This window comes from Genypterus blacodes, unplaced genomic scaffold (assembly GCF_046128005.1).
Source record: "Genypterus blacodes isolate CSIRO-AG114 ecotype Tasmania unplaced genomic scaffold, CSIRO-AGI_Gbla_v1 ptg000070l_1, whole genome shotgun sequence".
NCBI lineage: Eukaryota > Metazoa > Chordata > Actinopteri > Ophidiiformes > Ophidiidae > Genypterus > Genypterus blacodes.
Genome location: NW_027466880.1, coordinates 3,294,974 through 3,439,152, shown reverse-complemented (window position 1 = coordinate 3,439,152; position 144,179 = coordinate 3,294,974). Strand labels below are relative to the sequence as shown.

Below are 144,179 nucleotides of genomic sequence, written 5' to 3'. Positions count from 1 at the left end.
TCTTTTCTTCCCTTTTGAGTGCAGCCAGCAACCTACAATGTGCACCCCCAAGCGCTACCAAAATACACATTTAAAAACCACGCAGCAGCCTCCCCTCCGCCTCTGAAAAAACAAACCCATGTCCAGTGTTCTTTCTCCGCATACACTCCTCCTCTCATCTCTCACTGGAGCAAAGCAAGCATTTCCTCATCTGATGGAGGTAGTCCCGGCGTTAGCACTCCGCCGACACTCCATAAAACATTGTGGCGGAGAGAGAGAAAGGTAGTTACACGGCGAGGCAGGGAGGGAAAACGGGGAGAGAAAGGCAAGGAAATGGCAAGAATGAATGAAGGTGAGGGGGTGGGGAGGAAAATCTGTTTGTGGAGATGTGCTCGGTGGTGGATAGAGAAGAGATGAAGATGATTCATGAAACGACGCAATCATTTATTTTACCTTTAGGCCTTCCCTCTTCTCTGCTCGTGTTCATTACTGAGGAACTCGGCTTGGAGGAGTTCTCAATTTGTAACAGTTGAAGTTTCTGTTCAAAATGTGTGTGTGTGTGTGGGTGTGTGTGTGTGTGCGTGTGCGTGTGCATGTGTGTGTGTGTGTGTGTGTGTGTGTGTGTGTGTGTGTGTGTGTGTCGGTACTCCAAATTACACAGATCTAAGAAAGGAAATTGCCGTTCATAACTACAAGCTTGGCTGATTCTTGGTCACACTTTTGCCTAATTGCATTTTCATCAAGAGGCAACGTCAAGTCAGTTAATCAGTCAGACACTCCATCCTCAATGTAGTGCCGCTGTTTTTGTAACTCCTGTGTAATTTATGGAAACAAGTATAAAGCTGTGCGATTTTATCATGATCCAGGGCTCATCTCTTTACATCTGAGGTGAGATTTCTCACACGTCTCCCACAGTCACTTGGCATGCTCTTTGCACACAGTATTTACTTGATTTATTTATTTATGTATTTATGTCTCGAATATCTAACACTTGGTGGAGGTAGTGCTTCTGTGGTTACAGCAGGTATGTTGGTTCATTACTTATAGCATCAGCTAACGGGAGAGAGAAGTCGCGGGGGTATATCAGAGTAGAAATGCAGTGAAATTAATTAAGATGAGATGTATCAAACGGCTAAAACATGATTTTGGATGAGTGGACCAAATTGTTAAACTGTGTGATGAACTCTTTTGGACAGACTGGACTAGCAGTGAATGCATCATGGGTTATTCTGCTTGTGCTGATGCAGATGCAGCATATTTGATATGGAAAGAAACTGGGAGAGCTGAAATGATGAGGTGCTCAAATTTTCCATTACGGTGGTAGATACATTTATCTTATGGATGTGCAGGAGAAAAGCCCGGGATCGTGTTTTAAGCTTTTTTAGCTAGATGGAGATAAAAGAGAAGCCTCTGTGGGGAAAAGTCTGTGGGGAAAAGCCCGATCATACCCTGATGTTACATCACAGCTCAGCCTTGCTCATTAGCAACTTGTTGTTATGATCTGTTATTACTCCAGGAATAAGCTCAGAGAATAATGTCTGGCAGCTGAATAAATGTGGTCATAGGTTGTTTTTAAAGATCCTTCCCGCTTTGAAATGTGTTTGAAATGTGGTCCCTCCCCCCTGGATGCCAGACTTTCACCACGCAGACCTACTGATCTGAACAGGTGCTTCCAGCCTGCCTCTGCTCTCCCTCTCTGAAGCATTGTTCAGTGATGAACACATCACAAAACGCTGCACACATCAATGCTGCGGTTCTGAATGTCCAGACATGAAAACATGGATGGAATCAGCGTGGCTGTGTTTGCTATCTATCATGTTTCAGTTGCAGTGGCAGGCATAGTTGAGTACTCTCTGTGAACAAACTTTTGAACTCTTTTTTAGGGTTTATAGAAAAATCACGATGAGGAAAAGTGCCTAGTATTTTTACATGAATTTATGTTTGAAGGGCATCTCAAACAAGCTCCTTGAGTCAATATTATTTTATTTTTTAATTTATTATTTTATTATTAAGTGTCTTCACTTAACAACAAGTACACAGAGAAATACAAAAAGGAACAATGTTGAGGTGTTGACAACAAAGACTGACAAATGAGCAGCGCGGCAGAATGGAATGTTATCTTAAATGTGTTGCAACGCAGTTACTTACACAAGAACGCACTAACAGTCAATTTCTGGGTCACTTGGCACCATCCTTTTAACATAGTGCCAACCTCACCTTTGCTAAGCATATTATGGGAGATGTTTAATATTAATATTAAAACTCACTGTCCTGATGTGCACTGCAAGCAGCGCTGGTCACCACAAACCTTTCTGTTTTCATTACTGTCTGAAGTGTTTTCACTGAAATTCACAGTTTAACCACATACACACAACAACAAAAAAACACTTTCCCAGGTTCAGCTTGAGCTTAGAGATGATGCCTCAGCCAGATCTAATTGGTATTTTCAAAGGTATTGTTTTTTGGTATGAAATGTCTTCCTGGAGTTCTGTTTAGTGCCACAGCAGTGTGTTATTGTTTGCAGTAAGTAGACAACACAGCTGTTACACACAAACAGAAACCAGGAGCAGTTACCCGGGAACAGACACGGCTATTACACACAGAATGAGTCAGAAACTTTGTCTATTTAATGTCAGATCGACCACGAGTGAGGGAACACTTCTGCACTGTGAGGAGGAAGCATCATAGAAAAGACTATTTCTTCGGACATATTGCACATATGGGTGCGTTATTCAGTGTTTTTATATTTTCCAGAATTGATTACAGCCTCGGTCGCAAAGCTGGAGCTCGTACAGAATGCGGCAGCCAGACTTATAACTGGAACAAAGGAGAGACGTCGTATAAAGCCCAGTCTGGCCTCTTTGCATTTGCTTCCAGCTGGATTTATTTTAAGGTTTCTTTTTATTAAAGCACTTGTTGTTATAGCCCAGAATAGATTCAATGCCCATACGTACCCACAGGCTATGTATCAAAGCTGCAAGTTTCCTAAAGGGGTTAAATACCTTCAGATATATATGGTGAAAATGAGACGAAGCATTACCTCGGTGATGTTCTTTAAATCCCTTCGAGAACCTTTTTGTAAACCTTTATGGCCATTATCTGTAGTATAAGTTCAATATGTTAAAATCTCTGGTCGTTATTTCCTGTGTCTTGTAAATGAAGCGGTTTTTATGGTCTTGCTGCTCGACAAAAGAGTTTGCATCATCGCCAAGCCTCCAAGTTTTCACCTGTTTATTAATATTTTTACTTGTGGCATCTTTGCACTCAGACTTATTAAAAGTGCTTCAAATGTGTTTTTATGCAGTGTTTGGAAAAGCTCAAAGGTCTGTTATTAAAGACTGTGCGCTCCTGCATCTCTACTCAAACTCCCAGGGAACATTATTGACCACATATTCAATCATATAGGCAGCAGTGAAAATAAGTTGCGGGGGGTTTTTGTGTTTGAAGTAGGTCAGAATTTCTGTGCTGGTAATGCGCTGGGACTCGCCTGGTCTCAGCAGGAGGCGTTTTCGCTCCCTTGCCAGTTCAGTATGGAGGAGTAATTGAGCACTAGATGACTCTACTCCTGGAGACGACGGCAACCATGGAAATGTCCCCTCGCAGACCAATAAATATGTCTTCACCCTGCTCGCTGTAATTGGACTGGGGACAGTGGGGTTGGGTCCCGGCCAGAGGAGACCACCTGTGGACACGCGTTCCTCAATATGACGCTATTAACAAACTGATGAGACAGGGGACTCGCTGAGAGAGAGGAAAAAATAAGCAAATTTTGCGTGTTTTTCCCCGAGACAACCTAATTCTAATTGCTTATTGACAAATTGCTAAGTGACAAATGTGCCATGTTTACACAATATAAACCCCTATACAGTATATTTGACACACAAAAATAAGTTCTATATAGTCAAAATTGTATTTGCATTTAAACTTGGATTCATTACATTTTTCTTATACATATTTGTATTTATAAATCATGTGCCCATTAGAAGAACTGGAAACTTGCGATCCCTCTCCATCCTTGCATTGCATTGTGGGACAAAAGTGTCCATCTTGACCGTACTCAATGGGAGTAAAGTATACAAATATAGTACACATAAGAGCACTGAATGGTGGAATAAAGTTTACATAGTTGACCACGCAATATGCTACTTGGTAATAAATGTAAAGAAGAAGAAGAAGAAGAGAAGAAAAAGAAGAAGAAAAAGGAGAAAAAGAAACTCAATAATAGAAAAATCCAGGAGTCAGATTATAAATAGCTGTGCGAACACTCAGTAGATCAGCTCTTCCTCCTATTTTGAGGAATATCGCCGCATAAACCAGCAGCTTGTTTGCATTTATTACTGCGAGCTGTCAGCAAGCCGCTCTCACATCTCACATGAAGATGTACAACAACTTTAGGGAGTTTTGGAGAAGAAAAAAGCACATATTACTAAATATTTATTAAGATTTTCTTGCATCACATTCTCCTAAAACATTCATGAACTCTTTGTGTGTCTTACTGAGTTAGATCACCAAGCGAGTCTTTACTAATAATTTGCTGCAGCGGGTTTTTGTATTATGTTAGAGATAAACTTTACACACTTTTTACGAAAAAATGACTTAAGTGAATTTCACTATATAATTAATTACAGAATTATGGTTATTGCAGTTGGCTACAATACTGCAGTATCTACACGACAACAAGGAACAAATCAACACTGAATCAACATACTTCTTGTTCATTAATGTATGTAGAGTTATGCTGTTGAATAGCATAAGCCTTCACCAAAGGACACCTAACTGGCAATTTCTCATTACATAATGTCTTCTTTTATAGGTAACATTTATTGCCTCATATATTTCCAAATAGTTCTCAATCGTGGTCCTTCACCTTCACAGCACTGCAGATCTCCCACATATTCCTGTCCTTCCTACACCCTGATGAGCTAAATCTGGCGTGTTCATATCGTTTCATAACATAGAGTAAATCATATAACCTTTGGATTATTCTGTGAGTACTTGTACACCTTGTTTACATTTCTAGATGGCTGTCACAGGACTCAGCAATCTACAGGTGTTATGGAATTGAAATAATCTATGTCGCTGTAATTCCTATATTCAGGATTTATCTCACTTGTTGTGATTCCCCTCTGTTTCCACGGCTGCTCATCATCTGATCCAGACACCTGATTCCAATTGACCTAAAGTGGCTCTGCTCCCGTGTTCCAGCCGTGGTTTCCTGTCTCTTTAATAGTCTTGTGTTCTTGACCTTTGCCCACCTTTTTGTCTCTGAGCTTGTGTAGCCTCCTCTTGGTAACGCCTCCTGTTTCTGCCAGCATATACTGTATGTAATTTAGTGGCTGTGACTTTGGGCCGCCAGATTCAGTCTTAAGCACCTGTTTTGTCCGCCACACTGACTGATATCCCATTTCCGGCTGTAGGCCAGAATTCTACCGAGTAAAGATTGTTTTGACTGCATCTGCTCGTTGTGCTGTTGGGTCTTACCTGTACAGCCTGTTACAAGACGAGCTTCATAGCCACTGGAAATGTGTTTGGATAAGGATTGCCGCTGTATTTGTCTGGACAGAGCGCTCTCGCATAAAAGGCTTTATACTACCAAGACCTGTACAAAAGGGCATGATCCCTTTCAGCAAGGCTCGCTCTCTATTTTGGTTCATCCTATGAACATACAGATTGCAAAAAGAGTTGGGGGGGCTATAGAAAGTGGGCGAGAGCACATTGCAATAAAAGCAAGAAGCAGAGAAACAAGAGATAGAGATGATGGAGCGTAGAGGGAGGAGGGCGATGGAGAGAGCAAGCGAGGCAAAGCATTCAAACTCGAGCCCCATTCGAACATTCATCTGGCTTCTCTCCTCCAATGCATTCATGCTGCACAGCCAATTCCAGGGCGATAAGCCAGAGCTGTGTACTCCTCAAGGTAAGGCAGTGAATAGAGCGGTACGAGGAGGGACACAGCCTACACAGGGTGGCCGGTCTGACCTTCCTCACGCCAGCTTCACTTCAGCAGGGGGAGGAAGGTTTCATGAAGGCATTATTCCACTCACTCACCTTTGACCTGTTTGGCTGCCTTCCGAAACGGCTCAAGCTGCCCGTCCGTCACTCAAAGCGAAGCTGAAAGAGAGGGAGATAAGAAAGGAGATGTGACGACCCGTGGGAGAAGGATTAAGCCCCTCTGATGCTTTGCCGTGCATGAAAGAGGATGGAGCAACAAATGTGGGACTGAGCGGCAAAATTGTTAGATGACGCCGCTCATACACATGAGTCAGCAGGTTATGAGTACGGAAGCACTGAAATGACCTTTTCCATCAGCTACGAGACAAGGGTGTTCATTTTTCGTCATGCTGACAATTATGATGTGTCAGAAATGGTAGAGGAGGAAGGCCAAGAGGAAGACCTCAGATGACGAGAATGTGGAGCAGCTCCGTTTGCCAGAGCCACTCAATTTGATTTGGAGACAGATTTCCAGATTTTCATTAAGACAGCGCTCAAATCTTATATTTAATGTGATTTTACAATTTCACACAATGGCAACATTTTAATTCATGTCTGAACAAGGTCAGGACATTTTTTGGAAGTTGTATATTTGGAGACATTTGGCCGTCACTTACCAGGTCCAATAGGTCGTTGAATGGACTCTTATGGATCCAAATTGCTATTTCTTTAGTTCTTCATTTCTACAGTGAAAAGACAGAAGTTATGCATGCTTCCTTAGATGGATTCCTAAATAGAACTGTGTTAACCCCTTTTAAAATGAATTTATTTATGTATATATCCAACACATTCTCACAGCTACTTCACATTGGAGCATCAAGGCACAAACTGCGAAGTGATGCTAGAAGGCACCTGCAAGTTACCAAAGTGAGAGAGATCCATGAAAAAAGATAGATGTAGAGGCTTTGTTTAACACAGGCGAATAGTTCAGCACCATGTATATTTAGTCTGGGTCTTTCCCCTCTTGTTGGTTCATCCTGCTTTCCTTCCCTGGTTCCTGTTCGTTTTCTTGGTACCCTCATTTTGTTCCTTTCCTGTCCTGATTATGTTCTCTGGTTCCCTTCTGTGTTTCTGTGTTCCTATTTGCCTCTCGTTGCCTTGTAAGTCTGCTTATGCCCTTGCTTTTTGTGTTCCTCCGTGTTGAGTAATTATTGTATACTTGTACTTATTTTTTGCTCTCAGTCTCAGTATTATGGAGTATTATGGAACACTGGGAGACTTATATAGTATTCATTGTGAGAATGGAAACGATCCACTTACAAAAGCTTTCTCCACCCTCATTGAGTCAGTGGGTTTCTCCCAATACGTCCAAATGTCAACCCACAGATGTGGTTACACACTTGCATGTGGTCTAGGTGTGATCAGTGCTGTGTATTCAACCAGCACTGAAAACACTCTGACCAAGGTTTCAAAAGATCTACTTATGAATGCTGATTCAGTTCTAATTCTTCTTGATTTAATGCAGCCTTTGACACTGTGGATCATACCTTTCTTCTTGATCGTCTTGAGAACCACGTTGGCATTCAAGGCCTGCCTGTTATCCCAAGGTCAAGACGAAGACCGTTGGAAATGGAGCATTTTTGTACCACTCTCCTTTTCTCTGGAACGCACTCCTTGCACTCGTTAAAGCAGGCAGGCTGTTTTCAGTACACTTTGATAACTACTAACTCACCAACAGACAGGACGCACAGTCTACTATTTGTAGGAATGTGATAAGCCAACCCAGGTTTAGTTCAGGGCTTGGGCTTGACTTCTCTCTCCATCCTTCCTTAATCTGATCATTTTACATCCTGTGACTGTACCGACCACTTCTCTGGCCTATGGGCTCTTGATTTTTTGGGTCTACGGGTCAGCTGTTTTTCAGCTCTGTGGCTCCTGAGCTGTCCATGTTAGACCCCTCCCTGCTACCTCCTTCCCACCCTGTCATTCTTCTCATCCGCAACTAACCGCCTAGCAACATCATAAGCTTACCTGCTTACCTGGACTGCTCCCCCAACTACCTGCATGACCTGCTGCCCCAGGAGAGAGAATCTCAATAATAGAACTGCAATGTATTATGAGTCAGAATCAGAATCAGTATTCTTTATCTCTTTCTCCCTCACTGCCTGTCTCTCTCTCTCCCTTGTATCTGTCTTGTATGTTATTTCCTAATGCATGACTGTTTGTGTGCATTGCCTTGAATGTCTTTTTTTGTACCTTTGTGTAATCTCACTGGAAGTTCCTATTGCATTCCCAACCATTTGTGGAGAGGGAATCTTTCTTGGAACTGCCTTCTGAGGTTTCTTCCTTTTTCCTTATACATTAAGTTTTTCCTCCTCTTCCTAGAGAGCTTTGGGCGGGGTTGGGTAGTTTCCTGATATTATGGGTCTGTAAAGCCCTTTGAGACATTATATGTGATATTGGGCTATATTGGGCTATTGACTCTGTCGCTTAGTTTGAGCTGGTTTCCCCTTATTCCCAAAGCCTTTTCCAGCTCCTGTATTTGTGTTACTGGTTTTTCTTTTAGCTATTTGCCTACTTCTTTCCCTTATTGGCTCATCCTTATTGACCTGTTGTTTGAGTTCTCTTCTTACCTGTTCCTCTATTGTGAACTTAGCTTGTGTTTTTTTCCATGTGTGTTACCATGTGTTCAACCATTTAATTCCTGCTTTTCTCTTACCCCTGTGTCACCCTGCTCTTGGCCAATTCACAACACAATTGTCAGCATATTGCTTCAAAAGCAAATAAAGAGAACTCAAATGTGTTATAACTCAGACTACCAATGGTATGGTAGATGCACACATTCTGTAGTTTAGTACAGAACATATTTTGACAAAAAAATAATCAGTGATATTACATCCTTTGTGGTCCAACAATGGTTTTTACTTAGATTTTTGGTTTACATTTGTCATCAAACAAGAAGGTAGAATGAGGATAGAAGGAAGGAAGGAAGGAAATTGCACATGGAATATAGTGCAGTAACAAAAGCCACTAAAATGGATTAATCCAGTAAATTACAACTATCTCAAATTTGTATTTGAGCAAACATCATTTGGTTTCCATTTCTGCACTGAGATGTACTGTGGCTACATTATAAAACACACACTGGCTATATATGACAATATGTCATCTCATCCCACAGCAAATGAAACTGTCACAGCTCTGTCATATGGGCTATCACAGAAATGAACAGGCGAACCCGTTTGTCAGCTTTGAACTCATAAGGTTCCTTTACTAGGTCGTGACCGACGTGTTGATGTTCTTTGGACGATAGTGAAGCGGCGAGCTGTAACATGTTCGCTCTGGCAAGAACAAAAGCTCTCCCACAGGTCTGCGGAGGGAGAGCTGTGCGAGGGACGACATCCGCTTCCACCTTCCTCTTCAGCAAATCATTCTGCTGCCTCGCAGGAATGAAGAGGAGGGGAGGATCGAGAGGGCAAGAACGCCAAAGAGATTGAGGCGTATCGTGCAGGGGAGGAGGCGAGGAGGCGAGGAGCAGAGAATGGTGAGAGGCAGTGAGGATGAAGGAAATGTGGTGAGTCTCCCCCTCTCCTCTCTCTCCCCTTCCTCCCTCTGGCGACGTCACGGTTATTTACTGCGGCCTCTGCGCTTCCCTGTGGAGTAGGAGGGAAATGGGCTCTTAACCGGGTTCCCATACATCACCTGCTGACACTGATGCTCGTAGTTTTGGAACTCCAACGTCTGATGTTTCTTTTTTAAAAATCAATTATTTACAATGTATCTGAAGAGGCTGGCAATTCATCACGGGTAATTGCAGCGTGTCGGCCCGTCAGTGATCACTCCAGTAACAACTACTGCTTCTCTTTCAACTCTGATTTAAACGGCTTAAAAGAGGTGAATGTATATAAAAAATGTGAGGGTAAAGCCAATCCCTTATACGAGCATCCAGATTGGTTCCATGATGATGCTGAGAGCGCTGAGATCCACCAGTTTGCATCGGAACACAAATTTGTTGACTCAGTGGGTTTTACTTAAGTCTAGTAGCGGATCAGCTAACGGACAACCACAATTTGTTTAAAACAATGAGAAATTGCTTTTATGATGTGCACAAGTGACTGCATGATGTGGAGCTTGAACAAGTAGTTTTGAGAATGTCAATTCTGATTTGAGAAATATACCGAAGCGACGGAAAGAAACTTTGATAATAAATGCAGGGTTTGGCAACACTTAGGGTTTTATACGGGTGTGAGAAACTTGAAGTGTTGCGTAATTTTTTTTGGCCACCAAACTACCAAACTTCCAAGCACTCAAACGTTTTCTTTATGGATGTATTTTTGTTAACATTCCAGAAGTGCATTGATAAAAAAAGATCTATTTGCAAACTTTGTACATTGATTTTTATTAGATTATTTGTAAACTACTAAATTTAGACATAGACTAAATGTATTATACATGAATTTACACACACATTATATGTCATGCCTTGTCTTATTTAAGCATTTAGACTCATCCCTCTTGATTATAATCCAGAACACGGCATCTGGTCTTCAAACAGCTGAAAAAGAGAATATGTCAGCCCACTTCTCATCTCATCTCTCAATGACTCCCGGTCGTTGTTGTTGCCTTCATGTAGCACACCTACATTGATGCTTGCGTACAAGGCAGAAACCAGTATGTGCGCCTCAGAGGCAAAGTGACGCCTGTACATGAGGTCTAATTAAACATGTTTGCATTATGAAGCAAAGCAATCAATACACTGACCTTTTGCATTGACACCTAAAGGTTAATAACGTGTCTCTCTGTCTCTGACTCGTACTCGTACTGTCATGGACCCTTTAGGGAAATTACTAACAAAATGGATTGCAGATAAAAATGCATGTTAAACTTTGACTACTTTATCTTCATCAAGCCCCATTATTGCCATTACCTGCTCTACTATGTTTCCAGTAATGCACTGTAATACCTTATGAGTACCAGAAGTAATATACACATAATGAGACTTAACACCTCTAATGCAAGAAGCTTCGATCCAGAGACTCCCACTTGAGAACCACTGAGTCACATCAATTTTCAGATCTCTGCATATACATACGGCAAATGTATTAAAAGCATATATTTTATATATGTGTGTAGGAACATAAATACATGCACAAAAAGTTCAAAGGCTATATCATAATAATGAGATAATAAAGATAATAATAATACATACTTTATCATAAAGCGAATATAACATGGTAAATCATTACATAACATTACATTACGGTCATTTAGCAGACGCTTTTATCCAAAGCGACTTATAATAAGTGCGTTCAACAAAGGTAGATAAGTGCGACTTACATTACATTACCACCCTTCGCAGAGGGGGGAGCAATTTAGGGTTTGGTGTCTTGCTCAGGGGCACCTCGGCAGGGACTCGGACCGGCAACCCTCCGGTTCCCAAGCGGAAGCTCTACCCACTGAGCTACTGCCTCCCCATCATGCATACAGACAAGTCATAATGTTATTACAGTAACTGATAAGAGCATCCTGATTAGTGGACACCTCAGTCCATTCACTTCAGTGGCTCTCTGAGAACCACAGGTTATGACTCACTTCATGAAAATAATGGAAAAGCTGATGCAAAATCAGAGTTTAATTGAAAAATGCACCCACGAAAACACATGTATGACTCATGCGACGCTTGTACTGCTTTGAACTGATTTTGGCCTGCACTTCAGCAATAGCTTGGGCACAGATCAAGTCCAGGAGGTAAGAAGGGAGCAGGAGGTGTGAGCTTAATATATAAAAAAGTCTGTAAGAAGAGAAAAGCAAGGCAAATGATGGCGAGAAAGGGGGGGGGGGGGGCGGGGGGGGCAGGTGAAGACAGGACCAAAATGGAAGGAAGAGGGGGGCTGTAGAGGTCTGATTGACAATTTGCATCCTCTTCAGAGGGTATCAGGGGACATGATTGAATCCAGTCAGGCTGAACCCATTAGGGGGAGAGCTGCTGCTGTTTGAGGCCGAGCAAAAGCCATTCACCAGCACCTAGTGTCTGCTCCTCACCAGCCCCCATTTATATTCATGCCAGGCTGAGTTATTGAGGGAGAAGACTGAGTGAGAGAGAGAGAGAGAGAGAGAGAGAGAGAGAGAGAGAGAGAGAGAGAGAGAGAGAGAGAGAGAGAGACGGACTGAGGCAGGCCTTGTCCATCTATCCGTTTACTATTGTGAGGGTGTAAAGTTCTTACTGGTGCCAAGATCGCTCACTTAACCTGGGTGTGCAAGTGATTCTATTTGCATGTGATTTTCATGGGTCAATATGTCTATAAATTGGATTCAAATTGTAGACATGTAAAAGTCTCCAACCACTTAAGAGCAGTGAGGAAAAGCCATTTAAATGCTCTGGCAAACGCGCTAAGGACATTTGCATTTTAAGCGGTCGAACGTGTCTCTTCTCATTAGCTCGAACTCGACATCTATGCCATGACCGAAACCACATTCTAGATGTGGCAGAATGAAGGCAGTCCTGCTGAAAAGGCTTTTTATCTTTGTACTTCTCAGTAGATCCCTGGGCGTGATGAAAACTCCAGGGATACATAGCACTTCAGGTGGAGATAATCCCAGTGCTGAGGGGTGCTCGCGAGAGTTCTTGACAGCTGTTCTGCCCCCTCTTGTCTCTGTTCACCACAGCCAGTGCCGCTGATCCAGTGCAGCACAAGAATTTGACTAGATGACAAAGGAGGTGGAGTGCTGTGGAGAGTCTTCCTCGCCTCGTCGTTTATCTCTCCAACACAGCACCGTGTGCCCACAGCGACGACACTGCAGCAGCCTCGCCTTGTAACAGCCAGTGTCAAAGTGAGGAAGACAGAGCGGCAGCGACAGAGCGACGACAAGGGTTATCTTACTTTTTGGTTAAATTCAGTGGTTGTGACACTAAAGTTTTAAATGTGTTATCTTTTCAAGTTATGGGTTTAAATATAAACATTACAACTAACGTGTTATTATTCAGACTTCTAAAAGAAAAATACATGCACACATTTGGTAGTTTAGTAAGCACATTTTGACCAAGGATTTGTCTGTTCAGAGCGCTGGAATTTCATTCTTTGTAGTCTAAAAAATATTTTTGCTTTGATTTTGGTTTGCATTTGTCACCTAACAAGCTGTACTGCTACAGATGATGGTATGTAAAAATATTCACTTTTCTGCCAGTTTACCAACACAAAGGCTGAATTTATTGTTTTAAAATCACCTTTTGTTGAAGAATTTTCTTGATTTTCCCCCAGATTCTCTATTTTTCTATTAACTTCTAGATAGATAGATAGATTTAGATAGATAGATTTGTTACGTTTCTACCTTCGCCGTGCACTCAGTGATCCTCTGAATGGCCTCTTAGGCTGGTTTCATACAAGCAGCCATGGCGCCACTAATCCACTTTTTTATACATTTGCTCCTTGCTTTGATGTAATTATCAAAACCCAAATTTGATAAGTCCACATAGAGCATTTTAAGAATTGACCTGTATAGCCGAAATAATGTGTAGTCGTAAAGACTGGGGACATTTGAAGGAGGGGTAATCAGGTGGCCTCCACGTCTCCCCTCACTCTTGGGAATAAGGCCGAGTGGATTTGGCCGTGGTCGAATATTTACTCCACCTTTTACCGTACATGTACAATGCATCTATTCCCTAATGTTTCTACCTTCACTTTTCTCTCTGTTCCTCAGGTTTTAAAATGGTCACACTGGGATCATGTTCAAGTTATGAATGTTCCAATTAGCGATATGTGGAGGTGGGGGCGGTGAAAGTGGTGCTCAAGTGAATGGTGCACAAACACTGCCATGCCATAGTTTTTATTTAGGCAGGCTTAATGCAGGCTATTGACTTCTCAATGAGGACCAGGATTAGGTCAAATATACTTCACTCACTAATGCATGTCTAATGGTTTTGCTATAGATTGGCCGTAAAAGTGGATGATCATAAATATTACTGGATTTTAAAACATTTATGAGTGAAATCCAATGCTCCACTTCAAAAAAAGAAAAAAGAAAAAAAAAGATGTGCATCACTAACTGCCTGTACTGCAGATAAGAACACAACAGAACAGAAAGTATGTGTAAGTATTGCAACATTACACTATGTCAATTCTTCAAATGTTCAAGGATCCAAAGTTGTTTGGGTTGTTTTGTCAGTCTGTTGTGTGGCGGCTTTCATCAGCTGGCACATCCATCGCAAAGTAATGATAGAGCCAGGAACTTGTTTTGTCTCAAGGTTGACGTGGGTGACATGATCGGGTCAGATTACCATGGTTACCAGTATTTCTGTGCCTGCATCATCTGCCATATGCTCTTCTGTTACCTTTGACTCCTTGAGAGAAGTTTAAAGGTAAAATTCCACTCAAAAATGTCTCATGGCTCAGAAAAAGGTGAGAACTCGTCACATTTGGAACTGATGATGCAAAGACGAGATCATCTACAACCTTTGTTATGTTTCATCATTTTCAGACCTCACCTTGCTTTGATATGTGCTGCACCATATTCACACCTCATACGTAATATACACACGATGTTCCTTCATTTATTCTGAATTTACACTTGCATCCTGTACACTTTCCTGCACGATTTGCTCACCATCATCAGAAGACAAGGTGGAAGAGAGATAATATTTACATTACTGGTGGAGATGTAGATGTGGATGTATTACTGTATGTTGGATGTATGTGATATTTGATATATTACCTCAATCTCCGTTATCTGAATGTATCTAAATACACTGTGGCCCATAAAGTTGGAATGATTGTTTAGTCCAACTTTATGGGCAACAGTTTATATATTCAGATGTCAATCTGGATTTATTTTAGAAGGAGTACGTGGGATGTTTGACTTGATCAGTTTAAAGTCATTATGGTCAGTGAAGGAGCTCTGCTGTGTTGCTCTTTGCATGGACCAAAACGTGTCCAGAAAAACAGTGGAGGAAGTTGTGCACAGGCTGCTCGTATGTGCCATGTAAGTGACGCACATGTACGTCACTGCTGGCGATGTGGAAAGGAAACGTCATCATTTTGGTGTCAGGTTGTGATGAAGGCCGCACTGTGGCAGTTTTATGGCTTTATCTTTCTTTCTATAGCATCTATTGGAACAGACGGTGTGCATGTAAGATAAGAGGTGGCAGATGTCTGGGTATATCACCACAGAATCAGAAATTTAAATGCATATCCTCATGTTTTATTAAGATGTGAGTCACTCAGGTACATCTGCCCTCAACATCACACTCACTTCTCTTCCAAACGCACACACCTCCCTCCCTCACTTCACGCCTTTCTCCTTTCCACAACTCTAGTGTTTTACACACACACACACAGACACACAGACAAGACAAAAAACAAACAGTTTGTTTAAACGAGCGCTGCTCTTTTGTTCCCTGCAGTGAATGGGGTCAGGAAGGGGCTGGCAGCAGATAGTGTGTGTCGAATGGATCACTGCTCAGGAGTCAATTAACTGGGGTCTGTGCAAATGAACAGAACAAGGACGTAATCAGCTCCAATCTCCCGCTAAGTCCTGCCTCCTGACTCATCTATTAAGATGCTGGGGTAAATTGACTGCTTTGGACTTTAAGGGGATGAATCTTAAGTGGTGGAGAATGGAGATATTTAAGAGACGTGGTCTAGCATTTGCAGAGGGGGCCGATTAAACTGCAAAGAGACTCTGACCGAGCCCATCTGCTCAGATAACGTCCTCCCTCCGCCGCAATAGGTGTTGGCTTCGCAAGGCAGGGCAGGATGCATTACAAAGGCGCTTCAATTAATTACCATTGCGTAGCCACAAACACAAGCTCGGTCACCACTTACCGCCCCCCACCGCTTAGCTGGGAAATCTACGCAGAAAGTAATCCTCTCCAGGCTGTCAACTTTCCTTAGCATTCATTTCCTCGCTCGGTTTAAATGCGTTCAAATTGCTTTGGTGACATATGGGGTCAAATATGATTTCCCAGGCGTAATTTCTACGTCAAAAGTTGACTGCAGTGCTTATAAAAGCAGAGGTGATGAAATGTATTTACTGCACACCACCTATATAATCTTCCAACCTTCAACTAACTCTTGTTGTACCTTTATGCAGCGTTAACCTATAAACCGTATAATGTTGGCAACCCGGCAGGGACTAAATGTGTGCCTGCTGGTGTAAGTATAAATTATTTATATCAATTCTTCAAGCATGCTAATTAATTGTGTTCCAAGAATATGTTTTACGTACATACATATTTTTAGGATTGCAGTTGTTAACTTAAACTTAACTTAATTGCCATTACGTCTCGAAGAATCCAGATCAGGCTGTACTCAACTTCCTGTGGAGACAAAGTATGATGGCATTGGATTTTCTTCATCCAATTAATGTGGAAGCAAGATGGTGAAAGGAAAAGAGAACACAGGGACATGATTAAAACACTTTGCTGATACCATACTTCTGCGAGAAGAAATGAGCCCTGCTGTTAATTCTGAAAGTGTTTTTTATTGATGCAAAACAACGTTTCTTGTAGTGTTCACCTCAGTGTTTTGAAACGTAAAAACAAAGTTTTACAAACTACTTATATAACTAATGTAAGATGAGATTTATTTTCATTTATTGAGTTGTACATCTTTTATAGGCGTATCTCAATTAATATTCTAATTTACAATATTTATTTGAGTTTGTAATACATTTACAAGGGACTAGTTATCTGTCCATAGGGAACGTTAACTGCAGAGTGCTAAGGATGCGGGAATGATTTAGGCAAAGGACGAGAGAGGAGGGTGGCGCAAAGGTGAGAGTGGATGTATGTGATGGAGCACTGTTAATAACGAGTTAATACAGACAAAAGAAGGAAAAATAGTCCCGTGCCTTGCTTGACACCCACCCAAAGAAGAAGAGCCTCGATAATACTAATAATATCGGTTGTTACACTAATTTATGATAAAATCGCATTCAGGTTATTATGTTCATATGGTGGATGGTTCCAATTCCACTTTGGAACAAAATTACCCAAAATTGACTTGATTTAAACTGCAGAATTGATTTGCAGTGTTCTACTCTTGCTTCAGCATTGTCCAGTATTATATCTCAACTACACCAACACAAGCTCTCCACAAAAAACTAACAGATTCCCTCTCCTTGAATGACCAGGGTGTGCAACAGAAAGGTTGAAGGTGGGGAAAGAAAGGAATAAGTGATGAGATATAAATGACCCAGAAGAGAAAAACACATTTCTGATCCAGATAGAGAGAGCTGGGGTTGTGGAAGAGTCCACATAGATTTGGCAAACATGAATCACAAGTTCCGAGAGATGTTTCAGAGGTGAGAAGAACTATGATCTGCTTTGTTTACTTCGAGTCAATTCAATTCAGCTTTATTTATTTCGCCCCAAATCACAAGGTTATCTCCAGGCACTTTACATACAGAGTATTTAAAGAGACTGCATATTCCTCCATGAGCAAGCACCTTAATTTATGGGAGAAACCTCAGGTAGATACAGGCTCCAGGTGGGCGGCCATCTGCCTTGACCGGTTGGGTTGAGAGAGGAGAGAGAGAGACGCACAGAGAGGCATAGCAACAACTATGATAATAGTAATGAAAATATGATTGATATAATAAAACAAACTGGCAACCTGTCCAGGGTGTACCCCGCCCTCACCCATTGACAACTGGGATTGGCTACAGCGACCCTGCAACCCACTAGTAGATAAGCGGCAATAGATAATGGATGGATGATGGATATTATTATAGATGGGTTTCTAGCAGGACAGGGTCTTCATCTTTACAGGCCAGGCTTCCACAAGAACCTACAAATGCAAGTTCGCCTGCATCATTGGTGAGAAAATGTGCCTGATTTTTTTGCAATGTGCAAAACTGTGCAATATTTGCAGATGTGAAAAAAGCAGTCCTTGAAATGTTTTTCTTTGGGAGTTGAAGGACATATTCTGATCAAAGATAACTCTCATTACATGGCACTGGAGGCCAGGGTAACGTCATTCACGGTGTTTTTATTATTAGATAATGCGGTGTTAATGGCCAATCACAATAGCTTTTGTCCAAGCTGGAATAGTCTGGCGTCATTGATCGAAGTTATCTTGCTAAAGGCACAAAGCTGGAGCTACAGCAAGTTCAAGGGAGGAGAGGACCCAAGTGCAGAGCAACACACGGGTAACAGAAAAGCAGACCAACAGGGAAACAGAAAACACAAGGGAACACAACAGATTACAAAACATGGGATAAAAAGGGGCATAACTAAAATACACGCCCCAAGCTACACGGAAAAGAAACAAATATTGGAGCACGAGAGGCTCAGGGAACATGGGGAAAACTAAAATTTCCTCAAAAGCCACAGAGCAGACAGACAGAACACAAAACTAGAGACAAGTACAAGGGGAACACTGGTGCAAACAGATAAGGTAACAAGAAACACAAGGGCAAAAGGCTGACTTACTAAACCACAAGTAGCACAGAGGAACATAACACATGGACGGAAGACAGGGAGCACATCCAGGGAAGAGTCAGGAGCAAAACCAGGAACAAAGCAGGAGCAAAAGCAGAACGCCAACAAGAAGTAAAAAGGGAAATGTGTACAATATATACAAACAGAGCAAATGACAACGTGGAACAGGTGCAGACAATCATACAGGAGAAAACAATCAGGTAACACAGGAATACAGGAAACACAAGAGCAGGAAGTAAAGCAAAATTCTCAACAGAATATACTACAAAATAAAACAGGAAATAACAACCAAAAACACATGACATAAAGTTGGAGTGTTTCCGAATAATATCATGTAAAGGAAGTAGAGATAAAGTGAATAATATTGAGCATTGTATATATGTGTGTATATATACATATATATATTAAGAAGTGGTTTAATTACAGCTTCTTTAAAGGAGTTGATTGAGGGAAAGACTTCCTTAAATATCCTCATTTGGATTGGTTCTAAGCGACAGGTTGATGATTTAGATCAGGGGTCGGGAACCTATGACTTGCGATAACGGCATATGGCTATGCCGTCTTTCGATGACGGCATATGGCTCGCAGACAGTTCTGAGCTGACATTGTTTAACACGCATGCAGCTCTTTGCCGGCTGACGTGCGGCGCCCTCTCGTCGGAACCGACTGATCACAGCGCATATGGCTCGCAATGAAATACATTTAGAAATATTTAGCTTTTCTGTCTCTCCCAGTCAAAAAGGTTCCCGACCCCTGATTTAGATGGAGAAATCATTCAAGATAATTCAGTAAGGTCAATTGGAGAAAAACTGTCAAAATATAAATCAGGCTTTACAGCTGATTCTAAGTTCCTGTCTTTGAAGATAAATCAGTGGCTACTGAGGGCAGGAGGTGATGAATTTTATTTCTAGCTAATTCCATTACTAAAGAAGCTCATAAAGTCGTTATTAGTGAGCGCTATAGGAATACGTGGGTCAATAGAGTTATGGCTCTTTGTCAGCCTGGCCAAAGTGCTGAAAATAGACCGTGGGCTGTTTTTGTTCTCAATGAACACCATGGAGACACCACAGGAACGCTGAACCAATAACTTCCTAACACAGAGCAGTGGAACTTTAGGAAAGAGTGTGAGTGCTGCTGAGAAATATAACCAATCTGTTGTTACACATCGCATGTCACCATGAGGCATAAGAGGTCAGCACGGATCCAGCTGTGACAGCCACAACCAACCAAAGGTGGCGAGTCCAGCTTTACTTCACACCTTGCCTGAAACTGTTGCCTTGGAAACTTCAACCACCACAAAAGCAACACAGGTTTTAACACCTTTAGTAAAATGGACGTAGGATAAAAACAAAGATAGTCTGACCCTGCACTGTGTAACAGCTGTGACATTAGAAGTGAGTAAAACCTTCAAATAAAATATGTCTCCCCAGCTCCTCCGATATTTCATTTCTCCGGCGTTCTGTTCAGTGAGCAGAGCAATAAAAGTTAGAACCATTTTTAAAGGCCTGTAAATCGAATCTGTGGATTGGACACAATGGGGGAAATAGGAAGAAAGGGCACAGCCATCAGTGAGCGGCAAGATATTAGACGCTCCTCTTACAGGAAGGCTCAGGGCTTCCGTCAATGTCAGCCGGCGCGGCAGAGCTGAATCCGTGCCGCGAGCTCGCTCGCCCGTTATTTCACCGTGATTTCATTCAGCCCTTGTTTTAATATAGCCAAAGAAATGGAGGATGCAGCTGTTGTTTTTTTAGGAAATGCGGGTTGGGTGGGGTATAGGGTTATCAGAACTATAACTTACAACTGCAAGTGTGCTCAGAGACATGTGAGAAGAGACGAAGAGTTTGTCACAGCATGTTCGGAAGTTATTTACTAAAATCTCTGTTGTTATTATAGAGTCACCATCAGGTCAATCGATAGAATTTGATTACTATAGTCAAATTATTTCATGAGATATGAGCAATGCCACCATCAGGCTGCACAGAAAAAAGACTGATATCAGAGGTTGTTATCCTAACGCCCATCAACCTGCCAAGTTTGAATCAGACAGACAAAAACATTTACACAAACTGCTCACACCACACGAGCAAAAAACACCGGTGTCTGACATGTTGTAAGCGAACCCCCTGCAGGATCCATCGCGTCTGTTACGGCCGCTCCCTGGTGTGCCGTGCATCTCCGGCCCAATAAACACAACGTCGGTGCGCTCAGCTGACAGCTCAGTGCTGCGCCGGGCTCTGATCAAAAAGAGCTACAGCCATTCTAATGGCCACATCTCATCGTATTATATTTCACACAGCAAATACAGCATCAACCTGTCAGGGTGCAGAGGAAATTTACGGCACCGAGCCGGCAGCCCGTTTTTTTTTAAACACAGACAGAGACGTTTCACGTTAAAAACAGGACAGACGCAGTGATTTACGCTCACCCTCACAGAATGTGGGAGTAGCAGGGTCACAAGTTCCTTTATTGACCTGCTTTATGTGTTTAAACACCCCATAAACACACGGTCAAGTTAGTATAATAGTCTGTTGCAAATTGAAGACACGGGTATAAACCTCCAGGGGCAGATTTGAAGCTTGCTTGAGGCTTCAGTTGGGACATTTGCCCTTGAAGGTTGAACGTGTTCGTACTGTTGTTTTGCTTTGTTTTGGTTTGTTTTGTATATGTCGCATTATATCAAGAAGCACAAACACCTAATGCTTTAGTTTCACCAGCGGCACAGAAGTGTCTCTCCTCCACTTTTCTGCTCTATCATCATTTCCTCCACTTTTTTTCCTAGTTTGCTTTCTTTTCTTTTCTTTCTTGATTTCTTGTGGCAGAAGCGTTGGCGGCAGCAGATATCAAAGGCATAACCCCATAATCCCAGACGCAAGCTTCGTTCTGATGTTCAATTGTCTTCAGTGCAGGGAAAAACTCCAGCTGCTCCTCTGACAGCGACGGCATTGTTAGGGTTCATTTATTGGTCAAGACGTTCCACATGAAGGCCTCTCTCAGGGATCTTAAGCAGGTCTATGCGGGATCTGTTTGTGAATCCACAAAACACATCAAGCTTTCCCTCGCTTGTAAACACCCAGCCAATGTGTTTTGTATGCACCGTGGAGCTGTACTTCTGATATTCTGGCAATACCAGCAGGGAAGATCGAATGATTTCTAAACTGAGCTGAAATCAGGTGATGTTATCCTTTAATGGAAACTGTGAGGAAATCATCTCTCTAATGAGGCAATGAGGCCAGGAAAAGGGGCAGATGGAGAGCTCGCCCTAGTGTGCATCACTTTGTATGAGGCTGTTGACATACAGGCTGACATACGGTCAAGCTTTGAAAAAGATTCTTTCAGTCAAAATTAAAAAGGTACAGTAAAATATGAAAAGAACATAGAGAGTGGAAGGTCTCTGGTGTTTGAGAAACACCTCAATAATGAATTGCATGCTCTGCGTTTGAAATAAAAGCTGTTTTAGTTCAAAAACGAATGGCGTAAATCAAAAACTTTTTAGCTCTCTCTTTGTTACTCGTAAAAGATGATTAAGTTGTGTATCCTCACTAAACTAGACAATATATCAGGCGCCGCTGAGCCGAGAGCGGAGAAGCCAAACTGATTTCATTACTCTCAGAGAGGATATGACAGGCCGTGGAAATGCCACTTTAGGGATCCCACAGGTGCCCCGCATTCACCACAAGCAACCCTGTATGCTTAATGGGATCTGAGCCCTTCTGGTTTCCATTTCAATGGAACTTAAATGTCAGGGGAGGAACGTGGACATCCCCTCCTCGCACTGCAGTCTTAATTAAAGACCCTGGACATTGCCAAGATACCATAATGATATTTAAAAAAACTACCAGAGCGGTTTGATGACGGCATTTAGCTGCAGTGCTGCTCTGTAACGAGGCATTTTTAAAGGTGGTGTTATAAAATGATGAGTGCATGTATCTGTGCCAGTAATGAGGGAAGCAAAAATCACAACTGTTCCTGTTCATGTAAGACACTGCAAATGCACAATATACACAAAAAATACATTCATACAATAAATGTATGTGTCAACCCCATGTCAGCCATCCAATTATGACAGATTAAAAGTTCAAAATGGCAAAATGGATGTTGTGCTTAAAAGAATTATAGACCAACATAAAAAAGAGTAAGGGTATTACAGCACCACCATCAGGTTGACCGGGACTGAAATCGCTTGGATTTTTGCCACTTTGTGCGTGCGTGCGTGCGTGCGTGCGTGCGTGCGTGTGTGTTAGTAAAAGCAGTAGTTGTTTTTGTTTATGAAAGAGTTTCTTTGATCTGCCCTGGAGATATGTTTAGATTTCACTCTTTTAAGTGGTTGTTTGAGCTATTTTTCTTTGTAACATATTGAGTCTGCCTACACTTTGACTGATAAGCCCTTTATTGTTCAGAAGAAGCTTTAGATAATGGAGTGTAAATCAGCTGTGCTGTCGCGCTGTTTCAGCCGGTATCATAAAGGTGTAAACTGTCCAGATGTTGGCTGCACTACGAAAACAAACACCAGGAGCATCTCGTTTACCCACAATGCCATGTTCTTCCGCCCACTATCAACAACACCTTTTAGCATATGGCACGGAACCAGGAATAGTTCTGACCTAGTTGAAACTCCTGCATTTTACTGTGACATCTCTATCTGGGCGCTGGGTTTCAATGCACTGAGGGACCATTAATCAACTTCATATATTGGAAGATTCTTCAGTTTTGTAAAGTAGGCCGATTTCACACCAACAGGCCATACTTGAGTTGACCTCTTAGCCAGGGCTCGGAGATGACATTACTAACCGGCTGTTGATGGTTTATGTGGAGATGTCTAAGTTGCAGTATTATATAGACACAATAATACAGTACAGACGACAAGCAGGGGAGCCAAGGTGAGTTCTTATGTTGCGACGCTGCCCACTCATTGCTCTGTATGTACTCCAACAGTCATCAGTAAAGTAATACATAATACTTGTCCGTTCTGATAAACAGAAAATACAATTTACAAGAACAATACCAACATTCTCCATAGTAGACACAATTTAAATGTGCTTTCACCTCCAAACCACTGAATCAGGGTTCACTTTTAAGCCTATTGAGCTACCGATTTTGTATCAAAATATGATACATATATATATAGTATATATATATAGGATAAAAGTAGTGAGAATTACTCACTAGACATGTGTCTTCTTAATTCTCACTACTTTTATCCTGTCATGTGAGCTGACTACTCCAACATTAAATGTTAATACATTAGCAGCATTTCAAAATAGAGCTGTGTTGTTTTTTTTATGTGGATCAAATGATCTCCACTGCAGTTCTGACTATTGATTGACAAGCCAGGGGTTCTGAGAGCGTTGACAAATAGATATTACTGGAAATTGTCGGCCACATTGAGTGGCCTGTCCATTTATATACATGAAGGTCAGCCAATCGATAGGCGGTATTAAAACAAGAAACGCAAGGTGATGCTTTGTCAGATCAATGTGTGAGCAATCCATTGCTCACTCCACAAAGTTCTGACCTTTTCAGTTAAAGTCCAAATCTCCTTGGATTTCTCGGTGTTGTTTTGTTTGTTGTTAGTTTGGAATTGCCTTCTGTAGGTTTTAAAATGGAGCAGAACTTGTAAAATACTCACCACAAGCATATTTAGCATGCTTATATTTCAATAATAGCACGGAAAAAACAATCTGCATTAACTAAGGTTAGAACAAAGCTGATAAAAGATTCATGAGACTTCTATGTAGCTGTTATGAAGCTGCTGTGTGGATATGCTATAAAGTAAAGTTCATGTCAAGTGTCAAAGCAGTAAATGCGATTGGTTCATACAGATTTATTTTTGCCTGTGAGAGGATTTCTGTGCATGGACACCACATCAGAGTAACTGTGCATATATAAAAGTAAAATAAAATGCAAATAGCCTTAAAGGGACACAAACACATCTTAGTTCATGATGCTGTTTGATATAGGGACAGTGGATGTGTTGTTTTCAGTACCAAGGACAGCTACACACAGACACACACACACACACACACATCATGGAGTAATAACAGCCACAGTAAACTCCATCTGATGAATCTCAAGAAATGTCATAGACAGCAGAGGGGTAAGCGTATGTGTGTGAGTGTGTTTGTGTCTTTGTTTTGGTAATGTCAACACGATTAATCATACAAACAGGCACAATACCACAAGTTTCATCTCAGGAGAGGGGAGGGGGTGGAGGGGAGGAATTTTGTGTCTGCTGTGCATTTCTTATCATTTCTCTATGATTATCATCGGGGGTGTACAGTAAATGGATCTTAACACTAACTCAGTTTCCTTTCTTTCCAAGAAGTATGGAAAGAGTAACGGACATGGCCAATCCCTGTCCCTCTGTATGATGCCTTCTTCTGTAAGGTGAGCATGTACATGAGACATTTGGAGTTTCTGTGTGTTATTGGACTGATTATGCTAAATTATTTCATAGCATTTAAAGATAAATTGAAGTGAAGCAAAGTCGAAGATGAAGTCAGGATTCTGCTTAAAAAATAAAAGTGCTTGCCTCGATTAGATTACACTGATGTTCCTGTTGGGTGTTGTGTATCAATCTTCACAACCTTGGGATCTCTCCATGTTCGGTCACTTGTCTTCATGCTGACCAAAGTCATCAAGCTTTGACATATGCTGCCCCACCGCCACATTACACGAACAGGATCAGGATTGATTTCTGATGGTAGACTCTGTTTCAGCTATAAGGACCTGGGATCCGAAGCTGTTTGTGACATCCCTCGGGTCTCATCCACCTTTTTAATTATGTCAAAATGGATGTAATAGAATGATTGAAAGTTTGACGCTGAATGTTCAGGTCTCTCTTGTAATCTCCATTAGTTTTTACTGGGTTAAATAAATGCGTTAGATGGAAAAAATAGGTTATAAAGAATAAAGCAACTTTTTCTTTATCCAAGAATTGCACACTCCTGTTAAACAGAGTGAGACAGACTCACAATCTTTAAGATCTGAGTCATACAAACAGACCGCAGAAGGTTTCCTCCCCCACAGGTAAATAAGCGTTTGAGTGATATTCTCAATGCACACAGCGAACGAGCAAAGAATACTGTAAAAAAAATACTATTTTTTGTAAGGCACACTCCATGCGGTGTCTGACAAGTGTTTCTTAATGTCAAGACATTCTAAAACTCCAGCTGGAGCTCTCAATCAAGTGCTGATTACGTTGTTTCAAGGAGCCAAACACTTGTAGTTGAGAGAGTCATTTTTATGAGCGCCTTGTGTTAACGACCGCTAAGACCTGGAAAGGTGAGGAGAGGTCCTGAAGTTGATGTAAACCTCAGGGGTAATGGCTGCTGCTGAGATAAGATCCTGTTTGTCCACCCCCTCCCCTCCTCCCCTCCTCCCCACTGCAGTAGGCCAGAAATTGACTGCTGCTATCTGAGCCTCTGGCGATTATCTGACGCGCCAGAGGGTTCATGCCGCAAAGACTAATTAGTTTCATTAACTTGCACTCAAGATAAAAACAATTGCTTTCATGTAATTGAAATGCTGATTTTTTTCCCCTCCCTCTCAGCTCTTCTGTTAACATCGACACTTCTATCTGCAAACGCTCAGTGCCTGTATAGGATGAGCTCACATCTCGTCTGTCTGAGCTTTTCTGCTAATTAGTTCTCTCATAACACAGTGCTCACACACGGTCCTGTGAAGCTTTGGTGCTTCAAAACATGAGTTAGTTGTACAATATAGTGAGTGTTATTATTGAAATCACCTCAACAATACTCTCAATAATGACTGCTGAACTTGAGAGCACCTGAGCTGCCAAGAATTGCTAGCCTTCCTAGCTAGCAACCAACTAGCATTGTCGCTACACACTGGCTACTTGTCGCTTCCCAACAGGAAGACTTGTAAGGTTTTCAAACTGAAAAGTGACAAAACAATGACATCAACACCCCAGAGAGGTCTTATTTACAATGTCACACTTCACATTTAATGTAAATGTACAAGTTTACTTAAACTACTCTAAACAGGCTTCAGGCTAGCATCTAGCACAGTTGTTCGGCTAGCCCAGAAATGGGACTATTTCTGTCAGCCTTAATTATTCATAAATTAATTTCACATGAGTACACTAGTGACATCATGTATTTCTTCCATAAGTAGCCTTACTTAATGGACTTATTAATGTGAAGCCAAGTCCACACTGAAGTAGTCTGCTTTAGCCAGGCTTGTGCACATTTTGCTGGAGATGAAACACCGGTTTGGAGTGGCAATCGGCCAAATGAATTTACTCTTTTGTTCCGGTGAGTCACTGCTTTGATGTTCATTTGTCACGAAGACACCACGAGCACCACATCGAAGTGTTCACCATGTTCACCACATGGAACTTCAATCTTGATATCCTACACACAAACAGAAGAGAGAGAGAGATACATTGTCTATGTTTGGGTGAATGTGTCCTTCCCTTCCGCCTTTCAGTCTCCTCTCCTCTCCACCTTTCCGTCACAGCTCCCGCTCCATGTTTCTTTTTTCTGTGCGTCCCTGCTCTCCACCCTGGCTCTCCATCACAGCTCACTGATCCAAACATCACACCACTTTCTGTTGCATCTTGCATTGACACTCTCTTGCCCCTCATTCACTCTGCTGTCATGAGCGAGACGCAGGATGACATCTATAATTTTTAGTTTGGCCTTGTTCGTGAAACGACTCTCACCAGGGTGTGACAGAGAGGCACCGTGGGGGGTCCAGCCCGGGCCTGCTCACACTGCGTCGTGGTATTGGCGTTTTGACCCAGGGTGTCCACAGCCATCATTAATGACCTTTTCAAACACAGAGGCTGAATGCGTTGTATTGAGGTTCCAGTGTTTATCCTCTTGCCCCCCAAGGGCGCCTTTGTTCACTGAAGTGGCAGCGCTGCATAAAGGAAAGCTGGAAAGATTTGGAATTCTCCACTTTTTTCAGAATAAAGGCAGAATCAACTGTAAACAACCAAACAGCAGCGGCGGCAATGATGTTTCAGGTATGGAACATGTCAAATTTGCGAGTAACCATAAACAAAAAGATAAACATTTTATATGAGGCGTTGAATTGAGCTGACATTATATTTACACGTTTATCGACTTCAATAAATGACTTAATGGTACATTGTAAACTTTTATGGGATTTTGTTGAGGCTGCCTGAGGAACGACTGCAGCTGTAATTGGGGATCAACAATCACAATAATGTGTTTATAGGAAATCTCTCAAACTAATGAACACTGAAATCAAATAAGATTACTGCTAATTCATTCGGTTGATGTACAGTAAAAATATTTGCTTTTCTCGCTCTGTGTGTGATGCATCTTACAGAGGAGTTTCACCTTCTTTAGACATCAAATCTCATCAATTTTTAGTCTCTAATTTTGGAGTTTCGGCACAGATTTGGCAGATTGCAAAATAACTTCACTCCCATACATTACAGAAAATCCTTACAAAATCAGATGCAGAATCATCCTTGTTTTTGTTCGATGATCCTTTTTTCAGACAGGAAAACAGTCAATTCACCTTTGTCAGCGCTCTATTTATATTAAATACATTATTCGAGGACTTCTTTTGCAGTCATCTGTCCGTCATCGCACTAAAGCGTAGCATATGAGTAAGAGTACATGCCAATATTGATATAGAAGTAAAAGTGAGCAGAGAGTGACAGTCATAGAGCACAGCGGGAGGGAACAGGCAGACTGACTGGCAGGGAGTTCAAGATGTTTCCTCCCTCCACATCCTAGAATTTCCATTTCAATCAGCATTGGCCATATGGGAGAGACTGCAGCCCCTCAGAGCCCCTCGGAGCCTGCAGTGGGAGGAGCCGAGGCCCCTCGTTGCCATCGCCGGTTAGCATCCAGCAGCTCACCCTGACATCTCCACGCTCTCCTTCCTTCTGCTGCCGCATCGACTCCCACACCTGCAAGCAGCAGGATACCAGTGCCCTCCTCCATCTCTGCACCCCCTCCCTCCTTCTCTCTCTCTCTCTCACTCTCTCGCTCTCTCTTTCACTAAATACCCTGCTATCTTTGTCTCAGGTTAAAGCACACCGCGATAAACACCAAAGTTTCGAAACTTAGCACATGTGTTAAGTTGGGTCTCACTCACTAAACTTCTCTTCCTCTTTCCCCGCATCATCACTATAACTAAGTGGAAAGTAATTGAACGTGTGAGGCTATAAAAGACGACTGAGTAGATTCTTGTCTGCCCTCAGGGCTTGTATCCTCCACGCTCAGTCATGGGTCATTTGGATCGGTCATTACACATTAGTGTCTTGTAGTCTTGTAAATGGAGATCCTATTTAGGGTGCAATCTACCCACACTCTCTGGTTTACAGAGTGGCTGAAGCCCCCTTAAACAAACAATAATCCTCTGTGTGTGTGTGTGTGTGTGTGTGTGTGTGTGTGTGTGTGTGTGTGTGTGTGTGTGTGTGTGTGTGTGTGTGTGTGTGTGTGCGTGTGTGTGCGATGAGTGTGTGGAGCCTGGATGGGTGCCGGAGAGGTGAAGCAGCGTGTTCTGTCTGTAAGTAGGATGCACTGATGCTCGCTGACATAAATAGGTCCTGCATATTTGGTAACACCTCGCCTGGATATATTTGGATGCGTTGCAATAAAACTATCTCTCTCTCTCTCTCTCTCTCTCTATCTCTCAATCTCTCTCTCTCGCTCTCTCTCTCTCTCTCTCTCTCTCTCCCTCTCTCTCTCTCACACCCTTTCTCTCGCGCAAGTTACAGCCGTGTGCACTGATTTAAGCGATCATGAATAATTTCAGGTTGGAGTTTCTCCTTTTTCTCCTTCTTGTCAATACTGTAAGTAAGATGAAAGGCTTGTTTAGGTGGAATACAATAAAGTCATTTCTGCTTCCCCCCCTCCCTTCCTCAGGATCAATGTCTGCCAGGCATGACTTCCTGTAAATAACATACATGAATACCATTAGAGGACGGATCTGTAGCCAGGATGAAGCCATCGTGGACTGCATGAGGAGGACAAACTTGGTTTAAGAGACGACAGATCAAGGTCAAAGCGGTTCTTCTGTAGGTTGACACATGTGGTGCATTACGCTGGATTTGTTTACGACTGGAGTCTGTGCAAACGTACCCACAGTTCAATTCCATTAAAGCCTTATTGATCGAGCTGTAAAGCACTGAATGTAAACCCATACCACTCTTATGAATAACACAAACAATAAGAACTAATATTATTCCCTCTGGCTAAATGTGGCATTTAGCTTTTTAAGCGTGGTTACTTTTGCCTAAATGTCGAGCTGCCATCTCTAAGCTTTTATGAATGTTTTTATACTGTTCTGCTATCAAGCTATCAGAGTGATTTTTAATAATGTCAAGGCAGAGGCCCTACATTAGCCCTCTTAGTGTGCTTCTTAACTCCTGCAAATGAATAAAAGTCGAGGCTTGAACTTTGACCAAGATCAAGGTTTTGGCCTGTTTTCAGTCTAGTCCACTTATGCCTCAGAAGTGAGACTGAACTCAGAGACAAAGAGCAGGGACAAGCCACTGATGAAGCTTCCCAAACTATTGCTTTAAAAATGTGTGATAAAATGCCACTTGCACTGATCTGTACTATCTAATGGAGTCCCATACTATACGCTGCAATAAAGCCAATAAAACTTTAATCACCGTGTTTATCGGAGCGATGTTGATTAAACTCTATGGCTAATTTGAGGGCAAAATTACTGATGTTTTATCTTCTGGATTGTTTCTAATATTCTGCCCTGCTACAAACTTGAAGCTTTACAGTTGAATACAAACAGATGATATATCATGGGATAAATAAGCATTAGTCTTTGTAATATGAATTTTTTATATAAATTGCTGTATAACGTCAAAATAACATACTAAATCTTAAAAAGTCATTGAGATAGAATTCCTTGACCCTCTGCTGGATCCAGATCAGCAGAAACATTTAGTGGGTAAACAAACAAACAAATAAATAAACTGTCGGACGCAGATGATGGAGGTTACAATGAATACATACACAATTAAATTCAAATATATTAATTTTCAATTTATAATGTATATATTTTTGATATTTTCTCTCCTATGCCTCATAAACCAGTGCATGTTTTTGAAACTACGATAACTTCTGAAAAGTTGACATTTACACAAGTTTACCTTCTACCCACTTCAAGAATATTTGCTTCTTGTGTAATTGCACCGTAGGAGGAAATGTACATTGATGTACGTGATAAAACTGCAAAACAAAACCTAAAGCACATCAAACCTGGCTCTCTCTGTTTATTTGTACATCCTAATATGCATACTTGGACAGGAATCTTTGCATCTCTGGGCGAGATCATTATGCAGAATATGCTTACGCGACGCAACTGCTGTTTTAAATTCGGCACAGTGAAGGCATCTCATGAAAGCGCACGTCTGTTAAATAATCCCAGCCAGTGTTTGATGTGAAAATATATATTCCAGACATGTAAAGAGAATGATGCCAGCCTCTGAGCGTCTGTCTCTCCCCTTCGACTTGTCACCAATGCTCCTCTTCCTCATCTATGCACACTTCTCCTTTATGTGCATTTCATCTCTTGCCTAGACAAGAGAGGTAACTGGCAAGTGTAGCCGCAGGCAGAGCAAGTGTGTCTTTTGTCTAAAAAGGATCTAGGTGTGTGTGGTGTTGATAGAACGTACAACCCCACTGCCTCAGCCACTGTTTGAAATGATTTCATCCTCGATTCTGTGATCTCACGTTCATGGTTCACCTGGCGTGACACTGACAGAAGACAAAGCGAGGCTGGAGATGTTCAATTCTGTCAAGTCAGGCCGGGCCATGTTCAGGTGTATAGGTCAATAACATCCAGCTCAGAGCTCACCAGCTCAACAATGAGGGAAAGCTCCCAAAAACCCTTAATGTATAAGGAAGAAGGGAACAAAGAAACAGAGAGATCCCATCAGGTGTGCAACTGGAACTGGGGTTTTGGGGCAACTATATACTAAAGAGACAAAAACTAAACCTTCATAAGCGTACATAGTCCAATGAAGACCTCTACGTCTGCTTGTTGTCAGCTCTTTGGTGACACACATGTATGCAGTGCACACAAAGATGTGATGTATCATTACAGGTGCAGCCGTGGTTTCCTCAGCTGGCTGTACTCCCTTGCGGCCTGACCCATTCCACTTGGCCGGATCCAGAGCCATTTTTCCGATGCCTCAAGAGTCTACGCTGCACTTTCATTTCGGGAGATCATCAGCTAAGCCACCTGAGGTCCTGATGAGCGATAGCAGCTTCAAGGTTTCTGCTGTCTGTCTTGCAGGGTCACTTCCAAAATGTGCTGAAAGACATTTTTATGGGAGGACTGCAGTTGTCTTAGGTGGCACCTAGACAGTGTCCATGTCTTCACACCCAGAACGTAGTGTTGACAGGAAGACTGCTTGATACATTACAGTTTGGTGGTGAGGTTCAACCTCTAAATTTGGCACCCAAAAGAGGATGAGGCCAGTTCCCTCAATCTGCTTTGGCTTTGGCTTTTCCCCCAAAATAAATTGCACAAGCAGAAGTATCTAAAGAGACTTCACAGTTTATTGATTTCCTGTCAGGATGTGATGTGGATTTCAGCAAATTCCACCAAAGAGTGACATGATGTAGCTTTTTGTTTTTTAAATTGGTGTATGGGATAAATGGCACATGTGAGTGTGTGTGCGCGTTTGTGTGTGCGTGCCTGCGTGCGCGCGCATGTGACTGTGTGTCTCTGTCTGTGTGTGTCTTGAGGAATGGTGTTAAATATTCCTGGAGTCCCCCTGGATCCTGATCAGTGCTAAAGCCTTCTTCCCTCAGCCGTGGCTCCGCCCCTCCACCAAGTAAAACCAGTTCATGAATTTTTCATTAATACTGCGAATGATCACACAAATCCAAAAGGCAGGAGTGAGAACAGAACCGTCGCTGCCAATGTACTGCAATTATTTAGTACATTGCTGCAATGCTTTTCGTTTTGTGGACATTCTGTTCATTTCTTTGGCCACCATACACACACACACACACACAGACAGACAAGTCCACGGATACTCATTTACACCCACACACAGTTGACATTTCAAAAAACATTAGTGAAAGGACATTGTTACAGTTCAGTTCACCATTTGTTATTATTTTTCATAGGATCTTTTTGTACACACAACCTTCAGGCTATTTAGAGCAGCAGCACATCGGGTAGAAACTATACAATTTCAGCATAATTAAGAAAAAACTGAGCTACACTGAACATCATCTCAAATGATTTGACAAATTGACAGTAGATGATGAGTGCAGCATTCATTCCTCTTCCCTAACCTTGCTCTGTACCTTCACACACACTCTGTCATCAAACACAGCCCCTAAATGAGAAGAAACCCCCGTCAGGTGCTATTACAATTATTTAAAGGTCACAGCCAAGCCTCCGGAGTCCCTCCCACCCCCCATGATTAAGAGAAGCGAACACTTTGTTCCGCCACAGCTGTTTACTGCGCCACACAAAACATTTGTTCGTTTCATTTGTGGCTTTTAGAGGAATTAAATATCCCAGAGATGTTTAGGCCCTTCCACGTCTGATGTTACCACCAGCTCACCAGCTCGTTAAAAATGCATGAGCTGCATCCCGCCATTTGGCTCGTGGATAACTGCCTCTCTCTCTTCCCGAACCAACGAATTAAAAAGTTGTTATTAATACGCCTAATCCACAACCCTGACTGGATGTGCATGCACGCAGTGTGACAGCGAGAAAATCAGTGACCATGATATGACCAGATAGGAGTGTTGTGTAATGTCATGTGAAATGTAATATGGCAAGAACTTTAATCAGGGCCTAAAATAGCATTTAATTACATGACGTGCATATATACAGTACGTGCTGTGACTCCTCTTCGCTCTGTGTGTGCCTGGATGTTTCCACATTGAGAGAGAGAGAGAGAGAGAAAGAGATAAAGGGAAAGAGAGAGAGACAGAAAGAGAGAGGGAGAGAGAGAGAGAGAGAGAGAGAGGGGGGGGGGGAGAGAGAGAGACAGAGAGAGAGAGAAAGAGACTCCGATTTCAGTATTGATAGCCCAGATTTTACACACCAGGCACCAAACTGTCTGAACACTTTAAAAGTAGCCCCTTGCCGCAATCAAGCCTCTGCTTTATGCCAACAGAAGCTCGTATGCAGCCAATCAATGACCAACCATCCCTAATTGTTTAAAAAGCTTTTGCCCTTTGACGGTGTCACAGGGACTGACTATTGACTATTAACAATTTTTTAGCAAGGGGTGCAGGGTGGCAGTTTCACACACATGATCTGATCCCCAAATAAATCCCGGGTTAAGGGTCCCAGGATCAAATGTTACGGCATTAATAAAACAGAAGAGAGCGGGGAACACTTGCCACATCCTCGTGTTGTAACCATCCATAATACATGAGCCAGTTCCAAGGCCCCATCACGGCGGAGAGCGACGAACACTGCGCAGCTCAGCGGTCATTCCGGGTCGCAAATCCAGTAATCTATATTTCAGGAGTTATCTCGGGGAAGCAAAGCCCCCTCTATTCTTTATGATGAGTTATAAAAGATTCCTTTTTGTTTTCCTCCATCCTTTTTTAATTTTAGTTTTTAAGTGCCGTATCAATCTTTAATGCTGCCAGTCCTCCTGTCTTTTGTGCAATGGCTTTGATGTGAGCCTGCACTCTGCCCTACCTGGTTGCCATGTATTTTTCATAGCGTCTCCGACAAACAGCGACGCATCCACATTTTAAAAGCATGTAAATTATAATAAAATGTACTTACGTATAAAGATAAAAGATAATCCACATGGACTCAGGTATGCTTATAGAACACGGTATTGTTTTCAATCAGGTGCACACACAGACCAATTCTGCCCTATCAAGGTCAAAGCAACGCAATTTCACAGCACTTGCCTTCCAGAATAGAAAGCAATTTGCCGAGCAGCCCAACGCTCCTACGCTTAAAGTTTTGATAACTTGTTATGACTAGAGGAATGATCACACTGGAAATAATAGGCGAATATTGTTGCAGTAAATTGTGGTTCATTTGTTCAGTTCAAGGATGGATGCTCTAAGTCCATGGAGTGCAGCGCCGCTGCAACTATCTGCTTCGAAGCTCTCGGGCGCTCCGGCTGTTGGACCTACAGCACGAGGTAGTATCAGCAGGGTCAGGTGGGGCGATGATTAATTAAAAGCATGTGCTTCGTGGAAGCTTCTCCCTAACGCAATAAAACACGTTTATAGGCCTCCGCTGCCCACATTCTTTTCCTCCACTTTTCATCTGTATGACAAAATGCCCTCTCGCTGCTCTGGTTGTAAGTCTTCAGCCTGCTGACAGCTCCAGGATTACGAGCACGGAGGGGGCGGGCGAGCCAAGACGGAATAGAGGGTGGTAACAACCGAGCTCCTCAAAGTCATCATGGCAGCCATAGATTACAGTATCATCTCCCTCACTCCTCTTGGCGGTGTGGCGGCGTGCATGCTGATAAGGTGGGAGAGATGAGAGAGACAGAGAGAGGGTGGCAGGGATCGGGTGGCGTTCCTTCACCAGGGTCCCGGCCATACGATCCCCCGTCGCCTGCAGTGTGGCCCAGGCGCCGCTCACTCTCACACTCGATAGGTGGAGACAGGAAGGAGCTGGAGCAAGCGATGCCCGTGTTGCCGTCAGCTCTTTTTGTGGCAACTTTCACACCTTACTGCGCTCCTCTAATTGCTAAAGGACGACTGCTCGTGTCAGTTTTAGGGACAGAATATATGATCACATGACATCTATCTGCAAACCACTCCAGCTTTATGGCTTGTTTCGTTTGTGTCATCCATCAGTGGCAAAAACCCTTCTAGAAACATGCAAAATGTATAGTAATATAGGAGCACACCTCAAGGCTTCATAGACTTTTCGCACCATTAATTCTGGAACATCTCGTGACCCTTTTACCCCCAAGCCACCCTCGTCCTACACCTTCAACCAAAGCACTTGCCACGACCGCGTCAATCTAATGATTCTGCTAGCATCAAGCCAAACCAATAGAAAAATAAATCAGTGTTTAAACAAAATTGTTATAATAGTAAAGAAGTTATATATATAGTAAATGTTGTTTTGAAATCTTGTTTGGTGTAGTAGGTGTTGTGGTACCTTGTTGACACTTTCTTGAAATGTCACACACTCAACCTTAGCAGACTTCAGGGGTAACGTTTCTCATAATGAGGACATATTCAAACATATTTTCACTCAGATCGAGCTGTAAAAATAGGCGCCAGTTAAACACAAATCAAGACCGATTGTGTTCACTCACGTATAATAATGTGGTGCAGACGGTGTGGGGAGATTTATCTCAAGTCAAAGAGGCATTTAAGGACATAAAACAAGATTTAACGTCTGGAATTGCATTTTTTTTCTGTGTTTCAGCCATAAAGTTACCTACTGTCATGGCAACGCTGATAACGCTGACAAATCCAAAGTGCTCAGGTACGAGATGCACAGAGGCGACATGTCTCACAATCAGATTCTGTGGACTGTGGGCTCAGATTTGACACCATGGTGCTCTTTGCATCACACTGACTGGAAAATATCAGATCTGTTTGACATGTGACAACTAACAGAAGCTGTTCTTCAGTTGCTGCAGATGTGTGTGTGTGTGTGTGTGTGTGTGTGTGTGTGTGTGTGTGTGTGTGTGTGCCCTTGTCTCTCCATCTGTCTATTCTGGCGTTCTGTCTTTCTCTCTGTTGGTCATGTCTGCCTGCCTGTGCATGTCACTTAGCTATCATCCCTTCACCTTCTCTCTCTCTCTCTCTCTCTCTCTCTCTCTCTCTCTCTCTCGCTCTCTCTCCATCTTCTTCTCTTCTTCTCTTCTTCTCTTCATGCCTTCATTTAGTCCCACCACAACTTGCTGGATTAACATACATTACACATTAGTCTGTTACTCTGTTAGTCTGTGACTATAATAAAAGCCTGTATTCATCTTGTTTCTCACAAAGCATCAGCCAGTGTGTGCAGCATCTCAAGGTCAGCGCAGACCTGAATAGTCCACCTTAATTCACTTTGGGGATGTGCCAGTGCTTTGGCACGCCGTCTATTTTGCATCGCCTAGTGGCCCAGGTGTTGCTTTTAGATTACACAGTGAGCTCATATGGCAAAGAGAATGCCTGTAATCAGGTTAGTGGAATAAAGAGATACGGCTGCTCACCCTCTTCATAAAATTATAGTTATTGTCAACACGCAACGTACAGCAGCGTATTGCAGTTTGCGAGGGCGTGAAGGTTGCATTGGATGTAGCCTGATGTGGGCGGGGGTTCGGAAATGGCAGGACAGCAGGCTACAGCAAAGGTGAGGGGAGCTCGCGGAATTATATGCAAAATACATGGCATCACCCAGATCCTGCTTCCAGAGACAATTGGCAGAGAAAGCATAGCATCTGGCATTATCGCCAAATGTAGTCAGAATTCCCACACTGCCTTTTCACTGATCCGTCTGTCTGGGTTATGTGATCAGCACAATAACGCACACGCTTGTACAAGGCACATCCAGCCAATGCCTGCCTATTAGGAAAATTACTTACACAAACTGGAGCGATGCCATTTCACGTCATGACCTCGCCACCCACAGTCTAAACATAATTAATAGAGATGTAGGAAGTGGAGGCACACATCATTAACTTTCATCGTCATATTACTGTTGGTAAAAACCAGACAATCAATGAGAAATGCCTAATAAAAAATCAGACCTTAGGATATTATAATGCGGCAAAAGCACAAATCTGTTTCTGCCTTGGGAAAGTGTGGAATTGGAATTATTGATATTGGCCCTGAGCATGTACTTGCCATTCAAAAAAAAAATAGGAAATGCACTGGAGCTGAATTATAAATTGTGTATTTGAAAAAAAGAAACATTCTCAAAACACGTGGGAGGCATGTGTGTAAGAAAAATGATAATAATCTGTGTACGTGCAGGCAGCATTTCTTTCACACTCTGTAATAAGATTTTAGATAACTTTGCTCCTATCGCAAATATGTGGTGAACGGGTCTAAATTATGCATCATGAATCATGTACGTCGACTTGTAAACTGTTCTTTCCCAAAGTAGACCTCTGTATCCTTGTGTATGCAGTGACCCAAAGTTATCAACTGACAACCAGACTTTGGCGGATCAGGGATTTAAGATGAATAACGCAAATCAGCTTACTCACAATAACATGAAAGGTCTGCTGAACACAGCGGAGCGTCTGTCAGCACTTTACGAGAGGCTGCGGCGGAAACAAGCTCCACTGATGGAGTGAGTCATAGATCAGCTCATTAGCAAAATGGCACTGATGGATTCACAGCGAGGTCGAAGCGTTACAAAGCTGCGACTCTTGGGTGTAACCTTGTGTGATGTTCAAACCTTTTGCCTACAATGTGCTGCATGAAACAATTTCTGATCGTGAGGAAGCTGAAAGACTCCTTAACAACACAGCATTAAAATTGATTCCAGAGAGGAGGATTAGTGAGTTAAATTAATCTTTCATATCGAAATTTTGGAAAGTCATGGATTTGCAAGACAAAGGCTCCCATTTCAGATACCAGAATTACTGAATGCTAATGTATTTTTTGATAGTTACTGAATCCTGAAACTGCAAAAACTGGTCTAAGAATGTACTGTATGTATGTATGTGATCATTTGTATTCTTACAATTAAATAATTTATATTAGTAACACTATTTGACAAAGCCAGGATTGTATCAATTTAAAGCTTGTGGTAAACACTTAAATGTGTGCTGGAAAATCCATTTTGTTGTCTCACTTCAGTAAATGAGGAGAATTAAAATCTCACTTTTAATTAAGCTGAGTTCAAACCTGGTGCTCTGGTTTGTTTACTGAGGCATCTTTCCATATTTGAAAAAATATGTTATCTGTATTGCCTCAAATCTAATGACATCAGCTCTGGGGGATGTTTTTTTTGGCAACCAAGAAAATTAATTGAAATTGAATTGGTTGAGATGATGTTGTGTTAAAATGTTAACACCTCTGAGTTTGGTCTCTGAATTTATGCCAAGCTCAGAAGTTATCAATCAACTCTTGTGCTGTATATACTGCTCCAATGAGTTGCAGACTTCTCTCACATTATCTGTTAAGGTGTGATCTGTATTTGACAGTTCTGCAGCTGCACACAATTGAATTCTCACAGTTGCTTGCTCAAACATTCAGCAGACAAAGAGCAACATGAACATCCTCACTAAATGACTAACTGAATGAACACTCAGCCTGCCTTTTCACTCTTGTTTGGTAAACAGTTAAGAATCATGCTCCCCTTGGTTTACTAACTGAGGATTCACACACTTATTTGGTTCCAATGCCATTTCAATGCTGCTCATTAATATGGAAATGATTCGTCTCATGGTGAATAAAGAATTGAAGTCGATCTTTATCTTTCGTGTCGTTTATTTCTGAGAAGAAATTAGAGTTCTCTTAAGAAGAAAAGCGCGAGTAGTTGAGGGGAACAGACAAAGATACACGCAGGCAGAATTACGTATGACAAGATTCACCTAGGTGGGTGTCAGGTAGAGGGGTTCACCAGCTGTGGGTAAGGTCTGGGACTGACAGAAGGAAGTGTGTAGATCTGCAGTAGTTTATGACAATATTCACAGGAGACATTTGTGTGAGAACATTTGGATATACAAGGTAAGTGCTTCATAAATTGCCTATCTGTGTGAGAACATTCGATTACACTTTTAGTTTATGCATTTTTTAAATTGTAAGAGTGCGCAGTGTTGTAATTTTCCATTGCACTCATGGGTGAGGTTGTTTACTGAAAACTGCTATATACGTTCTTATGTGGGGGTTTGTGAGGAGGCATTTGGAGGTAAACATATTATGCCTACAGAGACAACCAAAAGCAACTCAAGTAATTGATTAAAAGGAATGAACAGTTGCAGAGTTGAGTGTTGATTTCCATTGTTATCAGTTCTGCTTGAAATGTGTAATCGTTACAGGGAGCCTTTTGATACCGTGTAAATTAGCATTAGCTGAGTGTTTTTCTCCAGTTGTAGTTGTAACCTACACATTGATACTAAAGCACAAGAGCAATAACTCATTTTGAGAATCTGCATGAAATCTGCATTTTAATTGTTCAGTAATTCACCGTCGGAAGTCTGTTAGTGAAGAAACAAAATCTAAGCCTAATTAGCCTTATTATAACATTATTTAACCAAGCAATGTTCACTGTTTGAATTAATGTTTATATCTAAATTCATGGAAAAGTAGAACAAACACATTTCACATTTCTCAAGAATGTGTACCAGGCATGTTTGGGGTTTGTGTTTGTTCTCTCTGCATTTATGCATGAACAGGTTTGGATATGAAAGAGCAGTGACCTGTTCTGAGTGAATCCCTGCCCTCTGCCCCAAACTAGCAGAAGACTCAAGGTCTGACAAGCCTGAAAAGGAGCAACTGGCCTGGAAGGACTGAATGAATGAAAACTCAGGACTGATTACGGGTCTGGAAATTCTTTTTTTTTTTCTTTTATGGTCCATTTTAGTATGAAGGTCATCTGAAAATGATTGAAAAACCCCAGTAATGACGCAAATATAGGATTTGGGATTGTTTTTGAAAGATTTGTGCCAGCAAAAAAATAGAGGTTTTTTTGTTTGACAAGGACAAACATCGCAGAATACCTCAGTGCAAAAAGGTTTCTCTCTTTTCTCCTCTGGTGCGAGTAATTTACCTCTCTGTGAAAGTCAGACAGGGCGTTCATCCATACAGTACATCCACCAGCACAATGAGCACACACCTCCCTCATTCCCAGTCTGTTCACCCCTCACCTGTACATTCAACATCAAAATACTGAATCTAAGTCAACTCCTATGATTTATGGATGATTTTTTTTTTTTTTTATATGCCACAATCTAGATCTGGATTTCCTATTTTCTTAGTTGCTGTACCTCTGTGACATTGCATTTGAGGAGGCTTGTTATTTTCCATTCTTAGTGATTTTCAATGAAAACCAAGAGATTTGTTTTGTATGGTGACTCAGATTTAACTGCTATAACTTGGATAATCTTGATTATTCATTAATTCATCAGTTTTTCACCACTCATCCAAGTTGTGGAGGCAAGCACAGCATCCCTAAACTGCCCCCCTCCCTGGCCACATTTTACGGCTCTTCCTGGGAGACACAAAGATGTTCGCAGGTCCAAACAGGATAGAATGAAAACATCCAGCAATGTATTCTGGGTCTTTCCAGTGGAGGCGCCTTGATTAGATGCCCCGACACGTTCCGCTCATTGAAAGTGAATGGAACTATTGATTGAAAATGAAAAAGCGCCCTAATTATGCACCAGTTCTTCACAGTCACTAAAAAAGGAATAAAAAAGACAATAAGCTTTTAAACTAAACTCCCCTTTTGTTTTCTATGTAAACCCCAAAAAGAATAGTTCAGCCTGTAACAGCTCAGTGCTCACAAAGCCACTGTGGCGTAATCATTCAGTTATTTCTAACATGTCCGTCACATGTATTTGAAGCTGATGTGTAATGGCCTTTCATTCATCCACCCTGAGGGGCTTTGTCTGTCATGGTCTGTATCAGCTGTCCGGCGCTGTCGTGCATTCTGCTGTAACCTGCTGTTGAGCTTTCTTTTCCTCCTGAGTGGTGGCACCTCACCACTGCCCCGCTAAAAGTGCAGCTTAGTCCAGAAGAGGTCAGTTTAAGGTGAGCCACTTGCCTCTGTGGGCCGTCGTGTATAGCTTACCTCCTGGTGCTTTACAAGTCTGCAGGAGGAGGAATGTCTTCTCTGGTTTTCCTGTCACTCAACCCGACTAGAATGGATGGTGTAACAGGCAGGAAATCTGCTTAGCACCATGAGCCACGAGACACACAGAGAGAGAGAAAAAAAAGACACATCTATACGCTCACCGAGGGGTTACGCGGAGCTGTGAAAAATAAATATGGGTTAGAATTAGAGTAGCAAAAGGCAAGAGCGTTTAATTAAAAATGGTTTAGCTGAGGAGGTATTTATCAAATCTTGCAGCAGGTGTTTATAAGACATGAAATAGATTCAGTTCAAAGTTGAAAACCTGAGCTGCGGAATGCCAATTACACACCTGGAGAATTCTGCACTGCACAGCAATCAGTAAACACCATTAAATAGCGCTGATTAAATATGAGGTACTATCCCATGAATCTCAATGCTCAAATTGTTATTGTAGTGGATTTTGATTGTGATGTTGAAGTGATACACTTGTATTTGCTGCATCTTATTCAGGAGTAATCCATCGACTAAGTTTGACCCATCAGCCATACTTGACATTACCGTCATGAAAGCAGGTGGATACATTCAACCAAGCAATACAATACTTTGTTGTTGTTTGTTTTGGCTGAACTGCTCTCAAGTGCTATCTTCACTCGCCTTAGGTGAAACAAGCGTACTTGGTTTGTTTACTCTGTTTACTTTGTGCACCAGTTAAGTGAATAAATATGGCACCTGAGCAGAGATCAGCCAAAACCCATTTAGAGAGCCAGGGGGGCTGTAGAGATCACTGACAAAACATTCTTGTGCATCCTTCAAAACGTTTTTCTGGGTCACTGCTCAAATTGTGTCCTGCTTTCCAGAATCCACAAGGAATGTAACATTTTTCCATGTCTAACGTTCCACGTTCCACAAAGAACACTTTCACGTTAGACGTTCCTTCAGGCAAACTCTGGGTCACATCATCACCCCATCCATCGCTCATGGTTGCAGATCAGATCAACAGCCGTGGCTAATCGTCGCAGTTGTGTCATGCGCTGGCAGTCCACCAATCACATGCACTAGCACATGCTTAAAAGTAGCTCTCTAACATTCACCCCTGCTCATACAGGTTAACAGACACTTCAAACCATTCAACCTAAAACAAAGCAGCCTCTGTCTAGATCAGGGGTGCCCAATACGTGGATCGAAGGTGATGTGGGTAGATTGCATGGCATTAAAAAAAAAAAAAAGTTAGCCTATCGTTAAAAGTTAGCCGACACCGGCAGGTGCGCCGGCGACGGCCACACTCGGCCTCGGATACGACAAATCTCCTCATGACATCATATGCAAATTGAGTAACCAAAAGGCTGAAACTCTGAATATAATATGCAATATAAGCATGCATAATAGATATTATATTATACTGTATAAATATCTAATTCAATCAATATAAAACTAAAAACACATCAAACTAAAAACTCTGAGATTAGAAGCCTCACAGGAGTGTTATTAATTGTTTTACTGTGTGCACATGCATACAGATTTAAAGAAGAAGAATTTGTATGTGTGTGTAATGATACAGTACGTGGGCATACTGTGTGTATATAAAATTGCCTGACTGGTGCAGGAGAAACGTGCAGTGGAAGCCGAGCAGCGGAGGCGAGGGCGATGGCAGCGCAGTAGCACACTTGGCTTGTTCAGCTGGTGACCCCACTCATCACATCCCTCCAGGCTCTCCACCCCCAAAAAAACAAAAGTCTCAGCAAGCACTTGGCTGTGTATTGGCAGCTACACACCAAAAATACAAAGGTTAACAAAGCCTTATTAGAAGAGAGTCCTGAGTCATATAACGAATTTAAACGCCGGATTTGAAACATCCCTGCATGCGTGGTTTTACCAATCACTATTCTTTATTAATTTATTGAAAGAGGAATACAAAGGTTTCAACCGTACAAACATAAGACTTCACATATGTCCTCTATGTCTACAATGTTAATGGAAAATCCTGAAATATCACCTGAGCTGTGCCTTTATGAATTATGAATGCCCAGGATGACCATCCTGAAAGGAATACATTAATTACATTACGCTGGAAGAGACAAGTGGCCTAATATACATCATTTGATACCCTTTAGGCTTTACTATGTACAGCATGTAGGTTTGGACAAAAAGCTTTCACTCAAGTCTATTTGGAGCACCCTTTGATTCGAGTTCTGTGCCACAGGAATGAAATAATTTGTCCAAAGCCTGTGGTATTTCACCCACAGATTAACATAGACAGAACTTAAATACAAAAGCTTAGACAAATTACAAAATTAAATGTGTTGATGAACTGCTGATGAAACTTTTTAATTTTGTGCACAGCATTTATCAAGGTGTTTCACTGCACAGACCTCATTTTAGTGTGTGAAATCATCTGTCTTGTCAGTGCCATCACATATATTTAAAGTTGTATCCTAACTAGTTGATCATAGTGATTAAATAACAAGCTTCCCTCAAGGTCTGTAAGGAAAGTAACTCCTTTGTTGTGGAACAAAGTCCTTACTTGAACAGCAAAAAGTGGGAAGGCAGGGAATGCAGGACAATGATGGCATATTTCTAACTTAATAATAAAACTGAAAAAATAAAACTTTGATACTTTGATAATGGCAATAAATCAATTTTTGTTCATGTTACCACCATGATCAGATAAAAATCATCATGAATGAACTTTGCTGTAGTAGTGACAGACCTGAATGTGGGAATCTAAAATGTACTCACAAACTGGAGCTGAAAGGTGACAACATGATGGTAAGTGGGTGTGATAGTTATGTGTCACTCACAATTGGTCTCTGTCAGCTTGTAATGAAATGATGGTTTCCAGTGTGGACAACCTTGTATTTTTCTGTAGATCTGAATCAGAGTCTGTTTATTTTGATATAAACACATTATTATTGTATGAGGATCATTGCCACTGGCTGGATATCCTCTGCCAATAGAACAATGAATAAATATTCTCTACATTATTGTACACAAAGGCAGAAAACTCTATTCACTCGCACGTCAAAAGACCAGCACAGCACAGCCTTGCAATAACAAATTCAGCTTGATTGTCACCCCTCTAGTGTGACGAAAGCTGAGCTCGCATGAGGGAAAGAGTGAAAAGTGAAAAACCAAGGCAGATGGAGTGAGAGGTGCAGCGCAAGGGGAGGGCGCACAAACACAAAACAACATAGAAATTATAGAACCGCGCTGGAGTCCAATTTAAGGCCTTAATCAGAGCGCCGCTAAAAGGAGGCAGAGGAGCAGAGCTGAAAGTGGAACGGCGTTGATGATGAGATTCTTTGTGGCGGCCGTCTCCTCCTGCATCATGGATGAAACACAGATTTTGTGCTGTGACTGGTGGGGAAACTGATAGTTATTTAGTACAATAAAAGGTCCAATTATATAGATAGTTTTCGCTTTGTGTCTCATCTCTGTGGCAGCACAGAGATGAGACACAAACCCCTCTAAGACACTCACCTCTCTGACCTTATAGAGGTCAAGTTCTCACCCATTCTTACTGTAATTAATCAGTTCTCTTTACACATACAGGACTGGCTCAGCCATATAATTTGGGTGTAATAATCCAGTCTCGTCCATACATAGGAGCCATAGGCATAAAGATGATGCTTGAATTTGAGCTTGACACAGCATTGGGTTGAATAAGAGTCGGGCCTGTCTTGTAACTATGCCCTAACGTCAGAGAACACCTTTTGTTAATGTTCGTGTAAGTGTCTTTCAGCTCTCCTAGAGCCAGATCATATTTCATGATTTTATTGAAAAGAGAGCACATTTGAGTTCATAATCGCCTCTGCATTACGCCAGGGGCCCATTTTTCCTCTCACTCCTCTGATTTATGTTTCACTAATCTCTGCTCCATGGCTTGAATAGTAGTGTGAAAGTAGCTTGTGTCTGACCCGGATATCTGAGGAGCCTTATGAGGCAGAAGGCTCAGGCTGCAAGGAGGAATTGTGTGTATGAGTTCACATTTATTCCTAATACCACACACATTCCAGGAGAACCTCGGAGGGGAGTGGGTAGCTTCCTCTATTGGCTTCAATTCATCTGTGAAACGGCAAATTCACAGATTGGATTTATGCTACACAGCAGGATATCAAGATGTTTAAGTAACAGAGAAGCATACATCTAAGTACCACTGCACCCAATGGGCGGCAAATATGTTTATGTGAAATTTAGTAGAAATAAACTTCAAAAACATTTGCTAAACTGCACTTTGTATTATTTTTTTAATTTTTAGAATGTTGCTTTCATATCAAAGTATTCAGTACATTCAAGTAATTGGTCGGTTCTGTTCTGATTATCATTTTCTGTTGCTTGTTTTCGAAATATTATTGCCACGTTGTCTTTGTATTTTTTTGGCTTTATTACAACAAGTAGAGGAGCCTCACAATGGCAGCCCACACACAAATGCATACAGATACACACTGTGGCATTTAACTTTCCAACCTTCTTCTGGTTGTTTCTTCATCTTCCCGCATAGTTTCCAACACTCGTGCTCCGTGTTGGTACTTGATACACAGAGTGTTTCTCACCTGAGGAGCAGGCTTCTTGTTGCAGCGAATGGTTCTCACTGCGTGGGAGTTGGACAGCGGGCTGGGCTGCAGTACGGGGGGGCTGGGATTCAACAGACAGCGAATTTCCACCCAATTAGTAAGTAACCTGTAAAATAAACTGTACAAACATTTCCTTTTTGAATAATTTGCTACAATACTGCAATATTGCATTTCCATTGCTTTCAATTATTTTGATTCTCTCAGGAAACATCCAGAATCCCACTGCATACCACCAGGAGGCACTTCAAGTACCATCGGTGGCACACGTCAACACAATGTGAGAACCACTGACCTAATCCATCACTTCGTCAACCACTTCAGTCAAACACTGTTGAAGTATATGAAATATTTCCTCTCTAGTGATTCTGGGTTGGTTCTGGATAAGCTGGTTCTGGGTTTGCACTTGTTATCCAGAATGTGATTTGCACATCAGGGAGAGTTCCAGCTGTGATCAAAAGGAAACTGATTCATAATTCATGGAGTTGTGAATGCGGGCACAACAGGCTAATGGGTGATGCGCTGTTATGCAATGAAATGCAGCATAATGAAATTTAAGTATATTTCATCACCGCTTTAATAACACCAGAGCACTCCAATGAATTTGGAATTTATGAATATACATATCAATTTAACTTCCCAAAATATAATGTAACACAATCCGTCCTTTCTGTATAGGTGGATAAGTATAAACAAAGAACTAGCACACACATTAAACATCAAGTTTCATAACAGTCTGTTGTATCTTGTCGAATGTTAATAAATGATTCTATCTTTTGAAGTGACACGGGGTCAGATATTATTCCAAAAGAAACCATTCAAACTCTGAGATAAAAGAAAGATAGACTGACAGATTGGAGCAAGGTGAGTAAACAGAAAAATGGCAAGAGAATACAAACAGCAGCAATCGCATGCTAAGGAGGAAGAATTGCTTTGTTCTCATGCCACATACGGGAAGAGGCCATGCCAGTGATGTTGACTGTTTCCCACGAATAGCATGAAAGACAACGAGCCAGCGAGCTCGGGGAGCAGAGAGGGGAGTGAGTTGAGGGTAATCCATTTGAGATTCTGGAAGGGACTCAGTCCTGGCTGTCACTCGTCCATCCTTCCCAGGGAACACAAAGAGCATTATGCATGAAGCCCAGAAGGTCTCAGCTCCATGCTGTCACCTCGGCTCCTCTGTACAAAGTCACTCTGACACGCCGCAGCTCCAGGAATTCACAACAGCGTAACACTATAAAAAAATACATCCAAATCAATGATGGGTTAAGAGGTGATAATTCCTGCAGTCTCTGTCTTGACCACCTCCATGATGTCCCTGTTGAAGCATGACTAACAGCCAGACACCTCTCAGGTATGACATCTCTTTCCCTGTAGGTGGAGATTGAATAAAAAACATGGGTGGGTCGTTTAAGATATTCAGATATGCTGAATACTGCTTTCTTTGAAGTCTCAAAAGTGGCAGGAGACTTCTGGATAGATTTGCTGTAGATTCAACTGAAGGGATTAAAAACAGAACTGGGCAACCATCCAATCATTACACAAGTGTGTTTTTTACCGATAAAGTTAGAGTAAAACACAATGGAGGAAGGGAAGGTGAGTGTTTAAGCCTGATTCAGATGATACACGAAGCAGTCGTTCTGATGGTACGTCCAGATAAAGAACTTGCCAGACAGCCCCACCTTCACATTTTCATACGTTTTTAATAACACAGCCTCATACCTGAGTAACATCCACGACACTGACGATTTGAGATAAAAACCCAGTCAGAGATTTTAACTTTAGGCTGCTGGCAGACTTGATTGTTTGCTCTGACAGTTTTCAAATCTTATGATTGCTGTTATCTCCAGTTCCCACATTCAACTGCAAGACTGCATAATATAAATTGCATACCCTGTACAGTGACTGTATCATTCCCAGTTTGATTGAACCTTTCTTGCATGTCATCCCCCTCTTGCCCTGTGTCTATTTGAAGAAAGAAAGAAAACAAAAAATGATTTGGCCATCATATGAAAATTCCCTGCACTATAGCACCTTGATATCAAAAAGGAAGCAATATATTATGAATATTTTTCACCTTGGAAAAATATTTTTTTTCAGTAAAGCTATTGCAAAGGGATGCACTAAATGAAGGCTGAGTGAACATGAAAATGAGGTGAGGCAGCGACTTTCAACTGATTGACTAACCTGAATTTACATCCTGGAAACCTTGAACACACCTTAAAATGATTTGCCTGCTTTAACAAATCAATTTCACTTCCATTATCCCATTTGCCTTCTAATAATTTAATGCTCCCTCTTTTGCAAACAAAGTGGCCTTTCCCATGAAATGAAATTACCGTTACACAGGCACTGAGAAATGTGAATTTTTGAACCTTAAAAGTTCCACGTAGCAGTTTGTGTTCTTCTCCCTCTCCCTCTTCAACTCAAACCTCACCTAGTCTGCATTGCACTGAGTACACAAAGTGGAAATGCAGAACATATGGACTCTGCTACATGAGCCACATGGGATGTGAACCAAGTGAACCCTGATTGTCAGGGTGGAGAGTGTGCTGTAACCCAATCACAGAACAACGCTTTAAATCACAGGAACACATAATACCACACTGACATGTTGAAAGATTCATGGCGGGTTGAATACATTTTCCACCCAGACGTATGTCATATACCATGATTTTAATTTTGGCATCTCACAGCAAGATGTCCACTGTGATTGTGTCCCAGCTGGCATTCGTGCAGAATTGGAGTTATACTCCTGGCAGTTTCCACCCACAATTCATGGACAAGTGGATTAATGGCTTCAAAGGACCCACAGGTGTAAATCCATGTGCAAATATATTTCATAAATATATTCTCTCTACAGATTTTCAGTAAACATCATTTTTTGGTGTACATATTGGTACTAGTCGGCCCGATGTTGGTGCTGTAATAACCACTTTTGAGGTTTGGTGTGTAACTTCTATAACCTCCTGGGTTTCTAGGGTCTATCTTCGTCTGAATAGGCCACACCCATTTGCACCTAAACCAATTTTGAGTCAATTATCACAGATGTTTACATGTAAAGAGGCCTTATTTTATCTTTCTCATTGTCTTGCTACAATTGGCTGATAAATCAAAATGTGCTGCATCACATGAATAAATCACTTTACTGCAACCAAACTTAGTGGACATGTACTGGTGTTAAATTACATCACTGAGACACCAATTCATAATTGGGGTAGTACGTGGAGGTATGCACTTTATGAGTCTTGTAATACCTGCACCAAGAATAGGCTTATATGATGGGGGCTGTACACAGGCTGAAACACACATCACAATTCAGCTGTGTCACACCCAAGACCAAACCAGTGCAGACAAATATCGGTTTTGTGTCAAAAAGCTGCTTGAAAGTTGGATGTGTTAATCTTCTTGCTAATGGCCTGGCGAACGGCCTCCTTATTATTCCGGCCCCAGCCTCCCTCTACTGAGGCTGTCTCCACAAGGTTAATTAGTGGAGGCTCCCCTGAGGTTCCTCACGCGATGTGGGCTTAAGATAGTGGATGTGCCTCAACACAAACAAGGTTAATGGAGCCTTAGATAACTCCCTCCTGCTCCTTTCCTCATCCACATGGAGAGTGTTACTGTGTCTTAGTTATTCAGGCTTTAAGGTGGAAGGGTGTAGCTCTCTGGGGATTGTGAACTGTAGGTATTAGCTAGTGAGATGACATTCACATCTGCTCGCGGTCATTGCATTATTTAAGTAATACTTCAGATGACAAAGGGAAATGGCAGTATGGTAAATAACCAAATGCTATTTCCAGTAATGATACAGGGAGAAAACCAAGAAGTGTAATCATCATGTGTCAGCGCACACAAACAGCGACAACTGAAAACATTTTTGCTGCTAAAAATTGCATTTGGATATCATTTCACCCGGAAAACCATTTCAGCCGCTATCATCCATCAATGATCTTGCAGTATAACAGCTTTTCTGATAGGCTATAACGTCCTATTGAGTTAATCCTGAGCCCATGGGGGTATCTGTCATCATTTCCCGAGAGAGAGAGGCGGCAACACAAGGCTTAAATCAAAGAAATAACAGAGAAAGAGAGGGAAAGAGAGAGTGGCACCCTTCTAGGGTCACAGTGTCACAAATGACTTTACATCAAGAGTCACACTCTGAATCACACCCTGGAATAAAGTGTGTCTCCCAGCCATTTGCTGTGGTTGGTGGCTGAGCATGCTGCGCTTTGCCATGCAGACCTCTCACCCGCCACTCCCCTCCTCCCACCACAGTGACCTCCGTCAGCAACAGCATGATTTATCGCACCAATATCCCCTTCAGCACAATCCTGATTGCTTTGATACCTCTATTGACATTTCTTCCCATCCCACCTGCATGCATTTTTAAAGGCTGTCCCATGATGGAGAGCTTGCATCTATCAGTGGTAATCATAAAGACACTCAAAAAAGACATCTAGTCTCTGGCATGCTCAGAGCTTTTTCTGAAACAGTCGTGTTTACTTTGTGGGACATGGCTCTCTAGAGGCTGGCCTGGTATGCCCACATCTCCTTGTCCATGTAGACATACTGCCTTCAGAGAAAAAAAGGATGAGAGGAGCCATGCTGCTTCTTCGAGGTCACAGGCAAGGAGGGTACTGATATGCTGCAGGTTTGTCAGGGGAATGAGAGGCAAGAGAGCAACGGCTAAAAGTTTTTAAGTATGACCCAGTCCCCCTTTAGTGATGAAGGTGGCACAGCATGTGCTGAGAGGCTTGTGAGGGATTCTGGCTCCTCTCACTCTGTCATGTGCACATCTAAGCACTTTCCAAGCCTCTGCTGGCCCCGCCGCCATGTTTAGGACTTTGTTGGCGCCTTTGTGTGTGTGTGTGTGTGTGTGTGTGTGTGTGTGTGTGTGTGTGTGTGTGTGTGTGTGTGTGAGCGTGTGTGGGTCAGTGTGTGAATTTGCATCTGTGCATATTTGTGTATGAAGCGCTGATTAGGATAAGTCTATGTTACATTTCCACACGCACTAGTGAAACTACACACTCACTCACTCACACAAATGATAAACCTGTGTGTGTGAGGGGTAATTTTGTCACAGAATAGGTGGGGCTCAGAACACATTGGCTGCTGAAGCACCCTGCAGCAGAAAGCGCACAAGGCTGTTGACGTCAGAATGACATCTGTCGGTCAACAAGGATTCAACTCCTTCCTAATCACATTTAAGCAGATTTTTATCATAAATAACCTCACACATTTATAACGTGGCCTGTTCCTGGGAACTGTATAAGAGAAATATACTGTATGTCTAATTCTAGACATAGTGGCTATAGTGATGAGTATTTCTCCTTGTAAATGCTGAATGAATGGCCACAGTATAAAGGAGTGTTTGTGACCAGCTTTGGTGTAGTTCGGTCTGTACCTTCAATAATATACAGTTGACATATATTGACTCCGTGCTGTTCCTGTGTCTGACTGTGTCTGGCTTGAAAAATGTACTTGCAGCTCAGTGAAATAATTGACCAGACACGATTGCTGCTAATCATGAGCTGGCACGCACGCCGCAGCCACTGTGAACAATCACATCTGTGAAACCGCAATAACTTCCTCACATTATGGATTTGTCCTCTCACATAATTGTGAAATTGTATGCATTCAATTTAAATGCTGGATCTGCTAGCATGATGATCAAATGTAATGATGATGAATGAACAAGATAGGTAACTCAAGTCAGAGGAGGTAGTGAATGCATTGTCCTATTTTATCATGATTTTATGTAAAGTGTCCTCAGCCTTTCATGTCAAATGTACTTAAATATAGCTGGATTGGAACTGACTTCACTTGCAAATTATGAATTGTCTTCATTGTCATCACTGTATCTTGTTTATCGAATATCACCTGTGATCGATACCTTGGATCAGGCGTTGTTGTCATCATTATTGATTAGTAGCAGCCGTGGCAGCAAGAAACGCACAGTAAAGCAAGTGAGAAGCGTGAACAAATGTCTGCTTTCCGCCGAGAATCTGTAGTGTTGGTAAAGAATATTTAATATTTAACCATATTTTGCCCTGCAGGTAATGTGGCGCTCATTTCCCAGGGAGGTGATTGGTCAAAATGCGGAGCTTTATATGTCATACCAACTAAGCTCCAACAAATGCTGTGGACCTTCATTGTGGAGCATAAGTTACAATGGCGACAGAGGGAGTTCAAAGGGGGGTCAGGTTTCTTCATGGATGCGCGGATGTGTCAGGAACACATCACCTTATAAATGTATGAGGTTATTCATGATAAATAACAGCTTAAATGTGCTTAGAATGGAGCATAGAAGCTGAATCTCTTGTTGACCTACACAGAGGAATGTGCGTCTGACGCCAACAGCCTCGCACTCGATCTTCGCTGAGTGGCCTTTCAGTGGCTGGTGTGTCCCAAGCCCCGCCTCTTCCATGAAAAATTACCCCTCACACATACAAGTACGGGTGTACACATAGACAGGTAATACCACGTACACACGCCACAATCACCTGGCATTCAAACAAGTATGGTTGCACACATAATGTATGATATGATATGATACAGTAAGATAGCAAACATATTACTATATATACGTGTGTATATATACATACCAAGTGATTTCACTAGTGTGCAAATGAACGTAACATATATTATGTCTATATTTGTTTGTAACATAGATTTATGCACAAAGATGAAGTCCCTAAATGGCGCTTCATATTTGTGCATTTATCCAGTAAAGCGCTGTTTTGTTTATGTTATGAATTCCATAATCCCGAGTGCAATGAGCCACGCTGTGTGCGATACTGAATCCTGATATAAAACCCGTCGATGAATTGAAGCCAGAATTTCAGATGTTACCTATTCATGCTGTTGAGGCAGAGAGTTTGCAAGCATTAGTTTTCCATTGTGGGAATAAAAGAAATGCTGTCGCAACATCTTCAGCTGCAGTGTAGTAAAGCTCTGTAATGTGCATGATTTCTATTGTATCTCAGATGTGTATCCTTGGAGAGACCCAGCAGTGTTCCTCTACGCGTCCACTCAGACACAGGCATTATTAGCAGATCAATCACCTCAATGAGTGCTTCTCTCTTATATGATTTTATCTTGCCTGTTTTGATCCATGCTGGTTATTCGCAGCCAGGGAAATGCGGGAGCATCACACACCTGAAGACACAGCACTTCACAGGCTCTGTCTGATGCATCTGTCTCCAAGCACGGAGACCCACTGACTGTGTTATTCCATAGCACATTAATGGAGGGCCTCCAGCTGAGAGTGGCTGACAGACATCTGGGGCAGAAAGATAGCTAAAATGTGGCAGCGCCTGTCTTTGTATTGATTTACTCTCCGCCACAGACGTTCAGAGCAGACACCAGCCAACATTTGGCAATCTTATGTTCTTTGGTTGCTATGGATTTTATGGAGAAAAATTTAGTTATTCTGGCCGATGGCGAGATATGAAAGTCAGCATGGGGGAAATCAGCACCGCTTTTTCTGGGGCGGAGGAACAAACTTTTTCTGTGTCATGGGGAATTGAAGGATGAGGGAGCGGCTCTGTCTCATACATATGCAAAGCAGTGACACTGTGAACTCTGAGGGTTAGTGCAGAAAATGATGACTAATTATGTTTGCCATCTGTCACATCAAAACATATGCCGAGCACAGGACGGAGATGACTGCCCCTCCTCTACTCCTCTTCTTTTTGCTTTCTCTCCTTTTTCTGATCTCAATCAGTGTTCTCCTCAGGTCAATGGCACCAACTCTAGCCCGATTTAATTTCCCTGTCAGACAGTTGGCCTGCTGTCTATGTGTGTCTAAGCTTCTAGATTCCCTGCCTGTTGACGCAGCAGTTAAGTGCATTAATTCCCCATCTCTCACTCATTTGGCATTCCAGTGGATAGAAAACAAAACTGTTCTCTGACTGGCTAATGCCACATAAATCTATGTAAACATATAATAAAACAGGGTGTGAAATTATGGCTTTGGGAAGAATCACAGCGCTGCAAAGCCAGATAGCCACTATCAGAACTTGCATGTGCCTCTGTGCCTCACTCTGCCTGTGCTCTGGTCGCCGCTTTTCATTATGCTTTTATATGTTTTTTTCTGTAAGGCTCAGAGCCCGCGTGTAGGAGTGATGGGGGATAAATGAAATGAGTCTAACTGCATTCAGGGGAGAGAAAGGGTCATTAAAGTGGCAGGTGGCCATGGTGTGTGTGTGTGTGAGAGAGAGAGAGACAGAGAGACAGAGAGACAGAGAGACAAGAGAGACAGAGAGACAGAGAGACAGAGAGACAAGAGAGACAGAGAGTGAGGGAGACAGAGAGTGAGGGAGACAGACAGACAAACAGGCAGAGAGTGACTGCTGAGATTGAGATAAAAGCTTTAGGATGCTCATGATGGATGGCGGGCATTGGCAGTCGATGCTGGCATGGAGAGAAAGAGGGGGAGAGGTACTCTGCTCTGCTGTGCAGGCCAGACCGTCAGCTTAATGAGATGGGCTGAGCCTCTCTGCTATTGTCTCATTGGCTTCTGAAAGCGGGCCCTGCCATTGGCACTGTCCTAAATTCAGCTTTGAACATGCACCGGGGAAAAGCAGCTAACTGGCAGGTCAAAGACAAGAAGGCAAACACTGGACGAGGAGAGGCAGAGAATGAAGAAGCAAAGAGAGACGTTCGAGGAACAGAGGGTGTGCAAGGAGTGGAAAAGAGAAAGAAGACTTAGACAGAAATGCGATAAAAAAAAAGAGGGAGGGCAGATCAACAAACACAGACAGTGGAGTTGTGAATCTGGAAAGGAACCAGGGTGTCAACACCTCACAGGGATGCCTGCAGGTTGTTTGCCAAGCACCCCACTGTTCCTTCAGCACGAGGGAGGCGTCAGAGCTGACCACATTGCCTGTTGGAAGCCATGGCTCTCCGTCTCGAGCAATGTGAGAGCTTGCTTGCAGCTTGCCGAGCGGAAACGGGCGATGGATTATTGAGGGGAAACCACAAATTAGTTGCTCTGCCGCCACATCTACACGCTTTCCCCCAGGGAGAGGGAAGTCAGAGAGAAAAAAGGATTGCTCACAAGTAGGAGTGGAACCTGAAAAATATCGAACATGAAACACAGCCAGGAGGATTCACAGCAATATGTGATACAAAAAAATATGTTTTGTGTTCACTGGCTGTTGGGCAAAATCAATAATCTTGATCTAAATGATTACAGAAGTGGTCAAGAACCTTTCTTATGTCCTGTAATATAAAAAATAAAAATAAAATACAACCCTGCCACCAAGCCCTGGGCGGTGCTAACCGATGTTGTTACTGGTGACTCTAAACTGCCGAGTGCCAGAGCCAAATCATTTTTGTACAACACACACACACACACGCACACACACACACACACACATACACACACACACACACACACACACACACACACACACACACACACACACACACACACACACAGTGAGAAATAGAGGAACAGAGAGACAGACAGTACAGACATCCACACGATCATCAGATTTCCGTCGATACTGTTATAAAGGTAAGAATGTAGCTTAGGCCCTGTATGGATGGAATTAATAGGTTTCTGGTTCTTAACCTCTTTCATATCGGCTATTGTCAGCGGGTGTTGTGTAAACCATGCCTTTCCTCACAAGAAAAGGGGCAAGATTTGCACAATGGTCCTTCCAAATTCATACATCCACAGTACATGACCAAGTGAAAAAAGTAGAATATAACATTTACAATCAAAACTACACAACTTTTTCAGCAGTGTAGTTCGGTCTCCCTAAAAACATTAAAATGACTATATTTAAGATTGTGTCGGTGTTGGCTGCCGTATCTCTGGCTCACAGGAGAAGGCAATAAATCATGTGAATAATCCACCTTTCAAGAATCCAGAGCAAACAGACATGTTTCATGTCTTTGTCAGTCCATCAAATAACAATGTGAACAGTTGAAGAATGCCTTCTGTATGTATCCTTCCTTGGTGGATTTGGCCCTCTGTGCCTCAGCAATGCACTGGTAGGCATTAAAGCTGCTTGATTCTCCACAGCAGGAAAAGTTGCTCACACAATGCTTTGCCTCTTATATTGAATGTGATTCTCTGTATTGCTTTGGCCTTATTCTCTTAAGCTGTGAAATTCTTTTTGTGTCTGATTTCAAAACAGTGCTGTGCGTTTAATAACAGTCTTACCACACACACACGTGCACGCAAGCGCACACACAGTTTCGTCCCGTCTCAAAAACAAAGCCAAAGTTATTGAAATGGATGACACAATCATCTCCTTGTTCTGTTATCTATACTATTGTGTTGCTGTTACTAATCATCACATAAAATTAATATCGCTGCGACATTATTTACTTAACGTAAAAAATACCAAAAACCAAACATGTTTTGAAGAGAGATGTTATTTGATTATGTTCATACAACAAAATTCTGGACCATGTTCCGTCTATTCCGTGTGTCATTACATCTGTTAAGTTGTTTTGCACATAAATATTTTATTTTAAGAATTTTGGACTGACAACATGTTTCTTTTGTGTAAAATTGAGACATACGTAAACAAGAAAAAGACACAGGGCCCCAGCTACTTTGTTTTCTTAGGGAATGATCACAACATTACTATTACTTACAGTCAATAGAAAAATGTACTTTTGTTCTGTAAGACAGGAGAAGATCCCAAATGAGAAAGCTTGAATTGCATCATTAAGGACCATAGATATTCCAAGAGTCTGAGGTATTTGAATTTCAATACCTCAGAGGGGAGAAAATGCCCCCTGCAGAAAGAAGAAAGAGAAACTAACAACTGAAAACGTGCAAGTGAATAATCTTTCAGTCATTCTGTTTGGCTCAGGCTGTGGATTTTTAGATTTAACTTGAACACTCCAGCAGTCCATGACACAAAGAGACATGGCAGATGTTTTTATGCATTAGGCAGGATGTGTTGACACATTGGAATATTGCAACCATGCAGCAATTTGTACTTTTCAGTGGTTTGGTTACAAAAGAACAGCAGCCAAAGAATATTTCACCAGGAGGAACGGTTCAGTGATTCCCCCCAATCTCTCCACCAAAAGAGAAAAATCAAATAAACATGAGAAGATTTTCCTTTCAGCTGGCATTGCAATGTGGTGAATATTTGCACCTGTCAAACAAAAGATTTACATTGCAAATTGATTAATTTGACCCAAACAGGGCAGAATGAGATTAACTGACATCTATGACTCCTTGTTGTGGCTGTTCATCATTTCCTCCTCTTCGTCTTGCCCTCCCCAGCCTGCTGACCCTGATGGTTTCTAACCGAGTATCTCTTCCCGCTCACTCCCTCTGTCATAATCACTGCTCTTTATGATCGGTTTGCCCTCTCTGCCCTTTCTAGATGCGGCATGTAATGAGGGCTCTGGAGGACTGTGTGAGTGGGCTATTTAACCATTCAGACAAGATCAGCTCACACATCCCACGCTCTCTAACTCCCGAGCAATACTTCCACTGATGACACTGACAGTGATTGTTTGCCAAGCTCACAAGGTCACACGCTAGATGGATTTGAATTGGATTAGACATGATCACAATGAGACAAGATCCATGTTGGGTCTACCTTGCCGTCTATTCTGTTGATGTAAATTGTATTATTTCCATGAATAAATTGCAAGTCAGATGTTTCTCTGTAATTTGTGCATCTGAGGAACATAACACAATACATAACATTTTTCTATAGATAGCACTCAGTAAAGATGCCTGCTACAATCAGTGATTCTACAACTGTTGGGATTCAGAAGCTCCACCCAGGCTCTCAATCCAGTGTATGTTCTTCCAAAAAGGAAAACACAACATCATTCCAAAACTGTACGACAGAGAACGTGCTTCACTTCACACAAGAACATTTAAAAAATTATTTTAATTCCTCATGAAAACAGTACCACACTCTCTGTCATCTCACTAACATCAGAACAGACTGAATGCTTGTGAAGTACAGATGAGATGGGAACTACAGGGAATTCCCTGAATTACAGGCAACGTAAAGGGAAATTGTGACAGTGATATGTGAACAGACAAATGTGAAATATTATAGGTATAGTATTGGTAAAATAGTAAAATAAGTAACTAATAATTTAAAATAATATATTTGTTTTCTATGAGATTAATATGATGTGAATTTATTAGTGTGAGCTTGACACTGAAAATGTATACAGAAAAAAATGTGTGTTGCTGAATTGAAGTGCATTTTGATACAAAATGTGAGTGTTGGATATCAACATTTTGTAAATATTCACACAAAAGATGCCATTACAGCTGGTTTGGGTGGAGAGTCAGCCATGTGGCTAAATGTTACTATTAATGTAAAACATTTTTTTACAACATGGATCTTTTATTTTGTCAAAGTAGCTCTCAGAGGCAAAAAGGTTGGAGACCACTGCCTTAAAACAGCCATATGCAAGTGGTTTGCTTTTTTACACACTAGCAAGATGTTTTGCAATTTTGCAAAAACGCTGACACGTTTCTGTTTTGAAACAGAAACGTGTCAGCGTTTCTATGACTCAGACCAAACCGAACATTACAGCGCTTGTACCAGGACATCCACACAAAGACACATGACACAGTGGAAAGAGAGCAATATGTGGACTAAGTAATAAGGAAGTAATAAGATTAATGCAGAGCATACTAGCACAGCACTCCAAAATGTCATTTTCTTAGGTTTCCTTGTGTTTAAGGTGACTTGTATTGATTTAACTACCAAGGACATAGTTAACTGTGATCTTACACTTCTTAAGGTTTACAGCCTTGGCAGAGTAGCAGATTCTAACTCTAACGCACAGGCGTTGAATGAAGCCAACATGTAGAATTTTAATTAATTATTACAGCTGACTGTTGCATATGTTATTGACACATTTTTAGTCCACCGATGTTCACAGAAACGATGCATCTAGAGTAAAATGTGAAACAAATGAATGAAGTTGAAGTCACTGATAAGGTTTTACAGTATATTTTATTTTTCACGGCTAAAAATGATCTCTGCTAAGGTTATGTTTCAGTTCATCTCTCAAAAAGTTCTGAACTTATTCAGTCATAATTTGGTGGAAAGGTGTGACATGACCCAGGGAAGTATCCTTTAAATTCTCCTGCAAATCTGGACATTTCTTAAAGCGATTTTCACATTTTGTCAATTTAGTTAAAGTAAACTAAAAAACTATTGCATGATAAATCATAGGTAGAATTTTATAAAGCGAATAAAGCAATCAAGCCATTGTAACAGTCTTCTATTACCCCTCAGGGTGGTGTAGTGGTGCAGCACTGATCCCCGAGTGTAAGACGGTCATGGCTTTGAATCTCTGTGGTTTGCAATTTCAAGTAGCAATTACTGTACAATACCATAATAACAATAATAATAATTAAAATGATAAAGCAATTTATCAAAAATATTCTGAAAAAATGCCCAGTGTTGTATATTCATATGATATACTGAATATACTGAATATACTGAATATACTGAAATCTAAAGAAATCAGAAACATGAAATGTGACACAATAAGTAAAAAATTATAGTAACAATTGTTTGAATTTGTGGATGTAGAACAAAAACATAAAGATTACATACTGACTGGTTATTTACATCATCGAGCTTAAATCAAAATCACATTTCCTAAATCGTGGGCATTTTTGTGTGTATGCTTAAGCCCCGCCCACATCCTGCTTCTCACCAATAGGCTTTCTGTTAACCGCCACGTGCCCACTACCACGGTCTCTCTTTTGTGTTCCGTGTCAACATGGCGGCATCCATGGCATCCCAGGCGGTTGCAAGAGGACTGAAGCATGCAGCCTCTAAAAACATATTTCTGGACAAAGTGAAGGTACGGAGAGAATTTTACACACGCACATAACCGGCTGCTCCTCTTCCGGAGTGTTTCTATTTTCGCGTGTCCGCTGTCATCGTCTCAGAGACATGTTAGCTTGTTAGCAGGCTAGCAGGCGTTTGCAAGATCAAAGTTGAGTAAAGTGACTGCTTCTGATAAACGGCTCTCTTACATGGAATCGTCACGTCGTAACTGACTCTCTATGTCATTCAACGGTTAGAACTCTTCCAAGTAAAAAGAAGAACGATTCTGAGTAAACTATAACATTTTTTCTGTCAAACTTTGTTTACAGCAGGACTTCATTGTCAGAATTGTCAATGCAGAATTGCCTTGTCAGGGTTAAACAGCAGGGTTAAACTCAATTATGCTCTGTAAAGCATGCACAGTTAAAATGACACTTATGTTTTTCGTCTGACCTAAATAGGAATTAAAGTAGTGGACACATGCTGTATTTATAGTTTTATTAATTAATGGGGCAAAAGGTTACTTTAACACTTCTGCAATGGATAGATTGCACTAACAGCTACTGTTAACCCAACTGCAATGTTCATAGTGTAATGATAAAGCCCATTTAGACTGAGACTCTGTGTGATAGCAGATAAGATAAGAGATAAGACACAGTGGCGAGGTGGACTCTTGCACTTTGACCCTGCATTGTGTTTTCTCTGTCTAACTACAGTACAGTCCTACTGAACATGGATTTTTGAGGCTGGTGTTATCAAAGCATACCATGTGTTTAGATCAAAGGGATTTTTTATTACTTATCTAGATTGGTATATTAAATTCAACTTTATTTATATACCGCCAAATCACAACAAAAGTTATCTCAAGGCAGTTTACATAGAGAGAGAGAGATCAGGAGGAGCTCCACTGATTTGGGTCTGATCCGCTGTCATTTGATGTGTGACTACCTCAATGTGGTTAACTACAGGGTAAAGTTCAGTGCAGACATGAGGGTTGTTGTTCTTTGGGAGGACTTATCAGTGTGTGAAAACAACTGTAGGTATACTGTTGTGCCTGTAGAGGGCGCTGTGAAATGTCAAGAAAATAGGTATAATGACATTGCAAGAGTGACATCATTTTTAAAATTTTATGTTTGAAAACTAAATAGTTAAATTCACAATTTAAGTCGAAATTCATCACTAAATAATGGGCATTATGTTTTCATTCCAGTTCTTCCACAGATATAATGGAAATGTTATATCTGTAATTAGCAAATATTGGACCTAATGCTCAAACAGAATAATGGAAAAGCTGTCAAAACAACTGAAGGAAACAGAAAAAGCTGTGTTGTATATTGACAGCAACAAGATGGACATGCTGGCAACTTGTTCCCTTGCTTCAGGTTTTTATTGGAAGTCTGATATTATGTTATGGTCGGACAGAGAGCAGAGCAGATAGCTGTAGATACTCTAAACATTAGTTCAGTTCAGTAAACAGACTCCACGTGTGCAGCATTAAACAGCCTTATGCCCTAGGTCATGTCCTCTGATTTGTCCCTGATAGATTTCTGACCTGCTGGAGTCTTAAAATGTGAAGATAAACATTTGGCAGTGTCTCAATCCTGATCTGAGTCATATATCCCTGGAAAGTGTGACTTTTCAGAGTTGCTCCCTGTCATCACATATTGTCTGACCAATATTTAAGGGCCTAAACTAATAAAACCCAAGTCAAGTGAATTTAGTCTAGCATCTGAGGTGGATGTGCAATGGGGCATTTGAGTTGTAACACAATATCACAAATAACAAAATTTCAGTATATAAAACGTAATTTGATCAGGATTAATATGGCCATTAGCTACCGTAAATGCACTGATGACTTTTGGCCGAACTTGGTTAGCTTTGACTATTACAGGGAGCATGGGACAGCTTGGCTCAGGATGGTAGATTGGTCGGCTAGGAATTGGAATGTTCCTGAGTTGATTCCGGGTTGCTCCTAGACAGCCTCAACTGCTCCTGATGTATTGCATGGTATGTATCAGTGTATGAATGCGTCAATGTGAGGTAATTTTAAAGTGCTGTATTTAAGTACAGTCCATTATTATGTCAGTGTTGATGAACTGTATGCAGAAACAGAAACGTGTCAGCGTTTCTATGACTCAGACCAAACCAAACATTAGAGCGCTTGTACCAGGACATCCACACAAAGACACATGACACAGTGGAAAGAGAGCAATATGTGGACTAAGTAATAAGGAAGTAATAAGATTAATGCAGAGCATACTAGCACAGCACTCCAAAATGTCATTTTCTTAGGTTTCCTTGTGTTTAAGGTGACTTGTATTGATTTAACTACCAAGGACATAGTTAACTGTGATCTTACACTTCTTAAGGTTTACAGCCTTGGCAGAGTAGCAGATTCTAACTCTAACACACAGGCGTTGAATGAAGCCAACATGTAGAATTTTAATTAATTATTACAGCTGACTGTTGCATATGTTATTGACACATTTTTAGTCCACCGATGTTCACAGAAACGATGCATCTAGAGTAAAATGTGAAACAAATGAATGAAGTTGAAGTCACTGATAAGGTTTTACAGTATATTTTATTTTTCACGGCTAAAAATGATCTCTGCTAAGGTTATGTTTCAGTTCATCTCTCAAAAAGTTCTGAACTTATTCAGTCATAATTTGGTGGAAAGGTGTGACATGACCCAGGGAAGTATCCTTTAAATTCTCCTGCAAATCTGGACATTTCTTAAAGCGATTTTCACATTTTGTCAATTTAGTTAAAGTAAACTAAAAAACTATTGCATGATAAATCATAGGTAGAATTTTATAAAGCGAATAAAGCAATCAAGCCATTGTAACAGTCTTCTATTACCCCTCAGGGTGGTGTAGTGGTGCAGCACTGATCCCCGAGTGTAAGACGGTCATGGCTTTGAATCTCTGTGGTGACCCTGGTTCTTTCAATGCAGATGATGAATTACCCCACTGAAGTGTGAGATCAATTAAAAAACAAAACAACTCTTATTGTATCGGAACAAGACACACTTTGTTCAGGATTCTGTTTCCTCTGCACTGTAATGAGATCATTTTACTTACTGTTAGGTTGATCCTTTGGCTGTAGTAGCCAAATGTTTACACACACCTTTGCAGTGTTACTGCGTACCTGTGTTCACATTTCATCTCCATGTAGGACTCATTGCCTCGCTGTCTGCCACAGCCTGGACGTCTGCCACTGTTCCGGACAATTGATCCTTTTACTCAGTGTTGCATGCATTGGCATTTAACCCCCCCAGGGGTAAACTCACATTTACCGGTTCCTCTACCTGCCTCTGTTGTACGTACACACTCTCTATTACTTTCCCCCCTCTGTCACTCCCTCTCTCTCTTTTTAGCCAGCTGCAGAGGCGATAAGAGTAACGATCAGGGATTCTCTCTGGTCTGCAGCACTGTATCACAGCATGGGCTGACTGACAGCCAGGTATCTACACAATAGAATCAAATCGGCTTTGACAGTTTGTCAGCTAAGCGGAGAAATTCAATTTGCTATGATTTGTCAACAACAATGCAAAGGACATCACAATATTTAGATTGTTGGGCTCCAGGATTCTCTTCAGGGGGACTAGGATGCTGTGTCTCTTCCTTCTCTGCTTTCTTTCACTCCCTCTCCCATAAATCAAATCTCCTGGATTCTTGTCTGCACACTGAGATAATCTGTACGCTGTTTTTCACTGTCACTGCACAGTGGTGAATTTGTAAAGATTTGCAAAGTTTTTAAAGGTGTTTTTCACTTGCTAATAGCCCAACAGTGTCAAAGCTCAGCGCAGTATGAAGTGAAACACTAGGAAGAGAGGAGGCTCAGTGAGACTCTGTCCTGAATATTTTACCAAGTGGGGTGGAGAGCCCTCCGCTAGCAACAACATCTTTTGCTGGAACTTCAAACGACAGGCGGCTTCCCCATCTGTCTCTGCAAGAACACATTTACATTTCCTCCCTGCAAGGGATACTGGGGGACCAAGTTAACTGGATTTGAATATCATTTCACCAAGGTTAATAGCTATTTCTGGTGCTGGTATGAGGTGCTTAGACTTTCTCAATAATTTAGAAAGGCTGCAGTCATTACGAAATGTTGGCAGCCTCTGAACTGGGGGAATGTAATGAGTGAATGCACACCTATTGGCTTTACTTTGGCTGCTGCTCCATCGTGTTGATAAGGAGAGAGAAGTGGATCTGATACTGAGAAAATAATGCCATTGATTGTGGATGGCTGTAATTAATCAAAAGTAAAAGTGCAAGATTGGCCTGCTACTAGTTTATCCATCATCATTGAAGTAAGAACCTCAAACTTTTAACTGTTTTTGTATTGGTTTTGTTTATCTATTGAGCTAGTGTGATTTGGATTTCAATAGTCACAATTGAATCCTGTTCTTCTGAGTCTCGACTCCATGGAGGCATATTTCGGACTTGGGCTGGAGAGCCTGATTGTGTGCTTTCTGTAGGTGGTGTTGTGTGAGGATAGTGTTGTTGGTGTAAAAGGTACCCACAGTGTGAGGTACAAGCTGTATTACACAGTAACACGGCCACCCCTGGTCGCAACCTCAACTGTAATAAATTGTCTGCCCATCACTATTCATTGCACTCTACTGGTTTGACCCGATCGTTTGTTGACCGAGGCAGATGCCAAGGTAGTTATTTAAACAGTGCAGCCTTTCCATCAATCTCCATTGCTAATCTGACTCATACGACATGAACAAATCAGAGTGACATCGGTAAATGCCTCTTGATCTGCAGCAATGTACCCCATGCATTAACAACACTGTTAGAGTAATAAATATTGATGTTTGTCTCTTTGTGGCCAAGATAGCATGTATGGTGCCTTTTACACATTGCATTAACTGGTTACTTCATCTAGATAACGTATCTGGATAGACGCATGCTAATGCAAGGTTTAGAAAGGGGCCTAGAAGTCAAACTGTACACACAGACTGTGTGGGAGTACCCTTCGACGTAACTGTTTCCTCTTGTGTTGGCTTCTTGCCCTTGCCTCAGTACCTGATTCCATACAGTGCATCCTGTCCTTTAACTATGCTAATTACTGAAATCCCCATCCGTACTGACACAACAGTCAGGTGTTCCTCTCTTAAGCCTGTGTGCACGAGATTAAACCCACCCTGCCTAAAGACCTGCCAATGATGCAAATCTCACTGATGTAAATCCTGGAGCCATGCTCCGCTGCTCCCGCCTCTTCCTGTTCCTCTATTCTGCTCCAGTCTCTGTAACAGACAGATGTCATTTCTCTCTCCACAGTCTAATGGAAACTCCACACCCAAATCTCCTCCAACCCCCTAATGTCCTGGGCATGACTTTAGATTTTAAGGGCAAGGATGTAGTAAGTCACAAGCAGAACAATGTCAGCAGAGAATATGCTTATCCTTTATTTTGGCACACTTACGACTGTTTCAGGACACAAGATTGTTTATTAGATTTAAAGCAATACCTAACGATACCTAAATACAGAATTTTCGCCTACATTTAATAAAAGAGAACATATTGTCACATTGCGTCTCCCACTCAGCTCCACATTTTAAATACAATGCTAAAATAATAAGTAAGCAGTATTTTTGGGGAAATTAGACCAGAATGTAGGGCAGAGGTATCATTTGAAATAATACACTGCTGATTTTTATTCATGAATGTGACGAATTCTACACGTGAAGTAAATCTAGTCATTTAAAAAACCAGCTAAGATAATATTGTTGAATGAGCATCAAAATCTGGTGTTTATGCAGTAGCGTAGATACATTAACTTGGAACAAATGGATCCCTCAATTACCAGTACAGGAGACCTCCTACATGAATTCAGTTGACATGTGCTTTAACCATTGGGAGGCATGATAATGTGTAGATGTAGCCAGTTACCTTGAGCTTCCAAATGAACCTGTTTGTGAGTCTACAGATCAAAGAGACGTAGGAGGACGGTGCAATTGGCTGCTGTGAGACCGCAGGCATGGAATAAATAATAAATGAACTATATTATCATTTATCGTAATATTTTGTTAATTTGTGTACACTTAATTCATAATTTGCTAAGCATTATTTACCGCAGTGTCTTTTAAACCATGGTTTTGTTTTTGCAATGGACTAGTTCAAGTTTCCCCATCATGAATACTGCAGTGCATTCTGACATGAGTGCTCTGTTAAATACTGCCTTTATAAGTGCCTTATATCAAACCTACAATGGTGAGTGTTTGATACTAAAAAGACAGCATTTGAATGTCGTGTCACTTTAAAAAACATCATCAGCAGTACTTTTACCGATTCTCTTCATCTAAATATGTGGAGTCGGTGCCAAAGCTGCGACACAGAAAGAATCTTCTGCCATCGACCCTCAACAAATTCATTAATTAGAAGAGACCACGCTAGACAGCTTTCTGCATTAACTCACTAATGCTTCATGATGCATGATACTGCTACATGGATGCCGTTAAGTGGAATTGTACTGATGATTCACTGCGGCCTGTTTATGCGGAAAATCCACATCAAATCTGCTCCTTTGCCTCCCCCCCCCCCCCCGGTTTCTTAACTCTGCCCCTTCCATCATAGCTGACTTCACATTGCTTGTCCAATTGCAAGTCTGCCTATAGGCCTGTTTATGAGTTGCAAACTGCCACCTTATTAGTAAAAAAATATTCCACTGTAATTGTTATGGCAACGATTTGGATAGTTGTTCTGAGTGCTGCTGCCTCCCCTGTCTGTGGACACTATAAAGTTATCTACCCAGATGGTTAGGTAAATGAATGGGGACAAAGCGTTGCACATTCATAACCTGAATGGGAACAAATCAATTATGTTCAATCGGTGACCTGGCAATCTTTTAATTTCTTAAACATTTCACAATGCCCCTCCAGGAGCATTCTAGTTAATTAACTCTGAGGCCATTTGTCGTCACTAATTAGACTGTGTCATTTCAAAGAGGTAACGGTCTGGTCGTGACAGGTAATGAGGATTTTAACCTCACCAGGCATCAGGGGATACAACTGTGCGAGTATGAAGCGTTCAATTTTAAGGAAGGCCCAGTTGCCCACTAGCTGTAGATTGCCTTTAAGAACAGACTGCCTGTCTGATGGTCTTATGCCTATAGACTATGGGGTGTTGTGTTTGGGTAATACATGAATGCAACTGATATGTAATGCCAGCTCTAGAGACAGTGTGTTGTTAAAGCTACTCAGCCATTTGGAAATTGCACACGATACAATGGTAACAATGGAATGAACCACTCAAATCAAATTCATACTCGGTTTGTGACAATACTTTTAGTTGTAAACCAACAAACATTCATTGTCTTTTATGGCCCACCGTAGTTTTAATTGGTTAAGATTTCAAGCTTCTTTGATCAACAAATTATTTCCCTGCATCATTTCCCTGAGTGAGTGTGTGTGTGTGTATCATTGTGAAAGTCTTCACTTAGCATTTCACATTGCATGCAGCAGACTAATTCAATGGAAATTACTAACACACTTTCTTGCAGGAGACATTGTTGTGATGTCATGCTCCACTCGTGTCACATGGCCTCAGATAACATTCAAAAGTTAGACACAAGTCTGAGGAAATTCAGTGTCCTCATGTTTCCCCCTATGCAGCACGGAGTAATACTAATTTCCCTGAAATCCATAAAAGCGTTTCCCTCATTCTCTGTGGAATTATTAGATGGATGAAACTTGTCAAAAGAAACCATCTTTCTTCCAGCCTGGGTCTTATTTCACAGTTTGGTTCTCTTAAGTCCTATCCCAACAGACCCCTAAGGGAAACGGCAACATAAGATGATCGGATGGGCTGTAAACCTATCCCTAGTTTTGTCTTCGCAAAATAGTGAAAATGTGAAACAAACAAAATGTGAAATTGAAAATGAAGACACTAACTCAAACTAACAGTTTACAATTGACAGATTGATGAGGAAGTTTGTAAGACTCATCTTTGTTTTCACCGTTCAAATATGTAATTTAGATAGATTAGGGATTGTTAACAACCTAAAGTTTGCAATTGTATGATTGGGGGCGTGATGAAACTGGACATATTGTACTAAGTTTATTTTTTCTTCATTTTAACAGTGTAATGAACTATTAAATAAGTGTTGCTGAAAATGAAAGGAATGCAAGTAAGCATGCAATGAAACAAACTTCTTTGTCATAAACTGCCCAGAACGCTTTGCTATTGATGAGTTCTTCACTTCGGCAAATGTCATCAGCATGTAACACACCAGGTTTAACACAACCATGATTTACAAGGTTGGCGAGCAAGTGAGTGGCATTTTTGAGAACACAGGGCCTGAAAGAGACAGTACAGAAAATGGCCTGTTTTCACTGAGTATGCACAGCGGTGATGCAGCAAGGCAGAATCAATGAGAAGGATTTATTCAGCGGTCCCCAAAGTGTGGGGTGCGTTCCCTACGGGGGCACAGAGCTATTGCAGGGCGGGGTGGGGCCCTTATGTTCTCTGACATGCATAAAAGTGCCCTTGTGCTATTGCTGTACGGCTTCTGTTTTTTGTGTGTACATATATTTGTTTATTTCAGACCATTGTAAAGGAACACTAAGGCGTCTCAGATTTCAGTAGGGAGAGGATACTCGCTTAGAGGGCAGTTGGCAGAAGGAGGACGTTCCGAGTACTTAAGTGATCTCAAAGGCCCTTTTGAACAACTAACTACCCCCTGATTGGAGCCCTGTAAGCTTGTCTTCATGTGCTTAAATCAGTGTTAGACAGGCCACATCGATACAGATTTGCAAAGTGCTCATGAATATGCCTGCTTTAAAAAAAAGTCTTGCCTTTGTTTTGTAGCAAAGACTCTTTGAGGAATCAATTCCTTATCGACGTATTGAGTTTTTCTCCTCGTGGAGCCACACTGTGCCCATCCTTTGAGACGTGCTAATGATTATAGCATCTATGAGAGTGGGATGATGTCCTGTGTGTGTGCTCAGAAGGTATCCTCTAAATTCCTCTAATGCCTTAATGGAGCTCTAAACGGTGCATTTTTAAAGCTTTGTCTCTATTCACAATTTATAAACTCTTAAAACTAAGCACACAAAATAGTTAACTTTTCCCCTTATTGAAGTGGTGATTGTTAAAAGTTACTCTTGTTTTTTCTGTAAGGTATTGATTATGTAATGCAGCAGCGGCCACTTTGAATGTGTCCTCCACATCATCAATAAGTGCCCTGTTACCATGTTCACATGCTACTTATTGATACAGATGTCTCTGTAGACGGAAAACGCAAGCACTCTGATAAAAGTATTCTTACCATCTATCTGCATCTTAAATAAGATAGATTTGTTATCCTTGTTTGCATTCTTACCCAGGTCTTGAACACATGATATACCTAAAACTCAAACACTAAATGTCGGCTGTGCAATATTCAATAGCTTTAAGCAACAGTGTTGATGTCTTGAGTAAGATAAATAGCCAAGACTCTGAGATAATGTTTCCTCAGTGTTGCCAATTGCCAGGGCAGCATGACAACTTCATTTATTGTTGGCTTGAACCTCTCTGGCTGCTCTTCTCTTGAAGAAACAAATGAGTTTTTTGACCTGTGATGTCAACCTTTTGGATTTCTGAGTGACAGATAGACAAGCGCCCCAGTGTTGTCTGGTTCCTGTTTATGGGCCTGATCAACAGTGATTGCTTGCTTAGTAACCTTGCCCAGTAAATTAAGGCTTATTGCTACAATAAATTTCCAAGGGAGCCAGAACTACTCTGTCAAATGGCAACTGTTTGACATCGTTCCGCTCTCTCCCAGTGATGAAGACAACTGCTTTTAAATTAGCCCCAGAATATTGACTCCGTCTTTAAGTTTAACAGAAGGGCAAATGACAAAATAGTGGCACGTCTCGAAACGACTTTGCAAAGTGCTACGATCAGACATCTCCTCGCTGTGATGACACCTCTCAAAACAAGTGCGGTTTGACATTGCATCCGCCTCTCGCTCAAACGCATGAGACTGCACAATTTTGCGCCTCTTCAGATAGACATCCCAATAGCACACGTGGCTGTGCTGAGGACCATATGGACGAGCCAAAGAGATGTTTGACGACAGCAGTGCCCTATATGAAGGTTTTGTCCTTCAGCGCCAATCCTGCATCAGCTCGGCTGCGACAAGGACTTGGCAATCTGATGCAGCTGCTGCCATAGCGATGCCTGTCCTCTCCATGGCATTGTGTCAGGATAAACTCCGTCTGAGTGCTTAAAGACAGGCGCCGTATGGTGGCAGTTTGCTTCGCACATTTCAATATTCTACAGTTCTTTGTCTCGGGGCGCGAGTTGTTGATTTTAAGTTTGCTCAGTCACTTGCTTTTACAACATTTTTATGTAGTTATGCAGTATTTATGTCATAGTTATTTGTCTTAAAACTTTATTACCACTGTTTTGTTTGCATTTTATCCTTGTATCTCGCTGTAGTTCTGCTAAAACACTCCTCTGTGCCTCTGGACTCACCAATATATCGCTACTTCCTCCACAATGATTAGGCTGGCTGGGCAAAGTGCTGAGCATACGGAGAGAGGGGGGAAGGAGGGAGTACATAGTTGCCAGCTCGGGCTGCTCCAGTCAGACTTTTGCGGGCTGATGCTACTTTCAATGTCTTATTGGGAACAGTGTTTCATTTAGATCTTGTTATGTTCTCGCATCCCTCATCCACCAGAGCATCCTAAATGGTATTCCAACCAGCTATTTCTACATCTCTATGAGAGAAATTGACAACCATTTGTTGTTGGTATTAATTTATCTGACTGGATAACGGCAACATCCCCTCATCAAATCCAACTTTGCTGTATTTGTGGTTTGTGGCAAACCTCGCAGAGATGCCACACAGGAAGAAGAAGTGCCTGTTCATAATTGGATTTTAACACGTTAAAAACTACAGAGCTTCTGGTTGGTAGAGACCAGATACCCAGCGTGAATCATGGATCAGACAGGGAAAACACCGTTGCCCATTATTTTAGTGTTCTACCCTTGTTTTTTACAATTTAAAGAGAACAATCAGATTGTCGAAAACTCTTTAACCACAGTGTACAGATCAACCACACAGGAATGCATTTTAGGCTTCTAAATGTCATCTTTAGGAGATGTACTCGCTGTGTAAATCCACCTTGATGTAACTTTGCCCCACTTGACTTTTGGGACAGATGGTTCTGCTGTGTGCCTCTGTTGTTGTTACAGGACTGTGTGTGTGTGTGTGTGTGTGTGTGTGTGTGTGTGTGTGTGTGTGTGTGTGTGTGTGTGTGTGTGTGTGTGTGTGTGTGTGTGTGTGTGTGTGTGTGTGTGTGTGTGTGTGTGTGTGTGTGTGTGTGTGTGTGTGTGTGTGTGTGTGTGTGTGTGTGTGTGTGTGTGTGTGTGTGTGTGTGTATTCCTCCTGGAAGCTTCTGGAAATTCAGAGTTCACCGACTGAAATGATAAAGGCTCTTAAAGATTCTTTTATTTTTTTCTACCCTGGCTCGTTGCTGTACAGCCCCATGGTGTTTTTGACTGTGCGCCAAGTACTTTTTTACAGTGAGCAATTTGCGTGCGAGAAAACAAAGTGGGAAAGAAATTGTTTGTTCATAAGATCACTTGCATTTCCAATTTTCACTTTCGTTGCCTTTCTCCTCAGTATTCTAATGATACTCCTGAGAAATCCTTTTTTCATTTACAAAATGCACGAGATGTCTTTCTTCCATAAATGTCTCCTTCTCTTGTTCTCCATATATTAATGGAGAAGATTGCTCTTTATCACTTCCCCTGCACTAACTTTGAGTGCTTTTGTGTGTGGGAGAGGATGAATGAATGAATGCTACTCTGTCCAGGGCCAGTGTCAGGGGGTGCAAGTTTGTTGGTGCCAGCTTGTACAGTGTATACACACACACACGTGTGTATTAGCAATAGATAGAGCTGTAGTTGGGTACAAGGACTCGGTAGGATCTCTGGAGTGCCACTGATGATAATTAGTGTAGAGAGAGAGTCTCGGGGGACTGTCAGCCAGCTGCCTGCTTGCCTGGCCGCCCTGCCACACTGCCATCAGTCATTTCCTTTTCTCCCAGGGCAAAACTTGTAGCTTTTGGATTATTCCTGCAATGTCAAGACCCTAGAGGTGGCATAACTGGAGTGATGGCTCCGTGAGGCTGACTGGGAGTGACTGACACCAAGATTGAGGAATAGAACGAGGTGTGTTTATTCTTCAGATTCAGATTGTAGGTGATGTTTTCTTCTTATGATCAGGTTATTGTGACATAGACACAACTGGACATCATTTTTATCTCTGCAGGATATTAATTCAAACAAACGACACTAGTATTTCCAGTTGCAAAATGATTCAACTTCCCCCGCTTAATTTGTTTTTTTTGCGCCTGCATCTATGCACAAGCTGACAGCGAGCCAAAATACTGGCACTCACTGCAACTCGGCGCCTGCATAACATAATTCAGTGGGTGTTTTATGTGTGACACAGTAATTCAAAATTCACCTGGCAACTAAGTATAATGTGGTGAATTATACATCTACATTACTTTCGCAGACAAATGTAATGTTTACAATCGTGAATTGCTTTGCACAATATTACCTTCAGCACTGCCGAAACACACGCACACACTCGCATGCAAATGAGAGCAGACACAAACACACAATCATGTAGTAAAACAATGTCACATCAGCCCTCAACACAAAATGCATAAGTGAGCCCTGCACTCACTTCAAATCTAAAGCTTTGCAAATCTCTATCACACACTATCTGGCAGGCGACGCATAAAACAGACCCACCGATGTTCAATGCAGCATCTGTCTGCCTCAGTGCTCTCACTTCCGATTGTTGAAAAATCTAATATTTGTAAGTAGCTGTAAGCAATATAACCCCAACCCCATAAACACACACCAAAGAGCCCCTAGCCTGTTTGCACTCTGCACACACACAGCCCTCCCTCAATGACTGGAACAAATACTGCATGTTTTCGAAGATAATTGCGACTTGTGAAACTAATCATTCCCTAACTGGCTGGCTTAGCTCAAAAAGAGAAGTGAAGTCTTAAAGATTTCAGTTTCTTAAGTCTGGAAACTTCCTGCATTAATTTTTCACTATTCTTTCCTCCCAAGATGCACTGTTGTCATGAGAACGCAGCTTACTGATAGACAAAAGCTTTCATTCATCCAAATTTAAGCCTGGACGGGGCAGTGCTAAAACTGTGCATCTTCAAGCGTGGACAATGATAATTTTCACAAATTATCAAAGGTTTTCAGACTCATGTGGTTGCGCCTCACACTCCTCCTCACATTCAGTCGCAGTCAGAACGTAGTCTTGCATGGGGGAGGGGGGCAAGGCCTTGTGATCTCTCACTTGGTCTCATTGGTCTACACAGAGTTGGTTGAAGATCACAAGCAACACAGCAATTAGTTGAATAGCTGATAAGTAACATAGCACAGTCTTTACAACATTTAATTGGCCAGATGTTAACTATGTTGGTTAATTTTACGATATCATGGCAAATGTACAGTAAATATGGAATATATCACCCAGTATTACGTCCTGAATGGTGCCCCTGATGAATAATATGAACACAAAAAGGTAGCGGTGTAAACAAGGTGTCACCATCAGCCAACATGAGTCATCAATGCAATCCTACGGGCTTACACATGCATTTGTATATTCTTATGAAAGTGTCAAGCAAGAACCCATCTCCTGTACAGATTGGTGTCTGGGTCTGGCTTGTGCTAGGAAGTACTCCGGGTGGCATTCCCATCTTTGTCTCACCCAGGGTAGCTGTCAGTGCCTGCAGGAACAAAGCTAACCCGGCTTGACTTCTCTTCCCTCTGAATAAGCAGCAGCTGTTTTTCGGGAAGTCAGCATACCTCTTCCTCCTCATTCTCATTCCGCCCCTGTCTTGGTGACAGAAAAGCCATCTTCATTGCAGTCTGATGTGTACTTGAGATTCCTAGTTAACTGGTGTGGAAAGGGGATTTGCAAATTTACACGGTTGCTGTCTCCTTCCCTGCAAAAAGGTTTCCTTGTGTTGGCAAGAATTGAGAATAACTGATAGTAAAGTTTCATTGCGGTTTGTAACAATTCCCCAAAACGTAGGTGTTTTAACTGTTTCATAAGGAAGTAGTTGAGCCGCCATTTTCTTCAGTCTAATACAGCCCAACAGAGAGACTGACAATTATAGATTTGTAGCTCATTCTCCCATGGCAAATAGTGCGAATCACAAGGAAAGTGAAATTTTCTCGCCCTGGTGTTCACCTCACACCAGCCCAGAGAACAGACAGAACCTGTTTGCAAAGAGGGAAACTGTAGAACATGATGTCAGGGCAGAGGTCTTACTTTTCACAAAGTAGCTGTGTGAAGGAATGCACACACACCAGCACTTTGCCACTTTCCACAGTGACAATGACAGACTGTCAGTCAGACTGACACAGAGCTCGCTGGATTCCGTTTCCCAAAGCCTGTTTGAACTTTTACTGTTGTGTTATTTTTGTTTTTTCACGAGTTTTGATTATAAATATTATTAATTCCATGATTTGCTTAAGGTTCAAAATGAATTATTACCTACGCATCTAATAGATGAGCAGAAATGATCGATTCCGTCACTGGGACCCTGTGACTCAATATTTTATCATTTTAATACCTCTAAATCAAGACCTGTCAAGCAGCCCACCAGCTTCAATTCACAAGCAAACTGCAACCAGAATATCAGTTTGCTTCCACTACCATATTTGTCCTCAGCCATGTTTTGATTTATACTCTGAAGCCCCTCGTTACCGAATTGTGCAGACAAACAAGTTCTATCTGGTGGAGAAAGCTCATTTTGGCTTGAATAATGAATTCTCTCATGAGCGGTGGAATGGAGAATGGATGCTAATGCATCTGGCTGTTGTTTGAAGAGGGTTGGTTTCGGTATTAATTGTGTATTATCAGTGTAGCGGTTTTGTTTTGAAATGAACTTAAAGGGTGCATTGATGACTGCTTCGTACTGGGTAAAGTGTTTGGATTCAAGTCAATCTCATTTGACTCTTTATCACCCCGACTAACTGGTGAACAGCAGCATCCTCGTGTGTTCCTGCTCTTTGCATCTGATGAATGATGGTGTAACCTTTGATTGAATAAGTCACAGAACGTCCTTGTAAAGTCCTTTTCACTGCCGAGTGAAAGTGTTGCTTATGAACACACACACTCACACAGAATGACACACAGACTCTTACTACCAAGATGTCTGGTATCTACACTGTTTTATTTCTGTTCTTTAAATATTCTTCATTCATTTATTATCTATGCTGTCTTTTCATTTAGAATGGAATTATCTTGTTAAATGAAAGACATGCAAACATGATAGAAAGTGAAAAGGAATAGTTTCTGCTGAATATTTCCCTGTAGTACTAAATATGCACACGTGAGCACAGGGTTATCAGTTCTTTTCACAGATTTATTCATCATCATAATACATCATGAGAATATATACACAGAACTAATATGAATCTACACAGAAATACCGTCTCGATCAAAGTACACAGTATTTGGAACATCTGATGCTAGGTAATTGACAGGATGACAGGATCAAGTGATCGTCTGGACAGTGTTTAGAATATAGGTGACCGCTTTCACCACCTTGTCTCTGCAAGTACTCCAGGCTGGGTGAGGGCGCGCTCCAGCTCTGACACAACTCTTGTCAATAGTACAAGCTGCCTTGTAGTGAAAGTGTAAAAATCAGCAGTATTAATTATTCTTCCCCACTGTTACGCATGGAACCAAAGTGGAGCAGCTGGCTTCTTTTATAATGCCAATTCATGATCATGGCAAAGACTTAAACTGGATAATGAGAGGTGGCAGTTGGTGTGATGGGACTCTGTGCACCAATCAAAGGTTGTTAGTTTAATAATTCCAATTTACATTTTGCTAAACATTCTGTGATGGTAATGTGGAAACTGAAGTTATTACTTTCAAAATTCTTATAGACTTCATTGAATAATGTCTTGCCTTAGTATCCCAAGACTTCAATGTTATGTGCACAGGCTTGATCGTAAACAGGCTTCTGTGACTAACTAATGTCTGGTTTAGTCTTAATGGTCATGTTGGTTTGCAACCCAGGCTTATTTTATTATAATGTTAGTTTAATCTCTACTATGTGTTCGGTTGGGACATAGTGAAGCATCATTTACACGCACACTCATAATTTACCTTGGAATCTTTGTTTTGCCTTTACCTTAATGGCCTCTCTCACTTAAATGACTCCCAAAAGATGGTCCCTGTTAAAAAAAAAAAAAAATTAAACACACAGACATTCGCGCAAACATTCACACGTGCGCAGACGCGGCGCTTGTTTGTGCCGGTGCAGAGGGAGTCTAACTCTAACACAGCCTGTGTCTTTCCATCACATTAAAAAGCCAATTTCTTTTTAATAGCAACAACAGCTGGAGCTGACAGAGGCTGTGTCTGCTGATGGAGCAGACGGCTCCAGAGCACTCCTTCAGCTCGGGCCCGGCTGGCTCGCTCATTACAGAAAAAGCCATGCGAGATCAGGAGAGCGGGGAGAGGGGAGGAGGGAACACGAGAAAATATGTAGCCTGCATACTCTCAGGCAGGTGTTAGACATGTTTTGGTATTGTATAATGGGAAACGCAGGCGCAGCAGAGAGCGCAACACTTGGAGAGAAGCCAAGTTGGTGAGAAAAATAGTTATCGTTTCTAAATTATTCTTTTCACAGTTTTCCATTCTTGGATCCCTGGAGATGGTTGCTACAACACTATTAACTCTTCGGCGTGCGCGTCTCTCTTTTACTCATTTTCTCCATCCGTCCCTCCTCTCCAGTGCACCTGGTTAACTCCCAGGAGATGGCTGAATCTGCAGGAGTACCAAAGCAAGAAGCTGATGCAGGAGAGCGGCGTGGCTGTCCAGCGCTTCTACGTGGCTGACACGGCCTCCGAAGCCTTGGAAGCTGCAAAGAGACTCGGTAAGTGAAGCAGTCGCACACACACACGCAAACACACACAGATGGAACCGTCACGCTCACCTGCGTCCACTCCCTTGATGTGGCAGTGAAAGGATCATCCATCTATCCATCCGTTCTCCACCGCTTATCCAGGTCAGGGTCACAGAGGCAGGAGGCTAAGTAAGGTTCTTCTCTATAGGCTTTCATTTGAGCTCTTTATGGAGATTCCAAAGCATTCCCAGGCCTCAAGTGAATCACCATCTACCTTCCTCTTGTTGAATGTGACTGGATACCCTCCCCAGGGATGCTTCCAGGATGCATCCCGGTTACATGCCTGAGTCATTTCTGCTGAACTGACCACTCATTTTGGCCGCTTGTATCTATAATGTCAGGCTTCTGATCACAACCCAGAGTTCAGGCCCATAGGTGAGTACTACAAATTAGTGCCCACTTAATTGAGAACTTCACCTTCGGGCTCAGTTCTCTTTACCGCAACAATCTGACTCTTGTTAATGCAGATGCTGCAATCATCCACCAATCAATCTCACCCTTCATCCAACCCTCACTTGTAAACCAAAAGTGTCCATCTATCTATTGATCGATCTATTTCTATCTATCTATCTATCTATCTATCTATCTATCTATCTATCTATCTATCTATCTATCTATCTATCTATCTATCTATCTATCTATCTATCTATCATCTATCATCTATCGATCTATCTTACGTCTTTAGACAGCATCTGACTTCCCAACTGGATACATCGATCCACTGTTTAAATGTCCCTGTTTTTCTGAGTACCAAAACCCCAGATTTGGTGATGCTGAACCTCATCTCGTCACGCTCACCTGCAAACTACATCAAGTATATTTTGGAGGTCACAACTGGGAAAAGCCAATGAAATGATCAGCCTTGGAGGAAAACTTTTAGATGGAGATTTGTTATCTAGCATGATTTTAAAGTGAGCCTGCATTGTTATGTAAAATATCTCTATTGTGGACCTCAAACCTCGAGGTTCTGCAGACATGATTGGCTGATTCAGTCCTTGGTCAGATTTCATTGACACACAGCGAGGCACAGCCGGTAATCACACGTTCTATATTTATACCTTTTTCACTACTGGTGAGATGGACTGGTGGCGCTGTAATGAGTCGGACTCATAATTTAGAGTGTCAATCGTGTAATTGTCGTGCCTGACACTGTGAAACTTTACACTCACCTCTCCTAAATCATGCTCGTGTTTGCTTTTGGTCCTGGTAAAGGATGTTAAAATGACTGTGGCTAATCAGGGCTGGAGTTCTATCACATTTGATTGTGTCATTATGGTGTTTGCGTATTTGTGGATACCCCATGTTTAATGAGCTCTGTGTTCATGCCTGATCTGTTTTTGGCAGTCAACTGCACTAGTTTGCTTGTACAGCTGAACATGTTAATTTCCTTATATTTCGCTTGTTTTTGTTTTGTTTTCTTGATTGCCTCTTCACTGTTTTTGAAGTGAAGTTTTTATTTTACTCACTTCGTTGTTCTACATAAGCACACTGACCTGCATGCATAAAGAGGGATTCACACACCTGCACATGCACCCACACAGAGGCACTTGCACCCTTGCGTTCCCTTCCTTCCCTGCCCTTCCTTGTTCTACTTTCCTCCCACACACTCAACTGCCCAACACGTATACTTACACACTCAGCTTTATATTTTATTCAGTGTCCTCTCCAACTACAGCGGCAGCTTTGTGATAGTGCATCCGGGTTGGTTGTCAGCCAGCAAGGTGCCACTTTCGCTGCTGCCTTTGGGCTCCACTGCTATGCCTGGGGCTCTGCTTTCAGTTGCCCTGGTTACAATGCAGACAAAGATAAACTGAATAGGAAGAAGAGGATATATATTATCCTGACATTGCTTGGTAGGGGCAGAAATGGATAGACGAAAAGCTTGGGTGAGAGGAGCTTAACAAGACCCAGGCCAGACTCAAGGGACAGAGGATTTGTGCCGTTATTTTAGATTCTAATTAGTTGGATAGTGTTTGTCCATATTTACTATGGGACCGGGGAGGGGGGGCGGGGGGCCACACACTCAAGCTCCTTCAGACAAGTATGTGGTTTCAGTCCGTTTCCTCACCTAATGTATATTTCAAAAGCTCAGAAGTGGAGAACATTCACATCAGCGTGAGTTGCTTTGCCTTCTAGGAATGTGTGCGTTGTGTTAGCAGTGTTGCATTAACATGAGGCCTAATTCAACCGCAGCTGTGCACATTTACATGAACTGTGCTAGTAAACACACAGCTTAATTGGAGGCATGAGCTACTGCTGGTTTGCAGCCCCAGTGGAAATTTGTTTTATTCTTAGTAAATTCCCACGCAGCTGAAATGGCCAGATCTCAAGTTTATTTATATAGCGCCAAATCACAACAGAATTTTTCTTCAAGGTACTTTACATCCAAAGCATTTAAAGACACCCAACATTCCCCCATGAGCAGCCACTTGGCAACAGTGGCAAGTAAAAACTCCCCTTCTCAATATAATCTCAATATGTCTCCATAAATGACAATGAACATGCGGTGAGGACAAGAAGCGTTTCCTCAGTTTGCTGAGGGTAATACAAGAGGGGGTTAAGAAACACGAGCACATGCTGAAAACACAGATGAACTACATGTTTATTTTTAGGGTTGCTGGACAGCTTTGGGTGGAATTGTTTGTCAATGTCTAACAAGCTATGTGGGCGTAGATCTGAGCTAGATATTGGAAGCATTGAAGAGATGGCGAGAGGACGACGGTTCCTCGGCTCAGAGAAGCGGGCTAATTGTCTTGAAGGCTCAACACAGACCAGGCTGGAACAGCGCTCCGATTGATGCTGAAGAAGACCCTAATAAGACACTCAGCAGATTGCACTTCCACTTTTAGATCTGCGACTTGCAGCAGAAGAGGCCGTTCCCGGTTGTGGGATAAGAGGCACTGTTAGTTTGGGAGCACATAGACAGGTACTCTGTTTTAATAGCCTCGCTCGAATTGCTCTGCCGTCAGAGTAATTAATTAAAAGCTTGATTAAAACATCAAGACAAATGTCGATTAAAAGTCATGGAAGATCAATTGAAACAGTTATTTTTTTTAGGTTTTTCAGGTCAGTGTAACAGAGATGGCATCCAGCCAGTCAATTATTTCTGTCTGCGGCATCTCAAACTCTTAAAACCAATATACGATTCTCTTTTCAATAAGCCGGAGGCCATAAATGAATGAAAAATCTGAACAAATACGTGGAAAAGGCGTTAACTGGTCCACTAGGGCATGAACTAGGCTGTTTTTAATCTGCCACAGCACTGCATCTATTTAAGCAGCTACGCACACTTCATTAGTTCAAGATGCACACTCTGTGTTTCACACTTGTACATCTGCACGGCTCACTCACACACGATGTTAAGTTACACGAACGCACAAATGTCTTGGAGGCCGATGAGTCACCTCTCTTCTTTTGGGAGAAGAGAGGGCTTTGATGGCACCACATGATGGTGCTCTGTGTCGTGGCATCATTCTAAACAGCGTGCGTGCGCGTGTGTGTAAGGGTTTGTGGTGACTGAGGCAAATGCAAATGGATTTTTGCCTGCTGTGGATATCCAGCTGTGAGCCCTTGGTTCCCTGCATACACAGTAGAACAAACCACTGAGGCGTGACCACACACACACACACACACACACACACACACACACGCACACACGCACACACGCACACACACACACACACACACACGCACACACGCACACACACACACACACACACACGCACACACAGATGAATGGCATGTGTTGGGTAAACTTGCTTGTAGACACACACACACAACTTTGCACTCCTCTACTAAAATTCTCCTCTCTGCCACACTCACTTAACCACAAAGTGAGTAAGTTGACAGTTCAATTGCATCTAAGCTAGTGTTCCACTCTTCATGTACAGTACTCTCCAAAAGTGGACACAAATTGATTGAATCTGTTGCCGGTAAGGACAAATAACTTCAAAGGTCTTTTGTCAAGAGTCTTAAAAAAACAACATACAACCTGACACCCCCTAACTTGAATGACGACTCATGGGGCTTAGCTGCTCGTTTACGTCGTGGCAGATGTGGTGACTCTTAAGCAGCGATGACTCGTGGGACGCTCGTTGATTTCTGTGGCCTCATAGTGGGTGAGCGTTCGCACAGAGGCTTCCGAAAATTCCAAAGGTTTTGTAATTTGCCCTCCACTGGGACCCCAACTCCAGCTGTCTGTTGAAAACTAATGACCCATTAGCCCTGGTCTCATACACTGTGTGTGTGTGTGTGTGTGTGTGTGTGTGTGTGTGTGTGTGTGTGTGTGTGTGTGTGTGTGTGTGTGTGTGTGTGTGTGTGTGTGTGTGTGTGTGTGTGTGTGTGTGTGTGTGTGTGTGTGTGTGTGTGTGTGTGTGTGTGTGTGTGAGAGAATTTGAAAAATGAACTTGGAACGTTAAAAATATGTATTTTTAATGTCTGTGTTTAACCGAGGTAAGAGGTTAAGCGGCTGTAATTTTTCAGCAGAGGAAACAAAAGCTCAAGTGTACAGCGTATTTAGCTACTTTGTCTAACCAGATTGTACCCACAACCCTCTTTGATTGCTGCTCACCAAAATGATAACAGATAATTAAAAGTGCACAGCGATCTTGGGTGATTCTAATGTGGCACGCGACTCCCACAATTCTTTGCAGCTTAATGTCTGAAGGTGTTACTGGTTGGGAAATGGAGCAAGAATCTCTCCTGGCTTAATTCTGTCTTGGTGAATCACCCGAGATGTTTTTTTTTGTCTCACACATTATTCTAATAACTTCATCTTTGAAAACCTTGTGAGTCATCTGTATTTTCTAGGAATCTCTTCTTTATCAGATTCACTCCTTGCACTGTCTAAATGCATAAATGCTAAGGATATACAGCACTACTGAATGGATTGGGAAGGCTGCATTTCCTTAGATTTCATATATGTACCAGAGTTTTTTGAAAAGAACCCTTTTGCTATCTTGCGGTATGGAGATATTGCAGTCCATTAATGAATATAGATTTCATGTTTGCGTTCCAAGCAGATATGCTCACACACATTCACACCAATGCACACGCACACATACCTGCTCCCTGCCACAGCCCACAAGAGTGTGATTATACAGTCTACTTTGCGTATCGCCACCCGCTTGACAGATGCATCTGTTGAGTAAATCTTGATGGATTTTCAGCCTGAATTCTAAATCAAAACCATATTTTCTCGCCCCGTCTTCGCTGCGAGAGCCCTTCGTGTCTGCCAGGCCTCCTGCCTCCCCCAACAATCATTCATTGACAAAGACGCCACGGACAAAAACATTGGACTCATATCTTCACCACATGCTGAACCTGTGTGATAAATGGGACTGCTCTCTGTGTGAGTGTGTGTGTCCCTCTTTTATGTTATTTCACTTCCTGAAGGTGTCCTAATTTCTGTGGTTCTACATTCTAATGCAACATTGATTAACTACCTCAAAGTCAAATAATGTTGGTTGGAATCATATTAATTAATATCATTTGGTGATGAATATTCAGGGTAAACATCACTTTTTATGCATGGCGGTGAAATCTCATGTGTGCTTATTAAAGGTACGGTGTGATCTTTTGCCTTGAGTAATATTTATACATCTCGACTTTAAGTCTTTGATGAGGCAGGTGTGTGTCTGTTTGGTATGTTTATGTTTGTGCTATCCGTCATGCTTTATGTGAAAAAGGGGGAAAGAATGGCATCTAGAATACGTTATTTATATAAAACATGAATGTTTTCCAGGAAGAAGAAAGGCTTTTGTTTTGCCCACAGGTAATCTGTGTAGTCTAGCCAGTGAGGCTTACACTGAGCCACAAATGATGTGTGAATAAATGGATCTGGAGGCCAAGGACACGTTTGTCATGTCCATCTTGAAATGATTGTTTTCAATCTGCTCGTTCAGTCGTCTTCTGTTCGAGACACCTCGTAGCCTTTCTTTGCCTCTGGCTGACCACCTGAAATTGTGACAAATCTCACTGCAAACCAAAAGTTAGAACCTTTCCAAACAATACGGACAAAAAGGTGTTGGCTTTGGTGTTACAGGTGGAGCTCAGCACTGTGGGTCAGTTTCACTTACACGGGTAACATCTAGGGGAAATGCAAAGTGATTTGATGAAAATACTGTGTATGCTGTGGCTATACTGTAGAAATGCAGTCTGTGATCCCCTACAGCACATACATTTATCAACATTTGATGCACTGTTCTACTATGATAGGATTCAACATTCTTCACACATCTTAATCTTTTGGGTTTAGACTAGCTTGCTAATTAAAAATCACATTTCATTATCTCATCATATTTTATTTCAGGCTAATTGGCCTCTTCCATATCTCTTATGCCAGTGATGGGAAACTAAGGATCTGGCAGAGAGAGTTACTTGTATTACTGTATTGATTTTTGCAGAATTTCTGACTAAATGTTATTTAGATGATGTGGTTGCGGTTTTGTAACAGTGTAGTCACGTCTCTCCATCTTGCATCCTTGTGTTGCTTTCTATCAGTTCATACTTGTATCTCATACCATGGGCACATACACGTGAAATGTGTTGAAACAAGATGTGTTGAAACAAGATGAAGAAGAGGACGGAAAAAGGATTTAATATTCATCTTTGAACCAAATTTTTCTTCGAGTTCTTTGTCTTCACATGTGGCGTTCTAAGGCAGCTGTCTGGTCAGGCATTAAACATGCAAGCAGACACATGGATGTGTGTAGGTTCAACTCGCAGTTCCTCTTTATTTACACAATTACTCCATGATGGAATGGGCAGCTCTGAGTGCTGGCTACAGGAGAGGGGGAATGTGGCTCCCTCCTGCTGGGCAGTAATGTCCATTTCCACTCAAGTTAATATGAGAGAGAGAGCAATGCACTAAAACGCACTTTCCTATTTCATTTCTATTTCACCTCCTTTCCACACACACACACACATGCATGATTTTCAAGGTTAGGTTGAAAGCTTTTGTTTTGTTTCTTTCTGTGCAAATTCTAGCTGCTTTCATCCATACCAACTGTGTAGCAGTAAGTAGTAAATTGTGTCCATAGTTACTTGGCATATTATCCCAGAACATGTAGTTTGTCAGTTTGTGAGAGCTAAAGACAATCATTAAAGTACAATATTCTTCATCTCTTATCTCTTAACGCTGGAACCACAGAGAACAATATGGTGTAGCACCCATGCTCGCGCTCGGCGTGCCCTCAACATTTCTGCTGGCGACGTCGTTGGTTCTGCTTCCTCTGGCAGGGTGTGGAGGAGCATTTACACCTCTGAGTAGGCATGGAGCTGGCGTGTGAGACCATATGCTTCGCCACCAACCCCAACACGCTGCCTCGCCTGGGCCATCTGTCACGGAATGCTCCTCGCCACCACTGGCAACACCACAAGCCGTTCCGCGAGCTTTGTCATCCAAGCACGGCGTTCGCGTCTCGCCTCAGTCTTCCCTCCTGTCACCTCATCCCAACTGGCCCGTTTTGCTACACGCCATATTTCCAAATGACCGCCACTGCCATGCTGTTTCAGTTTATTTGGTCGCGTCTGCTTTTGTCTTAATGAGCTGTTTACATACTGGAGGATGGAGGAGAATTAAAATGTGTCGGCGTGTGATGTATGTGAAAGTATGCAAGCTATTGTGGGTGGAGGCGCATTTTGCAGATGTTGTGTTTACAGCTGTTTCATTACACAAACCAACTTGTTTCGGTGCATTGAATCCACAGTCTAGTGAAAATATTACTTATTAAATTGTTTTTTGATCAACAGAAGTTACCATCATCTTTCATAAGATTGTTTTCAACCCATGTACAGAATGTGTGAATTCTAACAAATAGGGTAGTGGGTTTTACAGTTTGGGTTCGTCTGTAATTACACATCTCATTTTCTAGCCTAAATGAAAAGTTAGATTTGATGAAGTCAACAAGACCAGAAATAGCTTAATTTGATGTGCAAAAATCCCTGTCTACAGGAATGGATTGAAAATGCTTTTTCGCGCTGTAACTTTGTCAGATGCAGAGTGTAACAGAATCAGTTGTTGATCAAATAAACAGAAGAAGCCTCTCTATATGTGACGGCTCTTGACAGGAGAGCTGGACTTCAAAGGTTTCTCTCTGACAGCAGAACTGACTGCTTGTCTGACTGCTTGATTTTGAGGCATCAGATTTGCTGCGTTCCACAGCAGATAATGTATATCTGCAATTGTAAGCTATAGGCTTCTGTACTGATGGAAAGTTTGTAGGAAATTGCTAATATGCTGTTGGACACAAAGCCTGAGCGATTGAGCGGATTTGCTCTCCATAGATGCATCTTCATATAACAGAGTGTGATTGTGCAACTGGTCTGCCAATTTCTTTTAGTGGTCTGGTGTTGGTGATGTCATGACAATTGATGTCATAGCATATCATAAAATGCAGATACAATACACTCTGCTGAGATGTGGTCAGGCTTCTTCATCGCCATAAATTGTTGTTGCTGTGCTGGAGGGGCTGATGTCAATTGGTCACAGTTCACTAGCTACTAAGTGGAGTCAATTAACTCACAACAACAAACACTAACACGCTGTACATCACCAAAGCTGACATTGACTGATGGACATTGTTGGGGATTTTGAGAAATGGCAACGGTGAATTCTTAGATACTGTTATATCTTCATTTTCCTTTGCTGAAATAAGAGAAATGCCTCTCTACCTCTGCGCTTTTGCTCTTTTCCTTGATTCAAGAAGCGCACTGTAGTAGGACTATATTGCAACTTTATTTTTGGAGCAATCACAAATTATTATCGCTCACATTTCAGAGGCTCTCTGTGTGACCTCATTGCAGTGCTCTAACACTTGTTCTGGGGTTATTGTTCAGTGATTATTTCGCTAATGTCAGCCCTAGATTGCATGTTTTATTTATTAGGGACTGTTCCACGCTTCACTGAGCATTGTCCGTAAGAACGAATGCAGCGATGCACGGCTTATTACTTAGCATATCCGGCTTTATCTGCATTCCCGCCAATTTTAATCCGTTTTTTAACATACCTAGTGTCTTGTTTAAAGCTTGGGCCCATTCTCATCACATTCTATACTCACTCTCTGTTTGTGTGTGGCTCCTACTTTGTGTGTCTTATCCAGTGTAATTTAAGTATATTAAGCCTAGCATTTTCATAGTGTGGAATGAAAAAAAATGGAAGTCCCAGCATTAGTGCTCTCATGTGAGCCGGATTCCTTGATAACCAGGGTCAGATACATCTGTTGTACCCTCAAACATGCTTTTATCATGGAACATGGCGGGACCACGGCAGAAATGCCACCACTCGTCATTCAGACTCCTCCCCCTTAGGAACGCACACGAACACGTCAAGTGCCTTTTGAGACGACTTTCATCTTTCCCCTTCAAAAAATGAGACAGACTCTGTGGTGAAAAGGGCTGACGGTGCCAGTTAGGGCCAAGTAGTGTTGGCTCCACCAAGGTCTTTGTCTGAAGCGGTGGGTGATAAAACAATCCACTTGAATCACTGTGCCTTTGTGCGAGCATGTACATCACCTGGATCCCATGTTGTGTCCTCTTAGTGGAGTGTACAAAGGGAGCTGAAGCAGCTGCTCATCTTGTAGGGGGGAGCTCGTCTTACCATTGGCACTTGAGCTTCAAAAAGATTAGAATAGATATTATGGTGGTTGTTCTGTGAGGCTAAATGCTCATTCTTTAAGGATTTCTGAAATGAAGTCACAACACCCTGTTATTGCTGTTAATATTATTATTCCGTACCAGAAATACAATCTCCATCATTTGCTGTCCATCACGCCCAAAAAAGGTGAATAACTTTAACGTTTCCATTTTTCACATCTTTTCTCACTATCACATCTTCTTATCACAACTGGTAAGTATATTGTATTCAAGTATATAAATCTTCATTGATGCAACCCAGATAGAGTTAGGCTGGCAGCGGACATCAGCAAAATTCACTTTGTGATGTTGGAGAACAATGTAAAATGCCGGTGTACTTACTCACTATGTTTACGTACTTTGATCATACTTGGATCGAGACAATAAGTCTTGTTTTCTTTCCCCCAAATGTCATCGACACACCATAATACAATAGATGTCAGTAGACTTGAGCCTAATCTTCTCATACTCTGATTTTGCAACACGCCTATATATTTGGTGAAACACAGAATCCTATAAATTCTGTCTACGTTTGTGTCTTACTCACATTGTTGCCTGAATCGCAGAGTAGTATTGATTGCATGTAACTGTAGTGGATGTCTTGTCAATTTCAATGCATTCACTTTAAAAATTACTTTAAACTAGTGATTTGGTGAGTTACTGTACTGGTTGCTGACAATTGGAGCAGGCAATATCTATTCTATCAATCCATGTCAAATGTTTGATACATGAATGAAATGGTGTTGGCAATGACCTCGGCAAGTCATCACGCAGAACCAGTATGAATAAGCAAAGTGTATGGCCTTCACTGGATGGTAGCACAGTCAACATTTATATAACACAATTCTCAGGAGCCTACAGAAAACAAACACACCCACAAAAAGTTCAACGGCGAGAGACTAAAATAGTCTCAGATGATGAAAGTAGGATAAAAAAACTGAAATATTGTGAATACTGTGTGGAGTGCTTTTATAATGGTATGCTTATGGGCCCTATCTAGGCACAGCCTCTGAGAATTTAATAATGTCCTGTAATGGCTGTATAAGTACCTTCATTTGTACTTCCAGTGAGACACTTTGTTCTGTAGTTTTACAGCTCTGTGGCCGTTACTCTTGGGTGGTTTGTTGACCAACTTTCTCAGTAAACTATATGATGCAGTGTATTGGAATTCTCTTTGATACTAAAACCTCTGATCGTAGCGCGAATCCCTTCCGTGTACGCTGCTGCAGTTGCAGTCCGCCGTGGTTATCGGCATCAATGTGGTGATTCACAGATGCTGGCTGCTGAGCTTTCCATTGGCTTGAGTTGTGTTACAAATTGAGAAATGGCTGATTCTCATTATAGCCCAAGTATTTGATCTGCGTAAAATGAGGATGGGCAGATTTCCGGATATAATGATTCCTCAAATTCCCAAGAGCTGCTTGACTGTTGAAAGTCTGCTCCATGTTTACTTCTTCAACTTCTTTCAACTAAAAGTGTCCCTGTTTTCTACAAAACTTTTCATGAAAACATGGCTAGTGTTTCCACTTCTATTGTAATATGCAGTAGTGTTTTGCGACGATTGTCCTTGTTTGTGTAATGCCCCCTATAGGATTGTGTTTCACCAGCTTCATGTTACATTTCCTGTCTCTTCATCAATGGTTGTGATTACATTAAAAAACAGCAGGGTGAATGATTCGCTATCTACATCGTTGGAGTTATATGATCATTTACACCTCTGTCCTATATGGCCCCTTGTACACATTGGTATTCAAGGCTTATACATTTGCTTTTTTTGCTTGTCCGTGTGTAGGAGATTGAGGGTGATACAGTAGGTGACATGAATCCTGCGGTTGGTACATTCTCAGTAATTTGTGTCCTTCTTTCAACCGTTTCTTGCAAATGTGCCGTTTGATCGAAGAGTTTCTCCAGCATTGTGGAATTGGCTGCTGCAACTTTTACATTACTGCTCATTCTGCTGATTCGTGTGCATTGAGTACTTTGACTATTATGGTCAAAGTGTATATACACGTATTGGACTGATTGGCTTATGCAGACTAATAAAAGATATTTACCTTACACATTTACAATCATTTACCATGCTGCTGCTGTATGTGTGCCAGAGTTTAAAGCAAGTATTATGTTAATAACCTCTAGGTAAATGAGTTAGGGTTAATTTAGATGGCCATAAGCTGGTAATGCCTAGTCAAAACAACATAGCTCTTTCCTCTGCATTCTGCCAACACGCAGTGACCTTACTCTCTTCTTTGGTCTCACTCCTTCTCCTCCCCTTTTCCACCAACTCCCTCATTTCTTCCACAATGCTTTGTTCTGTTCTTTCTTTCTATTCACTCTTATTATTCTAATATCCTCACTCGACAGCTGCCTGCCACCTCCTCTAACACAAATGGTGCTACAGAACCACATTTTTGTAAATTAGGTTGGTCACATTGTCGGGAGAATAATTGAGTGTCGAGGGTTTTACGCAGTACCGCTACCACGCCGCTACTTGCAGAGCTCCTGCTCATGGGCACGTCGGCACTTGACCCTTCATAGGTCTGACCTGTCTCACAAGTGAGGATAGGAAGGGGCTAGTTTTACCATCATCAACCCACCCTTCTATTTTCATTCAGTGCAGTCAAAATAATAACACACATTACTCAGTCCTCATCGAGGACCTTTTGCAATCACATCCATTTGTTGCCACTTGGGCCTGGCAATTTATAAGAAGAGCCATGCATCTGAGATTGTCTTAACAGCTGTAAGTCGGCTTTGCGGAGTAAAGCAGCCTGTCTCTCAAAATGCTGATTCCTATAAGCAGCTTAGTGCTTTCACCTCCTCATTACACATCCTAACCTATTCATGTTATGGGTGAGACATGGAATTATCCCTCATCCCGTCTATCATGTTAGGATGATACCAATGTGCCCAGTAGAGTTGTACATGACACCCATTATTTTCTGCAATGCAGTGTTAGTTTAGTGGTGGGAGCTGGATATGATTTTGTTTGTATATCAACTATGGGTGAATTGTCATTGCAGTGCTTTGCTTGTGCAATCCTCCAAGCTGTAGACGTGTTTTTTTTACTCATTAGTGGCCACAGTAGATGTCATTAACTCATACACCTTACATACACATCTGGTATTGTTCGTGTTAAATTAATGAAATCAACTCAGCAGCTAATATTTGAGTAGACTTGCAATCAGTCCTTTGAAACATTTGTTATGGACTATCTAACCAGAGTTTGTATCTATCTTACCTTATAATTGTTTGAGGATGTGGCTCGATACACGTGAATGCTTTTGCTGATGCTTCATTCCGAGACAAATGTGAATACGTGTACATTACATTACATTACGATCATTTGGCAGACGCTTTTATCCAAAGCGACTTACATTACAGTCACCTCTTTTACACATTACATTTACCACCCTTCGCAGAGGGGGGAGCAATTGAGGGTTCGGTGCCTTGCTCAGGGGCACCTCGGCAGGGACTCGAACCGGCGACCCTCCGGTTCCCAAGCGGAAGCTCTACCCACTGAGCTACTGCATGTTCATTTAATATCTGTCATTCTGCAACACCATTATCGTTACTGTTAGCTCTCTGGTTGGTCATAGACGGGAGCCCAAGGCCATCACATGATGTCATTTAGAAGTGTCTTCTATGTCTGAAAGCCAGGTGGACTTGTCCTCTAATGAGGGCTCAGCCATCATGCAAGAGGTGACTGGAGGAGGTGACACACTGAGGTGCTGCTGCCAATCCAGTAATCTCCTACACCGGATAGCATTGAGATGGCATCATTAAAGTGAAAGATGGACAGAGGGACAGTTGGCTTAACCAGCGACGAGACGGTGAAATGTTAATGATAAATTGAGGTGAAGCAAATCAAAGAGGTCAAATTGTTAGGTTTGATGGAAGACTCTCTTTTGACGCTTTTGCCAGGTCTTTTTGTTTGGACCTTTCTTGTAGAAATCCCAACATTTGGTTTTGCAGATATGCTGGTACATAGAAGGCTTTTTAATGCTTTACTAGGATTTATCAGTATTTCGTTGACTCTTCAGCCTCAGCCGAGCAGGCCGACATATTTTGCTTTAAGAATTCTGAGGCCATTATATGTCAAGGTAGGAAAAAACCTGCAAAGGATTTTTTATTTTTTCTATCCTTCGCTTTGGTTCCCTTCCATCATTGCATGAATAGAAAGCAGTTTTCTGTCTGACCTTTTTCTATTTGTGTTGGAATTGGAAATTGTAAAAAGTTTATGGAAAGCTGAATTTGTCCAAGATAACATCACTGTGGTCTACAGCTGTGGCTATAAGGCACCATCACACAAGTCTTAAAATGAGACGAGACCTCTTCCATTCAGTTGTCTGACAGCACCACAAGGTAATATTGTATAACATTTAATATATTATTTAATGTCTTGGTCTGGCTGCTGCATTGTTCTTAAACAAGATTACTGATTGTATACATCTACATGGGTCAATAAACATTAAGTATTCAGTTTGATGCTTATACAACTTATACAGTTGTGCAGCACTTGGTTGGTTGGTGGTTATTTATGTACAAGGTTACGATTAAGGTGAGGTCAGGGTTCATAATTCCGAGTGTCAGTGAAGCATGTTCACATTTAAAGCTGTTCCAAAAGTAATTAGTTTAATTTAATGTTATCATATTGATAACATCATTAAACTTGTGCTGTTCAAAATTGATGCAAATTGAAGCATTGTTGCTCTCTTAGTTTTATTTAAGCAAAAGAATTGCTCTGAATTAAGTTTAATTTATTGTTACATTTAATTTCTGGTACTTAGAAGTGACAATTCTAAGTCATTGAAATGATAATTAGAATTCGAATGACACTTTAGATTAGGTCTGGCCCTCACACATTTCTGGGACGTGTCTTCTTCCTCCTCTAATGCTCCACTAGACTTATTCATCCACCAAATGTACACATTGTGGATATGTGGCAGTAATGTAAGCATTAACTAAGGCTGAGGTACACAATATGCATTACTCCTACATAAACAATTCTCCAAATGATTATTTAGGACTCGCGTAACAAGAGTATTCAAATGCTCATGCTAGATGTTAATGGTTGATGGTCTTCATTCCATTTATTCCATTTATCCCAAGGAAGGCCCTGGCTCTTTACAGTTTTGAATTGCAGCTTTGTGCGTTTGTTTGTTTTCTTCTCTCTCCCAAGAGTTTGATTAGTCTTCTCCATTTAACCGCCACATTACTTTCATTACAGCACACATGCACACAAGGGAGCGTAGCCCTGATCTTTTTCCCCCGCCTGTAAACGGTAGCCACATCGTATGTGGATTGGCACACAGCCTACCTCTGTTCCATTCCAGCCAGCTTCCCCCTCATGGCATAGCCTCAACTACTTAATTAAATATCAGACCAAAGCTAACTCTGCTGCTGTGGAAGAGGAGGAGAAAGATGAAGAGGGGCATAGAAAAAACCCAAACAAGTGCGGCGTATGAACGAGGGTGAGTGACACTGATTGCAGAAGTAACGCTGTCTCATCCAGCTGCCGTCACTGGCAAAGAGACTGAGAGTTGATTTGCACTCATTAGTAGGAAATGAGTAAGGCCCGAGGATGATGACCATGTTACTCCGATTACATGTGATGTAATTGGAGATGTTGCAAACCCCTGTGTCCCCAAGACATGGAGATGTAGAGGGGATGAATCTTACCCTGCATCTACATGTTTACATCAGCTCCGTATGTATGATAGAAATGGAAAAGGCGAAGATGCCATTGAAGTTTCTGCATTACTTTTTTCTAAGTAGCGTGATTGTTACACGTTTTAAAATAGTTTGTTACAGTCATATCAACTAAAGCATGTCTGATGTGCAGATCAATCGGTAATGAAAACACGCCTTCATGTCAAGCCTCTTGGGCAGAATGTAGAAGACTTAGCTTTCTGGCAGAACACAGTCAGTATGCGATTGATGTCAGCCTTCATTTGCATGACCTTTCAGTTTACAGATTTAATATTATGTTTTGTAATCTGAACACCACAAGCTCCAGCTCTCCAAGTATTCACGCACGCTATTCTATCCTTGTGTTCATTCCAGTGTCTGGTTTGAGCATTAAAGCACAATTTGTCACTGATGGAATGGTTTTGGTCTTGTTTGTCTTATTTGTTTTGTTTTATATCACAGCAGGATGTCTCAAAAAGTTACACACGGATTGAATTAGATAAACAAAACTGCAGCGTGATCCAGAGAAATGGAATTTTGGTGCTGGTCGGCCTGATGGTGTCGCCGTGTTAACCTCTTTTACGTTTTGGTCTGTAGCTTTTTATCTGTAAGTCATAAAACCAAAATTTAAAGATTTCTTTGGAGTATTTTTGTATATTCTATATATCCGAAAAAGTAACTTATGGAATGTCGAGATCAAACCGTCGTTAAGTTGTTATTTTCAATATTGCTTACTGTTGTATTGTAATTGTGGTCATAATTGGATTACTCTGCCTTGAAGGAGGTATGTGCCTTCAATTATTCAAGATCCTTTTCTGTCCTTTTCCCTGTTTCTTTCCGTCCTCTCCCCTCCCTCAGTCAATTCTCATTAGGATCCAACCTTTTGTCTGAGTGTTAGAGGCTATCATGGGTCTTCCACACTAGCAGATAATGGCTGTCATGCTCTGTACTACATGTTCCCTGTGATCCTTGAGGACATCATTACCCTCTGTGTGTTTTTTAAAGGACAGTGGTGTTCCGTAGAAGTTTGCCTGATTCCACAGAGGTTGGCCTTTCACTGCGAGAGTGAGACTTTAATATTTCTTTAATATTACATCTCCTCTTACTGTCGGGTCACATTACATCTGCTCTCTTTGTCTTCCATTTCGCAGTTTCCTCTTATCAGCGTGGCTCTTCTTCTACATCCATTTGATAATTGCTGATATTGCTGTATATCTTGTTGTGTGCTGCATAATAAGCAGGTTTGCTATCAATTACTGGTGCGGCAGGAATGAACACCTGCCTTGTTTTCACCCCATTACCCTACCTGGCACATTACATGCCTTTTAATATATGGAATATTGCTTTGCTTTGAAACCACGTCTCTTTTGAGTCCTTCTTAAGCATGTGAGTGACTTTGCTCTTCCCACCTCCCAAAACAAGGTATCGTTCTACTTTCTTTTGTCATTTCCTCTGTGCTGCCCTCCTCCATTGCATGTACCCGCAGGACCCTTTATCTTGCTTTGAACGCTTTTCTTTTTAATTTTGCACAGTAGCAGATTTTTATAGCATTTATTCATTTATTACTCCTCAAACCCCTCTGCACATGAGCACACCTTTAATCGTGCTCACTGTCTTCCCGACTTTGAGCTCTCCACCCTCCATAGAGAACATGCTTCACTAATACAGTGTTAGTTACATGCCACCCCGTTTTTAGGCCCGTTTTATTTCCCCTGCATCCTGTTTTTAGCGGCGCCAGTAACGGCAGCCATTTCTTTACCCTCTCTGGTATCACCTCCTCCACCCTGCCTGAGGAGCTACATCTCACCCAGTAGTGGGAGGAGCTCCTCTTACACCCAAGGTCAAGGAGTCTTTTTTAGCTGTGGGCTCGGTCGTTGTTCCCCCTCCAATCTCTCTACCTCCCACTTCCCGCCCTGATGGCATCCACCTGTCAATGGTGAACCCCCCATCTAGATAATAATAACCTAGACAGAGACTGTCTTCCATCAAGTGTCTTTGCTCCATTTGAATAGAGTAAGATTATGGGCAGGCAGCTGAGGGGGCCTCCACCTGAAGTGTGTGTGTGTGTGTGTGTGTGTGTGTGTGTGTGTGTGTGTGTGTGTGTGTGTGTGTGTGTGTGTGTGTGTGTGTGTGTGTGTGTGTGTGTGTGTGTGTGTGTGTGTGTGTGTGTGTGTGTGTGTGTGAAGCAAGAGCATGGAACATTTTTCAGAAGTTGTGCAAATTTCTCTTCTTTCACTGAGATTGTTGTAGTATGATCAGAAACACTAATAAAAGAAAAGCATAAACATATGCCTGCCACTGGGCTCTAAAGAGTTGAAGAATACAGATGGAGTAAGTCCTGAGCAACAATATAATTAGTAGTGCTCAGGGCAATTGTCCGTGTAGACGGGTGCTGAGCTCTTGAGTGTAAATCTTTTCGCTCACCTAATTTACTCCTTTCTTTTGCTCCCCTGCCTCTTCTCTATCAGGAGGACAGATAAGTGGCAAAACCCAAGGGGGATTTAAGGTGATTCATAATGGTACGTAATGGACCTCGTTTTTGTCTCTCTCTATCTCTCTGTCTTTCTAGATGCAAAGGAGATTGTGCTGAAAGCTCAAATTCTGGCTGGCGGCAGAGGGAAGGGTGTGTTTGACAGTGGCCTTAAAGGTGGAGTGCACTTAACCAAAGAGTAAGTATGACCAATGTTCATTTCACACTATGATTTTAATGTAAGAGGGAGATTCATGTAATTTTCACCTGCAGTAGTGACTTATAGAGTGAGGGTGGTCAATGAGTTTTCAAGGTCGCTTCCTAGACACAGACAGTCAAGACTGAGCTGCTGAGTTGTTTTTCTTTCCAGTTCCATGTTTTGACTATAACAACTATCTGGATTAAAGGGAATTTTTAGTTGGCAGATGTGTTATGCAACCCACGCTGACTTTTCCTTTCTCAAGTTGAGCCTTTTACTGCTGCTCAGATTTATTTTGTTCTAACATAACTTTTGGAAATGTGATGTGTGTAGTAATGATGACTCACTCCGAAATCTTCCCCATTTTTCAAAACACTAGAGGTTTTGGATGAACTCCCCTTTGTCTCCGGCACTACAGTACAGAAACTACTTATGCAGTTTCTATGCGGAGAAATGCTGTGCCATCTTTTTAGTAAAGGTACCTACCACCTACTGTCACCTTAAAGGCAAAAAGGTGATTTATGACAATTGTCCCAGATATGTATCATCGTCACCCTACTTCAGGATTCCGAGTGGCTGGAAAGTTTTTCAAAGTGAGATATGCTGAAGTTCATTGTCCCGAGACAGTGACAAGAGCGCACAGTTCACCTTACTCTCATCTATCAAAAGATGAGTACAACCGCTGGCTTCATTTGTATTCCCTCACAAAACCGGAGCAGGATTAGGGGAAGCATTCCCAGCGCACAGGATGCTTTTAAATAGGGAGAATGAGTAGAGGTTTGTTCAAAGTGATGTGGCTATGTTCGAGAGATTGGGCTTCTTTGTCGGAATATGTTGCATTAATGCTCAAAAAGAGCTACGGCTTGTTTCCTTTCAACTGAACAAAGCTCCGGAAAAAGATATAGTCAGATCCCTCTGCTTTCATTTTATATGTGTATGTTTTGTAGGGTTATATTTTCCCACCAGATTTCTTTTTTTTATTTCAGGCTGTTGTTAAGAAATTTATGACATTGAACTCATAACCTTTCTCCTCCAGCCCTGCAGTGGTCGGCGAACTGGCAAATAAGATGCTGGGTTTCAACCTGACTACTAAGCAGACACCCAAGGAAGGAGTGAAAGTGAAAACGGTGAGCAACCACCCAGAGCGGGAGAAAGAAGGATACACTTTCCTCTTTCCTCCTGTCCCCTGAAGTGATAATCCTTAACTCGACTTAAGTAAGAAATTTGACGCAAAGGTTATGAGGCATTTTTGTTATTTTCAAGTCACTCAACATGTTTTGTTCCTGGGAAAATGACACATGCAGTTGTCTGTCACATGATAACGTGATTGACTTGTAGTAATACATGAGGAAGTGTTGCAGATGCTTTGCCAGTTTGCAGACCACAATGCTATGGAAGAAAAGTTTTAAGCTTAAATATACATAAAGAGCTTGCTTAAATGCACGGTAAAGTCAGCGGATGTACCCGTACAAGTTTATTGTTGCTGCTGTCGACGAATGGCAGCAAGAATAAACATAACCCACCTCTTCACCTGATGGAAAAACCAAAAGTAGAAATAAAGCAAGGATTGCAAATCACCATTTGAACTGACACTGTTGAGTTTATATTAACTCTTTATCTTATATTTATATTTGGTTATTTGGTTCTAAGCTTGGCAGCCACAGATAATAATATTCATGTTGTTTTGTTTGGATACGTTTAGATTTACATTATGGGAGTTATTTGCCAAACTCTAAAAGATTTAAAAAAAAATGCAAAACTAAGGATTATCACTTTATGTTTGGTATATTTTTGCTACTGTTTGCATAAATAATACCTAGTTGTGTTGTTGTCCTGTTATGACTACGTGCCAGCATCAAATATAAAATATAAATATAAAGTTCACTGAACACATCTAGTAGCTCCTTGAAAAACACATTTGAAGAGATTAAGCCTTCCTAGTATGTAGCTTAGGTGTCTCTTCTTTTTCTCTATTCTTTTTGAGCTTTTTCCCTTAACCCCTCTGGTTCCCAGCCCTTCCACAGAGCTTAATTTAACTAACCTTTTTTACAGATAGAACCTGAAGCAACAGCCAAGTTCACAGGCTCTAATCTAAAACACCACATCTCAGAGGAAGATGGAAAAGCAAATTAAGCAAACGCCCATGCAATATACAAAGTCACCCAGACAATGCCTCTCATAGATGTGAGTCAGTTGTTAGTTGTCACACCAAATTTCCCAGCTAATTTGCTTCCCAAGAGCATCTGCAGTCACCTGTAAAACACAGAAATCTGAACGGATCAGGCCTGGGCCAGGAGGAAAGAGCAAAGTTGCAATGTCGTCAGAATCTGGCATGTCAGACAGCCAGAGCTAAGCTGTCAAACTGCCAATGGAGCTCACGTCAACCCTCGACTATCTCATACTAAACCGCAGAGCAGAAAATACCACAGAAAGGAGGCAGCACTTCTGCATCTGCTACATGGATTTGCTGTCAGGGTTCTGATAGAGCGATGAAGAGGCGAGATAAAGGAAGACGAGGCGGAGTGTGCAAGTGATGGATGTGGAAGAGGAGTATGGGAGGGAAAAAAAGTCGCCTGATGGAAGCAGGGTTGAGGGAAAACAAACAAACAAGCCGTCCGGTTTGGAATATGTTCAGATGGGCTAAAGGGCAGCAAGCTGACAACGGGGATCTTAAGACAAGAACTTTTGAATGACCGGAGAAAACAACATTTGGGCAGAGAGACTGGTCTGCTGTTTTGGACATGGAGAACAGGGAAGGATATCAATCTTCATTTACTGCCCGATACGGTGCGAGAACATATGGCCAGTGTGTCCAACCAAGTGTCCCGTCTCGAAAACCTGCAGCCCACCAACCACCAAAGAACTGATGGCTTCCTGTCAAGTATTTTATTTCACAACGAGCACCATTTGTCTTCTCCTTCTGCTTATCTGTCTCACTCTTAACTTAACTCCCAGCCTCTCTCTCATTCACAGCATGTGGTGTCTCCCAGCACATATATTATATAAAAGGGTTTTTTTATTTGCCATGTACCACTTTGTTCAGCCTACCTTTTATGGCATGCGTCCACAACCTGTTTTGGGCCACGGACCAGTTCCATGTAAGACAGTATTTTCACGGACCGACACTCAAGGGGTGCGGGGGATAAAAAAAATAAAAATGAAAAAAATGATGCGACTAGCATAAAAACAAATATAAAGTGCATAAAAAATTCAACTCATAATTAGGCTGAATTAGTGGGAGCCCTGAGCTTGTGTCTCTGCAACGAGCCGGTCCAATCGAGGGTTTAATGGGAGACAATGACACCCAAAGTGTGTTCCTTATGTCCTGTCTACTCAATCACTCTGTCACTGCAGAAAACCCTGCTTCACAAGGACCGGATGAAAATGGAAGCAGGGTTTTCAGTGCTTTTTTTGGCGGTCTCAGAATATTCTGCCTTGATTTTACGGCAGAGTTGTTGTCTGAAACTAACTTTTAAGGCCACCGTCATTTGCAATTTCCAGCAGTTGATCTTCAGGCACAGACGGGCTCGATTCAACGGGTTTATTCACATATGGGTCGCGGACCCATTCTTTCGCAGTTAGTTGGTCTGTTGTAGTTGGGAAGTACCGCTCGAACTCTTTTGAAAGCAAAGACAGGTGATCTTGCATCAGCTCGGAGAATGATGGCTCTTTAAAGAAGTTTGTTTTCCACTCATTTTTGCGAGTTTGTGGGCTCGTTTTTTTATGTAATGTATCATGTAATTGAGACAAGTAGAACACAAAAGCACAGATGAATGGTTCCGGTCATTTTTCAAAATAAAACTCAAATATTTTATTGTTTATCAGTTTTTCTGTGCGGCCCGGTGCCAAATGACCCATGTACCGCACAGGTCTGCGGACCGGTGGTTGGGGACCACTGATTTAAGGGATTTGTATTACACAAAACAGATTTCTCTTGCCCTTCTACACCAAAAGACCATAATCCTAGTCTGTAACTAGTCTACAATTGTTAATAAAATGATTTGCTTGACACCTCATATGTACGTCACTTTGGATACAAAAGTCTCCTACATGACTACATTTACATTGAATGTACATTTAATGAACATGTAATGTCCAATCTGGAAAAATCAATCCTATAACCCGCTTAGCACAACTTGCGACCTTGATAATTTGGCTAGTAAAGCCTATCATGTGAGCAGGTGGTTCAACAGCATTTTTCTGCAAGTGGAGTATTTAGATGGTTCCTTGAGAACAGCAGTGATTTTAGTGATGACCAATCAGAGGTGGCTCATTTGCATACTGGCGACACCCACTCGAAATTACGGACTGATGGGCTGGTAAAATCAGAATCAGAATCACTTTATTTGCCAATTAAGTTTGCACTTAAGAGGAATTTGCTGTGGTTCTGGGTGCAACGTGTAACATAGAAAAAGACAACAGAAGACAACATATAAAACAACATAAAACAACATGTACAAACAGCAGCTTGGTGAATACTTAAATTAAATTAAAAACACACTAAATTAAACTAAATTAAATAAGTTAACTAAATGAGTGCTGATGAATAAGGTGTTAAAAAGCGTGCAGGGGATTATTGAATAAATTAACTTAAGACTACTGTTAAATAAAGTCAATGTTCAGCGGTTTTTGTGGGGTCAGTGGAGGACCTGGGCCTTGTTGATGAGGGGAAGAAGCTGGATTTGTGGCGTGAGGTTTTGGTCCTGATGGACCTCAGCCTTCTGCCAGAGGGGAGGGTTAAAAACAGTTTGTGTCCAGGGTGGGAGGGGTCGGCCAGAATCTTGCCTGCCCGCTTCAGGGTCCGGGAGGCGTACAGGTCCTGGAGGGACGGCAGGTTGCAGCCGATCAGCTTCTCGGCACAGTGGATGATACGCTGCCTGCCCTTGTCCTTGGCAGTGGCTGCAGCGTACCAGACGGTGATGGAGGAGGTGGCAGAGTAGAAGCGTACCATCAATGTCTTTGGCAGGCTGAACTTCTTCAGCTGCCTCAGGAAGAACATCCTTTGCTGGGCTTTTTTGGTGAGGGAGCTGATGTTGAGCTCCCACTTGAGGTCCTGGGAGATGATGGTTCCCAGGAAACGAAAGGACTCCACAGTGTCAACTGGGGAGTCACACAGAGTGATGGGGGCAGGTGGGGCTGCGTTCAGTCGGAAATCCACGACCATCTCCTTTGTTTTCAGAGCATTAAGCTCCAGATTGTTACGCCTGCACCAATTTACCAGACGGTCAGTCTCCTGCCTGTAGGCAGACTCGTCCCCATCAGAGATGAGTCCAATGAGGGTGGTGTCGTCCGCAAACTTCAGGAGTTGGACTGACTGATGACTGGAGGTGCAGTCGTTTGTGTATAAGGAGAAGAGCAGAGGGGAAAGAACACAGCCTTGAGGGGAACCGGTGCTGATGGAGCGTGAGGCAGAGATGTGTTTCCCCAGCTTCACGTGCTGCTTCCTGTCAGTCCAACGCTGCTAAAGCTCAGTTTACGTAGGTTTTTACCTTCAACAACCATGACAAACTATTTAAACACCAAAGCAAACTTTAGTAATTTGCTAATATAGAGCAAAATATGGGTCCTTGATATGGAACTCTATTCACAGGCATAGATTATATATTAGTTGGCTCACTTAACTTTGTCATGAGTTCAAGTTGGCATTGTAGCTGACCCCGTTCTTCCATCTCCTCCTTGTCCAGGTGATGGTTGCTGAGGCCCTGGACATCACCAGGGAGACCTACTTTGCCATTTTGATGGACCGAGCCTGTAATGGTCCTGTCATGGTGGGAAGCCCACAGGGAGGTATGGATATCGAAGAAGTGGCCGACAAGAACCCTGAACTCATCTTCAAGGTATGATTCCTTTGTTCCTACTTGCCACGTGGGCATTAAATTGCAGAGGGTGTTGACGAAGACTTGCACATGTTGGCAGTAGATCCCTGCTCCTGTCACCTGTCCCAGATTTTGTCACCTTTTAATATACAGCATATAATTGGATACCAATTATGGAAATCGATCAACTATTCCCTAAAGGTGACATCTGATTGCAGCGATTTCTTGGTATTGCTAACAGATGTATTATTAAAGCCATACAGATGCTACTTTTGTCCGCATTTCTCATCAACAGCTCTACTCTGTGTTATTGTGATTCCCTATGTGCCAGCTGCGGTTTCTATCATTCATTATGTCCACCGGTGCTCGGTAGCTTTCACACAGCTGTGTCACAGGTGTAGCACACACACTTTTGACAGTACTCTTTTCATACATCCCCATTAAAATATGTTCTACACTAGTATAGCAAGGACTGGTTTCTACCATTTAATGACTGTTAGCAAACCTCTTCTACAAAAACACACATACAGAATGAATGCTTCCTGTTTGCCATCATGTTTGCCTCACTTTTTTTTCCCTTGATTCCCAGCAATTTGCTTGCATGGAATTGTGATGTCAATTTAAATTGAAAGCATCTGAACATTTAATTAGAGTCCAGCATCCTGCTCTCTCCTCACCGTTTGTCCCTCTCTTTTTCTCTTTGTCTCTCACAGGAAGTCATCGATATATTTGATGGGGTGCAAGATGACCAGGCACTGCGCATGGCGGCCAATTTGGGTTTCAAAGGCCCTCTGGAGAGACAGGTAATGGGGAACATGAAGCCCTCACAATTACAAGGCAGAGAGGAGGTAACACATACACACATAGCACAGTTTTCCATGACGCACAACCCCATACAAGGCTTAGAGCCCTGACATCACTGACAGTGCCATTCTTCAGTACAGCTTTTAGCAGTGTTTCTGTGAGTGAATCGTTTCGTAAGGACAGTGGCAAAAGCATTTTTACTGGGCAGATTTAGGCTTCATTACTTATTAAAATGAATTCAGAAAGAACACATTAAGTTCACATTTAGAATGCGTTTGTGTTATACATAGAGTTAATTTTGCAGCCATTTGTCTCTTGGCATTATATCACTAATTTGTTTTCCTTTCCAGAGGCACAGTGGCGTAAGTAATCAGATTAGTCTTAACACATAATAATGATAATTTGCTTCAGAGACGCTCTCGTTGCATCCTGTTTTATATAACCCTTTTTGCAGGATATTGAATTGATATTGATTTTTAAACGGCAAGCAGAGACAAAGTATATGATTCTATCTTGTGCTCACATGTACCTCCAATTTATAATGCCGTACAAACATGTTGTCATGTTTGCCAGTTTCCCTTAAGATACGTGTTTTTATAAATATTGATTCTGTGACAACATGAATCTGAAACAAGATATCAACTAACGCAGACAGAGTCTCCAGACGTGGGGGCTGCAATGAGACATTGCCTTGCGATTCCTTTTCAATGTGGGATTACTAATCTCTCTGGTGTTTGCTAGATTAGAGCTCTGATTAACTAGAGTTGTCATCATTTTGTCAAAAGCAAGCTTACCTGCTGAAAAAAGGCAAAATGAAAACATCAGCATTACCACTAACGTTACAACAAAGATTAATACATTGTCATTATTTTACGTTGTGTATTTTTTACTGTATGTATGTGGAATTTTAGTGATATATTTTTTCATTGTGCATATACTGTATACTATGTAAGCTTTGCTTTGGGTTGTCATAGTGACCTGTGCCACATGTCAAGTAATTATGAAATAAGTGCTAATTAAACTACCCCCACAATGTAAAGGAGGTGGAGGTGGAGGTGATTGTGGCCTCAGCAGGTCTGGCCACTCAGAGCTGAACTATCACATAATTACTGTTCTCTGTGGAACTTGCAGGCCGCAGATCAGATTAAGAGGCTCTATGAACTGTTCCTGAAAGTCGACGCAACTCAAGTTGAAGTCAATCCCCTCGGCGAGACTCCCGAAGGACAAGGTAGTGCACCTTGTGTCATAGAAAATGCCATCTGCCACTGTGTGTGCCCATTTGTGTCTGTGTTCTTTTTTAAATCCATGTCACGCTATGCTTGTGTGTGATAATTATTGTTCCAGTTCACTCCGAGTTCGTTTTTCTCTATGTCGTGGAAATTTAAAAATTCTTGCTCATAAATTTCTGACTGTGCTCTTGTCGTGAAAAATGTATTTATCTCAGTTAATTGAAATAAAATGTTTCCCCCTCTGTGTTCACAAACATTACTGATTATAGTAATGTTTATGAATTTCATCACAGATAATAATTAATTTTGTTTTTGTCATCCTTTGCCGTTTGTCCCTATTTTAAGTCCTGACAATTAATATTACAGCGATAGCAATGAGTTCATTCATTATTTTCACTGCAATGAGAAATGGATGCAAATAAAAGGAAATGCGTCGCGGGTAAGCAAATATGCAATGCAATATGCAAATATGTCTACCGCTCAGTCCCCCCAGTGCTGTGTGTACTATGTCTTCCTATACATGCATGTTTACTTTAGAGTTCTCTGTGTATTACTTCCCAAAGGCGCTTCCACGTTTCTGGTATTGTGTCCTTTGCTTTGCTTGTTTACCTGTGATAGTGCCATATATCACACTGTGTGAGGTCATGAGTATAAGGGCGCAACCATCCTACTCAAATTGATGTTCTGGTGTGACTTATTTTGATTTAATTGAAGAGACAAATCTAAAACCGAAGTAATATAGAACTATAGCCTCGTGTTCGTATCAGTACGTTCTGCCTTGTGACTAATTTGGTGAATTTCCTGCTCGTTATTTTAACATGTGGCCTGATGAGTGTGGTCTCTTTGAAATGCGCCCTCTTTGAAGTATAAAAGCCAGTGTCCATTTATTATAATGGTGTACCCCTCAGAGAAACCGTCAAAAACACATTCCGTACGGTGCCACCTTTTGAAGCAATTAAGACCACCGGGCCGAGGGGGACAACCTTCAGTTTATTTAGCATTTTAGATATGTTAATTAGCTCCTGTTTCATGCCTACCGTTCTCTCTCCTAATCCCCTCTGCCTTCTCTTGCTGCCTTTTAATCCCAACTCTGTGTCTTTCTTGTCTTTTCTCTCGGTCTTCCCATCTCTTGTCCCCAGTGGTTTGCTTTGATGCCAAAATCAACTTTGATGACAACGCCGAGTTCCGTCAGAAGGCGGTGTTTGGCATGGACGACATGACAGAGAGCGACCCCACAGAGACGGCGGCGGCCAAGTGGGACCTCAAATATATCGGACTGGACGGAAACATCGCCTGCTTCGGTATGTAAGCGAGGAAACTTTCACACAAACACACAGCAGAAAAAAAAGAGTTCTCCTGTAAGTGAGCCCTCTCCCCCCCTTTCTGACATCAGGCTTTAATATGTCTCTAAAGTGGCATAAGTGAAAAGCCCGGACACTGTTAAAACTTTGTCAAAGTAAAGGCTGCCCGGGCTCTCCTCCAGCCCACGTTACAAGCGGCTTTCTGAGGGCTCCAGAAGGAATGCTGTTGTAACCAATGCGTTCTAATTAGCTATAATCCGCCCAGAAAGTCTCCAGTGAGCCAGATTGTTAGCATTCTCATTAAAGGCCCCCTCTCTCGTCATAAATCAAAGCTTTTACAGTGTACAGCAGCATGAACAGGTGCTTTCATTTCTTACCCTGTAGCCTCATAAACACATTAGATGTCTGTTAGCGCAACTACCCCTCTCACACACGCACACACAGAGCATCCCCAGCTCCCAGTGTCTCTTAAAGTAACAACAGCTTTTAAGAGCCTGCAGCTTCCTTGAGAGCTCTGTGAGCAACCAAAGTGACAGCTGTTAAAGTGAATTTTCCTTTTATTGAGACCTCGGCCGCATCGCTTTCCAGGACACAAGTTCGCCTTGGTTAAGCCAAATGAGGTAAGGCATTTCATGGGCTTGGCTCGCATACAACTCCGCAGGGTGGCCGTGCTGGCAGCGGGCTAAATGATGACACAGGCCACAAAAAAGCGTAGCAGAACCTCTTTTAATCAACGCTCTTTTTCTCTGAAGTGAAGAGCTCAGTTGTAATCAAATTCCCTGTGTGGCTCGGCTCAAAGTATTGAATGTTCCCGATTGGAGGAGTTCCAATGATTTTACTTTTTCACTGTGACTTTTGTCAGCTATTTGATTTTCTTTGGTTGACAGTTCAAGAGCACAAAGAAAGGAATCCAGCAATAAAGAACATTTCATCTTACCTTGGTTTGTCAGTAGTATCCCTTTTGAAGAACTTGAACACCATCACTTCTCTATGCCTAAAAGAACCAAAGTCAAGGAGGTTATTGTTTTGGCCCTTATTATAAATACTTAAAGCTGGCAGCTTATCTCAAAAAGTTGTCAACAGATTTCAATTTATTTTGATGTTAAAGTGAGCCGATAAGGCAAGAAAACGAGTGATTCTTATTTAGTGAAGCACTGTATCTAAAACAGACCATTTTCACTTAGTGTGCACAGCAGTGCTACAGCAAGGCTGTATGAGAAGATAAATATAGGAAACATGTACATTTGTGTATTTAACTTTCAATTGACTCACTTCACTTGAGAGGAAATGAGCTCCCCTAACAATGCTGATAAAATATTAATTCTTGCAGTGAATGGCGCCGGCTTGGCCATGGCCACGTGTGACATCATTGACCTGCACGGAGGAAAGCCAGCTAACTTTCTGGACCTGGGGGGAGGAGTACAAGAGAGGCAGGTGTACGAGGCTTTTAAACTCCTCACTGCTGACCCAAAGGTAGGAACAACCACTTTTAATTGAAAGTATGTGTGGGTGTGCGTTTATTTATTTGTTCTTGAATGGTTCTTGTTTTCAAAGTGGTTTCAAAAATCACATAGTTGTGACGTGTCTTTTGATATCCTAGTTATGCATCTTGTCATAGCGCATCTCATAGCACAGTTATCTACGCAGTTGTGTCTTTTTCACTGAGACAACAGCACTCATCAGAGGAGCACCTTGGCATGTGTCCATGTTTCACTCAGGGAAGCAGACTGTGTGATTATACAACACCATTTTCAGTTGGGGTGGTGTGATAATTTGCTGTTCAATTCTTGACAATAAAAGTTGTCTTTTAAAAACTTGTTAGAGAAGTTGCAGTCTCCTTGAAATGATACATGTGACATGATACATGTGAAAGGACAGCCACAGACACATGCACATCCAAATGAATAGAAAGAGGCACATTCATATCAAAATGAATGCACATACGCCGATGTAATGCAGCTTCAAAAGGCTTGAAGCTGGGGATAAGTGACAGCTTGAGCTGTTTTACAAGAGATTCTCTTGTGTTCAGAGAGCTAATGACTCCAGACTAAACATTGTGAGCCTTGGAATCATAAAGCAAGGCTGATTGTATGTTGACAGTCATAACACTGCTAATGCCTTCACTGAACTCGCTCCTAATTACTGAACATGGATTGAATTGTGGTTGCAGAATACATTTGATGAAGACTTTCATCTGCTATTTTTTTCTACCACTTCATTTTCCTCTGGCGGCAAAGAGCATTACAGCCGGCCATAGCTTTTTGTTTTTTCACCAACACAACCCCTGATGTCACCCTAGGCTACATGAAAGAACATGATCCTTTTCTGGATCCCCACTGCTTTTTCCCCTCTTTATTTGCAGTGGTTAACTTTTAACTTGTAAGTAAACATTCTATTTCAAAAATGTTGCACTGAAACAAACACATATTTGTGAAGTGCCCGACAATGCCACAGGTTTGTGACTGAGCAGATTTTCCAGAGACATTGGGGTTCAATACTGTTAACAAACACATTTGGAGTTGGAAATGAACTGCACCCTGCAAAGTGGGTGTAATTATTTACTTATGGATAGTTGAATTTAACTGCCTGTGGTACAACTTCTGTTCTTTATACAGACTGCTCAAAAAATTAATCAAGCTGTCCGTTTAGAAAGCACAACTCAAATCAATTTTACTGCTGTGGTGCAAATGAAAATGACAACAGATGCAATAAAGAGGCGAACGGGAATGGTTTTGCATGAAGTGGCAATGGACAATTGCCCTCTCCTTATCCTTCCTAACTAATTCTTCTCTAGTCTTGTGTCACTACTGCTAGCATGAGGTAGCTGCAGCCCAAAAAGGTTGCGCAGGTGGTCCAGCTCCTCTGGGATGTATGGATGTGTCTCCCAGCACAGTCTCAAGAGCATGCAGGAGATACCAGGAGAAAGGCTGTTACACAAGGAGAGCTGGACAGAGCCATAGAAGGGCTTCAACCCGGCAGCAGGACCAGTTGCACCCATCGCCGTGCAACTCAATAGGCGTTTGTCAGAGAACACCAGAATCAGTCAGGTCCGCCATTTGCGCCCTGTTTTTTTCACAGATGAGAGCAGGATTTCACTGAGCACATGTCACAGGCGTGAAAGAGTGTGTAGACACCGTGGTGAACGTTATGCTGCCTGTAACATCATCCAGCATGACCAGTTTGGTGGGGGGTCAGTATTGGTCTTGAGAGCCATATTCTTGGAGGGTGGCGCAGACCGCCATTTCATACCCAAAGGTACTCTAACTGCTGTTAGGTAGCAGGATGAAATTCTCAATGATTGTCAGACCTTATGATGATGCAATGGGCCCTAGGTTCCTCCAGGTGCAGGACAATGCCCGGCCTTATGTGGCCAGAGTGTGTAGGCAGCTCCTGACTTATCAGGAGCATGCCCAGATGTGAGTGCACACAGGGTCCATACACAACTGCTGAGTCACATAATGAATTGCAGTCATGGAATTCACGCAGGTTGGATCAGCATGTGATGTAAACCTTTTACTTTGATTTTGGTTGTGACTTTGAATCCAGCCCTCAATGGGTTGATGATTTTGGTTTCCATTGACCTTTGTTCTGTCGTTTTGTTCTCAACAAATTATACTATGTACATCGGTAAAGATTTTCAACTTGAATAATTACTGCATCAACATCTAATGGATGATTTAAGTGTTCCTTTAATTTTTTGAGTAGTGTAAATATATTTTCTATTTACATCTACCTGGAAATTGAGCGTTTTTTCTCCAGCTTCTACCAGATATTTATGAGGCAAACAAATCAGTGATCCACACCCTCCTAAATGTTCTTCATAACACCCCAGCAGGGAACGCATTGCTCCCTCAGATACCCACTGCGTGTAGATTCTGTTTCCTTAGGTGAATACACCTCAGTTGTCTGCAGGGGGGGGGGCGTAGTAAACAGAAATGTGGAGGCTAAAAAAATAACAACAAAATCGATGAGAAAACTAATTCCTGTCGTCTGGGGCTATTATCACCAAAGCCATTTCAAAGTCTGTATTCACCAACACCCACAATTACTCCTTCATAGACTAAAGCTCTCACACCCTCCTCCTCCTCTTCCCCTCCATCCTTCCTTCTGTTTTTGGGTCGATTCGTACCTCCAGATGAGGCAGAAAGCCCTGCTCGCTCCCTGTCCCCTCCTGTTGCCAGGTATGGAAATAGAAGGACATGGAGCTCCTCCCTAACAGAGAAGAAGGTAGAATAGATTTGACATTAAAATGGTTTGGAAACACCATTAGCATTTTAGCCAGGGGAGCTGGGAAACCTGCTCTGATCTGTGCAGGGAATGTTAATTATCCCACAATGAGAGAGAGAGAGAGATATCAATTTGCATTACCTTTATTTATTTTTTTGCTCCACACATTATTGCCTCCAGCCTCGAACATATGAAAGTGAAATTAAAATTGTGCCTAGACGTAAGTGACAAGGGAAAAACTTACTGTTAATACCTTATGGCAAAAATCAGTTTCTGTTCATCAAAAACCGCATGCAAACCAATTTGACGCTGTTCACCATGTTCCCAGGCGGAATGTTGTTGTTTTTATATTTCTACAACCAGTATGCCTTCTTTCAAACGGTGGCTTTGACGCGATGAGGATGCTCATTTCCGATGGCACTGCAATGCTGCATAAAATGAGTCCGTAGCTGCTGCTGCTTGCAGTGGCCCTGTAGGGGAGGCCATTAATGTGCTGCTGCATATATGGATGTGTGCGTTTTATTAGACCACGGTGACTTTTGACTATGCTTGGAACAGACAGCAGTGCATTCATCATTCAGGCAGCATGATATTACAGCACGAAATATCCTGTAATGATGCCTTGTGCTTCCACAAAAACAGGTATTTTGTGACCGTCTTTCCTTTCAGTCTTTCTTCCTCTGATGCTTTTACTCTTTTGTCTCCCTCTCTCCATCCTTCTCCCCCCCCCCCCTATCTCTCTCTCTCTCTCTCTCTCGCTCCGGCTCTGCTTTGATGTCTGATGCTCATTGTGTTGAGAAGAGTGGAAGTGATGTGAGTCCGCTGGCTCTGGATATCATAGACGCATCCTGAGATTGGAGATGACAAAGCTTCCCTTCTTCTTGTTTGCTCAACTCTTCAAGAGTATCTATCTTCACAGCATTCATTACCTCAAATATTACTATTCACTGTAAGAAAACAGAGGGGAAACGGACCAAAGAGGGATTTTTTTTTTTGTATGTGGTGTTGAATGAGTGTAGAAGAAAGCAACATCAAATGGTTGTGGGGGAAGATGGATCATAAAGAAATATGTAATGCTGGGTGATTACTAAACATCTGACATTTCAGTTAGTAATTTAGCACGGTTTGGTAAAATAGGCCATATCTGAATTTTCCATGCTAAAATAAATATCTCCACTTTCTTTGTAGCCGAGTATTGGCCATCGGGTAGCAGTGTGTTGACAGAATGACAACATTTATTGAACTTTCCCTCACATCACCTGTAGGCACGAAGCAGCAGCAGGCAGCAAATACCAGCAGCCAAATAACCTTGTTATTGCCTTGTGCCTGTTCTTTAAAGAAAATGGCAAAATGGATGTCCTAACCAATTCAACATCCACTTTTCTGATGGCTTCAGGCTTTCTTTCTGTAATTTCTATCATCTAGACTTCCTGGAGCCTTGTTGTTGGTGTGTGTGTTTACATGTAGCGTGTGTGAGAGCTTGATGTGAGACTGTGCTGTTTCAGGTGAATCACACTGGTGATCCTGAAACACATCAACTCCCCTTCGGCACACGTGTGATCTCAATTTGGAAGCTCACCTGTGTGCATGTGTGGTGTGTGTGTGAATTCCGTGTTTGTGTGGGAAAGAGTGTCCTATGGTGTTTCAGCTCTTAAATGCCCATACACATACGACCCTCAACATTGCCAGCCCAGGTACTTTAACTCTCCTATGGTCCTCCTTCACCGTCATTCCTCCTTGTAACCCCTGATCCCTGCCCGTTCCTTCACGTGTTTTTTCATGGAAACATGGTTCTTGACTTCTTTTTCAGCTCCATCTTCTGTTTTCTGCACAAGAGCTATACTCAGTATTATTAGCCCCCACTGTACTATATATTGTGATATACACAGTATCTGTATGATGCTGGCAACCATCTGAATATCCCTGCTTGCTCGTCCTTCTGCCTTTCCTGCTGTTTCTCCTGCTACCTTTATCCTCTTGTCTCTATCCCTTGTATCATTGTCTTTCCTTCCCCATCTTCCTTCCTCTTTCATCTAACTAAATCACATTTAAGTTGCTAGTCGCTCCCTTCGGTTTAATGCCTCCTAGTCAAATCCTATTGGCCACTGCCTCTTTTATCCCTGCATGGAGATGTCTGAACCCGTGTCGAATCAGTTGGGGCCGGTTTTAAACATATTTGGAGACGAAGAGAAGCAGTGTCCGTAGTTCAAAACAGATGGGCCAAGCTCTCAGGAGGAGATCTGCATAAGTCTGTAGGGTTGAGGTTCTAACATTTCATCGGTGATTCTCCCACCTCATTCGCTCACTTCGCAGCAATGCAAATAATATTAAACGCACATGCAGCACTGCATGTCCATTAAAGCTTTGCACACTCTTGGGGGGGGGGGGGGTTACAAAGGAAAGAAATCAACCCTCCGTCTGGAGCTGAGGACCTATGGGAGCCAGCGTTCCCCTGTGTCGTAAACACAGGCAACGCAAAGCCACTGAGGAAAGGAGAGAGCGACGAACATACTACCGCGTTAATGGTGTTTATTCCCAACGCGTAGAGCATTACGCGTGTACTAAAGAGGGGGGCGCCTACTGAGGGACCAGTGCCTAGTTTAGTCAACACACTGGGACTGCTATATGGAGGCCAGACGCTTGGAAAGAGGCAACATTGTTCAAAGCAGGCAGACTGTAGGGGTTTGTGTGTGTAAAGTTAGACAGCACTCTTAGGGTGATGTATTTATTTATTTTCAGTTATGTTTTTGCAGGTCATTGTATTGGTTTACCATTATAAGAGACGCATTCTTATATAATGGTTTTCCTGCAGGTATGCTTACAGTGCATTAAATTCCTTCTTCAGTGACAAATACATGGATTTTTATGTATTATGGGATCTGGTGCACCCTAGTGCATTTAAAATCATATCAGCAATACGGGGACCTTTTACTGCAGGCTAAACCCGGAGTGTGCTGACTCTGAGTTAGTCCTTGACATGTATTCTCCGTGAGCCTGATGAAAGGTAATTGGAACACATGCACAAACTCCTCTGCTCAATACATTTGTTTTCTTGCTCTTTGACCATGGAGTGTGTGAGTGTGAGAGTGTGTGTTCGCATAGAATTAATTGTTGTCATCCTTTCAAAGTGGCAAGAAAAAGTCAATTGTCACTCACGCATCACAACAAACCGGTGGCCGGGTATCAGATGGACACGAGATACAGCACATTTTGGCTTTCGTGAGACATGACAGGCAATGTTTTAAAATGATTTATATACATATTATATTTGTTTAGCAAGAAAGAAGTTTACAGGCGCAACAATTAGTAATTTCTTCAAAATGTTAATCGAGCGGGTGAGAGAGATTGGTCCAAAAAGAAACACTGATGTGGCTTTTCTCATGGCTCCCTTTACTGTACACATTCCATTGAAATGTGATCTATAGCCAGACATTTTATCTTTATAAGAAAAGGTGTGTAAGTCAAAGTATAAATGCATTGAGATCAGAATGAAAACCAAACGATACAATGAACAGACATTGCCAAGCTTGCTTCTTTTTAACTCCACTCACTCTTGGTATTGTATACTCTTAAGGGTCTTGCCGTAAATGTGTACCTGCACAAGTTGAAGTACATACATGTAGCTAGTGTCAAATACTCCATACTCCTATGACCTGCCTGCTGAGACTCAGAGTGCAGGCAGAACCCAGATAACAGGAATGCATTTTTAATGCTATACCTTAAAGTATAAATGTAAGCTGCAACATTGAACAGTATGTCATTACTCAGATCCCTTATCTGGGTACATAGACTGCATTTTAAATTCAAGGTGTATGTGATAGCAAAATGGAGTGCCTCTCAAGCGTGTTAATGTATGGCTCTGTGTTGTGATTTAAAGTTTAGAGTGTTCTTACATGGAAATAATATCAAATAATGCTGCAAAACTGTTTCACAATTCTCTTTGGCATTAGCGTAACTGTAAACTAGTGATTTGCAGTCCATAGCACTCCAAGTTCTATAATATTTCATAAGCATTTGTTCATTTTATTTATATGTATTATTTACAGCGTTGTAATGACTTAGTGAATATTCATGTTTGCCCTAGTTAATGCTTTGTCTATTGTTGTTGACATTGTTATTCCTTAGAAATCACAGCTTTTTCTCCATGCTGTGCATCACTTTGTCTTCTATGGTTTCATTTCCCAACTGGGTCTGACTATGGACTCAGTTTTCTGTTTAATTCTCTCACATGTGACTCAGATGCCTTTTCATGGAGCTGCATATCCTTTGTGGGGGGGGTGGGTTTACGTTTCATGTTGTTAGCAACCCAGTGTGGTTTCAATTATGTATGTTTGTGACCGAATTGTTATTGTGAATCGTGAGAGTTTACACACTTTTGTTTACAAATTAAAGCAAATTGCATTTCTTAGGAGCGATCAAATGACAAAGCAGCAAAGAACTCGGAGTAAGTGTCAGGAAATAGTTTGGATCTAAGTTTTGTTGAGGCTGTGTTTGCTAGTGATGCAACTCAGTGGTAATTTTTCAGGCTGCAGTTTGTTGTTGTTTTGGTGTGATGGTGGTATTGCATTACCTTGCCAGGTGTTGAAGCTGTTCTGATTGGTAAACAAACACAAACTGAAAGAGCTATTAATGCTTCTTTTTTTTTAACATTGTGATGTGCTTATTTTCACGTATTAATAGAGATGGTGACATAAAATGTGTGCTCAATAGTTTCACTGTCAGTGTTTATAGACCGAGTCGCCACATTATTAGGTACACCTGTGCAATCTAGTGGAATCTAGTACCTGTAATTTAATGTATGTTTGTGTTGTGTCGGACTAGTTTGAATTGAACAGTTTTGTCTCTATCACAATCTTATATTTTGTCTTTTTTCACACAAGAAAATAGTTCAATCTTCACTGAGAGAGGATATATTGTGGGGTTGCTGTATTGAATTGCATCAGATCCTATACAGTAGGTGTATCTAATAAACTTGTTGATTTATTGTTGTTCTTAATACAACTTCTCCATAATAATATGCACCGTGCTTGCTCATCCTCTGCAACACTGAGTTGAGATAAGGTGGTCGGTGTGCACACTGCATGTGTAATGAGAGGCAGGAGTCATGAAGCTTCACAAGCACTCACTCACTTTTTGTGCCTCTCTCTCACCACTGACCCACATATCGTACAATCCTTAATGATAACATGCAGTTGGGATAAGATGTAGAGGAATTCAGCATCTGCATTCATCATATGCTAATTATCAGCAGCTGTGGGCAGCCATCGGTCGCCATGTCTGCAGCCTCCACTTATTGCTGCGGCACGGTACTCTAACCCAGGACTTACTTGCTGGGATGTAACAGTGTGAAGCACCGGTCCAACATGCTGCTATAAAACTTTAAAGTATGCAAGTTCCAACACATCTGCCAAAGCCAAACAACCCCTGACCAAACTTGTCTCGTTCTAATAATATACTGTGCTAAACGGAAAGAAATAATAATAATAATAATAGGACTTAATGAGAAACAGTAGCATTCAAAAGTATCTGAATCCGGTCCAAATTGCATTCATTGTTAGTCCGTAATGGGATAAAAATGGAAATTGAAGTAATAGTTTCCGGGCCATGCCCAACTCCTCCACCAAGTTTTGTTAAAACAGGGTCATAACTTTTTAAATGTATTCTTGCTGTTCGCCATCCAAACAATAATGTATGCACACATCACTAATGTGAAGGAAAGCTCATACTGTAAGCGAAGGACAAATAAGGTTGTCAGACCATAGATTTTGCTCTCTCATCTCCTGTGTGAAGGTTAATTTGAGGAAGTAAGGAATTGTCCAGAGATGCACCACAGAGCTGATGACTTGTCAGATTGATTTGCCCTTCAGGGATCTAATGCCTTGTCCGTCTCCTTCTTCCTGTCAGGCGAGTTAGGGCAGCATCAGCACCGCGTGTTTTTGAGCACTCATGTCATTTTCCACCGTACCATCAATACACACCACTATTACTTAACCATCATGTAAGCATAATGACTATGGATTGCTGATGTATTCACCTCAACCCCAGCACGTCGTCTCTGCATCACTTCATCCCTGTTGATCCTTATACACACGCTCGCTCTCTCTCTCTCTCCCTGTCTCACATACACACAGACACAGGTCCCATGGGCATGTCTGATTGAGCTTTCTGCTGTCTGCCATTCCTCATCTGTGGCAAATCAATAGAGGATCTGGGATTGGAGCTTGGGCTAATTGAGCTCTGCTCTCGCCGTTCTCTTATTGCTGCCAGCAGCGTTTTGTCATCGCAGCACCTGGTTCACACCGTGGGGCCAGGGGAGGCAGCCAGTGATCAGATAGGGCCTTCGGATGCCTTAGGGAGGGAAGCAACATGTGATTGAGCGACCTTGTGAAGTCACTGAGAGGAAGGGCATAGAACAGAAGGGCTTCATTTATTCTTGTGTACCTGAATACCAGCAGGTGATGTTTCTATGTCATCACACAATGATGGAGAAGATATAAATGTGTCTTTTAGTAGAGCTGAATATGTGAATAATTATGACTCTCACTTGTGTTTTCATGTAACTAAGGCCACAGACTGTAACCATGAGACATTCAGACCTTAAATACAAATGAACTTAAACAATTGTCTTGGCAGCTTCTCTCTATTCTACAGCACAGCACCTTTGTCGCATAACATTCTCAGCATGAAAGCAGAGGTCTTGCTGTTTACACTTCACACATGGTTTAAACATTGTCATGGATCAGTGACTCGTGGTAATGCCTCACATTATTTATCCTTGGCATGTAATTTACAGCCTGTGTTCTTGGTGCAAACTGCTTATTTTTATACCCTGCACAATTTTAGAAACGTCTTCCCTCCAAACCATCTGCTGCTATCACTCCATCCCTTTTCCATCATTTCATTTCTCCATCTCTCCATCGTTGCCTTTGCCGAGGCTTGAGGGAATGCCGCTCTGTCCTGTGCCGCGAGACACTGCGCCAGTGCTACGGCTGCCAGTCCTGCCTCATTTCACGCTCCCCTGCTGCTTTTGTCGACACATGCTGGGGGTTTATGTGGGGCCACTCAGAAACCCAGGTGATGAGATCATTCATGCTCTCTGAGCCGTGCGCTAACACCACTAACTCTGTGCCCTTTCCTGTCCTCGTGGGCCATTAATTTGGATGATATTTTTGAAGTTCCTTGTCGAGGTAAATGCTTGTGTCATTGAAACACAAGTTAATTGCAGCAGGGGCTGTTGGATGGTGCTGTAAGTTAATTAGCTGAGCACAAAATGATGACCCACAAACTGACAAGAAGCTAAAACAGTAAAAAAGAAAAAATTCCATCCTTGTTTGGTTGGGAGCTGGTCATAGAGTAACTCACATCATTAACTGCTTAATTTGTGCCTGCAAAAATCAAAAACTGTGTTTTTTTAGAATGCATGTGCATTTTTGGCCAGGGGTTAAATTGGGATTTTGAGAGTGGTGAAACTCTACATTAAGGTTGACAAAACATTTGCATTTTACTCTACCTTAAAACAGACACCAGCTTGCTTCATAGATGCTCTTTGGTGTGGAACTCATATGCCAAATGATCAGCTCAGCATCTGGTTTGGGCCCACTTCTTTGCATCATTTAAGGGATATCTGCTAACAGGGCAGCAGCTGATCTGCTACACAAATAAATGGATAAGATTTCTTGAAACATGTTGAGAAATGTTCCAACAACCTGGCAAAGTATCACTGCTCTTAGCTGTGGCTGTCAGCTCGTGTAGTGTATGCTAATGCTACAAGATCACTGAGAAGTAGATCAGTGTTGTGGTTATAACTTCAGATATAAAAGTCAGGAAGACATGGACCATGCCTTAAATTAAAGATAACCTTACCACGAAGCACCTATGTACATAGCATAGCAAAATAGTTTGGGTATCCATATGTTAAATACAAAACTAGAGTGTGAACTCAGTGGTGCTTATTAATCAAAACCTTACAGTCAATTGCATTGGCTTAAAACCTATGACCAGCAGTGGTAATCACAATGGTAAATGAAATAGGAAAATTATATTGGTGTCCTGGAGGTACAATGAACTTTTAAATTGTAATTCAATGAAAATGTGTTCCCTTAAGTGATTAATGTGGTCACATTTGATTGGATTAGGTTTATATTCACAATAATGACACCACTGCTGGTAAAACTGTTTGTTTTATTGTTTTTGCTGTTTGTTTTCTTCTTTTAATTCTATTTTTGTGACTGGATCCTGTGATTCTGTTTTCCACATGGCAGGTATCTCAGCGTCTTACATGCATCCATTTGTTTGCACAGTTATTTTTAGATAAATGCTTTTGTCCAGGATCACAAAGGTTGCCGTTTGTTCCAACACTGCCCTCGGCTCCAAACAACTCTCATTAACCTTCTGGTTTTTGTCAGGTCCAGCTCTTGTGACCGACTGCCCTTTGTCTTGTTGCCGCCTCATGGGTTCAAGCGTAATGTCACGGGTTGAGACACCCGTTCCTCTCCTTCAGCTCATTTTCACTGTCCACCCCCATTAGACTACCAGCATGGTTGTTGCAATGGCAGCGGTTTTGGTGACATGCTTCATTACAAACACCCAGTCTGCAAAATAACAGATTCCTAACCACTAAAGTCAGAGTGGAGCCCAGTACCAGGCAAATGGTTAAGGGGACTTCCAGGTTCCCAGAATTAAAGACTATAGTTAAGACAGTCCACTGAGTGGTGCTGCAGCACTGCCAGAGTCCTGATGAAAGGATTTAAGTTTGCCAGTATAAGAAAGACAGACATTTTATATATTAGATTATATTGTATCACATTATATCACATTATATTATATTGTTAACACATACTTAGAAGAGTCCCATCCCTTGAATTGCCCTCCTCCTGCATGACCCTTTTCAGGTATTTGTTTCTTTGTATGGTGAGACACGCCGGCAGCAGTACGGAGAGAGATTATTGTCAGTGTAATTGGCTTTTCCAGGCCTGATTTGATGCGAGCCTCTTGTCTGATCCCCACACCTCTTAATCGAGCTTAATGGGAAGACGATGAGGCTCACATGAAACGTTCGACGAAATTGCCTCTTGCTTTTTGTTTCTGCGCTGAGGGTCAGCAGAGAAAGTGGTGTTTGTTTGAAGACGCACAACACCCACATGCACAGAAAAGGCATACCTGTATCAGTACTTGCAGATTGTAATGCGATGACAGTGATCTCGAACAGTGAGAATTGATTGTTACCGTCGTTGTATACAGTTTATCTACATGCATGCAGCGGATGGTTCCAGCATCCAGATGTTATTTTCAATGGGTTCTGCACGAGTGACAGCCAGTGGCATGAATTTGGTCTGGAAAATCTGCCTTGTATGATCTAATTCAATTTGTAGTACTCTGCTACTCTGTCCTGACTGGCATGGATGAGTGCGACTGCAGGAGTCTGCCTTGTTCACCAAACGGCTGAGAAAATGTAGAACATGGCTCTACCAGCCCATTATCTCAGTCAACATCTGCTACCGCCAGAGGAGGGTTGAGATGGACAAGAGCTTTGCGCTGGGGAAACTCAGGTGTGAGACTTGGTTTTTGGGAGAAGAAATCGTTGGTTCAAAGATCGTTTCCAAAGTCCACATTCACAAAATCCCACCCAATCAACTTAAGTCAGTGGAGACGGGTTGTTTCTTATACTCACACAGGTAAGCGCAGTATAATATTTGAGAAATTTGTGAGCAGAAAATGTTCAGATGTTATCCCATATAGAGTTTATTCTCTGCATCTTTCTAACGGCTGAACTGGTCTATGGTAGGGAAATATCTACACCTTCTGATCGTCTTAATACCAGCTCTAAATTCTTACAAAATTATCTATAATTTATCTGTAATTTCCTCTTCAATGCGCACAGTGACATGACAACATTTACTTTGTAGAGTTCTGGTCGCCAAGGCAACCACCTTGAGGCCTTTTACTCTGAAATCTCTTTTGAGGACAATTACACATAATAACAGGACACATCATTATCAATAAATATTTGAAGATAAATGGCCACCCGGGATTAATTGTGGACTAGTGCAACCACTATGAAAACGTTTTGTCAGCGTAATGCATCCGTAATGGAACTGGGGCACATGTTTTTAAAAGAGGTTCAGGTTTGATAGCGCTTTGATACTTTCTGTTTTGTATCATCTACAGTCCACGGTTCCTTTCCGTCCAAATTGATTTGATTAGGAAGAAGAATATAATCTTTCATTTACAAGGCTAATGATTTCAGTGTGGTAGCCCCATTTCCAGACCCTCACATGTCATATTAGTACCTGGAAAGTATTTTGCCTCATTACCAGGGTGCTACAGCTTCATCAGATTTAATCTAACCAGCTTGGCAAAACTAGACTCATGTTGTTATATTTTAAATGCATTCTGTGTCTGCTGTTTGGAAGATGAAGAGGGATACAGTCCCCATCACTGTACTAACTAATCATAGTTGGTCAGCATCTGTGAGGATAGTGTGAACCTCACACATGTTCTGACCTCCCAGGAAGCCTATCTTCTGCAGGTGTGAGAGGCAGAACATCATCGTATCACAGGTAGCATGCTGTGTAACCTCTCCTTAGTAGACAGTGGGGACCAATCACTAATGAGGACAGTGGCTCTTCATGATGGACTGCAGACCCCTGGTGAAGGCATCCAGTGGTGTTTGGGTCAGCAAAAACTGTACATTTTCAAAGGTGTCCCTTTAGAAGAGTCAACCAGAGGGATAATATGGAGATTTGAGTTGTGCCTCTCAGCATGCAGATCCTGCCTCATTTGCTGAGATTGGCCTGATATCTTTACCATCCATATTTATATATAAGCATACCAGGCTACGCATAGCAATTTGTTTTTGTAGCAAATTAAGTAGAGCTTGTACCACATGGGAGAAGTTGCAGGCTGAAGTGGTTTAACCCAGATTATGAAGGTTGCTTTAATTTGAGTTATAGAAAATCTAGTCCCTTGGTACCGGAGTGTCTTTGCTTGTTTGTCTGACAGGATTCTCACCTGATCCGAGAAACTTCCCAATGAGAGAACGCGTCATGTTGCTGTCACAAATGATAAGACAGTCAGCCACACATTAATGACTGATATGGTGTTTTAAAAGCTGTGTGTTTGTTATCTGTTTGCTCATTCATGAGCATCATGTGATATTGTTATTTAACACATTCGCCGAAGAACATGCAAACAAAATTAAGTGATAAGTCTTAACAGCTTAATTACCCAAAATAGCTTTTCCCCTTGAGTTTCCATTCACTTGAGCCTTGTTAATTTCGGTGAGGTGTATACACATGGCATTTGAAGAAGCTATGGCCAGGATGAACAAATGATTAGCCTGATTAGGTCACTAAATTGACAGTAACTTTGATATTTACATACGAAATATATCTTTACGTTGCACATAGGATTTGATGGGAAAACACCTGATTAGATAACAATAAATTGGAGTGTATGCTTGTGTTTTAGGGTTTTTAGATCTGATGTTTGACTTAATGTTGTCATTCGCAGACTTTATAGGCGTCTCCATCTTCCCGTATCACTTGTGTTAATGTTAAATCCCGAAAAAGAAATTAGGGATCGAGAAAGGAAAGCAGAGCATCAACGGAGAGAGAGGAAGTGAGAGAAGGACGGGTTGAAAGTTGACGGGATATGGAATGGGGAAATGAAGGCTGAGAGGAGGGGATGAGTGTAGAGCGAGAGAGGGAGGGAAAGGGTGGTAAAATGTGTGGAGTGTTTGGGTGGGGGGGTGTCTAGCTGTGATTACATTGTCCATCAGGCCACAGGACGGCCTGCATCAGCCCACAGGATTGATGTTTGACAGAATAATTAGAAAACTGTCTCAGCCTGTAATCACTGGAGCTCATCTTGCTGGAGAGGACTTCTATTCCGCTTGCTGCCACACACACGAGCACACGCACGCTGGCCCAGGCTCGTCCAAGCCATCCGCGGTTGACTGTTATATGGGACAGTGAGTTGATCGAGTGGTAAGATGGGAGTGTTCCTGTTTATTCTCAAGGAACCAAGAGAGTTTATCTGCAGAGATGGGGACAGGCGAGAGTGTGGCACCTCAGTCAATGGTTCACTGAAATCAGGAGTGGAGAACACACCAGTGATTTTAAAGGTGCTGAAGGTGGGTTTTATGAAGTGGAAAGAAATGAATTGGAATTTTATTACAGCGGATGGCAGAATAAGTGTGAATAAAGACTGCTTCTGGTATTATCCGGCGTGAATTTTACTCTGATTGTATTTACGTCTGACATCGTTTATGGAACAAACTGAGCAAATTCAAATTTGTGATGTGCCCGTTTCCATGCCGCTTTACACATAGACGAGGAAAGCTGTGCTAGGCTCCAGCGGATTGGACGGTGGGTTTAAAAGGTTAGGCCAGGTCCTACGGAGCAGTAGAGTGGATCGTTGTGGACATTAGTTTGTGCTTGCTGAAATTATGAATATTTGAATCTATGCCAGTTTGCAAACCTGGTAACCCTGCCCGTCAGACCGCTGCCAATTGTGTTGTACAATTGTTTGTTAAATTGCTCTACGTTCCTTATGAGCTTCATCATTACTTTATTGCTTCTGCTCATGCCAGCCATTTTCTCATCGGCTGCGTTGCGTGAAAGATCACTTACAGGTTGTTAAGCACCAATCGAGCATCTATTCCAGACTCATTCCAGCTGAAGCAGTGCAATGTTACCGCAAATTATTCCTGTGTATTTGCTTTTACAGCTTTCTTTTCTGTAGAGGATGATGAGTTTGGAAATAATTGTGGATAATTGTGTCTCAGTGAGGTACCTTTTTATTTACATCTAAAAAGGTTTTTATAATCAAACAATTCATCCTTTACCCAAATCAAATATGCGCAGCATTAAGTGAATAAGCAGACACACTGTGATGGAATAATTGCACTCTTTAACCAGACGCAGAAAGAATAGCAATAAATCTTTTACAGCCATACAGTAACGCCGAATTTTTACCTTGATGCATTTATTTTATTTTTTATAATTCCTGTAACATACTGCTATGATCTGTGATTTTCTTCTTTCATACATGAAACATTGTACTGTACGTTATGTAGATGTCTTTCATTTCCGTAAGAATTGCATTTGTGTGATATTCACAAGTTTAAAACTATTCAGGCGCCACACAGTGCTGAGGTAATGGCCCATGTCATTAGGAAGCACCAACACGTCTGCATGAAGCAGAGTCACAACTGTGTCGCACTGAATAGGTTTGTATTTTTACACATGAAAGCTATCATCTCAACCAAAACTAGGGGCATAAACTCAGTGGTATTAAGCTTGTTGGCACACTTTCATATTTCACTTATGCAGTTTGATTTGACACTTGGTGTGTGTGTGTGCCAAGCTATGTGAAGCTCAGTCTGATGAGGCGCAGCTCTCAAGCATCCATAAGAAGTCAGGAAGAGTTAATTTATTGAAAGTTAGATCTCCATTAGGATAATGGCCTGAGCCTGCCCCAGGGGTTCAAAGGTCACATTATTTCTTCGCTCTATGCCCTTCCAGACATGGAGCAAGCCCCTTCGATGAGGCTTTCATCGATCAGGTCTCTGCTCAGCCTCTTCTTTTCCCTCCTGGGGCTTTTATTGGTTTCTCTGATCTCTCTAATACCTGAGCAAACCCCTAATGGCTAATTGATATGCTCCTCTGTTTTCCAGAGCTCCATCAAAAGTCTGCAGGGCCAAATGTCGGCTCCCCTTTCCGCCTGAAAGCCTAAAGATTTTTCTCATTTGCATAAGAGGGCAACTGTTTCTCACCTTCATTGGATGAGTCTTGATAAGATGGAGAAGATTCAATTTAACAGCTCCCCACTGCAGCAACAACGTAACAGGGAAAGCCAAGCTAACACACCCAATTAGTGTGTGAATCCGTGTCTGGCTTTCTGAAAATTGAAACCTGATTGTGGCCATCTGTTTCGACCAGGTTTAGGTGTTTTTGGCAATTAGGCACCCGCTTACCCAGACCCCACGAGAAAGTGAGAGCAGGTCATGCAAGATGTGTAGTCTATCAATTTTGAAATTACTTGTTTAGTCAGAGCTGAGTGGCGTCGTGAAATACAGTCATCTCCTTTCAGTGGCCGTGATAATTCAGTCACCGGCTAGGATGAAAAACAAATTGCTGTGATGGTTGAAAGGGTTCTATACATAGAAGTTTGGAGGAGCCAGCAGAGAGGAGGACGGCGTATCATTATAACCCCCCATTCATTAGACTTACACCCCTTGGAGGTTATTCCAGCCCTGTATGTTGCCTCTCGGGCTAAACAAGTTGCAGAGATAATTATTTTGCTCTAGTTCTTCTCCCCAAAACCATTCCTTTGTGTTTAATCTCCTTAACAATCCCTACCAAGCATCATCTTTAGTTTCTCTGTTGTTGGCCGTAAATGTTGTGTATGTGAATCAGATTTCACATGGCAAAGTCTCCGACTTTCATCTCCCAGACGCCGCCATCCAGCGCTCGCGCTCGCTTAATTGGCCAATGTTGCATTCTCTCACAGCTCTGAGAAGCCCCTAAGCAATGTTCACAGCTCGTCTCAGAGAACACTTACATTGTGTAGCTGCGAGAGTCCTTATTAGACTTAAAGGTGAAAATTGAAGGTTTGGAATATAGCAAGAAGGAAAACCTTTCAGGGTCAAGAAGAAGTAAGATCACAAAACTGTGTGCACACAATGTGGCCTCACCTATCAAAGTCACAAAAAGCAATTATCCTGTTTGCACAAAGATGCGTTCACAACTCATTTTCTCATGCAAATGTTATGAATATGTATAACGTATCCTAATTACATTTTACAGCGAAATGAGGTTGTTTGCCAGATTGAACTCTTAAGCAAAACTTTTTCACCGTCTTTCCTCCCCATCTGTGTCACTCAGAACTGACTTTTAAACTGAATTCTTAATTGATAAAATCCTTAAGAAACATTTATTCCAATAGTAATGAAGCAACGTTTCTCATATCTGTTTTGCGAGCAAGACACCACCTTTACTGTATCCTGTTCTATGGGCTGGCTACTCTTGCACAGATTAATACGCTAAGTTGTTTACCCATTAGCAAAATGCACTTAACCAAAGTTGAGCGGATGGCGTACACATTTAGACATGCAAATGGCAGGGAGGTGACCAAAAAAAAGAAGTTTGGGCAATGATTTGCCTTGCAAAGCATACCCAGCTGCCCTTTCAACGGCTCATTGGCTCCCAAGATCAGGTGCAATCTGAACTGGAATCATTTGGATAATTGACCTTCTGTGTGCATACATTAGAATAAATTAATTTTGATTGGCCGCGCAGCAATAGGAACAAAACGGAAAGCGTTGGCTCTTTTATATTCAGCTGCTGGTTACTTGTACCCGGTCTCTCAGGTGATTATGTATGCTGTTCGCCAAACCATTATGCATTTCTTGGATTTAATAAAATAATTCTTGCTCTCAGCAGAGTTCAGCACAGCACCGCAAAGCACTGAACCATACGCAACTTTTTAGGTTGAGCTTTTTGTCTGACAGGGCAGAAATGGTAATCCCATACGGGAAATGGGACCATGCATATAATATAATACATTTCAGATTTTTGGGGCGAGAATGATTTATATATATATATATGCACTAAATGGACAAAAGTATTAGGACACACCTCTTAATCATTAAATCCAGGTGTTTCATTCAGTCCCATTGCCACAGTATAAAATCAAGCACTTAGATAAGATAAGATCACGGGCACCTCTCTAGTGCCCTGGAGGCAAAGTGGCAACTCTCCAGCTGCCGGTCCACCTTTTCAGACCATACGGGGACTCAGACCGGCGACCATTCCGGTTCCCAGCTGAGTCCCCTATGGACTGAGCTACTGCCGTCCCCCTTAGCCAAGCAGTCTTACCAACATTTGTGAAAGACTGTCATTCTAAAGAGCTCACTGAATCCAAGCATGGTGTTATAATAAGATGCCACAGTTGCAAGTCGGTTTCTGAAATGTCTTCCGTCCTAGATACTCCACAATCAACCTTAAGTGGTATTATTGCGAAGTGGAAGCAATAACAAACCACAGCAACTCAGCCATTAAGTGGCAGACAATGTAAAGTTACAGAGGGGGGTCGGCAAGTGCTTGAGGCGTATAGTGCGTTATAGTTGCCAACACTCTGGTCGCTCAATCGCTGCAGCGTTCCAAGCCCCCGCTGGCATTAACATCAGCACAAAAACGTCATGGCATGGCTGAGCAGCAGCATGCAAACTATACAGCACCGAGCACAATACCAAGCTTCCGATGGAGTGGTGTAAAGCACGCTGCCGCTGGACTCTGGAGCAGTGGAAACGTATTCTGTGGAGTAACAAATCACGGCTCCCTATCTGGCAATCTTGATCGACGAGTCTGGGTTCGGCGAATGCCAGGAGAACATTCCCTGCCTGACAGCCTTGTGCCGACTTTAAAGTTTGGTGGAGGAGGGATCATGCTATGGGCTGGTTTATCTTTCTGTTTTTTAGTTCCGGTGAAGGGAAATTTTTCGGTTTCAGACATTTTGGAAAATGATATGCTTCCAACTTTGGAGGAATAGTTTTGAGAAAGCCCTTTTCTGTTCCGGCGCGACATTTCTGTTCCATATAGGAATGGATAGGTGAGTTTGGTGTGGAAGAACTTGCCTGACCTGCACAGAGCCCCGACCTGAACCCCCCTGAACACCATTGGGATGAACTAGAACAGAGATTGCGAGCCAGGTCCACTCGTCCAACATCACTGTCTGACCTTACAAATGGTCTTAATAGGCACACACAGACACTCTCCATAATGTACAACGCCTTCCCAGAAGAGTGGAAGCTGTTATAGCTGCAAAGGGTGGACCAACTCCATATTAATGCCTATGGATTTGGAATGGGATGGGATAAAAGCCCTTGTAATGTGTAGGTGTCCCAATACCTTTGTCCATATATTGTATGTGTGTGTGTGTGGGGCGGGGGGGTGCACACCAATGTAAACATGTAGAAGGAAAGATTATTTGTCTCTGCAGGTCTCACGTGGCCTCTTGTCATTCCCTGGTTTTCCAATCTCCCTTTTTGACCTTGCCATTCCAATGAAAGTGCCCATAGTCTGTGTGTGTGTGTGTGTGTGTGTGTGTGTGTGTGTGTGTGTGTGTGTGTGTGTGTGTCTAAACCAGGCCCATGCTGCTCCGTATGTCTCATTGCTGGCTGATGGACAGCCATTAACCCTTAGTGAAGGGGTTGAGGAATATTTATGTCTACCTGTCAGCAGTGACACGACACCCTCCAGGGATGAATAATATCCCTGTCCTACGCTGGCTGGAATCAGTCCGAATACGGAGCAAAGTGCTTTGTGTGTGCATGAGTGTCTGTGCATACTGATAGTTGTGTGTCTGTGTGTTTCTGAGGATGGTTGGCAGGGCATTGCGATACCCAGATACCCTGGGGTGAGCATCAGGAGACAAGTTCTACATCCCTGACATCCAGCAAACTCTCTCTCTCTCTCTCTCTCTCTCTCTCTCTCTCTCTCTCTCTCTCTCTCTCTCTCTCTCTCACCCTCTCTCTCACCCTCTCTCTCTCCCTCCTCTTTGTCTCTCACTAGGCAGAGATTTGAATACAGATCTATTGGCATTCCAGCATGGTGTGATTTCATCAGAATTGCTAAAGAACAGGTTTTTAATTGAAAAATGTTCTTCATACCAGCAACGTTTCTAACCTTCTGTTGGTTTCGATGGTTAAATCAAAAGTTGGTGGAGCTGGTTTAAATTTTTTCCAGCTGGATTCCTCTGCCACTGTGCTTTGACACTGCACACAGTCATTTTCCCCTCCATTAGCATTGTATTTGTTGTTGTGTGCATAATAACATATTTGGGAGAATCTGTGTAACTATTATCTATGCTATGTAGATGGATTCTTTCTGTGAAGCATAATGAATCGCCCCCAGAATACCATACAGTAACCTTAACTACAAACAATCATACACAATATTACCATAAATGTATTAGTGTTGATTCCTTCACTCACCAAATTTACATACTAAATTACTCATTGTTCAAATTGGTGAAGAGGGACAATGTGCCAGGCGAGGAAAAGCATGCAACGATTATTTATTGGCTTTTTACATGCTTGAATAAATAGTTTCTCCTGCCAAATAATCCAGATCTTGAGTTTCGTGGGGCACACCAATATCCATTTCTGTAGATTTCAACCTGATCATTGTGTTTATATGACGTTTGAGAGTGTTTGATTATGCTTGTAAATGTAGTGAATGTGTCAGGTTTGAAAAGGTTTGAACCTGCACCTGCAAAGTGACAAATAAGCAAGGTACGATCAAACGCCCTGCTGTCTGAACCCTACGGTGCAAAGATTGATTAAAAAGCAGCATGAAGATACTTCCCTTATTCCTTCCTTCTGCCTTTCCTTCCCTGCTTCCTGTTGCAGGAGGAAGGGACAAAGAAATGGTTGGTCAAACTGTCGAAAGGATGGACAGACTATGGCGAAGAAGCAGCTGTCGCAGTCTATGACCCTGCTGCTTACTCAGTAGAGGTAGACCTGAAGGCTGCAATGACCGCACACACAATCCATTCTGTTGTCACATGGGCTATGCCAGATTCCACCTTCCCTCATTCCCTCCCCTGCACAAAGCTGCTTCGGCTGGAAACAAAGCCATTTGCGCCACAATTGGCTACCACGGGTTTGTTTGGCCAGCAGATAAAAATGGAAGCAGAGGGTGCCGCAGGTAGAAGGTGGAGGTGAAGTCTTGTTGGCCAGGGCAAATCTGAAAAGACTTCAAGGAGCTTGATACACACGAGTAAAGCACAGAAATGCAGGGCAGGGTTCTGGTTGTGAAATGGAGCTGCATGTTCGGCAACATGTGATGGCTTTTTTTTTGTAAATAGAGTGCTTATCAATGTCATTTTTGGGAAGTGAGATCTGACCTTTCCCCCAACTCATCTCTACATCCATATAATCACTTCTTGAAAGGGCTCGTTTACATACTCGGAGGTTTCTACAGTCATGAGCGTAATTGAAATGTTGTGGGAAATGATGAAATATTCCAAAGGTTTAGAACAAGTCAGAGAGGTGTTTAATAACAACCAAAGTCTTAACAAATCAATATTGAACCTTACATCTGCGGAAACCAGCCAGCGGTGGTTGCTATGAGACAGCATCTCTGTTTACTGGTTGCCGCAATGCCAGACAAAGGTAGATTTAATTGTGACCGGTTATCTGCCAAAACAAAAGTAAGTTATGGTTAATAATTTTAAACACAGGACTTGCTTGATGCATGTCAATCTCACATGTTTTCATGCGTGTCCTCGGGGCATGGATCAGGCAGCTCACCAGCCGTCTGTTATGGTGGGTTTTTGCTACCAAGTGAAACTTCAGATGCGGCTGTCTGTCAGGAGGCATCTACGGCGGCGACACGGCCAATCTTTGACATAATGCTCAGTCTGTCTCTCCAGTCACAAGAAGGGGCCGTCATGCTTCAGCAGGCCGGATAATTATTTCCCTCTTATCCCTCCTTGCCAGGTCCAATCCCAGCCTTCAATAGGAGCCAGAGACTGCACCGCTTCCCTCTCACCTCTCTGTTTCTCTTCTTTGCCATCTCTCCTCTTCCATCTGTTTCACTTCACCTCACTCTCTTTCTTCAAGGCCGTCTTTGTGTCTTTTTTGCTTTTACCTTTTCTTTCTCCGCGTCCTCGAAACTGGGTTTGCTCCTCGGTGTTGACAGAATTTGACGGTAAAAGTAATGATGTTCCATTACGCGGCTGCCATATGAACGTCTTAATTACACGGCTCGCTTTAAGCATTTGACGAGCAAAGCACGTGTGAGCAGTACATTTTCATCACAGACTGTTTTGACCTCGAGCCCAATTTCTAGGAGAGAGTCCTTTATTACTGTGACAAAAATGTCCACATCCATGTTTAAATTTTTTTTACCAGATTTAACTCGTACAAAATATGAAACACATAAAAAAAACCATAACAAATAAAGCAGTGACAGTTATACGACTTCCTGAAAGTCAGCCTCATTAATAATTCATATAGGAAACTTTATTCAATCATTAAATCAACATTCAACACTGTCAAAAACAAAACTCACCAGAAACCCAAAACGTAAATGGGAGAAAGTTCAGTTTTGAGACAATCAATTTTTTTTTAACATAAACAATATTTACAGCAAGTAATGAAACAAAATGCACCCACCATAAATACAGGGGCGTACACTTCTCTCCGTCAGCGCCGTGCAGACATCACTGTCACATTGTGCAATACACAAACATGCCCAGGAGGAGGATTGCACCTTGCAGGAGAGAACACAACAGGCCAAGCGTGCAAACATTTCCCTAAACAAATCTTCCATGGTGTTGTTTTCTTAATTGTGTCTATTCTAGCATCTGTAGATTTAGGCGTTTCTTTATTGTGATTTATTTGTTCAACCTATTTTAATTTAGTTTTTTTTTTATTTGGCATTCACCCGTTACCAAAGAACCCATCATTGGTTACGGTCACTTACTAATAGATTAAACTAGATAACAAAAACAACACTGACTGTACAACAAAAAGTATTTTCAAGGCTCCTCCCACAGGCGGTTGGTAACCCTTAAACATGTTCCTACCTTCCTGTGAGTGGGCGGGGAGTTCGAATCTGCAATCGAGGGTCTTAAATTGTGACGCTTTTCCAGAAACGCTCCTTGAGATGAAGATGAGCCTTTTGTTGGTTGCAACATAGACATCAATCGCAAAATTGTCACACAGTGTCAGGTAATTTCCTCCAACGACAGATCTACTTCTCTTAGGAGAAATAGGAGAATGGTGATTCCTCTCCAGCTGTACTCAAGATGTGTTATTAGAGCCAACAGGCCTGTGTTGATTTGGAAGCAGTGCGTGTTAACCTGTGGCCCCCGGGGCCAATTGTAGGGCTCCCAGCAGATCGAAAAGTAATACCCAGGGCCTGCCAGAGAAGGCGGTGACAGTGCAGGCTGTCTCTGGTAGATAAGATGGAACAATAGGCCCTAATAGGCCATAGAGAGACACACACCCATCTCCATCCCTGTATTTTGTTACCCCTATCTGGCTGCTAGTGACAAAGGAAACAAGATGCTTTCCCATTTCTTCCTCTCTTGCAGAGAGATTAGCAGTGCTAAACAGGCGCATATGAGCACGAAAATGTGTATTTGAGTGATAATGCATGCATCAGCCATGCACACACGACTTGGGACGAGGAGCTTTGCAGAATAAAAAGAAGCACAATGCTTTTTAGATTCCCCAGGGGTTAGAGTTAGAGGAGAAAAGTACATCTTGTTTGTGAGCTATTTGTCTACAGAAGGAATAGTGAAGACTTTCAGTTATGCTTGCTTATCCTTCCATTGTGTTGTCTTATCTTTGTAGTAAGTCCAAACAGATGGCCATGAGTGTGTAATTGGTTAGTTTCCTAATGCAACAACCTACCTGTGACCAACAATCCTCATATTTTGTCAAACGTGGATCTAAGACGTGTTTCAAATCAAATGAATGGATATTTCTCTGTGGGGAAGTGGTGGTAACAGGAGGGCAGGTCGAATTGTCTGGGTTACAGCTCTTTCTTGTCAGCGAGGTGTATAATGGTGAGCAGAAAAGCCACTTTCTCCTGTGAAGGCCTCACTTTTTTGATGGAAAAAAACTTTGCCAGCTGTCGAAAATATCAGCCGTAATGATCCGATTTTGCCAAATTTTATTCTTTTAACCGGGAAACCAACAGCGCGGTCTGGTGCCTTAACACTACCTGACAGAACACGCAAAGATCCTTTACAAAGATAGTGCTGGCACATTATGCCTGATTCCTTTATGCCGGCTGTAATGAAAGGCACCCACTCTGCTGCCAAGCGAGTTTACCTGAAATGAATGCCTTCAAGGAAAGAGGCTTCACTCTGTAAGACGAAGGAAAGTCTCAGGGGAGTTATTCATCTGGATTGCAGTGTCAAATGCTGATGCTGAGAGCCTTAAATGGAGGGTTAAACTCAACTTTCGATCGGAGAGGGCATCAAATTAAGAAGACGGACCCTAACTTTCGCTCCCATTCTTTTGGCCAGTCTACTTGACATTCATGGGTTATTGCTTCGGAGCCCTAAAATGCTGATTAGCTGGCTACGAAATACACAACTACACTACATAGTATAATGCCAGTCTATACTGTGCAGTACGCTGCAAAATGGTCATTGTGAGGAAATCTGCTGCTCTATAACCTGCATCCTCTCTGCCCACTCTAATTTAAAGGCTGTGTTTTCTCTGTTTACACAGCATTTCACTGTAATGATGTTCGAATAACGCCACGGTGGTGTTTGTTGTGCTGTGAGCATCGTTTGCTGTTGCCGAATGTGATAGAGCCATAGAAGTCAATTTTTTTCTCACTTAGTTGTAAGTTTCTTCAAGGAAAATAATGTCCCTCAGGTTTGTGTCCTTGCATGTAAACCCAAGAGAAATTACAAGGAAACTGCCAAACTTCCGGCAGAGTGCAACTCCGTCCTGGCTACATCCATATTTCTATAAACTGCACTTACTTCTCTGCCAGCCAGCATAAATCATGTTGTATGTATCATTAATATACATTGTTGTCAATAGGAGACGCATGAATGGAAGAAATATGGTTCTTCTCAATAGGGACAGAGTTGAAAAATGGGCTGCGGATAAGAAGCGGAGTAGAGCCTCTCTGTCGAGGCTGTGGGAAAGGCATCTGAATCTCTGCTGCCCCCCAGTGGTGTGTGTGTGTGTGTGTGTGTGTGTGTGTGTGTGTGTGTGTGTGTGTGTGTGTGTGTGTGTGTGTGTGTGTGTGTGTGTGTGTGTGTGTGTGTGTGTGTGTGTGTGTGTGTGTGTGTGTGTGTGTGTGTGTGTGTGTGTGTGTGTGTGTGTCCGTCCTTTACGCGACCAAACCTTACGTACAGTTTTCTCACCGTGTTCCTTTGCCGCCGTAAAGAGCTATAGATCCTACAGATTCAGGATCTACTGTAGATCTGTTTCGAACTCAAAGAAAACAGTCATCTTCAGACCTGCACATTAATGCATATACACATAACCAAGGCTTTGAAATTTTGTCAATAATATCAACATTCAGGGTTTGTTTTTTCCGCTGTGTGGCGGCTGACCTGCCATGAGCCAAAACCGCAGGGGGGAACACACATATACTGTACGGCCTAAGGCAGCAGCAGACACATTCACACACACACACACATATTGAGCCAAGAATCTCACCTAACAGGCTGCGAGAGGAGATGTTTGACACACCCTACTGTTTCAGGATCAATATGCCAACATTGTTTCTCAGCTCTCTCTCTCTCTCTCTCTCTCTCTCTCTCTCTCTCTCTCTCTCCCCCCCCCTCTCCCTCTCCGTACTCACTCCTTTTATAACGTAAGTCTCACTCTGAATTGATTTCTGCACACGTCACATGTATGATCGTACTGGTCACAGAATTGACCACATCGCCTATAGCCACAGTAAACACAGTATGTGTTTGGTGTGAACCTTGAAGGAAATGTCCGACCTTCAGACCTTGAGATGCTCCAATTGCATTTCTCTGAGTACATTTCTGTTCAATCACAAGAAGTGGAGCCTAATGCCGCTTTTGAGGCCGGAACCTTGGAAATACAATATATATGTTTCTGAGGTATGGAGGGATACAAATACAACGTGTGATGTGAACTCAAGAGCAGGGATGGACAACGACTGAAAACTCTTGCAGTAATTTCCTTTTTAGTAAAGGAACTTTCGGTCGTGGGCCTGTTACAACGTATGACTGTGCACCCAGAGGCTCTGACTTGCTTGCTTTGCTAGTTAATGAATGGCCACCGTACACACCAACCCACACACACATGTGGTATGGTCTCTGTACCAACAACAAGAAAACATTGTGTTCCCGCAAGTAATCTGGTAAAGTAATCTTTGCCGTCTCCTCATGCAGTCTTATATACCTAATTGGAATGAACTGGTTCTCTCATCTTGAGCTTTCTCAATTTTCCGGCACTTTGTGCTGCTGCCCACATGTGTTCATTCTCTCTCTCTCGCTCTCTCTCTCTCAGTGTGTTATTGTGTGTGTGTGTCTCTCAGTCTGGTCTGCTCTCGCTCTCGCTGTTTTTGAGGAGACACTCGTTTGGATGGAACATGGGATGACAATGGCACGACTGTCGCTCGGCTAGCTATCGGAGTCCTTGATCTTCTCTCTCTGTAAACATCATTACCGCACACTTGAACGCGCACACGTTTGCAACAAGCGGCCCACGTAAGCACGCGCACGGCAGCGCATCCCGCGAGCCGCTCATCCAAGACAGCACCAACAGATTAGCAGTGATTATAAACAAACACGGAGGATTAATCCTGTGTGCTCTCAGTCTACTTTTCCACTGAGCTAGCCAGGGTAATTACCAAGCGCGAGATTGTTAGTGTAATCACCTTGGGCCGCTTATACACAGACACACGCACACTGTCCCTGGCTGTCTTGCTTCACACATTAGCGATAGCAGTATGGGGTTATTTGAAAACAAACTAGGAGACAGCTGATGTGTGTTGGTTTGTTGCAGCCAGAGGGATGGTTGTGTCGCAGAGCTGGCGAGGTTTTGTTCTTGATGCCTATTAGGGCAGCGAGGGACGGTGAAAGCAAGAGGCACCTTGACATTTTCAAATTCAAGCAAACGACTTTGACTTATGTGGTCGTTAGCAGAGCGGAGGGAGAATGTTGTGATCCGCTGCAATGATTTCAGCGGCCGATGACAAGGCCCTCCGATTATTTACCAGAATGTTTTAAGAACTAGAAAAGTTCTTCTTCTCTTTTCTGCGATTGCTATTATTCCCATATTTGTCTCCAGTGTTGCTTGTTTCGCCTTCACTTGTGTGATGCTGCAGTGTAACGTTTCATGAAGCAAACTGAGCACACACTGACGGTGGTGATGCTGCTTTACTGAGTGTTTTCCCATACTAATGAGACTTCACACTCAGAAAAGCTGTTGCTACTAGCACGCGTATGGTAATAAGCTAACGTGAGTCTGTCTCCTTATTGTCCATCTAACCACTTCCAATCTCTTTCTCTCTCTCCCTCTCAGGTGGAGGCCATCCTGGTTAACATCTTCGGTGGCATCGTCAACTGTGCCATCATTGCCAACGGCATCACCAAGGCCTGCCGAGAACTGGAGCTGAAGGTGCCCCTGGTGGTCAGGCTTGAAGGTGGGGGAAATGTGGCACCCCACACACACACACACACACACACACACACACACACACACACAAACTGCTCCCTGCCATCATACTGTGCATCACGCTCCTTGAAATTGTGCGCCATTCATCTCCACAAGCTGTAGCCTATGGAGACACAGATGAAGCCTGCTCGACATTGATGAGCACATACGTTTGCAGGCAGAGGAAGATGATTCTGAATGTAGCTAATCTATTACAATCACTGCCGCACAGGATGGAATCTTTTTTGTACCGATCACCACAAAGTCAGTTATATCTATTTGTGAACACGCTTATATTTATACCACCAGCAGAATGCACGGGGATTTAGAGCGCCTCATTCCTGCGCTGTTTTAAAGTTTGGATCCTTTTTGTTACTTTTGCCCTTCTATCTGGAGCTCCATCCATCTTCATTGTGGCCCAGCATTCCCGTAACAACAGTGGTGCATTTCTCACACGTGTCACGATCTGCTGCTGCACTCGTCATTAGCGCCAGCCAGCATAACAATACAGACACTACTGATTGGCTCACCTTTCACCTGTTTATGCTAATGAATCCTGCCCCCTGTGTGTGTGTGTGTGTGTGAGTGTGTGTGTGTGTGTGTGTGTGTGTGTGTGTGTGTGTGTGGTGACTCCCTGCTGCGGGTTTGTGGTTAGCTTAATTGTCAAGATCCTGCTGAGTAGTGTGTGCTGAGCCGAGAGCTGTGTGTGTTTGACTAGCCTTCAGAACTGGGTGCTGTTTATCCCTACACACTGTTAATATGGTTTGTAGGTCAGGGCGTGTAAGCTTCTAACACCGCAGTGTGTGCAAAAGGTGCTCTAGCGCATTGTGAAGATGCTGCTGCAGAGCAAAAGTAAAGGGTCTGAAAGGTTTCAGCGAGATTGTCCTTAACAAGAAGGTTAACCTCGTCAACAAACACTTCCATGGGCAGATGTGTCAACTCAACCCAAATCCCACAAACTATCCCAGAAAAGACTGATGCTGTCCTAAAAGCTGATTGAATAGTGGTGATGAACAGATTGATCCCCACAGCTCTGACTGATATTGAAATGGACCCTCAAACGCCCCTCTGAACACTTCCACCCAACAACCAGTCTGACTGTTATTCAGTCTGACACACACTCACACACACACACACACAAAAAGGTCTAAAAGGTCACATTTGGCGGTGGGTCCAACTCGTTTTGTTGTTTCCCTTGACCGGGCCTTAATCCGAGCTCGGGGGCTGCGGGGTTAATGCATCCCGGGCCGCAGACTCATGGAGGAGATTGGTTCAGAATCAATCGGCTCAGCCAGTGAGCCTGACCGAGGGGCCGTGAGCAAGACCCTTCGCTCCTCCTCAGGATCAGGATGGATTAAACGGCACCCTTTTTAATTGAGGCGGATCTTTTAATTGTACTGGATTGATCGTATATAGGGAAAGAAGGGGTGAGTGGATGAAATGATGTATCAGTCTGTGCTGTTAAGAGATTCAAACTGGAACAGGTGGTCGTTCATAAAGCTCACGCTCAAACACTGCAAACACAGAGAGAAGCATATAGCATGTCCTGTATTCATGCTTTTTTTTTTTACTTCATACTAATTCATGCAAGTCTCACACACACACACACACACACACAGAAGGTATGGACAAATGAGGATAGCTGAGGGTGCACTGCCCCCTTTGGCCAGAGTGCAAACCTGTCGCCTGCCACTATGGAGAAAACTCCTCTTAAATAGCCTCCAGGGTGCTGGGAAAATGGTGACTGCATTCGTTTAACTCCATTCCCAGCCTATTGATTTTCCCGAGCCATTCCACAACTGTCCGTCAAAGATGGGCAAGAGGGGTTCTCTTCTCCTTAAAAGGAGATTTGACCATTTCCCTCTTTTAATTAAAAAGAGAAACAAGGTCCTGAGGTTTGGATTTGTCCCTGGGTCGTGACAGTGTCATTATGCCTTTAATAGAGAAGCTGCATGTGTGTGGGGACAAGGCCTGAACGTGAAGGTAAACACACCGACGTTAAAGGTGAGCACAATGAAGCCTCAAGGCCCTGTGTGTGTGTGTGTGTGTGTGTGTGTGTGTGTGTGTGTGTGTGTGTGTGTGTGTGTGTGTGTGTGTGTGTGTGTGTGTGTGTGTGTGTGTGTGTGTGTGTGTGTGTGTGTGGCATGAGCAACATGGATATTTTGATAAATGGAATGGATAAATGGATTTCCATATATTTTGACGTTACTAGGGTGGATCATAATTTTTTTTATGTGAATTTTAAGGTAGACTTTTGCTATCACTGCTGTGCAAAGAAAAACATGTCATGCAAATTAACTAACAGCGAGATAGAGACATCGATTATAAAGATTTCCATTTATAAAAAACATGCAGACTCAGCCCCATCCAAGTAAGCCCTTTTATAATTCCACCTCACTCCTTAATCTTCCCTGATGGCGATTTGTGCATGATTAGATCAAAACATACCATTTGAATACACTGATTAATCAACTGAGTGGGTTTGAATGTCATTTTTATTGATCACTAACAAGAATACAGTTTGAATTTTCACCAAGGTCTTGATTTTTGCATGACGCTGAGTTGTAGGTATACTTTCCTTAACGTGCAAAATACAGGAAGTAGTATTATTTTGTAGTAACTCTTCTCTCCGTACAAACGCAAAAAAATCAATAAGATAAATGGGGATTATCAATGACTGAACGTGGTTGCGTGACACAATTTGGCCTTAATGACGCTGTTCTTTATGAATTACCCCGTCGTCATCTTCTTCGTCATTCGATCAGCACTGAGATGTGGATTGATTTTTGGATCTGTCCTTTGCTACACTTTCATCCCTGAATTGTTTCCATTAAAATCGGCGCAGCAGTTTTTTGAAAAAGTGCCAAAAATGCCTGCAAATGTATCACGGCTGTAGTAGAGACATATTTGACTGTTCAACCATTTCCTCTACCGGCTTAATGGATGAGCAAGCACCCTGACTTATCACAGTGGATATCACATTAAGGAGCATCACTCTCAAAACTTTTCACACTTGCTCACACACTAATGTATTAGAGTTTTTCTACGGTTGAGGCGTGGGGTTATTGCTTCACACTTCTTCCTTTGTCATTACTTTAAACGCAACGCACACTTTTCCCCGTCGGCGTGACATATTGAGGACAATTAGAAGTGCAAGAGTTGCTGCGGAAGGGCTTGAGCTGTGGGAGACGGCGTCCTCCACTCGCCACGGCTCATCTTATTAGAACAGAGTTAGTCACACGTTTAGGAAGTCCTTCTGCGCAGGTCCTTGGCTCAATCCCAGCCCTGATTATCCTCGTGAAATATGTTGCTCTGTAATTAACACGAGCGTTAAACTGACATTTTCACAATAGATATAAGTAAGCTTGGTTAATTGGAGCGCCGATCCGACCGTAAAGCGTGGCAAAGGTGCAGTACATCACACATCGGAGCGCATAGCTGTGCTGTGCTGTGATGTAACGCCGGTCACTTTGTGGCTACGCTGCCCATTAAAGCACCGAGGGTGGATTTTTAGTACGAAAGGCCTTTTGTTCATTGTTATTATTACCAATTTGACAGAAGAAAATTCAATTTACTGGTCTTTTGGAGCAGCGATCAGCATCTGTGTGCTGGTTTTATGGTTGTGGAGTTTCCTGTGTGAAGCAAGGCCATTTGAGTTCCATTCATTTTATTGTTAGTTCTTACTTACAATTTCTCTCCCATTTCCAGTTCTCATTTTAGTTTTATGGAGTGTTTGACCATTTCTGTTTTGGTTTTTTATCATATTAAGTTTTAGTTGGAGAAAGGAGGAAAGAAAACACACACAGCACAAAATGAATCATGAGTAATGGCAAAGCTTAAATAAACACTGAAAAGACTAAAGGCACAGCCATAAAGAGCATTCAAGACATAAAACAGCCTGAACACAAACATATATGGCAAGTCACCTTACAAATCCAGTCTCTGCTTGAATAAGGCAGTGCATTATAGAAAGAGTACAGCACATTTATAAAAATAGAAGAGAACATAGCGTCCCTATTCCTCTAAAATGTCAATTCACAAAAAAACAGTGATGAGGTCGATATGGCCCTCAGAGAAACTGCATGTTTGCTCTGCGTTTGACCCTCTGTGAGTGTTTCAGTGTGTTCTTCTGTTTAAGTCGTTATTTTTTTGCTTCTCACTTATGCTTTTAGCAATATGTTTATTCATGAAAAATGTTGTTTTTGTTGTAAAAGAACACTTCAAGAGTTTAATCTTTATAATCTTCACTTCTAATATGAAGCATTCCCCCTTGTGATGTCATAGAGGTCAGCGTCCCTGACTCAGCACAGCGCCCTCTACAGCCACAAACAACTTCAGTCAGTTGTTTTTTCACATTTTATATAGGGGTCATATGTGGACAATGAATGGAACCATTCTTTAAAACGGGTCATTTCTGCAGGGCTTTAACACCAATCAACGACTAAATGTGGGAAAGTAGAAGTGTGTGTGCGTGTGCGTGTGCGTGTGCGTGTGTGTGTGTGTGTTTAGATAGTGTATTGTTAAAAAGAAAAGGCTCTATTGGGATGTGTGTGCACTGCGTAATGTCAGTATATGACTCCAGGTTCAGACTGTTAGTAGGTCTCTGGCAGCACCTAGTGGCAGGAAGCAAACACACCCATTCATATACTTAGCATACACTGAACACACACACAGAATCATTCACACACACACACACACACACATGCATATCTGGAGCGCTGTATCCAGCCATGCTCCATACTTGCCTCCGCTGTTGTGAGCCATCAGTGCTCCCTACCGCTCACACTGGAACTGCAGTTGATGACACACACACACACACTTACACACATACATGCAAAGCCTCACATAGTGTAAATGCATGTCTCTTTTTTCTCACTCCCACAGATGTGTGAATGAATTCCACCTCACACGCATATATGGACAACACAGATATCACTGAACGATGCAGTGCGCGCACACACACACACACACACACACACACACACACACACACACACACACTGGCGCCATGTGCTCATGAATATTTATGGTTTGAAAGGAAAGGAAAGATAGAACATTTGTTGCTTACCTTCTGTGCTGTATACCGTTTCTATAGGCGTATTTGTCTTTTCAGAGCATTGTTTGGATCATGTATGACCTGCGGGCACACACACGGCGTCTCCTCCCACCGTTCCCACCGCCCTGTGAAGTGTGCCGTGCTACTCTCATTTATTTACCCCACAAATTGGCCTGTCTGTGTTTTCTGTTGAGGGATATGATAATGGGGATTTGTCAAACCTGGTTAAGTGGACAGGTGAGGTTATTGAACATTCATCGTGCAGCGCTGCCCCCTGCTGCCCCCCGACGATACGGCTGAATACCAGCTCTACCTTTGTGCCTAGGTGGAGAATATTCCGTGGTCTTCCGTCACTTTATCCTCTTTGCTAGGTGTCAGAGCGAGGTCTCTCCCTGCGCTTTCTTCAAATTAATTACGTCGCGGCATTGATTGTTTGCAGCAAGATCCTCCAGAAATGTGTTTTGAATGATTATTATCTGGCAGGACAAAAGCGATGAAATTTTAGGCGTTAAGTGGCAGGGGTAATAGAATTCCTGAAAGGTCTATTGATCAGGGTGGCCCGGCCTCTGGAGACTTCACATATCACGCCGTCTTAATTACACTGCAGCCAGGAGAGCTAAGGTCAACCTGCGAGCCTCTATATACACACACACACACACACACACACACACATACATCACCATCTATTTACTTACTACAAATAGGCTCATAGTGAGCGCACACGGGTCGCTGACATTTGGTCTTCACCCGCCTCAGGTCCGTACGCTTCGGAATGGACGGCCGTGAATCCACGTTGCTGTTTCTTCAACAACGCAAAAATAGATGTTATGAACGGCACAGTAAAAAGCTAAACATAAAATCTGTAATGCATCTTAAAGTTTGTTTGTGTCGCACGCAAAGTGGAAGCACCCGAAAGATGCCAAAGGATAGAGTTCCATAAACCAATACAGACATTTCAGGGTCCAATGTCACAGGAAAACACTTTCTGAGGCAACAGTGAACACATATCTGTCTAACTCAACATCTAACTTGGTTTAGAGGAGTTTTTAGAAGTGTTTCTATGTGTTCTGAGCGTCCTTAATGGTCCGTTCAAAGGCATATGGAACTGGAAAGTGGACAGGAAATATCTACAGAATGCAATTTATGTAAAAAAAAAAACAGTGTCAGTGACCTCGACTGGAAATGAACTGTTGCACCTCTTTCATGACAAAAAAGCTAACAGATTCCACATATTAAAACATGCAGATTTCTCTCTCTCTAGCTCACTGTGTGTTGGTACGTGAGTGTGTGTGTGCGAACCCCCCGAGGCCTGCTCTCTCCCCCTCTCTCACCACTTAGTTGCAGCTGTACCAGGGCAGAGGTTCCACCGTGTCAGGCAGCACCTGCTTCCCTTGACCTTGCTTCAGCCAGTGAAGCAAACACTGATGTGCTCACACACACACACACACACACATAGACGTGTTGCCCTTTTGCCTCGCCGAAGTCTTTCACAGACTTTCGGATCAGTGGTTGAATTGCCGCTCACCCAGAGCTCCATCTGTCATCAGTGCGGATTGATTCCTCTGAAGTAATTCTTCTTCTTTCACACAGTGTGACTTTGCATCAGTGCAGAGGGCAGGAAAGCTCCAGACTGGTTAGGTTTGTTTATGCTCCGTGTTAAGCAACCAGGCTCTCTCGCTCGCTCTGATCTCTCCCTCTCTCCCTTTCCCCCTTTCCCTCTCCCTCTCTTTCTATTTCTATTCCTCTCTCTCAATATCTTTCTCTCTGGCTCACTCACACTTTCTCTGTTGCCATTTCCATCCATCAGTCTCCATCTCTCCCTCTCGTTTGTCTCTATTTCTCTGTCTCTGTCTTGCTCACTCTCCTAACTATTTCTACATATGTCTCTCTCTGATAAGGAATTGTTACTTTTTACTCTCTCATGTGGAACCAAGCCCTGCAACATAATAAAACAAGTGTTTGACTCTGGTTTGTTTCAGTTTCACCATCACCAGACTCAGATCCTTTTACTTTGAAAACTGAAGTGGCGTTTTTTTTAAACTGTGGTGCTCTCTTCATAATGGAAATGAATGGAAATTTGCGGGGACTTTACAGCCAAAGAAAACAGAACTTTGCTGAAAGCTTTCAGTGTCAATGCCTCAAAATGTCAACATTTAGCTGTATGTATAAAAAGTGTAGAGATGAAGTCTTTCAAAGTGAATTCCCTTCTTCTAAACAAATGCTGAAACCTTTAAACCTTTCCTCCCTCAGTAAGTATCTCTAGTATCTCTGTACCCTGGTTACCATGGTGCTATCTCCTGTTGTAACAGTTTTTCCCCATGTTGTCTGCAGGTACGAATGTCACGGAGGCCAAGAGGATTCTGTCAGAGAGCGGCCTGCCCATCACATCAGCAGACAACCTGGACGACGCTGCGAAGAAAGCCGTGGCCGCCATCAAGAAATAGAAGCCGCACCTGGTTTTCTCTCAGTTTAAACCGGTACACGCCCGTCCGCCCACCAATCAGCTCAATCAGAACACGATCAGCCTTCACTCACACACAGTAGGACTGTGATGCACCTTTACCTCACAGAGCTCAGTTTTAGTATGGACCTTAATTTCACGGTACAGATACATTGATTCTTACTTCTTTAATCCCTCCTTTCTCTTAATTCATCTATAATATTGATAAATCTGTTCATATTCTCACATCATGAAGACATCACAAAGCTCTGGTGGCGGCTGTAGATTGTAGAGAAAGCCTCCAGTGTTTGTGATCATTCATTCCGTTTGCCGAGATGAAAACAGTTTCATCACATCGATTAGTATTTTAAAGAAATATTAATTGATATTGATCACCTTAATCCTGACTGAAGTTACTTGGATGGTGCTTCTGAAAATCGGCCTTTTCCTGAATAACTGTGAAGCAATTGAAGAGGCAGCATCAGAACATCTTAATCCAAAGCCATCTGTTTCATGCCTTCCGTGCGTCTGCGGTACATAAATCGTCATGCTGTGATTCGTGTACAGCTTAGTCTTACTTGTAAAGTTCTGTTTCACTCATGTCGGTGCTTTTATCACAGAGGCAGCAGCAGGAATCTGTGAACTTGCCAAATCTCTCCCTCAGAAATAGTTTCATACAAATCTATCCTGATAAAAAACTATAAAGATAATTGTACTCAATTGTTTTATTATCAAGAATGTAAATTGACAGGATGTGTCTGATGCAGTGTGTTGACTGTGTAAATAATTTGAGAGATTAAAAACAAATATTTCAAGATGAATTTCTGTTTGTTGGTCACTATGTGTTCACTAAATAGTGCTTAGGAATCTAATGAATTAGAATATCTTGGAAAAGTTAATTTATTTCAGTAATTTAATTCAAAAATGGTTCAGTCGGCTACACAACATGGGAAAGACGACCATATTCTGTCTTTTTGAGCTGCACCTGTATATAAAGAGAGATCTATAGATATGTATATACTGTATATCATTTTTAGTTCAATTTTAAGTTCTTAGGTTGTCTCCTCTAACATGAGGAGAGAGATGCAAATCCAGATGCACACAGGCAAACTTTTCCCCTCTTCTGTCTCTTCAACTATGTAACGGTAAATCAAAGATGCATTGATAGACCAAGCAGCGCCTGTCAGTGTCGCTACAGCAACAAGCCACCAACTCACACACAAATCACAGAGAAACATCACGTGTGACAGGACTGAGAGAGGAAAAGAGCCTCAAAAATCAATGATGATCACGTTAATGTCCACTGAAGGCAAGACTGTTGGTATTATTATTGATATTATTATTATTATTATTAGTGTTATAAATCAATCTAAAAGCATACAATTACATTACTATATAAGTAATATTCATATAAATATTGACATTGAAATGTAATGAAATATGAATGACATTTTAACCAAAAAAAAATCAGAACCAACTGTACTTTTTCAAGCATTTTGATAATGACTGAGAGACTCAAAACAACTACATTTGCTGTAAGTTATCTGGTCTATCATCAGTGAACCCTGAAGTGCCAATGGTGGTACACATACTGCAGTTTGGAACCTCTGTAGTGTGACTCAAAAAGGAACAAATTTACCCTTTAGAAAGAAAATGATTTCCACTTCACTTTGTGAGAGTAAAGGTAACTTTTGAGAGTTAATATTCAATCGGCTTACTCAATTGTTACACAAGCACACTGTAAACCTGCAACCTGAAATTGTCACTCTTGATAAAGATGAATTAAGTGTTACAGGTTAAAAGGTATATATTTCTATTTAATTTAAGTTTAGGGAGTTTCTTTCCTAATTCAGTCTTGACTACACTGAATGCAGAACTCAAAATTTGCAATATAGCATTTTTTGTGTGCTTTGTCTTACTCTTCATCCCCAGATGGAAACCTACACACACACGCACACAGACACACGCACTGCCCAATTCCCACCACTTCAGTCTAATGAAACTCGTGTGTACACGATCCCAGGAGACACTGGAGAGGAGTGACTGTCCTTCATCGCTGCAGAGACACAGACAGTTTGACGGAGATCTCTTCCTGTCGGACGGACGGACTGCGTGATGGATTATCTGTCAGGCAATTTGAGAGGAGGTCGACACACACGCACACACAATTCGATGCTGCTTCCCTGAAACACACACGCTAACAGAGCAGATTCCCTCCGTATGCGTCCCGTCGTCGCTCGTCTCATCTCTCACATACCAGAAGCTTGTGTTTTTATTGGACTTTCGGTCAATCTGCACACACCCTGCTGACACACAGCTTTGTTTTACAGATGATTGTGTAAGAAATGCTAAAGGAACCTCTGTAGGCACTGGCAGTAAAATGACTGCAGTCAAAAGTCCTCATGTGTTTGCTCAGTCCATTCATCACATGTGAATGAATCCACAATGAAAACATACAAAGGTGTTTTTTTGGGCAGCAGTGTGAGAATCATACCTCCACCTCTGCCAAAAGAGCCTGGATAAGTACACTTTGCATGCAGGCCCATACAGTGCAAGTTCAGCTCAGCCAAACCCTGATCTCTTTTCTTTTATGTTCTCATAATACATGTAATCCAGTCAAGAACGCTGACGTGTTTACTCTAATATGATGTAACACCTTTTTTGTGAGTGTTCTATACACTTTCTATCCCTGCAACATTCATTCAGAGGAAGAATACAGACATTTCAGGGTAAAATGTCAGAGGAAAAACCCTTTCTGAGGCAACCGTGAACATGTTTGTATTGAACTCAACTCCCAGCGCCACGTAGAGGAGCTTTTAGAAGCTTTTTGTTGTGTTTTGTTGATCTGCAGTCTACAAGTCTACTAAAGTCTTACCTCAAAATTGCACTCAACTTGATTGAGTCATTTTCAGTCTTTGTGTACAAGTTCTCACCTCAACACTTTCTGTAAGTTTTGTACTCGCCGAGGTCAAACTAAAGCTTCAGACCCGAGTCGTTATTATATTATAAACCGCCAGCTCACAAGAATGATTTATTTGTAAAGTTTTAATTCCTATCCTGCATCTCTATCGCCCAGAGTCATCTCAGCACACAAACCCAAAATGGCGCTCTGCACCATCGCAGGCCTCTCTATCCGTAGAAATGGACTGAAGGGTTCAATAATTGCCTTATTTCATGCTCTTCCCACCGTGTGGTAGAAATATCCCCGCTGATGGATTGGACGGAGGAATTTAAGGCTTGTTAAAGCAGCTCGCTCGGGCCCTGATATTGTTTAATTCAGTGTCAAGCTAGAGGTCACGATGGAATGTGCACACTGATTTACTGTGCAGAATTAGTGCCGCTCCTTCATATAAATATAGATGAGGGGGGAAAGAAGCTTTGGAGGTCAGAGTGCCCACTCTGCCACTTTAAACTTGGCTAATACCTCCGGAGGTGAAAGGGGGAGGCGCGGTCTTTAACTCCTCCTTTAATTAAACAGAATTATTACGCTAGGGGGGGTGTTATTTGTCACCCGTGCTGACTTCTCTGTGTTTTGTCTCCGTAATTATCCACTTTGCTCCCTCCAAACAGCCTTTTTATGTGGCCTCACAATTGATGTCAGAGCTGTAATTGCTACTTTATGAAGCAGCCCTGCCGCGTGTGCGCGTTTAAGCGTCGCTTGGAGAGAAAACAACAGCATTCCTTCACGCAGCGGGGTCAAGGCCGTCTCTCAGGATGTATTGGATATTTATTGAGTCATTTGGAAGCAACAACTGCGGACATATTAGTTCATAAAAA

At 42.1% G+C, this 144,179-nt stretch overlaps 1 protein-coding gene across 1 annotated transcript; it reads left to right on the top strand.

The window, feature by feature from the left end:
* The first annotated feature begins 59,306 nt into the window (after positions 1–59,306).
* On the top strand, positions 59,307–141,223 carry suclg2 (succinate-CoA ligase GDP-forming subunit beta). Its single transcript, XM_076156650.1, has 11 exons — positions 59,307–59,424; positions 76,188–76,329; positions 94,250–94,349; positions 95,386–95,476; positions 100,034–100,186; positions 100,879–100,968; positions 102,101–102,197; positions 103,338–103,499; positions 104,830–104,972; positions 132,775–132,895; positions 140,294–141,223. The coding sequence occupies exons 1-11, from the start codon at positions 59,341–59,343 to the stop codon at positions 140,404–140,406; spliced, it is 1,296 nt and encodes a 431-aa protein (XP_076012765.1). The 5' UTR covers positions 59,307–59,340; the 3' UTR covers positions 140,407–141,223.
* The last annotated feature ends 2,956 nt before the right edge of the window (positions 141,224–144,179 follow it).

Bases quoted from the DNA above. Each gene is read 5' to 3' on its own strand.
- suclg2 (XM_076156650.1), top strand. From the start codon at position 59,341: ATGGCGGCATCCATGGCATCCCAGGCGGTTGCAAGAGGACTGAAGCAT. The intron at 76,330-94,249 runs GTAAGTGAAGCA...CTGTCTTTCTAG, and splicing joins GGAAGCTGCAAAGAGACTCG to ATGCAAAGGAGATTGTGCTG. The intron at 104,973-132,774 runs GTAGGAACAACC...TCTCCCTCTCAG, and splicing joins TCCTCACTGCTGACCCAAAG to GTGGAGGCCATCCTGGTTAA.